The sequence below is a fragment of the Rhinolophus ferrumequinum genome, chromosome 14 (genome assembly GCF_004115265.2).
Source record: "Rhinolophus ferrumequinum isolate MPI-CBG mRhiFer1 chromosome 14, mRhiFer1_v1.p, whole genome shotgun sequence".
Lineage (NCBI taxonomy): Eukaryota > Metazoa > Chordata > Mammalia > Chiroptera > Rhinolophidae > Rhinolophus > Rhinolophus ferrumequinum.
Genome location: NC_046297.1, coordinates 24,117,703 through 24,244,804, shown reverse-complemented (window position 1 = coordinate 24,244,804; position 127,102 = coordinate 24,117,703). Strand labels below are relative to the sequence as shown.

Genomic DNA, 127,102 nt, shown 5'->3' with positions numbered 1-127,102 from the left:
ACTGCAGTTTCACGCCTGCGCCCAGGTAGGCAGGGACAGCCGAGTTTAGAACCCACGGAGCTCTGAACTGAGGTGGGTTTGGAGAATGGACTGCTGGCGGTTTTTAAAGTCAGTCGGAACCCAGGCATTTTCTCCGTGGTAGCCTGGCTAAATGGAAAAAAGACTCCCCCCATTTCCCTAAATAGCCCCTTCTATTATGGATTACATCTGTTTAAGCTTCTCTTTTTAAAAATTCAAATAGTTTGTAAGCTCCTTTAGGACTGAGACTCCGTCTTGTTTGCCTTCTGGCTCAGAATATTGGACACAGTATTTTGAATATAGTTGAATAATAGTTGACAGAAACGTTCACATTAAAGAAATTAAATAAGGCATCTCCTTCTGAAGATCAGTGAGAAAGTTGACATCCTTGAGAATTATGACTAACAACACAAAGCCAAGGTAGAAAATTGAAATAGCTGTATTATTAATACTAGAGAGGCACCTTCAATAGATCATTGCCCAAATACCCCTTTTACAACCTCCTCATGTTATTTGCAGACATATCCCCACATCAAATTTAAATATCATTAATCAAAATCCATCACCTAATTGTGGATGAAAAAGGGGCTCTATAGAAAGTAACCTCACAGGGTGATCTGATCATAAATTCCGAACTGGGCAGTTCATAGTAGGTAGTCCAACCCCAGGCCTATGACTTCTTTAGTAAAAGGTTTTAAGCAAGCCCTGACCATTATTCTTCTACATCTAGATTTAACACCTTTGAAACAAGCAAAACTTCCTCAAAGAGCCCATAACGTTGTTAACTATCCTGTAATCTTTGCTTTCTCCCACTTGTAATCTTTCTTACGTTCCCTCCTTAATGTCAAATGCGTAAAAGAAACTGCAAAACTATTATTCTGGGGAACATTTGAGATCTTGCTTCCCAGTAATTGTCAACAGTTTTGCCTCAAATAAACTCTTAATAAAATTTCTCTACGGTTTTGGACGTTTCTTACATCGACATACATTTACTTTAATAATTGTCATTTTTTCCCAAAGAATCGATGTATTATTTTTTATGTGGTAAAATATATCACATTGTCAAAAGACAAAACTAAAACAGTTTAGTAATATCCTTTATCCAAGGGGAAAAAAAATCCATGGATTGGGAATGGAGGTACAGTGCCCCACAAGCAGTGGAGCACTATTCCCAGAGATTTGGGGTAAAGGTGAGTTTTATAGAGGTAAGAAGAAAAAACCTGGAAACAGTGCATGATTGGCTAGGAGGTCAGGGATTTCCTTATAAGACTAGCAGGTTCTGTCTTCTACGGTAAAGTGAGCTAGCTAAAGCTGATTTGGAAGCTTGTACTTGTGTGTCAGGTTTCTTTGACAGGTATTTCCCACCAGTGCAGGCTAACAGGTTTAGATTTGTGACAGGGGCGGGGCCACTGGAGTTACCTACGTTTTGTGGGCTCTCACATACAAATTAACTTTTCCGATATAATTTACCATTTTAAACTGGTTTAAAATGTACAGTTAAATAGCATTTAGTATAATCACAATGTTGTGCAATCATCACCACCATCTAGTTCCTGTAAAAAATAATAAATGGAGCCACTTTAAAAAGGAGCTGGAGCTGCAATCCAGAGGAACTGCCTTGCACATCTTATGCCTCAAACCTTTGCAATGTTAAAACAGGGAAAAATAACCTTTGGACTGAGCTAGAAACTTTACGTCTCAAAGAACTGTTTGCAAAGACAATTTTAAAAGCAGTGTTAAGTGTTATGACTATTGGCCTGATGACTACCGGACTGAAAATTAAAAACATTGTTTAGAATTAGTGTTACTATATGAGTTTAAATGCATAGATAGAAATGCCTTTCTTCTACTGATATTATTGTTCCCCTTTCCTCTCTCATAAATACCCCGTGCCTTTGTCTCGTAATTCGAACTCTTTAGATTTGTGCCTGAATCAATGATTCCCAAATAGCTATTCTTTTTTATCTCAAATAAATGCTTGTTGCCTCTCACTTTGAAAGGCTTTTTATTTATAGTTAATGTTCCAAAAAGTTTTCCAAAAATGTTCATCACCTCAAAAAGAAACCTTGTACCCTTTAAGCAGTCACTCCTGATTCCCCTACCCTTGGCAACTACAAATCTGCTTTCTGTCTCTGTGGACTACAGTATTCTGATCATTTCATGTAAATGGAATCATACAGTATGTGACATTTTGTGATTGGCTTCTTTCACTGAGTATGTTTTTAAGGTTTATCTATGTTGTAGCATGTGTCAGTATTTCATTCCATTTTATGGCTGAATAATATTGTATGGATATACCACATTTTATTTCTTCATTCATCAATTGATGGAAATGTGTATTGTTTCTATTTACCTTTCACTGGTCCACATTTTCACTCTTGTGAATAATACAGCTATGAATATTTGTGTACAAAGTTTTGTGGGAACATCAATTTTCAATTTTTCAGTATATACCTCAGAGAGGGTTGCTAGGTCATATGGTAATTAATTTTGAGGAACTGCCAATCTGTTTTCCACAGCAGCTGCACCATTTTACATTCCCATCAGAAATGTACTAGGGTTTCAATTTCCCCACATCCTTGCCAACACTTGTTTTTATTCAACTTTTATTCCAACCATCCTGGTGAGTGTAAAGTGGTATCTCATTGTGGTTTTAATTTGTATTTCCCTAATGACTAATTGTGTTGAGTATATTATAATGTGCTTGTTGGCCATTTGTACATCTGGAGAAAGGTCTGTTCATGTTCTTGCCCAATTTTTAACCAGGCTGTTTTTTTGTTGTTGAGTTTTAAGAGTTCTTTATATGTTCAGGATAGTAGACTTTTATCAGATATGATTTGCAAATATTGTTTCCCATTCTGTGAGTTGCCTTTTCACCTCTTAATAGTGATCTCTGACATGCAAACCTATTTTATCAAAGTCCAATTTATCTGTTTTCTTTTGCTACTTGCACTTTTGGTGTCATATCTGAGAAAACATTGCCAAACCCAAGGTTATGAAGATTTACCATTGCCATTTTAAAAACATTATGTCTTTCAATTCATAAAAATGGAATGTCTTTCCATTTATTTAGATCTACTTTAATTTCTTTCCACAGTATTTTGTATTTTCAGTGTACAAATCTTTTACCTCCTCTGTTAAATTTATTCCTTGCTATTTTATTCTTTTGAATGCTATTGAAAATAAAATTGTTTTCTTAAATTCCTTTTCAAACTTTTCATTTCTAGTGTTTACAAATACAACTTATTTTTGTATGTTCATCTTGAATCCTGCAAATTTGTTGAGTTTACAAGCTCTAATTGTTTTTTTTTCTGTTGTTTGGTTTTTGTTTTTATTTTTTAATAATATCATTTCATCTGGAAAAGAGTTTTACTTCTTCCTTTCCAATTTGGATACATTTTTATTTCTTTTTCTTGCTTAATTGATATGGCTTAAACTTCCAATACAATGTTGAATAGAATAGTAAAAGCAGGAATCACTCTCTCATTCTTAAACTTTGAGGGAAAGCTTTCAGTCTTTCACCATTGCGTATGTTAGCTGTGGGTTTTTCACAGAGGCCCTTTGTCATACTGAAGAAGTTTCCTTCTACTCCTAGTTTGTTGAGTGTTTCCATCATGAAGTTATTGGATTTTGTCAAATGCTTTTTCTGTGTTGAGATGATCATGTAACATATTTTTTTCATTCTATTAATATGGTAGATTATATTGATTGATTTTTATGTTGAATCACTTGCATTCCTGACATAAATCCCATTTGGTTATGGTGTACAATCCTTTTAATATGCTCCTGAATTTAGTTTGCTAGTATTTTCTCAAAGGTTTTTGTGTTTATACTAATAAAAAATATTGGTCTGTAGTTTTCTTTGAATGACTTTGATATCTGGGTAATACTGGCCTCACAGAAAGCATAAAGAAATGTTCCATCCTTTTCTATCTTTAAAGAGTTGAGAAGGATTCGTGTTAATTCTTTAAATGTTTGGTAGAATTCACCAATGAAACCATCTGGTCCTGGGCTTTTTTGTTGAGAGGTTTTGGTTACACATTCAATCTCTTACAGCTCTGTCCAGATTTTCTATTTCTTTTTTAGTGAGTTTTGGTAGTTTGTATGTTTCTAGGAATTTGTTCATTTCATCTAGGTTGTATAATTTTTTTGACATGTAATTGTTCATAATATTTTGTTATAATTAATTTTATTTCTATAAAGCAGTAGTAATGCCCCCATTTTAATTTCTGATGTTAGTAATCAGTTTTTTTTCCTTAGCATAAAATTTTGTTAATTTTGTTGGTCTTCTCAAAGAAGCCACTTTTGATTTAGTCAATTCTATTGTTTTTCTCATTTTGAATTTCACATATCTAATCTTTACCACTTCTATATTTCTGACAACTTTGGATTTTGATTGCTTCTGTTTTTGCGGTTACTCAAGGTATAAAGTTACATTTTTTATGTAAGATATTTCTGTTTTCTAATGTAGGTATTTACAGCTATAAATTTGCTTCTGAGCCCTGTATTCACTGCATTCCATAAGCTTTGGAATGTTGTTTTTGTTTTCATTTGTTCCAACATATTTTCTAATTTCTCTTGTGATTCCTTTTTGACCCAATTGTTGTATGAGATTGTGTTATTTAATTGCCACACAGTTGTGAATTCTCTTTCCCCCCGTTATTTATAGCTAGCTTTATTCCATTGTGATTGGAGAGAAACTTAATATAATTTAAATCTTTTTAAATTTATTGAGATTTTGCATAACATGTGGTGAATGTTCTATCCTGGAGAATGTTCTACATGCATTTGGAAAGAAGGTGGATTCTTTTGTTGCTGGGTGTACTGATAGGTCTAGTTGGTTTATAGTGTTCAAGTCCTGTGTATTCTATTGAACTTCTGGCTAGTTGTTCTATCTATTATTGAAAGTAGTGTCTAATGAAATCTCCAATTATTATTGTAGAACTGTCCATATGTCTCTTAAATTGTGTCAGTTTTTGCTTCAAGTATATTGGGGTTTTATTGTAAGGTGCATATATGTCTATCATTGCTGTATCTTCTTGATGGATTGACCATTTTGTCAATATATAATGTCCGTTTTCTTTTTTAGCAATTTTTTACTTAAAATCTATTTTATTTTATACGGTAAAGACACTGCAGCTCTCTTTAAGTTAGTATTTGCATGGAACATCTTTTTCCATTCTTTCATTTTCAACCTGTTTATATCTTTGGGTCTAAAGTGAGTCTTTTATAGGTATATAGTTGTATCTCTTTTTTAAAATCCATTCTACTGATCTCTGCCTTTTAATTGAATAGTTTAATCCATTTAATTCAAGGATTACTGATAAGAACTTACTTCTGCCATTTTGCTACTTATTATTTTTCTATATCATGTTGTTATTCCTCCATTACTGCCTTCTTTTGTGATTGATTTTTTGTAGTACATCATTTTTACTCCATTCTCATTTTCTTTTCTGCAATTTTAAAGTTACTTTCTTAGTGGTTATCCTGGGAATTACAATTAACATTTTAAAATTCTAACAATCTAGCTTAAATAATCCCCATTTAGCTTTAGCAGTACACATATGCTCTGCTCCTGTACAATTCTGTCCTCCCCACTTTATGTAGTTGCTCTCACAAATTAAATCTTTACAAAAGGTGTGCCCAGTAACATAGATTCATAACTAATGTTTTGCGCATTTGTCTTTTAAATCATGTAAAATAAAAAGAGGAGTCACAAGTCAAAAATACAATAATACTGTCATTTATATTTACCTATGTAAGTACATTTACTGATTTTATTTCATCACATGGCTTCAAGTTACTGTCTAGTGTCCTTTCATTTCAGCCTGAAGGACTTCTTTAGCAATTCTTGTAAGGGCAAGTCCATTGGCATTGAACTCCCTTAATGTTTATTCATCTGTGAATATCTTAATGTCTTCATTTTTGAAGGATAGTTTTGCCAGATATAGAATTATTCTTTAATATTTTTTTCTTTCAGCACTTTAAATATAACATCCTACTGCTTAGTGGCCTCCACAATTTCTGTTGAGAAATTGACTGTTAATCTTATTGAGGCAATTTGGATATGATGAGTTGCTTCACTCCTGCTGCTTTCAAGACTATGTCTTTTGGGCCAGCACAGTGGCTCAGGTGGTTGGAGCACCATGCTCCTAATGCCAATGTTACAGGTTTGATTCCCACATGGACCAGTGAGCTGCACCCTCTACAGTTAAAGATTGTGAACAACAGCTTTCCCTGGACCGGGGCTGCAGTGAGCAGCCAGAGGTTGGCGTGAGCTGCTGGCACCGGTTGGTGAGTGCTGGCACAGGCTACCATAGGCTGCCATGAGCAGCCGGGGGGCCAGTGTGAGTGGCCCGCAGCCAGCAAGAGCTGCTGTGAGGGGCCGACCGACGACTGGTGACCGACTGCCTCAGCCAGGGCTCATAATACCAGCATGGGCCAGGGAGCTGTGTCCTACACAACTAGACAGAAATAACGGGTTGAACCGGAGTGGGAGGGGAGGTGGAAGAAGGAGGGAAAAAAAAGACTATGTCTTTTTATGGTTTGATTTTAACTGGCTTGGTGTGGATATCTGCATTTATTCTATTGGAGTTCATTAAACTTCTTGGATGTATAGATTCATGTCTTTCATGAAATTTGAGAGCAAAGTGCCATTATTCCCTCAAATATGTATTCTTTTTCCCCTTCTCCCTTTTCTCTTTCTAGGACTCCCATGATGTGTGTCTGGGTATACTTGATGGTTTCCTATAGTTATCTTAGTCTCTGTTAATTTTTCTCTATTCTTTTTTCGGTCAGCTCCTCAGAAGAGATAATTGTAATTGTCCTATCTTCAAGTCTGCTGATTCTTCTGACTGCTCCAATCTGCTGTAGTTTCCCTCTAGTGAATTTTCATTTCATTTGCTGTTCTTTCAGCTCCAGATATTAATTTGGTATCTTTTAATTTTTATCTCTTTATTGATATTCTCTATTGCTATCGAGATATTTTTCTCCTGTTCTAATCCTTTCCCATGGCTTACTTTAGCTCTTTGAGCATATTTAAGACAGTTGTTTTAAGGTCTTTGTCTAGTCAATCCAAAGTCTGGGCTTCCTCAGGGAGAGTTTATATTAATTTCTTCTATTTCCTTTCTTGTGAATAGGCTAGACTTTTTCTTTGCATGCTTTTTAATTTTTTGATGAAAACTGGACATTATGAATATTATAATATACTAACCCTAGAAATCAGACTTGTTCTTGTTTGCTGAGGGATATAGTTGGTGGGTTTTTGTTTCCTTTTTTCTTTTTGTTTGGTGACTTTTCTACACTCTTTTTTGCTAAAAAATTATATTCATTGTTATATGTGGTCACTAAATCTCTGTTTTGTTAGATTAATGTCCAGCTAGTGATTTGACAAATATTTCCTTAAATGACTGTAGACAACAAACAAACAAACAAACAAACAAACAAATATAAAACCTCCCAGTCTTTGCATCTGGGCTTTTTGTGTGTTGGGGCATGCTTTTAACATTGAACTGGGCGGCTCACCACTCTGCCTTCACATTCATGTCTTGTTTGCCCAGGGCTTCAAAATCAGCTAGAGGTGAGAGCTTAGAGCCTTCTCGGGTATTTCTGAGCATGCAGCCCTGCCCTGCACATTCACATGGCCGCCTAGCTTTCCAGGAATATGTGGACGCTTTTCAAAACCTTTATTCCCCAAGTGTCTCATTCCACAGCCTTTCTTCCCAGGCTTTTCAGTGTATCTATTGTTTGCCCCAACTTACGTCCTTTGCCCTAAGTAGTAGTGGCCGACTTATTCTCCTTTAAAGATTTTTTGAGAAAAATCCTCCATGTAGCTACTTCTCCAACCTGAGAGAGTTCTGAGTTAGGCAAAATAAAGGCACACCCTTTGCATTAGTCCTTCAAGGAGCCACCTCAGAGACAACCTCAATTCTTTCAAAACAAGATCTACTTTGCTTTCTCCAATATCTGGAACCCATATCAGGAATGAAAACTACCATCTTCAAGACCATCACCATGTCTGGGAAGGGGGACTTACGCAAGGGTAAGTTAAAATGGCACAAAGCTTTCCTACTGGGTTTCAGTCAACTTTTTCTTCAGTAAGCATTTGCTCGGTTGCTAAACATTTGACAGTTTTTCAGAATTCGATAAAGTTGATTTTGTCACTTTTTGTTTTGTTTTTTGCTTTTTAAAGTGTTTTTAGCATATCTTCCTGGAGAATTACTACTCTTCTCATGACGTACTGATCATTTTTATCCTTAATAATCCTAATAATAATCCCTTGGCATTAAAGTCTATTTTTAAAAAGTTTTATTTAAAATAATTATCACATATGAATCACCTAATTTGACCTGTACAATTCAGTGGTTTACAATAGTCACAGGGTTGTACAACCATCATACAATCTCACTTTAGAATATTTTTGTTTCAAGTTTCATCCATGTTGTAACATTCCTTTTTACTGCTGAATTCTATTCTATTGTATGGATATGCCATATTTTATTTATCCATTCATCATATTACAGACATTTGGTTCTGTCCACATTATGGCTATTATGAATAATGCTGCTATGAATATTCATATACAAGTTTTTATGTGGACACGTGTTCGTTGCCTTAAAGTTTATTTGACCTTATATGGGATAAGCCAGCTTACTTATGATTTTGTTTCTTGTATCTTCCCATCTCTTTACCTTAAATCTTTCTGTAATTAAACAGACTCTGTTGTAATTAAAATGTAGTATGATGTCAATCTTTTGTGCAATCTGGTAACCTCTGTCATTTTACTGGCAAATTTAGTCCATTTACAATTGTAATTACTATTTTTTTACTTGTGTCTACCATATTATGAAATTTCTTGTGTTTTCCTCTTTTCTTGCCTTTCTTTTTCTTTTTTTAAATTAAAGTTTATTGGGGTAACAATTGTTACTAAAGTTACATAGATTTCAGGTGTACAATTCTGTATTACATCATTTATAAATCCCATTGTGTGTTCACCACCCAGAATCAGTTCTCCTTCCATCACCATATATTTGATCCCCTTTACCCTCATCTCCCCCACTCCCCCCTTACCCTCTGGTAACCACTAAGCTATTGTCTGTGTCTATGAGTTTTCGTTTCTCATTTCTTTGTCTTGTTTTTTTGTTGTTTTTGGTTTATATACCACACTTCAGTGAAATCATATGGTTCTCTGCTTTTTCTGTCTGACTTATTTCGCTTAGCATATAATCTCAAGATCCATCCATGTTGTCACAACTGGTCCTATTTCATCTTTTCTTACTGCCGAATAGTATTCCATTGTGTATATATACCACAACTTCTTTATCTATTCATCTATCGAAGGATATTTTGGTTGTTTCCATGTCTTTGCCACCGTAAATAAAGCTGCAAAGAACATTGGACCACACGTGTCTTTATGGATAAATGTTTTCAGACTTTTTGGGTAGATACCCAGGCGAGGGATTGCTGGGTCATACAGTAATTTCATTCGTACTTTTTTGAGGAACTTCCACACTGCCTTCCATAGCGGCTGCATCAGTCTGCATTCCCACCAACAGTGTAAGAGGGTTCCTTTTTTTCCACAGCCTCTCCAACACTTGTTACTATTTGTCTTGTTGATGATAGCCTTTCTAACTGGGGTGAGGTGATATCTCATTGTGGTTTTTATTTCCATTTCTCTGATGATTAGTGATGTTGAGCATTTTTTCATGTCTGTTGGCCATTTGTATGTCCTCTTTGGAGAAATGTCTCTTCAGGTCCTCTGCCCATTTTTCAATTGGGTTGTTTGTTTTTTTGTTGCTGAGTTGCATGAGTTCCTTGTATATTTTGGATATTAGCCCCTTATGGGAGGCACTGTTTGTAAAAATCTTCTTCCATTCAGTTGGTTGCCTCTTTATTTTGTCAATGGTTTCTTTTGCCGTGCAGAAGCTTTTAAATTGATATAGTGCCATTCATTTTTTTAGTTTTACTTCCCTTCCTTTTGGAGTCAAATTGATAAAACGCTCTTTAAACCCAAGGTCCATAAGTTTACTACCTATGTTTTCTTCTATGCAGTTTATTGTTTCAGGTCTTATGCTTAAGTCTTTGATCCATTTTGAATTAATTTTGGTACATGGTGACAGATAGCAGTCCAGTTTCATTCTTTTGCACATGGATTTCCAATTCTCCCAGGACCATTTATTGAAGAGGCTGTATTTTCTCCGTTGTATGTTTTTTACTTCTTTGTCAAAAATTATCTCTCCATATTTATGTGGTTTTATTTCTGAGTTCTCAATTCTATTCCATTGGTGTACGTGTCTGTTTTTCTGCCAATACCATGCTGTTTTGATTATTGTTGCCCTGTAATACAAGCTAAAGTCAGGGAGTGTGATACCTCCAGTATTGTTCTTTTTTCTTAAGATTGCTTTGGCTATTCGAGGTCTTTTGTGGTTCCAAACATATCTGATAATTATTTCTTCTATTTTTTAAAAAAATGCCACTGGGATTTTGATGGGCATTGCATTAAATCTCTGTATTGCTCTGGGTAATATGGCCATTTTAACTGTGTTGATTCTTCCAATCCATGAGCACAGAATCTTTTTCCATTTCTTTGTGTCTTCTTCAATTTCTTTTAAAAATGTCTTGTAGTATTCAGCATATAGGTCTTTCACATCCTTGGTTAAGTTTATTCCTAGATATTTTATTCTTTTTGCTGCAATTGCAAAAGGAATTTTTTTTTTTTTTTTTTTACTTCTTTTGCTGAGACTTCATTGTTAGTATATAGGAATGCAATGGACTTCTGTACGTTGATTTTGTAGCCAACCACATTACTGTATTCCCTGATTGTTTTTAATAGCTTTTTGGTGGAGTCTTTAGGGTTTTGTATATACAGCATCAGGTCATCTACAAAGAGTGACAATTTAACTTCATTCCCAATTTGGATGCCTTTAATCTTTCTCTTGCCTGATTGCCCTGGCAAGGACTTCCAACACTATGTTGAAAAGCAGAGGTGATAGAGGACAGCCCTGTCATTTTCCTGAACGTAGAGCAAAGGGATTCAGTTTTTTACCATTAATTATGAGATTAGCTGAGGGTTTGTCATATATGGCCATTATTATGTTAAGGTATTTTCCTCCTATACCTATTTTATTAAGTGTTTTAATCATAAATGGATATTGTATCTTGTCAAATGCTTTTTCTGCATCAATTGATATAATCATATGGTTTTTGTCCTTTTTTGTTTATGTGATGTATCACATTGATAGATTTCCGTATGTTGAACCATTCTTGTGACCCTGGGATGAACCCCACTTGGTCGTGATAAATAATCTTTTTAATGGATTGTTGCATTCGATTTCCTAGAATTTTGTTCAGGATTTTTGCATCTGTATTCATCAGACATATTGGTCTGTAGTTCTCTTTTTTTGTGTTGTCCTACCAGGTTTTGGTGTCAGGGTATGTTGCCCTCATAAAATGAGTAGGGAGTACTGTCTCTTTTTCACTTTTTTGGAAGAGTTTGAGCAGGATTGGTATTAGATCCTCTTTGAGGGTTTGGTAGAATTCACTATTGAAGCCATCTGATCCTGGACTTTTGCTTTTTGAAGCTTTTGGATGACTGATTCAATTCCCTTACTGGTGATTGGTCTGTTTAGATTTTCCAATTCTTCATAGTTCAGCCTTGGAAGGCTATATGTTTCTAAGAACTTGTCCATTTCTTCTAGGTTATTGAATTGGGTGGCATATAGTCCTTCATAGTATTCTTCGATGATCCTTTGTATTTCCGTGCCATCCGTCGCAACTTCCATGTTTCCATTTCTGATTTTGTTTACTAGTGTCTTCTCTCTTTTTATCTTAGTAAGTCTAGCCAAGGGTTTGTCAATTTTGTAAATGTTTTCAAAGAACAAGCTCTTTGTCACACTGATTTTTTTCTATTGTCTTTTTGTTCTCTATTTCATTTAGTTCTGCTCTGATTTTTATTATTTCCTTTCTTCTGCTAACTTTGGGTTTCATTTGTTCTTCTTTTTCTAGTTCTTTATCATGTAGTGTGAGGTTATTTATTTGGGATTTTTCTTGTTTCTTGAGATAGGCCTGTAATTATATAAATTTCCCTCTTAAAACTGTTTTCGCTGCATCCCGACAATTTTGGAAGGATGTATTTTCATTCTAATTTTTTCTATGTATCTTTTGATCTCTCCTCTAATTTCTTCTTTGACCCAGTCGTTCTTTAAAAGTATGTTGTTTAATCTCTATGTATTTGTGGTTTTTCCTGCTTTCTTTTTGCAGTTGATATCCAATTTCAAAGTCTTGTGATCAGAGAATATGCTTGGTATGATTTCATACCAATCTTCTTAAATTTGCTGAGGCTAGTTTTATGTCCCAATATACAAGAGAACTGCAGACCATGTATTGGGACAGAAAACTAGCCTCAGCAAATACTTGAGAATGTTCCATGTACACTAGAAAAAAATGTATAGTCTGATGTTGTAGGATGAAGTGCTCTATATATGTCAATTATGTCCATTTCATCTAATGTGTCATTTAGGGCTGCTATTTCCTTTTTTATTTTCTGTTTGGATTTTCTATCCATAGCTCTCAATGATGTATTTAAGTCCCCTAGTATAATTGTGTTTTGGTCAGTTTCTCCCTTTAGTTCTGTTAGTAGTTGCTTGGTCTATTTCTGTGCTCCCTGACTGGTGGCATAAATATTGATTACTGTGATGTCTTCTTGTTGTATAGTCCCCTTTACCATTATGAAATGTCCGTCTTTTCCTCTTCTTACCTGTTTCACCCTGAAGTCTGTTTCTTCTGATATCAGTATAGGTACACCTGACTTTCTCTGGATACCGTTTGCTTGGAGTGTCAATTTTCACCCTTTCATTGAGTCTATGCTTGTCCTTGTAGCTGACATGCATCTCTTGGAGACAGCATATGTTTGGGTTTAGTTTTTTGATCCAATCTGCTACTCTGTGCCTTTTTATTGGTGAGTTCAGTCCATTTACATTTAGGGTGATTATTGATATGTGAGGATTTCCTATCATTCTATCTTTAGTTTTCTGGTAAGACTATGTCTCCATTGTTTCTTTGCCTTTTTGTTGTTGTCTGTTATTTCTGCGTGGTGGTATTCTATGATGTTTCCCTTCGTTTCTTCTTTTATTACAGTATGTATTTAAGTTCTGGATTTTTTTTTTTTTGAGTGGTTACCCTTAAGTTTATGTAAAAGAAAGTTTGATATTTAGAGTATTCCATTTTCTTCAGCATGCCTATTTTCTCCATTCCCATGTTCTGGTTCAGGCCTTTACTCTCCCCCCTTTTTATGTTTTGGTTGCCACAAATTGTCCCTGTTGATGGTGGTTGAATAGCCTCCTTTAGTATTTCTTGTAGTGCAGGTGGTGTATTAGAAAATCCCCTCAGCTTCTGTATGTCTGGAAAGATCTTTATTGCTGCTTCATATATAAAGGATCTCTTTGCTGGGTATATTATTCTTGGTTTATAATTTCTCTCTTTCAATAGTTTGAATATTTGGTTCCACTCCCTCCTGGATTGTAGAGTTTCTGCTGAGAAATCTGATGATAATCTAATGGGCTTTCCTTTTAGGTTACTGTCTTCTTTTCCCTGGCTGCCTTGAGGATTCTTTCTTTGTTGTTTATTTTTGACAGCTTCAATACAATGTGCCTTGGAGAAGGCCTTTTGGGGTTGAGATAATTAGGTGTTCTATTTGCTTCTTGTATTCGAGGATCCAGTTCTGTCCACAAGTTTGGGAAGTTCTCATCGACTATTTGTTTGAATATACTCTCTGTTCCCTGCTCTCTTTCTTCTCCTTCTGGTATGCCCATTATTCTTATATTGCTCTTTCAGATGAAGTCAGAAAGTTCTTGTAGAGTTCTTTCATTTCTTTTAAGTCTCAAGTCTCTCTCTTCTTCCATCTGTGTCATTTCTAGGTTTCTATCTTCGATGTCACTGATTCTTTCCTCCACCTGGCCAACTCTACTTCCTAAGCTGGCTATTTCACTTTTAATTTCTTCTATTGATTTCTTATTCTTCTGATATTCTATGTGGTTCTTTTTTATAACTTGAATCTATTTGGTAAAATATGCATGTTTTTCTCTGATTGTGTTTCTGAGTTCATTAAACTGTCTTTCTGTGTTTTCTTACCTCTCGTTGAGTTTTTCAGAACTGCAATCTTGAATTCTCTGTCAGTTAAGTCACATATTTCCATATCTTTAAGTTCATTTTCTGGAGACTTTTCACTTTCTTTCTGAGCTGTCTTGTTGCCTCGGTTATTCATAGCAATTAATGATTTATCATTTCTTTTCCTAGGCATATACAGGACTGGGTTCTGCAACAGATTGATAGGAAGAGGTCTTTCTTTTGTTTTTCAGTACTTGTTGGTAGAATGTTTTATTTTCTCCCCGACTGCAGCCTTTTTTTGTCTCTCACACTGCAGTGTTATGTTTTCTCTGCACTATTCCACCTTCTCACACAATGGGGGGACTCCCTGGAAGGCAGGCTTCTCCTCTGTTAACAGTTCACCTGAGTCATAGGGTACTGTGTCCCTGTGGGGATGTGGAGAGCTTTTGAATTTCCAAGGCTCTTCCTGCACCAGTTTCAGAGCTGTGTGTTTCAGCAGTTCTGTTTACTCCTGCAGGAATCTGTCCAGATAGGTGTGACAGGGGCGGGGTGAGTTGTGAGAATTGGCCCAGAGCAATGGCAGCAACCACCACCAGAGCGGGTGCTACTTCCATAGGTCCCTCCCCTTTGTCGGAATTAGTTGGGCTGTGAATCTGTGTCTGCGGACGACAGTTCTCAGAACTGCAAATATTTTTTTCTTTTGATCTGACACTGCTATGCTACTGTTCCGTTTCTAGCACTGGCAGGTGGGGGCGGGGTGATCGCTGGGAGGGTAAGGAGGGGCGGCTAGTCTCAGTGCCTAAGGCTTCCGTTCTCTGCGGCAGTGAGGGCTTAAACCACTGTTTTCAGCCTTCTTCCCTCAGGCTTTGCTCCAAGGTCTCTGCCGTGAACGTTGGGTTCAGCCATGTTACATGCTGTCCCCTCAGCCCTGTGGGCCATAAACGGAGCCCTAGCAGTCCAAGTTCTTCCCTCTCCCACAGCTGTGGTAGTTCCTGGATGCAGTGAACTCGGAGCACTGAGCTAGGTCCTCGACCTGTGCCCGTGCAGCTCCGTCTCCGCACTTCTCCCTTCCCGCCTCCCCTGCTCGCACAATTTGCCCACCTTTAGATGAATTCAGTAGTGAGCCTCTTCACCTTGCCTGTCTGCTGTGCAGGGAGTGCTTTGTGGAGTTATACTTTTTAAATGTGTTGTAAATTCCAGGTGAGATTTCCAGAGGCTCACCTCACGCTGCCATTTTGATGACGTCTCTTTCCTGCCTTTTTAAATGAGCTTTGTTTACTACATCTCCACCCCCACTAGGTTGGAAATTACATATATTTGTATTGTGTTTTAAGTTAGCCTTACACTGTTGAGTATTTAAAGGGAATGAATATTTTTCATTATTCTCAGAAAATAAAAGAACCATAGAATATATCAACTTCTACCACCCCTCCCATTCTGCATGTATAAAAATCTTTTTCTTTTGAAACATCCATAGATTGACAAGAAACTGTAAAGATAGCAGAGAGATCCTGTATACACTTTACCCAGTTTTCCCCAGTGGTTAGATCTTATTTAACTATAGTATAATATCAAAACCAGGAAATTGACATTTATAAAATGTGTGTATAGTTTTCATTTATCACATGTGTAAATTCATGTAACTACCACTATAATCAAGTTACAGAAGTATTCCATCCCCCCAAAGATCTTCATGATACTCCTTTATAGTCACACAAACTCCTTCATCCCCACTATTTCTAACTCCTGGCAACCACTAATCTGTTTTCCATCTCTATAATTTTGTCATTTTTAATTTGGATTTTCACCCGTTCATTGATAGTATGTAAAATACAATTGATTTTTGCATGTACTTTATTTCCATCCAGTGTTTCAGCTCCCAAATTACTGTTACCAGTTTTATGCAGTCAATGCTCATTTAGTTACCCAACTGTTTACTACTGTCTATTCCCCATACTTTGTATCTCTCCTTTCCTCTGGTTCTTTTTTCTTCTGAAAGAATATCTTTTAAAAGTTATGTCAGTATTCTTTCTTATAAACTTTATTTATTTAAAAATGGTTTTATTTTGCCCTCTCTTAAATGATTTTATCCATGTGGAATGTTCCAAACTGCCATTTTCCCAACTTTGATATTATTACATAAACTTCTGACCTCTAGTGTTGTTTTTCATAAGTGTACTGTGTGACAGTTTAAGTAGACTCTCTCTAGTTGTTTTTCCCTTCCTGGAGAGTCAGCTTTTGTTTTCTACAAAAAGTTTTAAGAGTGCAGCCCTTAAAATGTTCCTGGCTTTATAATGGTGACTTATTTCCTAAGTCCCAAAGTTAGTGTACCACGTGGGTTTTAGTTTCCCTTTTAGTTCTCTCTGGGCACTTGAGATTGCAATTTCTTTACAGTAAACTGATGTTTATCATAGTTTATTCAACATTTCTAGGTGTTTTGAAGTATATGAAATAACAGTTTTGTGTGTGTGTTTAGAAGCATTTAAACTACCTTACAGGAGCATAGAAAAAGGTAGTAGACCACAGAGTTAGGCACATCATTTTGAATCCTGTCTCTTACACATAATAGCTCTGTAATCATAGGCACACAGTACATCTCTCTATAGAAGAGTACATCCTCTTCTATAAAACAAAGATAAAGTTGATATAAGGAGTATATGAATAAAAGATATAAAATGCTTAGTACAGTGCCTGGAGTATGTTACGTACTTAATAAATTGCATTTTTACTTTTTAGTAATTTTTATTTTAAAATAAATGGTACATTGTTACCATGTTTCTCCAAAAATAAGACCTAGCCGGACAATCAGCTCTAATGCATCTTTTGAAGCAAAAATAAATATAAAACCCAGTCTTATTTTAATATGTCTTATTTTAATATAAGACTGGGTCATATATATAATACAATATAATACAATATAATATAATATAACATAATACAATATATCATACTGGGTCTTATATTAATTTTTGCTCCAAAAGACGCAGTAGAGCTGATTGTCCAGCTAGGTCCTATTTTGGGGGAAACAGGGTAGGATGGTGTAAATATGTCATGTATCTATCTACTTTTTAAAAGTAGCAATAAGGCTACCTGCAATGCAGGCAAATTTCCCAATTATTTATTTATACGTAAGACACTGTTGTTATCTATCAATAGGTATTAATACCATGCTCTGACCACATCTAACTGTGAACACAATAGTTTTAAAAGAATGATGAAATAAAAAGTTATCACATGAAATAGGGTGCTGCTGTGAAGAATAAATCTAAAAATTTTTGGATAATTAGGGTTATCCAAAAATACGAGTAGAACAAGCAGCCTGTCATGCTGGAGACCGTGCTCGCTGCACAATTTGTCCTGCGGGGCGGCCTGTGGGGTCTCTAGTCCCACTCCCCACATAGGAATGCAGGATATGGCTAGGCCAAAAAGGAATACCCACAGAGCCATAGATAGGGGAGTCATACCACTATATTCTCTCTGGCGGCTGGTCGAGACACATGCAGTAGTAGCCATACGATCTGCAGTCCACCATTCACTTCTCTGCCTGCCAACCAACCAACCAATCAACGCAGCCCCGCAGTTACATCAGTAGCCAATTGGCTAACCGGTTACAGCTAATGGCCAACCAATCACAGTCGATGGCCATTTACCACCTGAGCCAGCACCTCCCCATGCAAGGCCGAGAGCCTGGAAACTGCTGTCTGGGACTCTGTCCCCACACTCCACCGATCCAGGGTCTCGCCTCAATTTATGCAGCAAGCATAGAGAAAAGCATTGGCCACGTCCTCTACATAGTGATATGTTCCCAGGCGGACAGTCAGATGATCCATCAAATCATTAATTGAAGGTACTGCCGTGTGCAAAGGTGGCGTCACCTTATTTAACTCCCTATTGTCCACAGTCATTCGCCAGGTCCCATCTGGCTTCTTGACAGGCCACACTGGGGAGTTAAAGGGACTGTGCATTGGCCTCACAATATGTGCCTTCTCCAATTCCAATACTGCATGACCAATCTCCTCCTGCCCTCCTGGCAGGCAGTACTGTCGCACTGTAACCACGCGCCAGGGCTGTGGCAACACTTGAGGGTAGTGAGCATGCCCAGGTGTCACCGCTTTCACCACCCAGATCCGGAAACGGAACTCGCCTACCGACATCCGTAAGCTGAGGCCATGTAGCACGTCCACCCCTAGAATATACTCCGGAACGGGGGCAACATAAACCTTGTAGGTACGAGGGGGAAGCCTTCCTATACCCAGTGGTAAGGAAACGGCTTTCACAGTCACAGTCTTTCCCCCGTAGCCATCAATGCAGATTGGTGGTCCGGGGAACAGTTCTGGGTTCCCACAGACAAGACTGCAGTCTGCACCAGTGTCAACTAGGGCCAAAACCCTCTGCACATTAGAAGCGGACCAATGTATGGGGCCCGGTCCCTGCTCATCCACGTGGGGCCTCCAGTCCCTGCTCGTCCTCTCTGACCCACCCCTAATCAAGCTGAAAGGAGTCGGCCTCAAGCGGCCACCTGAAGTCCTGGAGGGACACGGGTTGCACTTTCCCAGACTTCTCCTTTAGGCTTCTCCGGAATTGCTGTTCCGGACGCAACTGTTTCCAAAGTTCCAACAACAGTGCATTGGGTTATTGGTCTATTTTCTCCCGATCGACCCCTGCTGCCTCAAGCGGCTGCCTCCAGCTGCCACAAGATCATGCCACATCTGTGCATGTGTTATTCTCTGAGGCCCGCAACCTCGCCCCTTTACTTTTGATTTGGTCTTCCAGGTCTCAACTGCGCGGACCTCCTGTCTTAACTTCCTTTGCCTCCGGCTTTCAACATTCCCTAGGGTGGCCATGGCAGTTGTAACTTCATGGATCCGTCGCCCCACATTGGGTGTGAGAATGGCAACCAAGGATCCAAAAGCACTCGCAGGTACATTATCCAAAACCAGATCTCTCATGCAAAAAGCTTGTCATCCGGCCCCTGCATATTAGAGTTGAAAATAGCATGTTTCATACCCATTTCACGGATGATTTGAGTAAGTTCCGTATATGACTGCCATTGACTCACAGTGTCTGGCAGCTCGCCAGCCTGTCCCCATACTGTGCATACTGCAGCAGTGAGCCACTCCATTAGAGAATGGTTGCCCTGGTTTTGGGCCAACCTATGGCAGTTCTATAACCTTTGTCACAGGGATGGATGGACTGTCACAAAAGCTAGCTTTTCCATCTCGCCTGGGGAGCAGAGAATGCTGTCTGCTCCCTCATCCCATAAACGTACTAGCCAAGCCGAGATTGGCTCTCCAGGGCACTGTTGGCACCGCCTCCCCAGCTCACGCAACTCAATGGGAGTGTAAGGGGTGTAGGTTGTGAACTCAGTCACAGTTGGGTTGCCTGCAGCAACGCCCCCGGGGCCCAAAGGTTGCTCACGTTTTACACTTTGCTTCCAGATTGGCCGGGCGTGGGGGTTGGGAGCTACATTGTCTCCACTCGCTTCCTCTGCCTCTGCCTCAGAGTCTTCACTGTGTGGCCCCTCTTCTAACAGGTGGACCCAGGCTTCCTGCACCTCCAACTGGGACACCTGATATGGCACCTGGGCTATTTCATTAGGCACATTTTCCGTGTTGAGACTCAAGGCCGTGAGGAACATCCGGCCCACGTGGCCGGCTGTAGCCTTTGCCTCCTCTGACAACCGCTCAGCCAGAGACTGCAGGGCCCTCTCCACGCTGGCCGGAGAGCCATCCATGTCCTCCCACCCCTTCTTGGGGAATCCAACTCCTGAGAACAGTGGCCACCGGACACCACACACTGTGTGGGGGCCACACATCCTCCTGCCCAGAGTCAGACTCCATTCCTACCTGGTTGAAATCTGGCTCGCCGTGCCAGGTGTCCTAGTGGGTGGAAGCCTCCGTGTAAGATGTCCACAACTCTAGGAGCCCACGGCAGCAGCAGACCACCAAAAGGAAGACGACACTTGCTCTGGCCAACAGGGTGGCGTACCATCCGGAGGTTTGAGTCTCCCAGGCAGACCACGCCTCCTGTTCCCGGTGTCGCTCCTCACGGGCCTCCCGAAGCTGAGCTTTCACACGCAGAAACTGCTCCACCATCCTTCGGTAGGCCTTGGCCAGCACCACACCCTGCTCGCTGCACCATTTGTCGTGCGGGAGACCCTGTTCGCTGCACCATTTGTTGTGCCAGGTGGCCTGCGGGGGCTCAGCTCCCGCTCCCCACATAGGAATGCAGGATATGGCTAGGCCAAAAAGGAACATCCACAGAGCCATAGATAGGGGAGTCATACCACTATATTCTCTCTGGCGGCTGGCATGACACATGCAGTAGTAGCCACACAACCCACAGTCCACCATTCACTCCTCTGCCTGCCAATCAACCGACCAATCAACGCAGCCCCGCAGTTACATCAGTAGCCAATTTGCTAACCGGTTACAGCTGATGGCCAACCAATCACAGTCAATGGCCATTCACCACCCGAGCCAGCACCTCCTCACGCGAGCCCGAGAGCCTGGAAACTGCTCTCTGGGACTCTGTCCCCACACAGCCTTCTAAAAAGGTGAGCTGGTCACTTTAAGTATTCAAAAGCAGAAACTAAAGGACTGCTAAAGAGAACAGAAGGGATTCCTTTACCGGGAAAAGTTAGAAGTCAATAGTGAATAAAAGGAGGGGCCAGTCCGGTGGCTCAGGCGGTTAGAGCTCCATGCTCCTAACTCTGAAGGCTGCCGGTTAGATTCCCACATGGGCCAGTGGCCTCTCAACCACAAGGTTGCCGGTTCAACTCCTCTGAGTCCCACAAGGGATGGTGAGCTGCACCCCCTGCAACTAGCAACGGCAACTGGACCTGGAGCTGAGCTGCGCCCTCCACAACTAAGATAAAAAGGACAACTTGACTTGGAAAAAAGTCCTGGAAGTACACACTGTTCCCCAATAAAATCCTGTTCTCCTTCCCCAATAAAATCTTAAAAAAAAAAAAAAAGAAAGATAAAGAAAAAAAAACTCTTTTCAATTGTTTAAAAAAAAAGTGAATAAAAGGAAAAAAAACTATTTGGATAACTGATTTATGACACTAATTTAAAAATCCCATGAGTACTACATAAAAGGAAGAGACAAAAGGAAACACCAAACAAAACTTAAATAGATTTAGGAACACTGAAAAGCAAATTTATGAATATTTTTTTTAGCTTATTAAAATTGAGTAACAAGGGAAGCTTTTCTCATGCCTGGTTCCATCCATTTGATGATGCCAACCTACCTCATCAAATTTCTCTCTCCAAAGGTATATTCTTGTGATTACATTGTCATTTTCTTCCTTTTCATTATAGACAGCCTTACCAAGACAAACCCAAATGTTAAAAATAATATTCAAAACTATTCAAAACAGTCACAGAAAACTCAGAATTAAATTTTATTTCACATTGATAGAAACCGTGAAAAAGATTTACATTTCCCCATATTACAGCGCAATATTTCAACGGAATATCTCTTGCCATAAATTAGATCTTGCTGATTTTTATAACTGAAACAACAGCTTATATTCATCAAGGTAAAGCAACATGACTTATTAAATGATTGTTTAAAAATTTTGAATCCAGACATAAACATATGGCTTCATTATTAACATTCTATATAGTCCATTACTAAATTATTTCCATTTTCAATTAGCACCCATTTATAAAGATGCATTTCTAACATTGTTTTAGTCAGTTGGAATACAGCAGAAAAATTAACAACAGTTCAGAAATATCAAGCACATATGTATTTTTGCTATATATTAAACTGGGTGGTAACTACACCATATGTACTGAGTTCTGACTACACTTTATAACCCATAAATTTGTTTTCAAATAGCTTTACCAATAATCTAAAAAACTTGACTATTTAAAATCAAATAATTGCTACTTTCACGCTTGCATAAAAACTAATTTTAAAAAAATCACCTAACTAAAGTGAATATTTCAAATAAGTCCATTGGCAGATAAAAGTAAAGCAAATTTTTTTAATTGATTGTTCATTTCCTACAGTAGCTGATTTCAAACATATGTACAAATAAGTAAACTAAGACTGTGCTACAAGGAGAATAATCTCAGAGCAAATCATCTTAGAAATTAGTTAAGATCATTCTTAAATATTCCAGAACACACTAGAATATGACCTAATTATTCTTTCAGTTAATTACAGAAAAAATACCACCACAAACTGGACTGAAGATTCTAATAACTACATAGCATAACTTTGAGCTAAGGTATAGTTTAACAAATAAGTAGTGTAGGAAGTTTGAAGTGATGCTTGGTTTTTTATTTAAGTATAAATACATTTTAAATACTATCATGTCTGTGATTCAGAATGTCAAATTACAGCGTGTATTGAAAGCAGATGTCTATGGCAAGGAGGCAATATTTGGTCTGTTATAAAGGATAAGAGGGAAGAAAGAACACTTTTCTACGGAGGAAAAAAGAATATTAAGAAATGATAACGGGAAAAAAAGCCTGGTTCCCAAATTAAAAGGGCCATTAATTGAAGAGAGCAATAATACTCTTTATTGACACTTAGAAGCATTATCCCTACTGTTAGGAATAATATAATAACACCTCATTCTTATGTACTATAATCATTAAGCATATATGAATACATATATAAAAATACAGATACTGCATGGTGACTAAGTAATTTTGGAATAAGTCCATAGACTAAGTCACAGCATTTATAAATTATTTATATTTTAACTGCTCATTTATACCTGAACAAGATTTCATTAACCATACTAATAATTTTCAAATGATGTAATAAAAAGTCTGGTTGCAGTATTTTATTATTTTGCTGTATAAATGCTGAATCACATTTGGGAAAAAGAAGCTAGCTGCTTCACCTATTTTAATACTAGTATATTCTGGATCATATTATACAAATACATATATAGAAACTTAAAAGATCATAAATTTCCCATGAGGAGATACTACGTAATCTGTGTCATTGGTGTGTATTTGCAAAACAGTTTAACACTGCAAACATTACAAGTTTCAAGATAGGGTACAGAAAAAAGTTATACTCTGTTACAATGACGCTGGTATGTACTTCTACACAAGACCTTTTAGTGATGTCAATCAACTGGAGGTAGGAGTTTATCAATGAATTGTTTGATATCCATCATTTCCTGTTTGAAATAAAGTGATTTAACTGTTACACAAATCAGAAATTAAATCCCAACTAAAATACCACTAACTAAATCAGTGGTGTGCATAGGTAAGGTGAAACCACATTTTTACAACTACAATGAAATAAGTTGTAACAGAGATATGAGGCTCCAATAGAAATTTCAGAACATTTCCTGATTATTATTCTTGTACATTCCACAATAGCTTCCATGTATTATCTACTTCCAGGAAAATGGTCTGCATTTTGCTATACTTGAACAAATAAGACATGGGAGTAAGAGAGATAAAGGAGATTTAGAAGTGACAATATCTATACCGAGAAGTTTCAGGAACTATATGATAACTGTCAACTACATATCCATGGAAAAGCCTAGCTTTTAACATTCTCTCATGAGAATGAAATGCTAAATCCATACCATAAAATAATTTGTGCATTTCATAAGGATTTACATATAAGCAACCATTTGAAAGAGAGCATGTACCTACGATAGGCCTGGAAAAATATGAAAATGAATATACCAAATATTTATTACAGAAAAAACTTTTGTATAAGACTCCTGCATCTAGCTCAGTTTTCTCACTTCCCCCAAACATATTTATTTCTTCCTGTCATCTGTAATATTTCAAGACTTAGCCTCACAGACCCACAAATTAGCAATGCAGAGAACTTTCAATCTTATAATTTAAAATCAAATTTAGTCACTCAGAAAAGAAAGCCATAGCACAAAAGTGGTCTATTTTATAACACTCTTAAGTCCTTTAAGTTTCCTATGACACCACCCCTCCTATTGTTCTACCTCTTGTCACTTTCTGCTTCTAATCCTTCAGCCTAGTGTCTTCCAGTGTGATCGCACAAAAGAAATCATCTATGGAGCTTTTATTTTAAAAACAACTCCATACAAAGATGCTTGAGTTCAACCCCAAGCCCTCAATGTACTGAATCAAAATTGCTGAGTTTGGGCATCTGTCTATTAAGCTCCTGGGTCCTAGTGAAGCAATGCCAACTTTGAAAATCACTGCTCTAGATCTTCAGTCCCTCCTGGATAAGCAGAGTACAAGCTCACCTCCCTTTCTGGATTCAGTACCTCAAGACAGTTTCAACTACATTCTCAATAACACCCCAGAATCTCAGGCCCCCTTGTCTTTCTACATAAATCATATTACTACCTGCTTTCTCAGCCCCTAAAGTAAATGATTTAGCCACATGAGCAGCTACAAAACAATGTTAACTTGGACTTCATCAATATTTAGCCATTAATTTTTATTCTAGGTCTTTTCAAGCTTCCAAATCTATCAAGACCTCCTTCATTCTTATTAAGTGACTACATCTCCTTACTTTACTTTTCATATTGAGAGGATCTAATGTGAGCTCTCAATGACTCTCTTCTCTATCGCAACAATCCTTGTTTTTATTCATCCATCCTCTTCTATCTGGATTAAAAAGTTTTTTTCTCCTCTTTAAAGGCAACCACTACCCATTTCAGGACTCAATTATATTATATGATCCCTCTAAGGCTTTCCCCTATCAATTATCTTCTGTCGCATCTTCTCCCTCCCTCCTCCCCACCCACAGGAGTTTCTTTCTCCCATCTTATTAAGAGGCTTCCTACTCTCCTCCCCCTTTACCAAAACTTTTCTTGAAAAGGTCTTTTCAGCTCTTTCATTTTGGCTGCCAACATGCCTTCCAGACTGAGGAAGAACCAGAAACTTCAGTGCCACGTGAGCCAAGGCCATGGCTGCATTGGCAAGCACTGGAAGCACCCAGGAGGCTGAGGTAATGCTAGTGGCATGCATCACCACGGGATCGACTTTGACAAACATCACCCAGGTTACTTTGGGAAAGTTGGTATGAGGCATTATCGCTTAAAGAGGAACCAGAACTTCTGCCCAACTGTCAACCCTCATAAACTGTGGATCTTGGTCAGTGAGCAGACATGGGTAAATGCGGCCAGAACAAGACTGGAGCTGCTCCTATCATTGACGTGGTGCGATCAGGCTACTTACTACAAAGTTCTGGGGAAGGGAAAGCTCCCAAAGCAGCCTGTCACCTGAAGACCAAATTCTTCAGCAGAAGAGCTGAGAAGATTAAGGGCATTGGAGGAGCCCTGTATCTTGTATCCTTTAATGAAGCCACATTCTCATTAAATCTCCAAGTGTTAAAAAAAGTCTTTTCATGTTGCCTCTGCTTCTTCATTTCCCTGTCTATTTCATACAATTTATTGCTGTACCTCCCCAAATGCCAAGATCACAGGTGGCTGACTATTGGATACTTTCTTCCTGGCCTACCTTAATCATTTTCTCAATCCTGGGATACTGTTCACTCCCACTCAGAAATTCTCTCCTCCTGAACTTTCAATCAACGCCTAACTCCTTTTAACTCCCCCAAAGTTCTATCTTGTCTTTTTTCTCTTGCTAGTCTCCCATTGTAATTCTTCACTGATCAATAATATTGGTAATTATTCTAAATCTCTATTACAGGCTTGAGCTTCAGACAAGTATTTCTAACATCCCATCCTGATATCATTGGGGCACATCAATCTCACTATGTTTACTAAACTCAGTATTTATTCCTTCCTGTTACCCTAAAAACGTTCCTTGTACCTAATTTATGAATGGCATCATGTTAGTCATCTGAGCTAGAAATCTAAAGCCTCTTTGATACTTTCTTCTTTCCTATTCCATAGAATTAGTTACTAAATCCTACTGGATTCTGCTTCATTTGTTTCCAGAATATGGATTAGATTACATCTTGCTTTGATCAAAAAATGTCAATGGCTTTCTGCTGTCTAGAGAACAAGTCCATCCTCAGCACAACATAAAAGCTCTCTAAAACCGAGTCTCTCTTCTGTCTCTGTTCTATGACACCTAGCTTTTCATAAGACTACAGCACAACTAGACAGCTTGCTTTTCCTGTCCTACAGTCCTTTCTCTGCACCCCTGGTATCCAAATTCTACCCAGTTCTCAAAATCTAGCTCTTTCATCATGATCTAAGTGCCTCCTAAGATAAAATTTATCTCAGTCTCCTCAGGTTTTCAAAGAACTTTTTTAAAACTTCTAATATAACACATATCACATTCTGCTTCCTATAGTTACTTGGATATATATATATATCCTTCTCCCCTATTAAATTTTTAATTTTAATTAATCCCTTTTGAATTTTAATAAAATTTTTATTTGTCTTTGAATTATGCACAATGCTTGCATGTAACAGGAAATCAGTGAATGTTTGAATTAAATTGAATAAATTTTGATCTAAGTCCTGCTAACCTATCATTCAGTGTAATTCATTAATTCCTTTAAATCCCTAAGCAGTGAAGTGTTATTTATCTTAAAAATATCACATGTAAAAAAGTTGCAAATTAACCACTGCTTCCAAACATTTACCTGTTGACTTGAACTGTGCATCATGCCTTCATAGGTTTTGAAGGTTACATTGGCTGGATTTACCAATGTTTTTAGCTTTTCGACAGTAAGAGAACCAAACATTAGGGGAACTAAAGGGTCACAATCTCCATGGCACTGAAGAATAGAAATATCTTTATTAACGCCACTGATAGGACCCTGCAAAAAAACATTAACAAAACTAGTATTATTCATTCAAATGTATAGAGCATTATGCCAGGCACTCAAAAATGTGGATAGATATGCACATACAACATGTTATTAATTACATTATAGATTATATTTGGCCACAGAAATAAAATTACTTCAATCCTTATGCTCTCCACATGTCTTTAAACTTTTATAGAACACATGATTACCCTATCATATACGCTTTCCCAATAAACTAGTTCCTTGAAGCAGATTGTATCTTAATTATTCTTTATATGTTCACATTGTCTTGAAAGGAGAGGTATGTCTTAGCTGAACCATGTTCTTCTCAACTCTTATATGATTTAAATAAGATGGTTAATAAACAGCACTTACTATGTGCAAGACACCAAAGAGTTACTATATAGTGACAAGAAAAAACACTAGATATAAGGAATAATTTGAAAATAAGGTCTACAACTCCCACGTATGTAGTATATATTGCTTTACACTGTTGAGTACTTAGAAATTATATTGTATAGGAGATTCTACTATCACACAGTGAGCATACTGAGTATTCAAAATTATTTCTATGTGCAAAAAATACTTGGAATTTTATAAATATCTTAAAATGTATCAAACACTTCAAATATAAGATTTATGATAATAGTTTTTTCTTTTTTTAATTAAATTGGAGTGATAGTGGTTAGTAAAATTACATGATTTCAAGTGCACAATTCTATAATACATCATCTATACATCACTGTCGGTGCTCACCACCCAGAATCAGTTCTCGATCCATCACCATATATTTGACCCCCTTTACCCTCTTCTACTATTCCCCCTCCTCCCCACTTACCCTCTGGTAACCACTAAACTGTTGGCTGTGTCTATGAGTTTTGTTTCTTTGTCTTATTCCTTTGTTGCTTTCAGTTTTATACCCCACATGAGTGAACTCATACAATTCTCGACTTCAGTCTGACTTATTTCATTTAGAATAATAATCTCAAAATCCATCCCTGTTGTAACAAATGGCACTATTTCGTCTTTTCTTATGGCAGAGTAGTATTCCATTGTGTATATATACCACATCTTCTTTACCAAATCATGTATCGAAAGACACTTCGGTTGTTTCCATGTCTTGGCCACTGTAAATAATGCTGCAATGAACATCGGAGTAGATACATATTTATGGATAAATGTTTTCAGATTTTGGGGTATATAACCAGGAGAGGGATTGCTAGGTTATATGGTAATTCTATTCTTAATTTTTTGAGGAACCTCCACACTGCCTTTCATAGCAGCTGTACCAATCTACATTCCCCCCCAGGTACAAGGGTTACGTTTTCTCCACAGCCTCTCCTACACTTGTTATTATTTGTCTTGTTCATGATAGCCATTCTAACAGGTGTGAGGTGATATCTCATTGTGGTTTTGATTTGCATTTACCTAATAGCTAGGAAAGTTCAGCATCTTTTCATATATCTGTTGGCCATTTCTATGTCTTCTTGGGAGAAGTGTCTGTTCCCTTGCCTTTGAGGTCAAATTCATAAAATCCTCTTTGAACCCAAGGTCCCTAAGTTTAGTACCTATGTTTTCTTCTACACAGTTTATTGTTTCAGGTCTTATGTTTAGGCATTTGATCCATTTTGAGTTAATTTTGGTACATGATGACAGATAGCAGTCTAGTTTCATTCTTTTGCACGTGGCTTTCCAATTCTCCCAGCACCATTTATTGAAGAGGCTGTCTTTTCTCCATTTTATGCTTTAGGCTCTTTTGTCAAAAATTATCTGATGGGATGGCCCGGAGGCTCAGGTGGATGGAGCGCCGTGCTCCTGACACCAAGGTCACTGGTTCGATTCCCACATGGGCCAGTGTGCTGCACCCTCTATAGCTAAGATTGTGAACAACAGCTCTCCATAGAGCTGGGCTGCCATGAGTAGCGGGAGCTCCACCTGAGCCGCTGTGAGCTGCAATGGGCAGCACCCCGCGGGCTGCTGCAGTCTGCCATGGGCTGCTCTGTGCTGCCATGGGCTACCTGTGCTTCCAGGAGCAGCCGGTGGCCAATGTGAGTGGCCGGCAGGCAGGGAGAGCTGCCATGAGCTGCTGTGAGCGGCCGGCCGACTGGAGACCGACTGCCTCAGCCAGGGGAGCGCAAGTTCATAATACCAGCATGGGCCAAGGAGCTATGTCCTACACAACTAGACTGAGAAACAATAGCTTGAACTGGAGTGGGGGTTGGTGGGGGGTGGAAGGCGGAAGAAGGGGTGAAGGATAAAAAAAGAAAAAGTGAGACACTGAAAAATAAAAAAAATAAAAATAAATTATCTGTCAATATTTATGTGGATTTATTCCCGGGTTTTCAATTCTATTCCATTGGTCTATGTGTCGGTTTTTCTGTCAATAACACGCATGCTGTTTTGAGTATTGTTGCCCTATAGTATAAGCTAAAGTCGGCGTGTGATACCTCCAGCATTATTCTTTTTTCTTAGGATTGCTTTGGCTATTCGGGGTCGTTTGTGGTTCCATACAAATCTGATGATTTTTTGGTTCTATTTCTTTAAAGAATGCCATTGGGATTTTGATGGGGATTGCATTAAATCTGTATATTGCTGTGGGGACAGAGCCCAGAAAGCAGTTTCCAGGCTCTCAGCCTCACATAGAAAGGTGCTGGCTCAGGTAGTAAATGGCCACGGACTGTCATCAAATGGCCATCAGCTGTGGCTAGTTGGCCGTCAGCTGTGACCAGTGAGCCACTGGCCATGAATATAACCGCCGTGGCTACGCTAGCAGAAAAATGGGGGCTAGCAAGAAGATGGTGGCTGAGCTAGCAAGAGCGGATTGCAGAGAGGCGGATGCCGCCAGCGAGAATATAGTGGTATGACTCCCCCATCTATGGCTCCATGTGTGTTCCTTTTTGGCCTCACCATATCCTGCATTCTTATGTGGGGAGCGCGACTAGAGACCTGCCTGACACCCTGCACGACACATTGCGCAGCGAGCAGGGTACCCCGCACGACAATTGCTTTGAGTAATATGGTCATTTTAACTATGTTGATTCCTCCAATCCATGAACACAGAATGTCTTTTCATTTCTTTGTGTCTTCTTCAATTTCTTTTAAAAATGTCTTAGAATTTTCAGTGTATAGGTCTTTTACATCCTTTATTAAGTTTCTCCCTAGGTATTTTATTCTTTTTGTTGTAATTGCAAAAGGAATTTTTTTTTCATTTCTTTTTCTGACATTTCATTGTTAGTATATACGAATGCAATGGATTTTTGTACGTTGATTTTGTAGCGGGCAACTTTATTGTATTTGTTTATTGTTTCTAATAGCTTTTTGGTGGAGTCTTTAGGGTTTTCTACATAAAGAATCATGTCATCTGCAAAGAGTGACAATTTAACTTCTCCATTTCCAATTCAGATGCCTTTTATATCTTTCTCTTGCCTGATTGCTGGGGCTAGGACTTTCAATACTGTGTTGAATAACAGTGGTGCTGGGGGCAACCCTATCTTGTTCCTGAACATAGAGCAAAGGGCTTCAGCTTTTCATCATTATGCTATTAGCTGAGGCTCTGTCATATGTGGCCCTTATTATCTTAAGGTATTTTCCTTTTATACCCATTTTATTAAGTGTTTTAATCATAAATGGATGTTACATCTTGTCAAATGCTTTTTCTGCATCTATTAACATGAATTTTATCTTTTATTTTGTTTATGTGGTATATCACATCGATCAATTTGCATATGTTGAACCATTCCTGTGTTCCTGGGATGAACCCCACTTGATCACGATGTATAATCTTTTTAATGCATCATTATATTCAATTTGCTAGAATTTTGTTTCGGATTTTTGCATCTGTATTTCTCAGAGATATTGGTCTGTAATTTTCTTTTTTGTGTGTTATCCTTACCAGGTTTTGGTATCAGGGTAATGTTGGCATCATAAAATGAGTTAGGAAGTTTTGCCTCTTCTTCAATTTTTTGGAAGAGTTTGAGGAAGACAGTTGTTAGATCCTCTTTGAATGTTTGGTAGAATTCACTGGTCCTGGACTTTTTCTTTTGGGAAGATTTGGAGGACTGATTCAATTTCCTTACTGTTGATTGGTGTATTTAGATTTTCCAATTCTTTGTGATTCAGTATAGGAAGGCTTATGTTTCTAAGAACTTGTCCATTTCCTCCTTGTCCAAATTCCTATGAATTTGGTAGCATATAGTCCTTCATTGTGTTAGGTAGAAATTATAAAATGTAGGAGGAGGAGGATGTGTGGGAGGAGGTCCACAGTGACAACAGAAAAAGCTCATAAATAGCTTTAACTGTCTCCAGCCACATAGCTGTTTTTACAACAAGAGATGACAAGAGGTGGTCTGAAGCAAGATAAGGATCTCAGTCAACAGACCTTCACCCATCTTAGGTCATGCCCTCAGGTGGAAGAACATGCACCATGTTTTCCCACCAAATCAATATGTAGCCCCATCACTCCACCCAGCAAACTCTAAGTCCTTGGACAAGGGGCAGGTCTCTCTGGCTCTTGCTCTCTCACCTCCCGCCTCCACCCCCTCCTTCTAGTCTTTCTATCTCTCTCTCTCCCCCCCGCCACCTATGCCTCTCTTTCCCACCTCAGCTAGGCCTCTCTCTCCCACCTCCACTAGGTCTCTCTCTGTCTGTCTCCCTCTGGCTCCCTCTCCCCCCATCTCTCACACCTCAGCTAGGCCCGTTGTCTTCCCTGAGAATGTATCACTAATAAACGCTGATTGCATACTAATCAGCTTGCTGACCTGTGATTCTTCACTGCGTCCCCAAGAACGGAGATTCCAGTAACAATATTATTCTTATATGATCTTTTGTATTTCTGTGGGAACCATGGTAACTTCTCCTGTTTCATTTCTGATTTTGTTTGTCTTTTCTCTTTATGTCGTAGTGGGTCTAGCCAAGAGTTTGTCAATTTGATTAAGCTTTTTAAAGAACCAACTCTTATTGCATTAATTTCATCTATTATCTTTTTGTCCTCTATTTCATTTAGTTCTGCTTTGATTTTTATTATTGCCTTCCTTCTGCTGACTTTGGCTTTCATTTGTTCTTTTCCTAGTTCTTTAAGGCATAATGTTACGTTGTTTATCTGGGATTTTTCTTGTTTTTTGAGATAGGTCTGTAATGATATAAATTGTCCTCTTATTACTGCTTTCGCTGCATCCCAATAATTTTGATAGGATGTGTTTTCATTCGTATTTGTTTCTATGTATCTTTTTATCTCTCCTCTTATTTCTTCTGTGACCCAGTCATTCTTTAAAAACACTTTCTTTAATCTCCACATATTTGTGGTTTATCCTGCTTTCTTTTTCAGTTGATACCCGATTTCAAAATCTTGTGATCAGAGAATATGTAGGTATGGTTTCAATCGTCTTAAATTTGCTGAGGCCAGTTTTATGTCCCAATATATGGTCTATCCTTGAAAATATTCCATGTACACTAGAAAAGAATGTATAGTCTGCTGTTCTAGGATGAAATGCTCTATCAATGTCAACTATGTCCATTTAGTCTAATGTGTCATTTAGGGCTGATATTTCCTTGTTTATTTTCTGTTTGGATGATCTATCCATAGCTTTCAATGATGTATTTAGGTCCCCTACTATATTTATTTGGGTCAATTTCGCCCTTTAGTTCTGTTAGTGCTGGCTTTGTATATTTTGGTGCTCCCTGATTGGGGGCATATAAGTATATATTGATAAACATTATGGTTTTTTGTTGCATAGTCCCCTTTATCATTATGAAATGTCCATCTTTGTTGCTTGTTACCTTTTTTATCCTGAAGTCTGTTTCATCTGATATCAGTATGGCTTTTCTTTGGATGCTATTTGCTTAGAGTACAAATCTCCACCTTTTCATTTTGAGTCTGTATTTGTCCTTGTGGCTGAGATGCGTCTCTTGGAGGTAGCATATGGTTCGGTTTTGCTTTTTGATCCAACCGGCTACTCTGTGCCTTTTTATTGATGAGTTAAGTCCATTTACACATAGGGTAATTATTGCTATATGAGGATTTCCTATATCCATTTTCTCTTTTGTTTTCTGGTATCTTGGTGTCTCCATTGTTTCTTTCCCTTTTTGTTGCTGTCTGTTTTTTTAGTGTAGTGGTAATCTATGATTTTTTTTTCCCTCCGTTCCTTCTTTTTTTATGTCATATATCTTAGTTTTGGATTTTTTTTGAGTGGTTACCATTAAGTTTATATAAAAGAAAGTCTCATATACACAGTAGTCCTTTTTCTTGAGCATGCTTCTTATCTCCATTCCCTTTTGCAGATTCAGACCTTTACTCTCTCCCCTTTTATGTTTTTGTTGTCACAAGTTATTTATACTTATGCTGTGAGTTGACTTCTGAGTGGCAGTAGCAACTTCGTTCTTCTTTCTCCTTTTTTTAAAAAATGTTTTTACATTCTTTAGCCTTTATGTTATGTTTAACATAACATATGTTATGCCCTATTTTGTGTAAGGGTTGCCATTTATTCATTCTTTCTGTCGGTTAGTAATCTTGCTCATGGTTTTGTAATCTTTTGATTTTTTGTTTCTGGTAAAATAGCTTTCTTCAGTATTTCCTGTAATGCAGGTCATGTGTTAGAAAATTCCCTCAGCTTCTGTATGTGTGGAAAGGTCTTTATTCCTCCTTCATATCTCAAGGATATCTTTTCTGGATATATTATTCTTGGCTATAATTTCTCTCTTTCAATAGTCTGAATATTTGATTTTACTCCCTCCTGGCTTGTAGAGTTTCTGCTGGAAAATCTAATGATAGTCTAATGGCCTTTCCTTTATAGGTTGCTGCTTTCTTCCCCCTGGGAGCCTTGACAATTCTCTTTGTCATTAATAATTGACAGCTTCAATACAATGCACCTTGGAGAAGACCTGTAGGGATTGAGGTAATTAAGTGTACTGTTTGTTTCTTGGATTCGAGGATTCAGTTCTTTCCACAGGTTTGGGAAGTTATCATTGACTATTTGTTTGAATATATTCTGTTCCTTTCTCCTTCTGGTATACCCATTATTATGTTGCTTTTTCTAATGCAGTCAGAAAGTTTTTGTAGAGTTCTTTCATTTCTTTTAACTCTCAAGTCTCTCTCCTTTTCCATCTGTGTCACTTCCAGATTTCTATCTTCAATATTGCTGATTTTTTCCTCCATCTGATCAGCTCTATTATCTAAGCTGGCTTTTTAATCTTCATTTCTATTACAGATTTCTTCATCTCCAGAATTTCTATTTGGTTCTTTTGTTAAACTTTCAATATCTTTGGTAAAATATTCATTTTGTTTTTTGATTCTTTCTGAGTTCATTAAACTGCCTATCTGTGTTTTCTTGCATCTCATTGAGTATTTTCAGAACTGCAATTCTCTGTCTTTTAAGTCACACATTTCCATGTCTTTCAATTCATTTTCTGGAGAGTTTTCATTTTCATTGTGAACTGCCTTGTTACCTTGATTATTCATGGCAATTAATGAATTATTATTTCTCTTCCTAGGAATCTACAGGAGTGGGTTCTGCAGCAGGCTGATATGAAGAGGTCTGTGTTTTTCTTTCTAGAAGGTGTTGCAGGAATGTTTTATTTTCTCTCCCACTGCAGCCTTTTAATTTCTCTCAAGTTATAGCGTTATATTTTTTCTTATGTTGTTCTGGCTTCTCATGCAATGAAAGGTAGGCTTCTCCTCTTTGAGCAGGTTGCCTGGTTGTCAGGGCACTGCCTTCATGGAAGGATAAAGAGGGCGATAAGAGATCTGAGCTTCTGAAATCTCAATGCTGCCCCTGCAGCCTGATGCAGACCCTGTGTGTCTCAGTGGTTCTGGTTGCCCCAGCAGGGATCCACCCAGAAAGAGAGGGGTTGGGTTGGCTGTGAGAGGTAGCTGGTGTATTTGTGGCTCTGAGCAATGGCGACTATTAGCCCACGGTTATCTCGCCCCTAGAGCTCTTTCCCTATCGCTAAAATGTGCATTTGTGGCTGTGGAAACGTAGCTCCAGTTCTCAATGTTGTAGTTATTCTGTTCTCTAATTTCACACGGCTCTCGTTTCTTCTGGAGCCTGCTTCTAACACTGGGTGTGTGGGAGGAAGTCGGTCAGGCTCTGTGTCTTTGTTCTCTGTTTTCTGCCTGGCAGTGAGGGCTTAAATCACAGTTCTCACCCTTCTGTATTCATTCTTTGCTCCGAGGTCTCTGCCCCAAACACTGGGTTCAACCGTATTATATATATACTGATACCATAGGCAGCACTTTGGACCACAGGGAGAGTACCTGCAGCCTAGGCTCTTCCTTCTCCCAAGACTGCAGCGAGCTCTGGACTGTGGCCTGCATCCTGCAGCCCGTGTCTGTGTATTTCCCCCTTCCCTCCTCCCCTGCTCACACGATTTGCTCACCTTTGGATGATTCTACGCACAGATGTCTGACACATGTTTGTGTGCTACTTAAATTATCCTTTGTAATTTTATATACATCTAAAAATGTATCAAGTACTTCAAATATAAGATTTATGATAATAGGACTTATTTCTTATTCCATTCTACGGAATTCACAATGAAGACAATGTAGTGTACCCATAAAGCCTGGTAATACATGACAAAAGTCTAACAAAAGTGTTTTTAAAAAAAGATGAGAGGAGACATCATCAAAATGGCAGCGTGAGGTGAGCCTCTGTAAATCTCCCCTTGAATTTACAACAAATTGAACAACTATAACTCCACAAAGGACTCCCTGCACGGCAGACAGGCAAGACGAAGAGGCCCACTACTGAATTCACCTAAAGGTGGGCAAATCACATGAGCAGGGGAGGAGGAAAGGGAGAAGTGAGGAGACGGAGCCACGAGGGCACAGGACACAATACTAGCTCAATACTCCGAGCTCGCAGCATCCCAGAACTACCGCAGCTGTGGGAGAGGGAAGAACTTGGAGTGCTAGGGCTCCGTTTATGGCCCCCAGGGCTGAGGGAATAGCATATAACACGGCTGAACCCAACACTCACAACAGAGACCTCGGAGAAAAGGCTGAGGGAAGAAGGCTGAAAAAGGTGGTTTAAGCCCTCACTGCTGAGCAGAGAACGGAAGCTTTAGGAACTGAGACTAGCTGCCCCCTCCTTACCTTCCCAGAGCTCACCCCACCCCCAATTGCCCGGGGCTAGAAGCGGAAGAGTAGCAGTGTCAGATCAAAAGAACAGAATATTTGCTGTTCTGAGAACTGTGGACTGCAGACACAGATTCGCAACCCAGCTAGTATCAGCAAAGGGGAGGGAGCTGTGGAAGCAGGACCAGCTGTGGTGGTGGTCGCCGCCATTGCTCTGGGCCACCTCTCACAACTCATCCTGCCCCTGGCCCCAACTATCTGGGCAGATCCATGCAGGAGTAAACAACTGCTGAAACACACGGGCTCTGAATCTGGTGCAGGAAGAGCTTTGAAACTTCCAAAACTCTCCACATACCCACACGGACACTGCACGAACTATTAACAAAGGAGAAGCTGTCTCCCAGGGAATTCCCCATTGTGTGAGAAGCTGGAATAGTGCAAAGAAAACATCGCACTACAGCGTGAGAGAGAAAAAAAGGCTGCAGTCAGAGAGAAAATAAAACATTCTACCAACAAGTACTGGAAAACAAAAGACCTCTTCCTATCAACCTGTTGAAGAACGCACTCCTGTAGATGTCTAGGAAGAGAAATACTAAATCAGTAATTGCCATGAAGAACCAAGGCAACAAGACAGCTCAGAAAGAAAGTGAAAAGCCTCCAGAAAAGGAACTTAAAGATATGGAAATATATGACTTAAATGACAGAGAATTCAAGATTGCAGTCCTGAAAAAACTCGGTCAAATGCAAGAAAACACAGAAAGGCAGTTTAATGAACTTAGAAACACAATCAAACAAAAACATGAGCATTTTACAAAAGAGACTGAAATTCTAAAAAAGAACCACATAGAATTTCTGGAGATTAAGAACTCAATAGAAGAAATTAAGAATGAAATAACCAGCTTAGGTAGTAGAGTTGACCAAGTGGAGGAAAGAATCAGTGACACTGAAGATAGAAACCTGGAAATTACACAGATGGAAGAAGAAAGAGACTTGAGACTTAAAAGACATGGAAGAACTCTAGAAGAACTTTCCGACTCCATCAGAAAGAGCAATATAATAATGGGCATCCCACAAGGAGAAGAAAGAGAGAAGGGAACAGAGAATATATTCAAACAAATTGTCAATGAGAACTTCCCAAACTTGTGGACAGAACTGGATCCTCAAATCCAAGAAGCAAATAGAACACCTAATTACCTCAACCCCAACAGGCCTTCTCCAAGGCACATTGTATTGAAACTGTCAAAAATTAACAACAAAGAAAGAATCCTCAAGGTAGCCAGGGAAAAGAAGACGGTAACCTACAAAGGAAAGCCGATTAGATTATCATCAGATTTTTCAGCAGAAACTCTACAAGCCAGGAGGGAGTGGAAACAAATATTCAAACTATTGAAAGAGAGAAATTATGAGTCAAGAATAATATATCCAGCAAAGATATTCTTTAAATGTGTAGGAGGAATAAAGACCTTTCCAGACATACAGAAGCTGAGGGGATTTTATAATACACGACCTGTACTACAAGAAATACTAAAGGAGGTCTTTCGACCACCATCAACAGGGACAATTTGTGACAACCAAAACATAAAAAAGGGGAGAGTAAAGGCCTGAACCGGACTATGGGAATGGAGAAAGTAAGCGTGCTGAAGAAAATGGAATACTCTAAATATCAAACTTTCTTTTACATAAACTTAAGGGTAACCACTCAAAAGAAAGCTAGAACTGAAACATATACTGTAATAAAAGAAGAAACAGAGAGAAACATCATACAATACCACCACACAGAAATAATAGACAACAACAAAAAGGCAAAGAAACCATGGAGACACAGCCTAAACAGGAAACTAAAGATAGAATGATAGGAAATCCTCACATATCAATAATCACCCTAAATATACATGGACTGAACTCACCAATAAAAAGGCACAGAGTAGCAGATTGGATCAAAAAACTAAACCCAACCATATGCAGTCTCCAAGAGACGCATCTCAGCAACAAGGACAAGCATAGACTCAGTGAAGGGTGGAAATTGGCACTCCAAGCAAATGGTATCCAGAGAAAATCAGGTGTAGCTAGACTGATATCAGATGAAACAGACCTCAGGGTGAAAAAGGTAACAAGACACAAAGATAGACATTTCAAAATGGTAAAGGGGACTATACAACAAGAAGACATAAGAATCATCAATATTTATGCCCCCAATCAGGGAACACCAAAATATACCAAGCACCTACTAACAGAACTAAAGGGAGAAATTGACCAAAACACAATTATACTAGGGGACTTAAATACATCATTGAGAGCTATGGATAGAACATCCAAACAGAAAATAAATAACGAAATAGCAGACCTAAATGACACATTAGATGAACTGGACGTAATTGACACATATAGAGCACTTCATCCTAAAACATCAGACTATACATTTCTTTCTAGTGTACATGGAACATTCTCAAGGACAGACCATATATAGGGACATAAAATCAGCCTAAGCAAATTTAAGAAGATTGAAATCATACCAAGCATATTCTCTGATCACAAGGCTTTGAAATTGGATATTAACTGCAAAAAGAAAGCAGGAAAAAATACAAATACATGGAGACTAAACAACATACTTTTAAAGAACGACCAGGTCAAAGAAGAAATTGGAGGAGAGAACAAAAGATACATAGAAACAAATAACAATGAAAATACATCCTATGAAAATTTTTCTGATGCAGCCAATGCAGTTTTAAGAGGGAGGCTTATATCTTTACAGGCCAATTTCAAGAAAGAAGAAAAATCTCAAATAAACAACCTCACATTACACCTTAAAGAACTAGAAAAGGAAGAACAAATGAAACTCAAGGTCAGCAGAAGAAAGGAAATAACAAAAATCAGAGCCGGACTAAATGAAATGGAGAACAAAAAGACAATAGAAAAAAATAATTTGACAAAGAGCTGGTTCTTTGAAAAGACTAACAAAATTGACAAACCCGTGGCTAGGCTCACTAAGATAAAAAGAGACAAGACACTAATTAACAAAATCAGAAATGAAAAAGGAGAAGTTATCACGGACGCCACAGAAATACAAAGGATCATCCAAGAATACTATGAAGGGCTATATGCCACCAAATTCAATAACCTAGAAGAAATGGACAAGTTCTTGGAAACATATAGCCTTTCTAGGCTGAACCATGAAGAATTGGAAAATCTAAACATACTGATCACCAGTAACGAAATTGAATCAGCCATCCAAAACCTTCCCAAAAGCAAAAGTCCGGGACCACATAGCTTCACTAGTGAATTCTACCAAACCTTCAAATAGGATCTAATACCAATCCTGCTCAAACTCTTCCAAAAATTTGAAGAAGAGACAGTACTCCCCAACTCATTTTATGAGGCCAACATTACCCTGATACCAAAACCTGGTAAGGACAACACAAACAAAGAAAACTACAGTCCAATATCTCTGATGAATACAGAGGCAAAAATCCTAAACAAAATTCTAGCAAATCGAATACAACAATGCATTAAAAAGATTATTCATCACGACCAAGTGGGGTTCATCCCCGGAGCACAAGGATGGTTCAACATCTGCAAATCCATCAATGTGATACATCACATAAACAAAATAAAGGACAAAATTCATATGATTATATCAATTGATGCAGAAAAAGCATTTGACAAGATACAACATCCATTTATGACTACAACACTTAATAAAATTGGTATAGATGGAAAATACCTTAACATAATAAAGGCCATATATGACAAATCCTCAGCTAATCTCATAACTAATGGTGGAAAACTGAAGCCCTTTGCTCTACGTTCAGGAACACGACAGGGCTGTCCCCTATCACCTCTGCTTTTCAACACAGTCCTTGCCAGAGTCCTTGCCATAGCAATCAGGCAAGAGAAAGAAATAAAAGGCATCCAAATTGGGAATGAAGAAGTTAAATTGTCACTTTTAGCAGACAACATGATGCTGTATATAGAACCATACAGACTCCACCAAAAAGCTATTAGAAACAATAAACAAATACAATAAAGTTGCCGGCTACAAAATCAACATACAAAAGTCCATTGCATTCCTATATACCAACAATGAAATCTCAGAAAAAGAAACACCAAAAACAATTCCTTTTGCAATTCCAGCAAAAAGAATAAAATATCTAGGAATAAACTTAACCAAGGATGTGAAAGACCTATATGCTGAAAACTACAAGACATTTTTAAAAGAAATTGAAGAAGACACTAAGAAATGGAAAGACATTCCGTGCTCATGGATTGGAAGAATCAACATAGTTAAAATGGCCATATTACCCAAAGCAATACAGAGATTTAATGCAATCCCCATCAAAATCCCAATGGCATTTATAAAAGAAATAGAACCAAAAATCCTCAGATTTGTTTGGAACCACAAAAGACCTCAAATAGCCAAAGCAATCTTAAGAAAAAAGAACAATACTGGAGGTATCACACTCCCTGACTTTAGCTTGTATTACAGGACAACAATAATCAAAACAGCATGGTATTGGCAGAAAAACAGACACGTAGACCAATGGAATAGAACTGAGAACTCAAAAATAAAACCACATAAATATGGACAGATAATTTTTGACAAAGAAGCAAAAAACATACAATGGAGAAAAGACAGCCTCTTCAATAAATGGTGCTGGCAGAATTAGATAGCCATGTGCAAAAGAATGAAACTGGACTGCTATCTGTCACCATGTACCAAAATTAATTCAAAATGGATCAAAGACTTAAGCATAAGACCTGAAACAATGAACTGCATAGAAGAAAACATAGGTACTAAACTTATGAACCTTGGGTTCAAAGAGCATTTTATGAATTTGACTCCAAAGGCAAGGGAAGTAAAAGCTAAAATAAATGAATGGGACTATATGAAACTTAAAAGTTTCTTCTGCACAGCAAAAGAAACCATGGACAAAATAAAGAGGCAACCAACTGAATGGGAGAAGATTTTTGCAAACAGTGCCTCCGATAAGGGGCTAATATCCAAAGTATACAAGGAACTCATGCAACTCAACAAAAAAAAACAAACAACCCAATTGAAAAATTGGGCAGGGGACCTGAAGAGATATTTCTCCAAAGAGGACATACAAATGGCAAATAGACATATGTAAAAAAGCTCAACATCACTAAATCATCAGAGAAATGCAAATAAAAACCACAATGAGATATCACCTCACCCCAGTCAGAATGGCTACCATCAATAAGACAAATAGTAACAAGTGTTGGAGAGGCTGTGGAGAAAAAGGAACCCTCATACAATGGTGGGAATGCAGACTGGTGCAGCCATTATGGAAGGCAGTGTGGAGGTTCCTGAAAAAATTATGAATGGAATTACCATATGACCCAGCAATCCCTCTCCTGGGTATCTACCCAAAAAATCTAAAAAACATTTATACGTAGACACGTGTGCTCCAATGTTCATTGCAGCTTTATTTACAGTGGCCAAGACATGGAAACAACCAAAATGTCCTTCGATAGATGAATGGATAAAGAAGTTGTGGTATATATACACAATGGAATACTATTCAGCGGTAAGAAAAGATGAAATAGGAACATTTGTGACAAATGGATGGATTTGAGAGTATAATGCTAAGCGAAATAAGTCAGACAGAAAAAGCAGAGAACCATATGGTTTCACTGAAATGTGGTATATAAACCAAAAACAACAAAAGAACAAGACAAACAAATGACAAACAAAAACTCATAGACACAGACAATAGTTTAGTGGTTACCAGAGGGTAAGGAGGGTGGGGGGTGGGAGATGAGGGTAAGAGGGATCAAATATATGGTGATGGAAGGAGAACTGACTCTGGGTTGTGAACACACAATGGGATTTATATATGATGTAATACAGAATTGTACACCTGAAATTTATATAATTTTTCTAACAATTATCACTCCAATAAACTTAAAAAAAAAAAGAAATGTAAATCAAAACTACAATGAGATACCATTTCACACCCAGTAGGATAGCTTTTATCAAAAAAAAACCAAAAAAAAAAAAAACAGAAAACAAGAAATGTCCATATGGTTGTGGAGAAATTGGAACCCTTGTACACTGCTGGTGAAAATGTAAAGTAGTGCAGCTGCTGTAGAAAACAATATGGAGATTCCTCAAAATCTGAAAAATTACCGTATGATCTAGCAATTCCACTTCCGACAGCAGGGAGTCACACAGGTATCTGCACACCCATGTTCACAGCAGCATTATTTGCAATTGCCAAAAGGTAGGAGCAACCCAAGTGTCCATTGATAAATGAATAAATGGATTAATAAAATAAAAAAAAGGATGACTGATGTAAACAATAGGCTTTGGGTGACAATGATGTGTCAGTGTAGGTTCACTGATTATAGCCAATGTGCCATTGGGTTGCAGGATGTCAACAGTGTGAAGAGGGCTGTCTATATATGGAGACAGTGGGCACATGGGAACTTTCTGTAGTTTCTGCTCAATTTTGCTGGGAACATAAAACTGTTCTAAAAATAAACTTTATTAAAAAAAATTATTCTCTCCCCAACATTATCTGCTATCTCTTATCTCAGTAATTTAATGTTGCTTAATCAATCAATCAGGCTACCTGTGAAAACGAAGCCCGCAGTGGAAGCCAGCAACTGAGTGCCGTGACACCTGCCAGTTTCTGCTGTGTGGTAAGAGCAGTGTATAAAGATAAAGCTCCTCCCTGAAAAGAGAAGCAGGGAAAGTAAATGGAACACATCTTCTGCTAACAGCAACTTAAGAGATTTCTTGTTAACAATGTCCATAAAAAGATGAAACTGGATGGCTTATGTCAAATCAAATCAGGCAAACAACATCCATCCTACAGTGTCCTAAAGCACATAGTTTCTCTAAACTGACTGACCATTGTGAGAACATAGCGACTACCCAGTCAGTCAAAACAGTTAGCAGAGTTTTAACTGCTGCACTCACAACTGCCCTAGGAATATTCTGAATTCACAGTTACTAGTTTCTCCTCTGAAAAGTGTTAGGTATACAATCAAATCTCCTCTTAAATTGGTATTATTTTCCAAAACAGGTATTCAAGATAATAAGGAATATATAGCAGACACCTTTAGAATATCTGCCTATCCAGCTCACAACACCCTGCATTTTGGGAACTGCATTCCCATCAGTCATCTAGATGCCACATCACTCTGACCTTGCCCATGGGTCACTGGGCCACATGAAGACATGAGATCCTTTCTCATTCAAGATAGTCATGTTCTTTCTTCCCAGGATTTTGAAATTGGGATTCAGTGACTGTCTCTTTGTGTAGCTGGAACATGTAAACTCAAGAACTGGAAATGCTATAGGCTGTGCAAGCTTAGATAGCCAACGGCAGCAAATGAAGCAGATGAGCAGAGAAGCAGAGATGAAGACGGAGAGAAGGTCCTGATGGCTTTCCAAGTCCTAGCTATTTCCGGAGGTCTTGCTTCATTCCCGTCCTTGGTTTCCTTAATGTGATCCCACAGGCTCATAACTTTTTCTTGCTTAAGGTATTAGGAGTTGGTTTTTATAAATTGTGATCAACAAATGTCAAGTACACAGACTCCTATGTTCACTTCCTATTTGAATCAGGCATTCATTTTTCTACCTATACTTATGTCACAATGTGTAATACAAAGTATATTATCTGAATTTCAACAAATACCAAATCAGTAACATATGTTTTTACTGTATTGTATCAACAGCCTACCTTTCTACTGAATTCTAACTTTTAAATAATTCCCTAATTGTGACATTACCCTAATGCAGGTTGTCTGACACTAAGTTAATGATTTAGAAGATTTACAGATTGGAAGCTATAGCAGTTTGGCGATGGATGACAGGGCAAACAGGTGATAAGCTGAAATAAAGACGTAAATTAACATGAGGTAATTGTGCCCATAGAAAAAGTACAGAAGGTAGAAGAAAAAGTACATAAAGAGAAGATACCAAAAATAAGCATCACATATGTATATCTAAAACCTATTTTACATGATAAAAAGAGGGAAGAGGATAGAGTGACATCACCGAGATGGCAAAATAGGTCGTTCCTGACTACGCTCTCCCTCACAAGAACAACTAACAACGATTCAAGAATAAGACACCTCTGAGAGAATCCTAGAATACAAGCGTGAGGCTGAAGCACCACAGAGACCAAGGAGACTGCATTAGAAGGGTAAGAGAAGCAGCACACGTTGACCGTATTGCCCTTCTATCAGGCTAACACAACACCACACAGACAGGTCTCCCCTGAGCCTCCAGTGGGACCAGTGCCCCCCAGCACGTGGGCTGCTTTGTGGGAGCCCCTATCTGATCTTGCCCGACATGGATTGCAGGGGAATCTGCAGGGCTCAACCAGTGGGAATCTGTTACAAAAAGAGGGAAGAAATTCTCTTGTCTTATACCTTACTGTTCCTATTAGTAGTCTCCTCCTAGACAGGGGACTTATATATTTAAGTCTTAAAACTAACTTATATTTAAGTTAGTTTTGTTTAAAGGGATACATAGTGTTAATATTACAGGTTCCAATCAATTTACTTAATAAATTGATTTTCTAGATGTAATCTAGAAGGTAAAGGCTACTACTGAAGAGAGAAAACTAGAAAAGCCAAAGAGTATAAAGTATTCTCAATAATTATTTCTAGTCCATTAATACTTAATTCAGCATTAAAAATACGTAGTATATCAGATTCTATAACATCTTCTTAAAAAAGGACTCCTCCATAGAAAAAGGATTGAAACCACAGACTTCTAGATAAATATACTGATGGTACTGACATACCACCCAAACTTTATCTTACCTGAGAAAATCCTCCCAAAATAATTCTGTTTGAAGGAATGCCATTCTTCACCTCTTGCTCTATCAAAGCTTTTACTAAAAACAACATGAAAGTTAAATCACCAATACTTTCAAAGTTAAAGCCATTGATACAATTTAAATTGAAAAATATTAATGACAGAAAAGCATAAAGTATATTAAAGGTCAAAACAAGAGAAAAACTTGAAGCACTTTATTAAAATACAAAATTAGAATTATTTTCATTGTAAAACTCAGATTTTCCAGGTGCTACTTAAACTGTTCAACTATTTCTTGTTATACACTTTATAAACAACGGTTCTTTCATCAATACATGGATATTCTTTTATCTATGGTCAATTCTGCTTATATACATTTTGTATTTCTCTCTCTTCAAATGAACCATAGGCATTTGTACCTAAAAGTTGTGATTTTAAAATAGTAAATAGTTAAGAAGGCAGTTTTTGGAGGTGTTAACCCACTGCCTTCTCAGACCACCAGTGCTCTGATAATAAATGCTTATTCTATGACCCTCCCCCCCAAAAAATGTAAGTACTTAAAGCAGATTACATGGCTTGTGATTTACAGTTATTTCAACAGTTCATTCTATTATTTTTTACAAAACACAGTATTAAATTTTCCTATAGCCAGTAAATGTAGGAACAAATCAAATGAGTTTTTCTTTTTCTGCAAAATACTTTGGCATGCATCATTAAACATATTTGATAACTCCTAGAATTTCCTTTTCTTTATAGTCACTCTGAGTTTTTGGAACTTTTACAAATTTACAGTGGTACCTCGGTTTTGGAATGTCTCCATTGACGAACATTTTGGTTTATGAACGTCATAAATTTTATGGATCTATGGTATCATTAGATAGTAAAATTCATGCTAAATTTGCAGTTTTAGGGGTTGATTTTAAAGGTCTGGAACAGATTAATCCATTTTGCATTACTTTCTATGGGGAAACCGTGCCTCAGTTTTTGAACGTTTCAGAACTCGAACGGTCTTCCAGAATGGATTACATTCGAAAACTGAGGTACCACTGTATCGTTTTTCATTTTTAACATATATGCAAGAGTTTCATTTTTTAAGATTAAAATTTCCAACTTTAATTATTAGAACATTGGGAAAAAAACAACAACCAAGTGCACAAATTAAAAATTATTTTGTTTTTTTATAAAGTTTAGTTCTAAGTTAGGATTAGTATGACAAGGTAGGGATACCCTGATTAGGGCATAGGAGAATGGGTTTAGAACAGTAAAGAGGGCTTAAGAAATAAAAGAACTGTTGAGAAGTAGAGTGATTTATTTAGGGGAAGACTGCATAGCCTCAGTTGGACAGAAGATGTAGAAGTAGCAGGAAACAGCCCAGCTCTGAGGAGGGAAGGCTGCGGTGGGGGCCTGGTAAATGTTAGCTGCTAGCAGCCACGTAACTGTTGGGACTATTTTCCCTCAGTTTCACAAAGCTTTACTCCCCATGGTTACACACCAACAGCTGAGATAAAGTTAACAAACTACAATGACAGCAGTCAGTTGTGGAGTAGTAGGATGTAATTTCAGTCACCTTCTGCATAAGGGCAAGGGCACCACTGTGCTCCCTGGACTTAACCTGAGCACTGGCTTCTTTGTTCGGTAACATAGTTTCTCAGCCCACAAACAGAGACTTTTTCTTTCACAGCTGAGTCTGAGCCTAATTCTCTCCAATAATACATCACCTCAAAGAGGAAAGAAATGGCAACTATGTCATAGGCCAACTCTATCATTAGGACAGAACTTTTCACTTTGGAACTCACCAGGCCTATCTGTCCTCTTCAAAAGCCCAGCTCCTATCTTCCACAGGGCCCAATAACTCATTCCCATACCCAATATGTATTTTTGTCACTTTTTTTTTTTTTTTGACAAAATCATAGCTCTAAGATTCTAGCTTTGATCTACTTTTTGATGACCCTAACAGTCAGTGTTCTTGGTTTGACATTCCTAAATATCTAATGTGTTTTGAATGCATCTTCTTCCCTGTTTTAAAGTTATTAAAAGTCCTAAGAAAAGATTTTTAAAAATATTTTTTAAAAGGATTCTACTTGTTTGGGGGTTTTAAGCTAAAAGAACGTGCAATAATTCCTTGGGTACACATTACCTCACTTCTACAATTATCAATTCACAGCCAGGCTAGTTTTATCAGTACCTGCTGTGTCACCACTTAGAGCATTCTGAAGTCAATCCCAGTCATCACATTGTCTATTTGTAAATATTTCAGAACATGTATGTAAAAGGATGCTTCTGTGCATTTTCTAAACCCAGATTTTTCCCAATAAGTCCGCGTTCTTTATTCTTTCACCTAAAAAATAAACGGAATTATCCTGTTCATAAGGGAGCATGGAATGAATACTAACCAGAGAACACATTTTGGAAATACTGTAAAGTATAGCTAATACTCAATTCACAGGAGTATTAAATGAGATGATTTATAAGAATTGCCTAGTTTTATAGCTAAGTGTTCAGTCAGTGGCATCTATTATTAATACCACACTAAAATTAATATAATTTGCATTATATATCATTACATCATTATATCATTATTTTCATCTGTATTTCAAGTCCCCTCAATGAAGATAACTGGCCACAATTATTGAACATTCTGCTATTTTCTCCATTTGATATGTAAATCAAAGCAAAATTATTCATCTGACAGTGTTGAAGTTTTATAAATGCTACTTTCCTCCCCCCACCCATCTTCACTGAGCGCAGTTAAGTGAGTCCATGTGGCCATCATGGCAGACAAGCTAGAGAGTGAGTGATCAGAAAGAAATGGAAACAGCACCAACTCCTGGGTTCAGATAATCTTGTGGTATTTCTTTTTTTTTTTTTTTAATTTTTATTGGGAAATATGTTTTTCCAGGACCCATCAGCTTCATGTCAAGTCGTTGTTTTCAATCTAGTTGTGGAGGGCGCAGCTCACTTGCCCATGTGGGAATCAAACTGGCGACCATGGTGTTATGAGTACTGCGCTCTAACCACTGAGTCAACTGGCTGCCTAATTGTGTAGTTATTTCATCAACAACAATAAAACTATTCAATCTACTAAAATATTTCAGAATGCTTTTGTCTTTACAAAACTTTTCTGTACTTACCATTTTCTGCTGCCTGTTTAATTCCAGGTTCATCTTCCTGTGAATCTGGTGAAAGCCCAATAATATCAAACCTAGAAAATAAGGCAAAATCTTAAAAGAATCATTCGACTCTAAGAATATCTACTGTTGGTATGTTTTACTAAACTCATAGTAGTTGGGATAAAAAGGGCTGACCAAATGTATTTTCTACAACATTAAACTCAAAATGTCTACAGAGGCCAAATAATTAACTTAAACATGAGAATGTGACATTCTATAAATGCCTTTCATCCCAACTAGACACACTCTAATGTTAAAAAGTCACAGTGCCACATAATTTTAGTGTAAAAATATCTAAAATATTATCTAGGCCAATCTTGCACCAACGCAGGAACCTCAACCCATATTCCTAAGTTTGTAATAAATTCCAGCTACTCATTTCCCCTTCTAATGCATGGCAAGTCAATACAATGAAATATAGCTACTAATCTCTATTCATATTCTGAAAAACTTTTTCATCACGTATTACAGATATCTCAAACCAGAGACCAAGGGAAGCCTTCCTTTGGCCCTTTCAACTTCTTTTACCTTTTTTTTTTTATTTAAAGTTTATTGGGGTAACAATCGTTAGTAAAGTTACATAGATTTCAGGTGTACAATTCTGTATTACATCATCTATGTATCACATTGTGCGTTCACCACCCAGTTCTTCCATCACCATATATTTGATCCCTTTTACCATCTACCATCCCTTGCCCTCTGGTAACCACTAAACTATTGTCTGTGTCTATGAGTTTTTGGTTCTTCATTTGTTAGTCTTGTTCCTTTGTTGTTTTCAGTTTTATATACCACATATCAGTGAAATCACGTGGTTCCCGACTTTCTCTGTCTGACTTATTTCACTTACCATAATAATGTCTAGATTACATCATAGATTACGCCTTTCTACTTCTTTATCAGGTTATACACTATCATTATGGTCTCTAGCAACATTAGGTAGAAATTTTGGTTTTGGACGGCAATTTTGCTAGAGAGGGAAAATATGAAAGAACTAAAGGCCAAGGTAGGCAGAAACTTGTAACAGTTGCCAAGAACTCTAAAGTAGATAAAAGAGAAAGTGCAGGGGTGGGTTAGTGATGGATGGGAAGAAGTAAAGAAGACAGACAGTAGACTGGAAGTCCTAAAGAGGTCTAAGCATAAATAGTATGGAAACGGAAGCAAACTCAAAGGATGAACAATTATGCTTAATATTAGCTTTGAATTAAGTGACTTCAGAGATGGGACAGTTCTAGATGACAAGGCCCAAGGAATGACTGCTGATGACTAAAGGTGATAAAACAAAATGTCACTGGGGAAGAGAAGAGCCAAGGAAGTAACAAGCCAGTCAAGTTTGTGAATAGGCCATTTACATAGGATTCGGTAGTCACCCAAAAGATAAAATGGTGGTAGAAAACAGAGTGGAAAGGAAAAAATCAGGTATCAAAGTTATCGTTTTTGAAAAGACCTGATTGCACGCATCTCAGACAGCTGCAGGGAAAAACTCATAGTCTGGAAGTGTCGCAGAGGAACAAAGACCTGACTCTGCTTCCTGACTATGAAGCATAGAGGGAATGTGAAAATATCTTGAAAGGGGTTCAAGAGAAAATGATTTCCTTAAAAATTCACCAGTTCTCCAGAAAGAGAAGTTGGAAGGGGAAAGACACCATGGCTTAATCAGAAAGACACATAGGGTCATTCAAATGTTTGGTTACCGAAATCAACGAAAGTTTATCAAGCAGTGGGAGATATTTTCTGCAGTATTTCTATTTACCCACTCTCTCTTGTTTCTCTACCTGTTGACTCCTTAAATTTGCCCCTGAATCTAAAATATAAAAACTTAAATAATTTAAGGTTAAATTTAAAGTGACTAACTTAACTTTGCAACTTAAAATAACTAATTAAAAACCGCTATACACAAAAGCACTTCTGCTTTAAAAAAACTAAGTATAAAGTTCTTACTGAATAAGTAAATTCTTACTTACCAAGAAGGCATAGCCATATTCATATTTAATGTTACTGGCATAACTGGTCTACATGGGAAAGAAAAAAGAAACAGCAAAATAAGAATACAACAAAGCAAAAAACTTGATAAATTTCATCAAAGATAGATAATTACTTAAGGCTTACACAAAACTGTATTCTACAATTTTAACCTATGAGTTGTTTCACTGCATCCACACCTGTACAATTCTGTTCCCCAAACTCTCCAAGTGTGTTCTGAAGACAGAGCAGCAGCTGGAAAGAACTAAGTTTGGCAAATAAAAAATATTTTCCTTTCTCAACACCCTTACTTAATACTTTCAAACCAGACATGAGAAGGAAAACCAGTAACCAAGACAGTTGGAAATGTACAAAATATGAGACTCTGGCTTAAGGGCTAAGGACATGAGCAATTTATTGCACAGATAATGTAACATCAATTCCCATAAACTCAGATTACATTTTTGCTTATTTTCTAGTTCTTAGCTATATATACCTGCTTTTTTAAGAGACCTCTAAATAAATAAGGAAAATACAAGTTTTGCCTAAGTGTCCATTACACTCAATTCAAGTCTGTGATAAAAATTTTACTGGACAACCTTAATGTAGCTAGGTACAAAAGAAAGGAAAAATAAATACACTGTAACTACATCTCACCACAATCCTCCTAACTGAGTGAAACAAGTCTATCTTATAGATTACAAAATCTCCTTAAAATTTCTTTGAGAACATAAATGCCCCTAGGTTGTGAAATAGCCTTAGACCGAATTCAATTCTGGGGCCAGTAGCAATTGAGCAGAAATCACAAAATGATAAGCCCTCTGTTTTTCCTCTTTCCATTTCCTCTTTCACATTTATCACCTCTGCTGCCACTCCCACTTCTGAGGGTGCAATTACTAACCTACTAGCATGCGCCTACCACTTGCCTTCTCCATGGCTATTGCTTCTCAGCAATCTTTTGACTTAAAACTTGCCGGACTTATTGATTTTCTGAGTTTGCTCAAAAACTACTAGTTTCTTTTTGTCATCCACAAACACTTTCAGAATTCTAAACCAAATCTATCAGACTCCAAAGTCTGTGTCTTTCCACAGTACAAAACATTGCCTCTAACTGATAAAATGAAGAAGTTTTTCAACATAGTAAATATTTCTCACAAATCTAACAGGTAAATCCCCTTCACAGATACCTCATGGATATCCTTAGAATTTAATAGATGTTTGTATAGCTAAAAGAATTGTTCTGGATGTGAGTTCACTAACCTCTAAGACAACACTATTTTAAATTTCTCAACAAAAGAAAAAAAGTCAGTGTAACCAAGATATTATTATAGTTTTAAAGAACTTACTAATCTTTATTTTTAAAAAGAATATAAGAATACAATAAAAATTAATTATATTCAAAGGCTTTTCAGGAAAGTAAATCTATCACAATTGTTCCTCTCCCAATTATGAATCACAAGCTTAAAGATTAAAAACACTTACGCATGCGGACAGATATATTTGATATGTGAACTTCTGATACCCGCAAAGGCTTCTGCCCATCCATGCCTAGTAGAGAAATTATTTGAACAATGCCATTAGGTACTGTTTCAATTCATAGTAAATTAGTAACAGAATAGTACTTTAAGAAGTTTGTGAGGATAAATGTTAACTCATCTTAAAAGTGTGAGCCATCAATGCTATTAACTAAAACACCAGCATCAACCTAGAAACAACCCAAAGACTTTTAAGCTTTACTTATGTATAAAGATGATTTCTAAAGAGAAGTGTGTTTTCTTTCCTATGTTTCCACAAGGCATTATAATTTACAAAATATAGATATCTTTTTTATATCTCTTTATAACTCACAACAATGTGCCTAACAAACTAGGGAGGACAGATAATATAATTAATATTTTGTATGAATTAATATTTTGTATAATTAACATTTTAATATAATTAATATTTTGTGTGAATTAATATTTTGTATACTCCTCACAGGAGTAGAGTAAACCAGTTGTCTGATATCTCTACATGCTTACACTATTAAAAATAATTTAAACTAGTGTTCTGTCCTTTGTTTATGTACACATATACTCAAAATAGAATATGAAAAAACGAAAAAATTTAAATCATCATAATCCTTCTAGCCAGAAATAAACAGTTAATCTTTGGATGTATTTCCTTCCATTTTTTTCCATACATATTACTTTAAGAAAAATATTTTTACTAAAATGGGATCATACTACACATACATACAGTTTCCTGCTTTACACTTGACATTATACTTGATACTTTTTACATGTTATCTCTATTAAAAGATTAAATAAAAGTAGCTTAAATTTTTTGTGTAAAATTGTCTGAAATAAATGTTAAATGGTTTTCTGGTAACTATTTTTTTATTTTAATCCAACTTCCCCGAAAGTGTTAAAGATATACAAAAAAAATTAGTAACAGTATTAATATTGACATTTATATAACAATATGAGCCAGGCTAAAATATTCTAGAACTTATATATGTGTGCACACATGTGTATTTATGTGTTTATATGTGAGTTTATCTGTATGTGTGTATGTATATATAAGACTTTACTATGAAAACTACAAAACTCGTTCAAAGAAATTAAAGGTCTATATAAATGGACATGCCATGATTATGTACTGAAAGATAATATTAAGATAGCAGTAGTCTCCAAACTGATCTATGGAGTCAATGCAATCTCTGTCAGAATCGCAGCTGGCTTTGCAGAAATTGACAAACCAATTCTAAAATACATTTGGACACTCAAGAAACCCAGAATAGCCAAAAACATCTTGAAAAAGAATAAGATTGAAGGACTCACAATTCCCAATTCCAAAAGTTACTAAAAAGAAACTAATAAAGACAATGTGGAACTGAAATAAAGAAAGACATGTAAATCAATGGAAGAAACTTGAGAATACAGAAATAAACACAAGTACATTTATGGTTAACGTATTTCTGAAAAGGATATTAAAACAAGTCAATAGGGAAAGAATAGTCTTTTCAACTAAAGTAGCTGAAATAAATAGATATCCACATGCAACAGAATGAAGTTGGACTCCTACCTCATAACAAATACAAAAATTAACTCAAAATGTACCAAAGACCTAAATGTAAAAGATAAAACTCCTAGAAAAAAATATAAAATATACAAAAATCTTTGTGACCTTGGACTAGGCAATAGTTTCTTAGATGTGACACCAAAAGCACAAGCAACAACAAAAAAATTTTCAATCATTAAAATTAAAAACTGATGTGCTTCAAAGGACAAAATGAAGAAAGTAAAAAGACAACCTCCAGAATGGGAGAAGTACTTGCAAATCATATCTAAAAAGGGTCTAGTATACACAATATGTAAAGAACTCTTACAATTCACAAACAAAAAGTAAATGGGTAAAGGACTTCAGGAGACATGTGTCCAAAGATATACAAATGGCCAACAAGGACAGAAAAAATGTTCAACAAATTAGTCGTTAGGTAAATGCAAATAAAAACCTCGAGATACCACTTCACACCCATTAGGATGGCTATAACCAAAAAGACAAATAGCAAGTTTTAATGAAAATGGAGAAAAATCAGAATTTTCATATACTGCTGGTAATATCACTCAGCGATTCTATTTAAAGGAGTATGATCAACAATAAAGAGCAATGATGGTAAAATCAAACTGGTGGTGCGAGGTGAGCCTCTGTAAATCTCCCCTGGAATTTAGAACAAATCGAACAACTATAACTCCACAAAGGACTCCCTGCACAGCAGACAGGCAAGACGAAGAGCCTCACTACCGAATTCACCTAAAGTGGACACACTGCGTGAGGGGAGGAGGAGGGAAAAGAGAAGTGCGGAGACAGAGCCGGGCGGGCACAGGACACAGACATAGCTCAATGCTCCGAGCTCACTGCATCCCAGAACTACCACAGCTGTAGGAGAGGGAAGAACTCGGACTGTTAAGGCTCTGCTTATGTATCACTGGGCTGAGGGGACAGCATATAACACGGCTGAACCCAACGTTCACAGCACAGACCTCGGAGCAAAGCCTGACGGAAGAAGGCTGAAAACGGAAGAAGGCTTCTTCTCGAAAGAAGGCCCAGAGAATGGAAGCCTCAGGCATTGAGACTAGCCGCCTCCTCCTGACCCTCCCAAGCTCGCCCCGCCGCCACCTGACCAGTGCTAGAAGCGGAACAGTAGCAGTATCAGATCAAAACAACAGAAAATTTGCAGTACTGAGAACTGTGGTCCGCAGACACAGATGCCCAGCCCAACTAATTCCGGCAAAGGGGAGGGAGCTGTGGAAGCAGGACTAGCTTTAGTGGTGGTCGCTGTCATTGCTCTGGGCAACCTCTCACACCTCACCCCGCCCCTGTCCCCACCTATCTAGGTGAATTCCTGCAGGAGTGAACAGAACTCCTGAAACACACGGGCTCTGAATCTGGTGCAGGAAGAGCTCTGAAACGTCAAAAGTTCTCCGCATGTCCACACAGATGTTGCGCCCTATGACCCAGGTGAACTGTTAACAGAGGAGAAGCCCGCCTCCCAGGAAATCACTCCATTGTATGCGAAGCTGGAACAGTGCAGAGAAAACAAAACACTACAGTGTGAGAGAGAAAAAAAGGCTGCAGTCGTAGAGAAAATAAACATTCTACCAACAAGTACCAGAAAACAAAAGAAAGACCTCTTCCTATCAACCTGTTGAAGAACCCACTCCTGTAGATGTCCAGGAAGAGAAATAATCATCAATTGCCATGAATAAAAAAGGCAACAAGACAGCTCAGAAAGAAAACGAAAAGCCTCCAGAAAATGAACTTAAAGATATGGAATATGTGACTTAAATGACAGAGAATTCAAGATTGCAGTCCTGAAAAAACTCGGTCAAATGCAAGAAAACACAGAAAGACAGTTTAATGAACACAGAAACACAATCAGAGAACAACATGAACATTTTACCAAAGAGATTCAAATTTTAAAAAAGAACCAGATAGAATTTCTGGAGATTAAGAACTCAATAGAAGAAACTAAGAATGAAATAGCCAGCTTAGGTAGTAGAGTTGACCAGGTGGAGGAAAGAATCAGTGACATCGAAGATAGAAACCTGGAAATGACAAAGATGTAAGAAGAGAGAGATTTGAGACTTAAAAGAAATGAAAGAACTCTACAAGAACTTTCTGACTTCATCTGAAAGAGCAATATAAGATTAATGGGCATACCAGAAGGAGAAGAAAGAGAGAAGGGAACAGAGAGTATATTCAAACAAATAGTTGATGAGAACTTCCCAAACTTGTGGAAAGAACTGGATCCTCGAATCCAAGAAGCAAATAGAACACCTAATTACCTCAACCCCAACAGGCATCCTCCAAGGCACATTGTATTGAAGCTGTCAAAAATAAACGACAAAGAAAGAATCCTCAAGGCAGCCAGGGAAAAGAAGACGGTAACCTATAAAGGAAAGCCGATTAGATTATCATCAGATTTCTCAGCAGAAACTCTACAAGCCAGGAGGGAGTGGAACCAAATATTCAAACTATTGAAAGAGAGAAATTATGAGTCAAGAATAATATACCCAGCAAAGAGATCCTTTAGATTCGAAGGAGGAATAAAGACCTTTCCAGACATACAGAAGCTGAGGGAATTTTCTAATACACGATCTGCACTACAAGAAATACTAAAGGAGGCTGTTCGTCCACCATCAACAGGGACAATTTGGGGCAACCAAAACATAAAAAGGGGGAGAGTAAAGGCCTGAACCAGAACATGGGAATAGAGAAAGTAGGTATGCTGAAGAAAATGGAATACTCTATATATCAAACTTTCTTTTACATAAACTTAAGGGTAACCACTCAAAAAAAAAAAATCCAGAACTGAAATATATACTGTAATAAAAGAAGAAACAGATGGAAAAATCATAGAATACCACCACACAGAAATACCAGACAACAACAAAAAGGCAAAGAAGTAATGGAGATACAGTCTTACCAGAAAACTAAAGATAAAATTATAGGAAATCCTCACATATCAATAATCACCTTAAATGTAAATGGACTGAACTCACCAATAAAAAGGCACAGAGTAGCAGATTGGATCAAAAAACTAAACCCAACCATTTGCTGTCTCCAAGAGACGCATCTCAGCTACAAGGATAAGCATAGACTCAACGTGAAAGGGTGGAAATTGACACTCCAACCAAATGGTATCCAGAGGAAATCAGGTGTAGCTATACTGATATCAGATGAAACAGATTTCAGGTTGAAAAAGGTAACAAGAGACAAAGATGGACATTTCATAATGCTAAAGGGACTATACAACAAGACATAACAGTCATCAATATTTATGCTCCCAATTAGGAAGCACAGAAATATACCAAGCAACTACTAACAGAACTAAAGGGAGAAATGGACCAAAACACCATTATTCGAGGGGACCTAAATACATCATTGACAGCTATGGATAGATCATCCAAATAGAAAATAACGAAATAGCAGCCCTAAATGACACATTAGATGAAATGGACATAATTGACGTTTATAGAGCACTTCATCCTAAAACATCAGACTATACATCTTTTTCTAGTGTATATGGAACAGTCTCAAGGATAGACCATATATTGGGACATAAAACTAGCCTCAGCAAATTTAAGAAGTTTGAAATCATACCAAGCATATTCTCTGATCACAAGGCCTTCAAATTGGATATCAACTATAAAAAGAAAACAGGAAAAACCACAAATACATGCAGATTAAACAACACACTTTTAAAGAACGACCTAGTCAAAGAAGAAATTAGAGGAGAGATCAAAAGATACATAGAAACAAATGAAAATGAGAATACATCATACCAAAATTATTGGGATGCAGTGAAAGCAGTATTAAGAGGAAAATTTATATCATTACAGGCCTATCTCAAGAAACAAGAAAAATCCCAAATAAATAACCTCATGTTACACCTTAAAGAACTTGAAAAAGAAGAACAAATGAAACTCAAGGTCAGCAGAAGAAAGGAAATAATAAAATTCAGAGCAGAACTTAATGAAATAGAGAACAAAAAGACAAGAGAAAAAATTAATGTGACAAAGAGCTGGTTCTTTGAAAAGATTAACAAAATTTACAAACCCTTGGCTAGGCTCACTAAGATAAAAAGAGAGAAGACACTAATTAACAAAATTAGAAATGAAAAGGGAAGTTATAACAAATGCCACAGAAATAAAAAGGATCATCCAGGAATGTTATGAAGGACTATATGCCACCCAATTAAATAACCTAGAAGAAATGGACAAGTTCTTAGAAACATATAGCCTTCCTAGGCTGAACCATGAAGAATTGGAAAATCTAAACATACTGATCACCAGTAACGAAATTGAATCAGTCATCCAAAACTCTCCCAAAAGAAAAAGTCCGAGACCAGATGGCTTCACTAGTGAATTCTACCAAACCTTCAAAGAGGATCTAATACCAATCCTGCTCAAACTCTTCCAAAAAATTGAAGAGACAGTACTCCCTCATTTTATGAGGCCAACATTACCCTAATACCAAAACCTGGTAAGGACAACACAAAAAAGAAAACTACAGTCAATATCTCTGATGAATACAGATGCAAAAATCCTAAACAAAATTCTAGCAAATCGAATGCAACAATGCATTAAAAAGATTTATGACAACCAAGTGGGGTTCATCCCAGGGGCACAAGGATGGTTCAACATCTGCAAATCCATCAATGTGATACATCACATAAACAAAATAAAGGACAAAAATCGTATGATTATATCAATTGATGCAGAAAAAGCATTTGACAAGATACAACATCCATTTATGATTAAAACACTTAATAAAATAGGTATAGGAGAAAACTACCTTAACATAATAAAGTCCATATATGACAAACCCTCAGCTAATCTCATAATTAACGGTGAAAAACTGAAGCCCTTTGCTCTATGTTCAGGAACACAACAGGGCTGTCCCCTATCACCTCTGCTTTTCAACACAGTGTTGGAAGTCCTCACCAGAGCAATCAGGCAATCAGAAAGAAATAAAAGGCATCCAAATTGGGAATGAAGAAGTTAAATTGTTACTCTTTGCAGATGACATGATGCTATACATAGAAAACCCTAGGACTCCACCAAAAAGCTATTAGAAACAATCAACGAATACAGTAAGGTTGCTGGGCTGCAAAATCAACGTACAAAAGTCCACTGCATTCCTATATACTAACAATGAAATCTCAGAAAAAAAAAATTTAAAAAACAATTCCTTTTGCAATTGCAGCAAAAGAATAAAATACCTAGGAATAAACTTAACCAAGGATGTGAAAGACCTATATGCTGAAAACTACAAGACATTTTTAAAAGAAACTGAAGAAGACACAAAGAAATGTAAAGACATTCCATGCTCATGGATTGGAAGAATCAACATAGTTAAAATGGCTATGTTACCCAAAGCAATATACAGATTTAATACAATCCTCATCAAAATCCCCAATGGCATTTTTTAAAGAAATAGAACCAAAAATCCTCAGATTTGTTTGGAACCACAAAAGACCTCGAATAGCCAAAGCAATCTTAAGAAAAAAGAACAACACTGGAGGTATCACACTCCCTGACGTTAGCTTGTACTCTAGGGCAACAATAATCAAAACAGCATGGTAACTGGCAGAAAAACAGTCACGTAGACCAATGGAATAGAACTGAGAACTCAGAAATAAAACCACATAAATATGGACAGATAATTTTTGACAAAGATGCTAAAAACATACAATGGAGGAAAGACAGCCTCTTCAATAAATGGTGCTGGCAGAATTGGATAGCCACGTGCAAAAAAATGAAACCGGACTGCTATCCGTCACCATGTACCAAAATTAATTCAAAATGGATCAAAGACTTAAGCATAAGACCTGACACAATAAACTGCATAGAAGAAAACACAGGTACTAAACTTATGGACCTTGGGTTCAAAGAGCATTTTATGAATTTGACTCCAAAGGCAAGGGAAGTAAAAGCTAAAATAAATGAATGGGACCATATGAAACTTAAAAGATTCTGGACAGCAAAGGAAACCATCGGCAAAATACAGAGGCAACCAACTGAATGGGAGAAGATTTTTGCAAACAGTGCCTCCGATAAGGGGCTAATATCCAAAATATACAAGGAACTCATGCAACTCAACAGCAAAAAAACAAACAACCCAATTGAAAAATGGGCAGAGGACCTGAAGAGACATTTCTCCAAAGAGCACATACAAATGGCAAATAAACATATGAAAAAAAGCTTAACATCACTAATCATCAGAAAAATGCAAATAAAAACCACAATGAGATATCACCTCACCCCAGTCAGAATGGCTATCATCAAGAAGACAAATAGTAGCAAGTGTTGGAGAGGCTGTGGAGAAAAAGGAACCCTCATACACTGTTGGTGGGAATGCAGACTGGTGCAGCTGCTGTGGAAGGCAGTGTGGAGGTTCCTCAAAAAATTACGAATACAATTACCGTATGACCCAGCAATCCCTCTCCTGGGTATCCACCCAAAAAATCTGAAAACATTTCTCCATAAAGACGTGTGCTCCAATGTTCATTGCAGCTTTATTTACGGTGGCCAAGACATGGAAACCAAAATGTCCTTCGATAGATGAATGGATAAAGAAATTGTGGTATGTATACACAATGGAATACTATTCAGCAGTAAGAAAAGATGAAATAGGACCATTTGTGACAACATGGATGGATCTTGAGATTATAATGCTAAGCGAAATAAGTCAGAGAGAAAAAGCAGAGAACCATATTTCACTGATATGTGGTATATAAACCAAAAACAACAAAAGAACAAGACAAACAAATGAGAAAGAAATACTCATAGACACAGACAATAGCTTAGTGGTTACCAGAGGGTCAGGGGGAGGGGGGTGGTAGATGACGGTAAGGGAGATTAAATATATGGTGATGGAAAGAGAACTGACTCTCCTGGGTGAACACACAATGGGATTTATAGATGATGTAATACAGAATTGTACACCTGAAATCTATGTAAGTTTACTAACAATTGTCACCCCAATAAACTTTAAAAAAAACAACAGAAAAAAACAATGAAGAGCAATGAAATATTCATATATGCTATAAAATGGATGAACCTTAAAAACATGTTAAATACAAGAAGCCAGTTACAGACGACCACTTATTGTATGATTCCATTTATATGAAATATCACAGGATAGTTAAATCTAGAGCTAGAAAGTAGATTAGTGGTTATCTAGGACTGGTTCATGGGGATGATAAAGAGTACAGAGATTTTATTTTTTTTGGAGTGATAAAAATGGTTGCACAGCTTTGTGAATATACTAAATGATCACTGAATTGCATAATTCAAAGGGGTGAATTGTGTGGTATATAAATTATATCTTAATCAAACTGTTACCAAAAAGAAAAAAGGAATATATGACATGAGCCCAACCATGAGGGAACATCAGACCCAAGTTCAGTGTCATTCTACAGAATGTACTGAAAGTAAGGTTGTACTCTTCGAAAAATGAAAGATACACTGATACACTTTCACACGGAAGACTGACAGCTTAAAAGCAACACATTTCTGGAAAAGATCTTGGACCAGGAAGGAAACAGACATAGTTGGGAGAGTAGGCAAAACTTGAATGGATTCTGTGTTCTAGTTGGTAGTGTTAGATCAATGCTGATTTCCTAGTTTGAGTGTTTTATGATATAGAAGTTATGTAAGTGTCCCTATGAATGGGAAATACACAGTGGAGTATTTAGTGATGGAAGATCATGCTTGAGGTTGATTTCAAAGAGTTAAAAAGATTAACAATTGAGGAAGCTTAATGACAGCAATCTGTGATTTCTTTGCACCAAAAGCACACACACATATTTGAGTTATACAAATGTGTAATAAAAAAAAAATTATGTTCAAGTGGATAAACCTTACAAACATAATGAAAAGAAGGTGGACACAGAAGACACATGTGATTTCATTTGTATGATAGATGTGCACAGACCAAACTACCCGATAGTAACAGAAGTCAGAATTATGGTTACCTCTGTAGATGGGAGAGTACTGACTAGAAAGGGGAGGAATACTTCTGAGGTGCTAGGAGTGTTCTATATCTTCATCAGCTCAATGGTGACATGGGACTGTAAAAATTTATGCAGCTGAACACTTAAGATTTGAATACTGTATTATACCCCAATACAATTTTCAAAATAATTGTTAAAATTCCACCTCAACAAGGTTCCTAGACTAAGAGAATATGAGTTAAGAACTGTATTAACAATTGCAAACCAACTGAAGAAATCTCTGCTTGCCACACTCAACCACTACTGAAGTATTCCACTAGAAGTCACTAGAGTTGGCTGAGTGTGGCTTTCTCTGAGCCTGTTTCCCACTTAAGATGAAGGGATTCCTGAAATTAAATGTAGGCCACTGAGTATGGCCCCTGGGCTACATGCTACTCATTGCTGACGCAGAGTCTACTGATTTAGGGTAAAGGGTACAAGATGGATACATTTAAGTGAAATGAGTTAGCTGCCCTGAGATAAGTCTGAAAGGATTTGGGAAATAATTTTAAGGCAGGGTTATAGATTTTGCCGATGTAATCACCTGCCATCTGCTAAGTATAAAGGCATGTGCTGTATTAACTCAGGAATGTATTATAGACCTATCTATGTCAAACATCAAGTTTGATCAGTTTTTCATTGTCTTTTCTATTTTAACTTCCATTTATTATGGGCTATTGACTTCACTGTGATATTGTTCAATATATTTATTTTTTGGTGTTAATGACCTCTAGGTTTTCTATCTACTATTTTTAGTAGAATTAGGAATAATATTCCAAACTATGTGAATTGTTAGCTTTCAAATAGTATAGTTGCATTTTTTTTAATCTTTTTTTTTTAAAGATTTTATTGGGGAAGCGGAACAGGACTTTATTGGGGAACAGTGTGTACTTCCAGGACTTTTTCCAAGTTAAGTTGTTGTCCTTTCAATCTTAGTTGTGGAGGTCGCAGCTCAGCTCCAAGTCCAGTTGCCGTTGTTAGTGGTAGAGGGCCACCATCCCTTGAGGGAGTCAAACCCTCAACCTTGTGGTTAAAAGGACATGCTCCAAATCAACTGAGCCATCGGGGAGCTCAGTGGCAGCTCAGCTCTAAGTGCCATGTTCAATCTTCGTTGCAGGGGGCAGAGTCCACCATCCCTTGTGGGAGTCCAGGAGTCAAACCGGCAACCAACTGAGCCACCTGGCTGGCCCCCTATAATAGCATTTTAATGTCTTTAATTAGCAATATTATGCAGCAATGATAAATATCTGGCATGTGGGCTGCCACTCCCAGATCCTGGGCCAAGACCAGAACATTTACCACACTCTATGCCACTCTTAGAGACCTTTTCAACAAGGTACGCGAAGCAGCATTTACAACATAAAACCTATCTGCTACCTCTGCAAAATATAACAGTATAGCCACGTTATAAAATGTTCTTTCCATGGTCACTGCCAATACTAATTTTATGTATACTTTCAGTTTCTCTTTTTTTCAATTTCTTAATTGCATCATCACTGTGTTTCCTATTTCAGGATTTGTACTAACAACCTCTGGGGTAATTAAATAAGTCCTAAACACCATGGTATTATTTCAGCTAATCATAGCTTTGGGAATATGTAATTACTAAAAATAACAATTATAAAACACAATTTTCCACCTATTAAGAGTCCAAATTGCAATAGGTTCAATTATGTTCCTAAAAGCATTACTACATATAATAAAAGCTTGACTTTACATAACGTGTTTCCCCGAAAATAAGACTGGGTCTTATATTAATTTTTGCTCCAAAAGACGCATTAGGGCTTATTTTCAGGGGATGTCATCCTGAAAAATCATCCTAGGGCTTATTTTCCAGTTAGGTCTTATTTTCAGGGAAACACGGTAGTTGGCTAATAATGTATGTCAGCCTTACTCCCTTATATTTTATAAAGTAAAGCTACTTTATAAAATTTGTAAATAGTAAAGATAAGTTAATGGTGACCACAGAAACAGAATAAAATATTTTGTATGTTAATTTTAGAATTGCTCTTAATATAGTAAAACCTTGGCTATTTTCTCGACACCAAAGGGTCTTATATAGCTTTTTGAATACATATAGCCTTTTGTAGTTCTCATATATACACACACATACATTTGGCTAAGAATAAAAAAGCTAGAATCCACTCTGGTAAGGTACTAGAACTTTAGAATAGACTCTGCAGTTCAAATGCCTTTTGGTTTACTGACTAGTTCTTGGCCCTGTTTGAGTAAGTGAGGCTTTTGAAGAGTTCCTTCTCAACTCTGCAACCCAAACATATACACAGTGAAGCAATGCCACATTAAACCTTAACTATTCATGACACTACCCACTATTTGAGCCCAAAATCATAATCTCACAATTATTAATATGAATTACTCATCTTTATTTTGTGTTTTCCTAAGATATGCTACTTTTAGCTACGTTTGTTTATATTTTAACCACATAAACCTCTCTTTTTCCCCAATATACACATGGTCTTTGGACAACAGCCCTAGCCCAATGTAACAGCCCAAGAAAATGTCTTTCTTATGTGTTAAAGAAGAAAAACAAAAGTAGGAGTGGAATTTTTAAAAAATATCATAACTATCCTAAATGCATGAAAGATACAAAGATTAAGATATGGACTATGTCCTCAGTGAACCTACAATCTAGTAGGTAAAACATGATATACCATACAAATAAAAATTTAAGCACTACAAAAATATTATGAAAACTGTCAGAATATGGAAGAGGAGGACAAGGTTACTTTGCACTATGGGGATCTAGAAAAGATCCACACAGAAGAGCTGTAAGATATAGGCCATGTTTTCCTCGTATCTCTGTCTCTGTCTCTGTCTCTCACACGCATGAACACACACGCACACTGTAGTGGGTTTTATTCCTTATTACAATTAGGGCAAAAAGCAAAACAAAAAGAAAAGCACGTGTAATGGCACAATCCAGGAAAAAAAACATTTCAGTGAATACACTTCTATTTTTATGAAAATATGCTGTATTGTTTCAGAAGATACCTTTCTGCACATAAATGGCTGGAATTCTAACTTACCAAATATTCTTTTTTTGCTGGACATTTTAGTTGACAAAATGGATAAAAATACAAGATTCAACTATATGCTGTGAACAAGACACACATTTGAGATCGAAAGACACAAACAAGTTGAAAGTGAATGGATGGAAAAACATATTCCATGCAAATAAAAACCAAGAGAGTAAGGGTGATTATGCTAACATCAGACAAAATAGACTTTAAATAAAAAAAGGTTAAGAGATAAAGGAGGACATTATATATCAATAACAGTTCAATACAGCAAGAAGACATATTAATTATAAACATTTATGCACATAATGACAGACCATCAAAATATATGAAGCAAAACCTAAAACAATTGAAGGGAGAAGTAGACAGCTCTACAATAATCACTAGCGACTTCAGTACCCTGCTCTCAATTAATGGATAGAACCACCAGAGACAAGATAAGGAAATAGAGAACTTAAAGAATACATTAAACTAACTAGATATAACAAACACATACAGAGCACTCTACCCAATAACAGCATACACATTCTTCTCAAGTCCACATGGGACATTTTCCAGGACAGACCATAAGTTAGGCCATAAATTAAGTCTCAACAGATTTTAAAAGATAGGTATCATACAAAGAATCTTCTCGGACCACACAGGATAGTTAGAAACCAATACAAAAGTAAAACTGAAAATTCACAATATTGTTGGACCTAAAATTAAACACTTCTTTTATTTCAACCCATTAATTTCTTTTTACTCAAAATTGCCAAGATAAAGCAACATAAAATAGGCAAAGGGAAGCTGGTCTTCAAGAATTCATGTTTTCAACTTTTCACTGGTTTAACAATCCTTTCAAGCCTAGACCTACTGAAAAATGAATCATGAAAATAAGAAAAACTTTATTTCAAGTAGGTTCAGTGTGTGCTATGGCAAAGGCTGGTGAAAAATGAATCATGAAAGAGCTACTGAAAAATGAACCATGAAAATAAGAAAAACTTTATTTTAAGTAGGTTCAGCGTGTGCTATGGCAAAGGCTGGTTGTAGCAAATAGTTTCATTTCAAACCTGCATTGATATATAAATTAGACATTATTTGGGAATGGTTAATTTCTGGTAAAATGTAGATTCAATCCAACATTATGCCAATTTTTCAATTTATTGTAGACTCCATTTTAGTACTAGAGGTTAAATTTTCATCATCAAAAAATGAGAATAATAGCTACTATTAATACTAAAGTAACGAGTAGTGAAATTTATTCTCTAGTATTGCTTTGAAAATATACCCCTAGGTTTTTAAGAGAAAAATCTGACTTTATCCAAATGCATTATTTAAGTGGAATTTTTCAGTCATCATTTACTGTTGGCTTGATCGTCACACCTCTTCTTATTTGACCCCAACCAATTAAATTCCAGTGTTTCTCAACTCTTTAGCTAAGGGCTAATCCTGCACAGGATTAATCAAAATGATTTTGCCCAAATCAGCCTTGACTGCACTAATTCTTCTTCCTGTTGAAAGGGATCCTATGTATGTTCACCATGAGCACTTCATTCTTAGACAACTTTTGCACCTTTGCTGCTTTGTCTCCTTCAGTGCATACACCTAGTAGCTGTCTAAGCAGGAAATAGGCGATTTCCAATTCTGTGAAGATCTCGGGTAAAGCTCCAACTGCACCAAGTACATGCCCCACCATTCTGTCAGCCCAGCACAAAGTGGGGTCAATTTTTGTTCCAACTCCAATAAGACCTCCTGGAGCAGCATACTGAAGATTATTATGTTCTACAAACAGTGATACAATTTTGGAAAAGATTGGTTTACACATGAGTTTTCCTTCACTATCTTTGGAAATAATACCAGGTCTGACTTCTATCTCCTCACCCACCTTTAAGACTCCTTTTAGAATACTACCAGCTACACTCCCCCTTAAGGTCATCAACTTCACAGCCAGGTTTGTTGACGTCAAATGACCTAATAACAATAAGTTGGGGTTCTGAAGTAGTCTCTTGGGGGTACTGGAATTTTCTTTACTAAGTACTCACAGACAACATCAATATTGTATTTCAGCTGAGCAGAAATTGGAATAACAGGAGTTCCTTCTGCTACTGTACCTTGTACAAATGCAAAGATCTGTTCATACTGTTCTTTAGCCTGGCTTTCTTTTACCAAATCAATTTTATTTTGTAGAATCAAAATATGCTTCAGTTTCATGATTTCTATAGCAGCCAGATGTTCAGAAGTCTGAAGCTGAGGAAAAGACTCATTACTAGTTATCAACAGAAGAGCTGTATCCATAACTGCTGCACTGTTCAGCATAGGTAGTAGCCATCAAAATATCACGGCCAAGACAGTCAGCAAAGGAAATATGTCTGACTAATCTTAAGTTCCCTTTAGTTTCCGGAGTGTCTGTAGGAAACGCATCAGGTGTACTACTTCCAAAGGATCTATAACATTCTGGCCAAGGACAACCTGGGTCATCAAGTTTATCTTAGCATTAGCATTATCCAAGCTTGACTGTAATGTTTCTACTTCATTTTTTAACCTGACAGTGTGAACTCCAGAAAACAGCTTTTACAACTGTGGATTTCCCATGAGCTACATGACCAATTATACCTACATTAATTGTGGCTTGTCTGCTGGTAACTTCGTGTCAAAGTAGCATCACTTTGGTAACATCCAAGGTGGCGAGACCCTGGCAAGAAAGATGCGGTTGTCCAAGAGTCACACCAGCCTTGCACTACCCACCACCCCCGCCATCTTGCTTGGAAAGAAAGACGCCCCAGCAGCTGCCTCTAAACACTTTTATTTTTTATTTGTTTTGTTTTCTATATAAGTTTCATTGAGATATAACTAACGTATAATCCAGTTCACTTATTTAAAGTGTACAATTTTTACTTTTTTAGTATATCACAGTTGTGAAACCATCACCACAATTTGAGCATTTTCATCACCTTCAAAATATACCTTGTGCCCCTTATAGCAGTCACTACCCATTGCCCCCATAACTCCCAGACCTGTAGCCTCTGTCTCTACACATTTCCCTACTCTGGTCATTTCATATAAATGGAATCACACATTGTTACTGGCTTTGTTCCCTTAGCATGATGTTTTCAAGGTTCACCCACATTGTATGAGTACTTCATTATTTTTTACAGCCTAATAACATTGTATTGTACGGATATACCACCATTTGCTTAACCATTAATCAGTTGAGGGATATTTGGGTTACTTATATTTTTTTGCTATTATGAATATTGCTGAGGTGGACATTTGTGTACGTTTTTGTGTAGACATGATTTCAATTTCAGTATATGAGTAGACTTTCTAGGTCATATGGTAACTTTATGTTTCACAGTTTGAGGACCTACCAGAATGTTTTCCAAATCATTTTATATTCCCACAATCAGTGTATGAAGGTTCAAATTTCTCCATATTCTTGTCAACACCTGTTATCTGTCTTTTTGATTACAGACATCCTACTAGATGTGAAGTGGTATCTCATTGTGTTTTTCTATTCTTTTTTTCTTGAAATATAAGTGACACATAACATTGCATTAGTTTTTAGGTGTACAACATAATGCTTTGATGTATGTATATATTACAAAATCAGTAAGTTTAACATCCATCACCATAGTTACAAAATTCTTTTCCTTATGATGAGAACTTCCATGCGTTACTCTCTTAACAACTTTCAAATGTATACTACAGCATTGTTAACTGAGTCAACATGCTGTACATTACATCTCTAGGACTTATTTATCTTATAATTGGAAGTTTGTACATTTTGACCACCTTCTCCCATTTCACCCACTCTCCCACCCTCCTGCCTCTGGCAACCACCAATCTGTTTTCCATAACTATAAGTTTGGCTTTTTTTTTTTCTTAGATTCCACGTATAAGTGAAATCATGTAATACCTGTCTTTCCTTGTCTGACATATTTCACTTAGCATGATGCCCTCAAGATACATCCATGTTGTTACAAATGGCAGGACATCCTTTTTATGGCTGAATATTCTGTTGTGTGTTTGTGTGTGTGTGTATGTGTGTGTGTGTGTGTGTGTGTGTATGTATGTATCACATTTTCTTTATTGATTCATCCATTGATGGACAATTAGGTGGTTTCCATGTCTTGGTTATTATAAATAATGCTGCAATGAACCTGGGGATGCAGATATCTCTTTGAAATAGTAATTTTATTTCCTTCAAATATGTACCCAGAAATAGAACTGCTAGATCATATGGTAGTTCTATTTTCAACTTTTTGAGGAACCTATATACTGTTTTCCATAATGGCTGCACTAATTTACATTCCCACCAATAGCATACAAGGGTTCCCTTTTTCCCACATCCTCACCAACACTTGTTATTTCTTGTCTTTTTGATAATAGCCATTCAGGTAGGTTTGAGGTGACATATCTCATTGTGGTTCTGATTTGCATTTCCCTAATGATTAGTTAAATTGAGGACGTTCTCATGCACCTGTTGTCCATTTGTATGTCTTCAAGAAAAATGTCTATTCAGTTTCTCTGCTCATTTTTTTAATTGGATTATTTGTTTTTTGCTATTGAGTTGTATGGATTCTTTGTATATTTTGAATATTAACCCCTAAACAACACACTTTTAAACAATCAACGGATCAAAGAATAAATCTCAAGGGAAATTAGAAAACATTTAGAGATGGATGAAAATGAAAACATAACCGAAACATACCGAAACATATGGGATTCAGTAAAAGTAATCTAAGGGGGAAATTTATAGCTATAAATGCTTAAGTTAAAAAACAAGAAAGATATCAAATCAACAACTTAAAATTACAACTTAAGGAAGTAGAAAAAGAAGAAGAAACTAAAGCCAAAGCTAGTAGAAGGAAGGAAATAATAAAGATTAGGACAGAGCTATATTAAACGGAGAATAGAGAAACAATTGAGAAAAAACAAAGAAACCGAAAGTTTGTTCTTCAAAAAGAGCAACAAAATTGACAAACTTAACTACATGGAGTAAGAAAAAAGAGAAAAGACTCAAATTACTAAAATCATTAATAAAAGTGGGAACATTTTTACTGGTTCTACAGAAAGAAAAGAATTATAAAACAGTGCTATGAACAATTGTACACAACAAACTGGATAACCTAGATGAAATGGACAAATTCCCATAAACACAAACTCCTATAGCCTACTAAGTCACCAAGAAAGAGAAAATCTGAATAGACCTATACCTAGTAAAGTAAGGAAGTTGAATCAGTAATCAAAATTTCCCAAAATAGAAAAGAGACGTGATGGTTTCATTAGTGAATTCTACCAAACATCTAAAGAACGAAAATCAATTCTTCTTTAACTTTTCCCAAACTACTGAGAAGAAGGAACACTTTCTAAATCATTCTTTGAGGCCAGGATTACCCTGATACCAGAGCCAAAGACACTGTAAGAAAACTACAGACCTTAAAAATGTGTCAGTAGAGAAAATTGTGCAAATAATAGCAGAAAGAAGCAAAAGTAAGAAATCACGAGGCCACAAAAGGCAGTGAGAATAATCTTGGTGTAGTTAGTTGAATAGTAACCCCCAAAATTCATGTCCACCTGGAACCTCAGCATGTGACCTTATTTGGAAACAGTCTCTTTGCAAATGTAATTTGTTAAGGATTAAGATGAGATTATACTGGATTAGGATGGATTCCAAATCTAGTAACCAGTGTCCTCATAGAGAAGAATGAACACTGACAAACAGCAGCAAAGTATAAAGAGAGAGGCAGAAATTGGAAATATGCTGCCACGAGCCAAGGAACAACAGGAGCCATCACAAGCTGTAAGAGGCAAAGGATTCTCCCTTACAGCCTTTGGAGGGAGTATATGTAGCCCTTTTGATGCCTTGATTTCGGACTTCTACCCTCTTGATCTATGAGAATAAATTTATGTGGTTTTAAGACATTTAGTTTGTAGTTATTTGCACGGCAGCCCTAGGAAATTAATACAGTTGGTGACTGGTGCTCATTATATGTCTTGCCTTTTAATTCCTCATTCATTTATTCATCAAATACTTAGTGCTACTACATATCCAGTACTGCTCTCAGGTGAATCTTATGGTATGTGAATTATGTATGTCAATGAAATTTTTAAAAAAATCTTTGCCCTCATGGAGTTTATATACTAGTAAGCTATCCTCGTTTATGAGGTGTGATCACAAAATATAGTGAACGTTTAAATTTAAAAAATTTATTCCAGTAAACGACACATTGCCATAATCCCCTTCAAAATACTCCCCCTCTCTTCAAACACACTTATTCCATCGTTCTCACCACTTTCTGAAGCAGTTCTGGAAGTCTTCTTTCGTGCATGTCTTTAGTTGTTCTGTTGTGACTGCCTCAATGTCCTGAATCGATTCAAAACATTTACCTTTCATGGTCATTTTGACTTTGGGGAACAGCCAAAAGTAGCATGGTGCCAGATCCGGTGAATAAGGCGGATGATGACACACCGTAATGTTTTTATTTGACAGAAGTTGCCGTACCAGAAGCAATGTATAACATGGAGCCTTTCTGTTGTGATCACAAAATATGATGAATGCTGCTGCTGAGTGCAATCCAGCAGAAAGGCAGGGATCTTCAATATGGGAAGTGGCGTGTCAAATTTTAGTAACAGTGTGTGACAAGTTTCAGCATGTTCAGTCAGACAGCTGCAGTCAGACAGGTGTGAGCTACAGTTGAGAGAAGGTGTGTTTTAAAGTGTGCCATAAGTTATCCTCCATCATGACAGCGCTCCATGTCACACATTGCTTCTGGTACATGGCAATTTCTGCCAAATAAAAACATTACAGTGTGTCCTCACCCACCTTATTCACCAGATCTGGTACCATGTGACTTCTGGCTCTTCCCCAAAGTGAAAATGATTCAGGACATCGAGGCAGCCACAACAGAGCAACTAAAGACACTCACAAAAAGAAGACTTCCAGAACTGCTTCAGAAAGTGGCAAGAATGATGAGATAAGTATGTTCAAAGCAAGAGGGAGTATTTAGAGGGGGATTAATGGTAATGTGTCTTTTACTGCAATAATTTTTTTACTTAAACATTCACTGTACTTTTTTTTAATTGGGGAATATTGGGGAACAATGTGTTTTTCCAGGACCCATCAGCTCCAAGTCAAGTTGTTGTTTTCAATCTAGTTGTGGAGGGCACAGCTCACTGGCCCATGTGGGAATCGAACTGGCGACCTTGGTGTTATGAGCACTGCGCTCTAACCAACTGAGCCAACTGGCCTCCCTCAGCGTATTGTTTGATTATACCTTGTACCCTCCATAAATTCCACTTTTTGCTTAAACTGATTGAATGGCTTTCTATTCCTTGTAACTAAATGATCCCTAAATCATACTCCATAATTCTTTTAGTTGTTGTATTACAGAAAGACTTGCAAATATAGAGCTGCAAATAAAGACCTGCAGAATATATCCATGATGCCAATTCAATATTCTTTTCAATCCTTTGTTTGACCTCTTAGTAAGATCTGATCCACTTATCTACTGTCTTTGAAACGTTCTTTTCTAAGCTTTTACAATTTCCTCATCCTAGAAAAGTCTCATAGACTGGTAATACAGAACAGTAATTCCTGGAATATATGGAGGGGAGGGGTTTAAATTAACAGAGCCAAGTTTTCTGCATGGCCTTTTTTCTTTCCCATTTTTCCTTATTTGGAACTGAGCTTTCAGGTGTCACAGTCATCTGTGGGGGATTGGAGAACATGTGTTTCCATGTATGAAGTAGAGCTGTGGGTTGGGGCACCTGGAGAGGAACGTGTCCCAAGTTGCTCTACTGGCCAGAACTGCCCGAATAGAAGCTAAGTTTCTCATAAAATTACAAATGTGGAAAGTGGGAAGGATAGGATAAACACCGTAGTGTTGGGTTGGAATTGGTAGAATCAGTGTAAACTCAAAAGTTTTAATATATATAAATATCAAAACTGATACAGATGTGTGTACTCGTACACATACGTATGTATATAGACAGATGTATTTCTAGCTCTATGCACTGGAATGGGTCCAGAAGTAGCGACTCTAGCAAAAAGCACGCATAGCACTCAGGTCTTGGTTCCTAAATAACATTTCCACTAAAAAGAACCAGGGCTCTTGAAAAAAATGTCTGAGTCTAGGGCTGATGCAGGAAGAATGTAAGATGATCCTGAAAGAGATCCTGTTTCAACACAAAGCAAGGAAGCACTCAAGGACTGATGGGGCATCTCCCAAAGACACAACAGCCTGCTTGAAGGTGCTCCCACTGGCCAAATACAAAACAATTTAAGTAATCAAAATAAATAACAATAGATTTAACAGAAGTAAAACAGAATTCAAAGGTCTTTACTGATTTAAAATTTCTAAATATATAAAAGAATACATGCATACATAATAAATAAGGGAGAAAGCTCTACCCCACAATATACTGACAACAAATAAATTTAGAATGAAAAAAAAATTTTAAAGATCATTATCTGGCAATTATCACAATAACGATTCAGACAAGAATCATAAATGGATGCTAAATCCATTGGTGAGAAACACATATTTTCATAAATATCAAAGTATCTGCAACAAAATAGTTTTAAGTACCATATACTGATCAATTTTACTGTGGAAAAACCTGGCAGACACTAACTTAACCAGCTGATAAAATGTAACATCACAAGTAAAGGTACGAAAATCACCACAATGTGTGTCTGATATGATGCAATGAGACGAGTACAGCAACACCTCTGTGCTGTTCCTGCCAAAAAGGCTTAAGTCAGAGGAGACAACACATAAACCCAAAATGAGGGATACCGTGTTTCCCCAAAAATAAGACCTAGATGGACAATCAACTGTAATGCGTCTTTTGGAGCAAAAATTAATATAAGACCCGGTCTTATTTTACTATAACATAAGACCCGTTTTCATATAATAAATATAATGTAATATAATATAACATAATATAATTCATATAATACCGGGTTTTATATTACTTTTTGCTCCAAAAGATGCATTAGAGCTGATTGTCCAGCTAGGTCTTATTTTCGGGGAAACATGGTAGTCTACAAAGTGATTGGCCAGTATTCTGGGAAAATGTCAAGGTCATGAAAGACAAGGAAAGGCTGTTCCAGACTGTAGGAGACACAATAACTAAATGCAACATGTGATCCTGGATGGTGTTGTTGGCCCATAAAGGGCATTACTGGGTCAAACCAAGGAAATGTGAAAGGGGTTGGTGACTTTGATGGTAGTATTAGATCAATGTTAACTTCTTGATTGATGGTTATACTGTGGTTATGTCGGAGTGTCCTTACAAAATACATTGAAGTATTATGGAATAATCAGGCAATATCTGTAACTTATTCTCAAATGTTTCAGAATATGTTAATAATTGGGTAATCTGAGAGAAGGGTATAAGGAGCTGTAAATACCATTTCTGTAATTTTCATATAAATTTGGAGTTATTTTAAAAGAAAAAAGTTTAAAAATGTAAAATATAATAACAATGATGAAATATAACCCATCAAATAAATCTATGAATCCACACTAAATAAATGAGGAGGGTCAAGCAAATAAACAAAAGGAGTCACAAAATTAGAAAAATCACATCGAACTAACCATTGATTCAAGGTAAGAATCATCAATGGATGCTATAAAAATATCAGGTGAAAGTCTGATACACAATTTGCCTAGTCTAAAAGTATCTCCCTACAATTTGCTTTTTAAATTTGGAGGGGAAATAACTACAGTAGAGAAACCTGAAAGATACCAGCTTAATCAAACAATCCACGTTAACATCATAATGGGAGAAACAACATCACTTGTCTCTTGATCTGATGCAAGAAATAGGACATATCACCTCTAAGGAAGTGATACCAAAAATGTGCAAACTAAATCTAATCGTGAGGAAATGTCAAACAAACCTAAACTGAGGGACTAGCCTGATCTCTGTAAAATGTTAAGTGTCATGAAAACCAAAGAGCTGAGGAACAGTTCCAGATTAACAGACTAAAGAGTTAAAAGTAAGTAATTGAATTGGATTGCGGGGGGGGAGGGGGGAGGGGAGGGGATGGAGGAAGAGGTGAGTACTATACAGGACATTACTGGGACAACTGACACAGTTTGAATATGTAGAATATTAGATACTACCATTAGAGGAGACGTCATCAAAATGGCAGCGTGAGGTGAACCTCTGGAAATCTCCCTTAGAATTTACAACAAATCGAACAACTATAACTCCACAAAGGACTCCCTGCACAGCAGACAGGCAAGACTAAGAGTCTGACTGCTGAATTCACCTAAAGGTGGGCAAATCGCACGAGCAGGGGAGGAGGGAAGGGAAAAGTGCGGAGACAGAGCCGTGTGGTTGCAGGATGCAGGCCTAGCTCAGTGCTCCGAGGTGGCTGAATCCCAGAACTACTGCAGCTGCGGGAGAGGGAAGAACTCGAACTGCTAGGGCTCAGTTTATGGCCCTCAGGGCTGAGGGGACAGCATAAAACACGGCTGAGCCCAGTGCTCATGGCAGAGGCCTAGGAGAAAAGACTGAGGGAAGAGGGCTGAGGATGGTGGTTTAAATAAGTCCTCACTGCTGCAGAGAACTGATGCCTAGGGCACTGAGACTAGCCGCCTCCTCCCTACCCTCCCAGAGCGCGCCCCACCCCCACCTTCCCAGTACTAGAAGCAGAACAGTAGCAGTGTCAGATCAAAAGAACAGAATATTTGCAGTTCTGAGACCTCTGGTCCACAGATACTGATTTGCAGCCCAGAAAGTTCCGGCAAAGGGGAGGGAGCTGTGGAAGCAGAATTGGCTGTGGTGGTGTTCGCCGCCATTGCTCGGGGCCACCTCTCACAACCCACCCCGCCCCTGTTCCCACCTATCTGGGTGGATCTCTGCAGGAGTAAACAGAATGGCTAAAACACACGGGCTCTGAATCTGGTGCAGGAAGAGCTTTGGAATTTCAAAAATTCTCCGCATCCACAGAGCAACGTGGTGTCCTATGACCCACATAAACTGTTAACAGAGGAAAAGCCTGCCTTCCAAGGAATTCCCCCATTGTGTGAGAAGCTGGAATAGTGGACAGAAAACATAACACTACAGTGTGAGAGAGAAAAAAGGGCTGCAGTCAGAGAGAAAATAGAACATTCTACCAACAAGTACTGGAAAACAAAGAAAGACCTCATCCTATCAACCTGTTGCAGAACCCACTCCTGTAGATGTCCAGGAAGAGAAATAATAAATCAGTAATTGCCATGAATAACCAAGGCAACGTGACAGCTCAGAAAGAAAGTGAAAAGTCTCCAGAAAATGAAGTTAAAGATATGGGAATATGTGACTTAAATGACAGAGAATTCAAGATTGCAGTTCTGATAAATCTCAACGAGATTCAAGAAAACACGGACAGGCAGTTTAATGAGCTCAGAAACACAATCAAAGAACAACATGAGCATTTTACCAAAGATATTGAAGTTTTAAAAAAGAACCAAATAGAATTTCTGGAGATTAAGAACTCAATAGAAGAAATTAAGAATGAAATAGCCAGTTTAGGAAGTAGAGTTGACCAGATGGAGGAAAGAATCAGTGACATCGAAGGTAGAAACCTGGAAATGACATGGATGGAAGAAAAAAGAGACTTGACATTTAAAAGAAATGCAAGAACTCTACAAGAACTTTCAGACTCCATCAGAAAGAGCAATATAAGAATAATGGGTATACCAGAAGAAGAAGAAAGAGAGAAGGGACCAGAGAGGATATTCAGACAAATAGTCGACGAGAACTTCCCAAACCTGTGGAAAGAACTGGATCCTTTAATCCAAGAAGCAAATAGAACACCTAATTACCTCAACCCCAACAGGCATCCTCCAAGGCACATTGTATTGAAGCTGTCAAAAATTAATGACGAAGAAAGAACCTTCAAGGCAGCCAGGGAAAAGATGGTAACCTACAAAGGAAAGCCCATAAGATTATCATCAGATTTTTCAGCAGAAACTACAAGTCAGAAGGGAGTGGAACCAAATATTCAAACTATTGAAAGAGAGAAATTATGAGCCAAGAATAATATACCCAGCAAAGAGATCCTTTAGATATGAAGGACGAATAAAGACGTTTCCAGACATACAGAAGCTGAGGGAATTTTCTAATACACGATCTGCACTACAAGAAATACTAAAGGAGGCTATTCAACCACCATCAACAGGGACAATTTCTGGCAACCAAAACTTAAAAAGGGGGAGAGTAAAGGCCTGAACTGGAATATGGGAATGGAGAAAGAAAGCGTGTTGAAGAAAATGGAATACTCTAAATATCAAACTTTCTTTTACATAAACTTAAGGGTAACCGCTCAAAAAAAAATCCAGAACTGAAATATATACTGTAATAAAAGAAGAAACAGAGGGAAACATCATAGAATACCACCACACAGAAATAACAGACAACAACAAAAAGGCAAAGAAACCATGGAGACACAATCTTACCAGAAAACTAAAGATAGATAGGAAATCCTCAAATATCAATAATCACCCTAAATGTAAATGGATTGAACTCACCAATAAAAAGGCACAGAGTAGCAGATTGGATCAAAAAAATAAACCCAACCATATGCTGTCTCCAAGAGACACATCTCAGCTACAAGGACAAGCATAGAGTCAAAGTGAAAGGGTGGAAATTGACACTCCAAGCAAATGGTATCCAGAGAAAATCATGTGTAGCCATAATGATATCAGATGAAACAGATTTCAGGGAAAAAAGACAACAAGAGACAAAGATGGACATTTCATAATGGTAAAGGGGACTATACAACAAGAAGACATAACAGTCATCAATATTTATGCCCCCAATCCGGGAGCACCAAAATATACCAAGCAACTACTAACAGAACTAAAGGGAGAAATTGACCAAAACACAATCATACTAGGGGACTTAAATACATCATTGACAGCTATGGATAGATCATCCAAACAGAAATAGCAGCCCTAAATGACACATTAGATGAAATGGACATCATTGACATATATAGAGCACTGCATCTGAAAACATCAAACTATACATTCTTTTCTAGTGTACATGGAACATTTTCAAGGATAGACCATATATTGGAACATAAAATCAGCCTCAGCAAATTTAAGAAGACTGAAATCATACCAAGCATGTTCTCTGATCACAAGGCTTTCAAATTGGATATCAACTGCAAAAAGAAAGCAGGAAAAAACACAAATACATGGAGATTAAACAACATACTTTTAAAGAATGACCGGGTCAAGGAAGAAATTAGAGGAGAGCTCAAAAGATACATAGAAACAAATGACAATGAAAATACATCCTATCAAAATTTTTCGGATGCAGCGAAAGCCGTTATTAAGAGGGAAATTTATATCATAACAGGCCTATCTCAAGAAACAAGAAAAATCCCAAATAAATAACCTCACATTACACCTTAAAGAACTAGAAAAAGAAGAACAAATGAAACCCAAGGTCAGCAGAGTAAAGGAAATAATAAAAATCAGAGCAGAACTAAATGAAACAGACAACAAAAAGGCAATAGAAAAAATTAATGTGACAAAGAGCTGGTTTTTTGAAAAGATTAACAAAATTGACAAACCCTTGGCTAGGCTCACTAAGATAAAGAGAGAAAAGACACTACTAAACAAAATCAGAAATGAAAATAGGGAAGTTATCACGGATGCCACAGAAATGCAAATGATCATCCAAGAATACTATGAAGGACTATATGCCACCAAATTCAATAACCTAGAAGAAATGGACAAGTTCTTAGAAACATATAGCCTTCCTAGGCTGAACCACGAAGAATTGGAAAATCTAAACAGACTGATCACCAGTAATGAAATTGAATGAGTCATCCAAAACCTTCCCAAAAACAAAAGTCCGGGACCAGACGGCTTCACTAGTGAATTCTACCAAACCTTTAAAGAGGATCTAAGTGTTGGAGAGGCTGTGGAGAAAAAGGAACCCTCATACACTGTTGGTGGGAATGCAGACTGGTACAGCCGCTATGGAAGGCAGTGTGGAGGTTCCTCAAAAAATTAAAAATAGAATTACCGTATGACCCAGCAATCCTACTCTTAGGTATCTACTCAAAAATTTGACAATATTTATCCATAAAACGTGTGCTCCAATGTTCATTGCAGCTTTATTTACGGTGGCCAAGACATGGAAACAACCAAAATGTACTTCGATAGATGAATGGATAAAGGAATTGTGGTATATATACACAGTGGAATACTATTCGGCGGTAAGAAAAGATGAAAGAGGACCATTTGTGACAACATGGATGGATCTTGAGAGTATAATGCTAAGCAAAATAAGTCATACAGAAAAAGCAGAGAACCGTATGATTTCACTGATATGAACCAAAAACAAAAGAACAAGACAAACAAATGAGAAACAAAAACTCATAGACACAGACAATAGTTTAGTGGTTACCAGAGGGTAAGGTGGGAGTGGGGTGGTAGATGAGGGTAAAGGGGATCAAATATATGGTGATGGAAGAACTGACTCTGGGTGGTGAACACACAATGGGATTTATAGATGATGTAATATAGAATTGTATACCTGAAATCTATGTAACTTTACTAACAATTGTCACCTGAATAAACTTTAATTAAAAAAAAAGATACTAACATTAAGTAAGTGCTAAATTTCCTGAATTTGATTAACTGTTCTGTGGTTATATAAGAGGCTCTCCTTGTTCTTAGGAGATACATGCTAAGGTGTTTGGAATCAAAGAATCACATCTGCAATTTATTCTCAAAGGGTTCAGCAAACATAATATTTCATAGAGAGTAGTAAATCTAGGTAAAAGGTACTGAGATATTTGTATTATTCTTGTAACTATTCTATAAATTTGAAAACATTTAAAAAATAAAACATTTTTTAAATGCTATCAACAATAAATACGTATGTCTGGGTTGTAGGATTTCAACTGATTTTCATTCTCTTCTCAAGTATATTTGCATTTTGAATTTTTTTAAAAATACAAATGTAACAATTTCATAATCATAACAAAAGCTATTTTTATTTTTCAAGGAAAACTGTGATCACATGAAATACAGTATGGTCTAAAATGTATTTCTTTGAATACTAGTTTCACAGTTTATAGGCATACTTGGTGGTCAGATATGTTTCTTTACTGCAGAACTTCTTAGAGCTTTAAAGGTGCTAGTGCATTGGCTGTATATCTTCAAGAGGAGAATATGCCTTATCCTACTTCCTAGACACTAAAAGATTATCAAGAGGCACCACTGAAAAAAAAATTTTTATGAAAAAAAAAATCACCATCACAATAAACACATGTAGAAAGATGAATACCAATCTCAAAAACAGAAACATAAAAATGTGGGGAAAATGACATTAGAATTGAAAAAAACATACAGTTATAAAGGGTCTCCCAATCTTTTCGGCCACCAAATACGTTTTTCATGAGGAATCTAAAAGACACAGACTGCAACACCTAAGTTTCTAGACAGCACACCTTGGCGAGTTCTGTAAAAAAGAACCTTAACAAAAAATGGCAAAAGCTGCCCATTTTTATAGCAACAAACTTGTATAGATGTAGATGTAAGCAATACCAACTCCATCTCTGTGTCCCAGATTTGTTTCATGCTGTAACCTTTGACCAACTTCACTGTCCTTAGGAAGCATAGCAAAGCTTTCTAGTTCATGATTATCGGTGTTCCTTAAAAGGTAGCCATAAATACTTTTGTTAATAAGTCATAAAGACATGACAGCTGAGAGAAATACCAAAATGGTGATAGTATTGATTATAAACAATATCAAAATGGTGATAGTATTGATTATAAACAATCTTCTATCACAAGACCACCAGGAGATGCGGTATGGTGCCTGGGGCTACTGTATTCTTTGTCCCTTTGTCCTGTCAGTCATTAGTACCCAAATTATACTATACTACAGTGACAGGGGTCTATTAGCAGAGAATAATCTGTGCTGCTGAGTTGTCTTTTCCGTTCAGACTCAGACTTAATCTTCCCAGTTTATTACCCTATAATAAATTTTGTTATAATCTATGGAGTTGCCTGCTTCATTTGTCAGTCTTAAAATGCCTTCCAATTATGGTGGCCATTACACCTTTGTCCCACTGTTGGTCAAAACTGCTTAATCCCAACATCCTCCAAGTTAACCTGACAAATGTACTTTCTTAGTTCTCTAAAATTATCACAAACATTAAATTGCCACTTGTCATATGGTTTGTTTTGAATTTCACCACGTATTCGTGGAACCAAACTAGGGTCAGCTTTTCTTCAGTGTTATCTCACAAAGTACTTTCAGAATTGGAGACCTTTATTTTTTAATATAAACTTAATTCTTAATCAAGATGTCATAGATGCTCTTGGTTATTTTTAGTCTCACTGTTATTTTCTTCATCATTTTCACTCTTAACTTCAGTCTATGGAATCTGGCTAAACTGGGGTCCACAGAGAATCTTCTTACACTTTTTTTTCTCTTGGACTCATTCTTCAGGCTCTCTTTAATGGGAAAGTTACAGGGTAGGAAGTTTCTCCCTGTTTCTCAGCATCAAGAAGGATTTGGTTATAAAACAGAGCCTCTCTACACCTCTGTTTAGTAAAAGAAATAGTAAAACCTATCATTTTCATAGGACTACCTGATTGCCAGAAAAAAGTCCTACAACGTTTTCTGTAACTCCATACAAAGTATGTCATGGACCTCTATTTATTAGGCACAAAAGACTATTAGGAATCACCTCTAAAAATTAATCTAAAAGAATACAGAAAAGAAAAAATTATTATAACCCAATACCTCCTTGTAAATTAGATTTAACAGTTTTTTTGACTATCAAAATTTATTAATCTTCAGTTTTCCTCCAATTCTGTAATTTTGTAACAACTATTTTGTAACAACAATTTCATCTAAGTTTCAAACAGATAATCACTGATTTAAATTAGAAACAAAAACCTCTCAATGTAGAAGCCTGAAAGATAAATCATATATCTAAAGTTAGCATAATAAATTTTGTTTGAGAAACCTCCAAATAAATCTTTGACTTGCCTCCCTTGCCCTTCAACTGATTTTTTTCTTTTAAGGGAACATCCAAGCTCTCACTTAGAATTGGTATTGTTTCTCTTATCAAAATCAACCAGTTCTTCTAAACCTGCCCTGAAATTTTAACTCCTTTGGAAAGCTCTCAATTGCACAGTCTCTCCAAACATTCCACCCATCTCTGCTATCCAATACCCCCAACAACTCAAGAAGTTTGCAATTTTAATATGTTCCAGAAACAGGAGTTGAAAAAATGACAAATTCACGATAATGAGGGGAAAATTCTGGGGGTTTTCAAAAAAAAAAAAAGATTGTCTTATTACTGGGCTGTAAGAAATACTACTAGCAATCTTTTTAAATACATAGTTATTAAATATTAAACCTTTGATTGTATAAGTGGAGTTGCATGACCTCATTTCATTACTGTTACTAATAATGGTACCTACCCTGTATCTCCCAAACCATGAAGGAAAATCACCTAGAGGAGAAGAGGAAAAATTAATAAGCAATGCCTAAATAAACGCACACAGAATTGTTACACACTGTAGTTTTGGTGAAGGTGGATGCCAGAATTACAGAACACTACCTTGAGCAAGTTAACTAATCTCTCTGGACTTCTTGTAAATGGCAAAAATACTTCTCTCTTGGTAGGTCCTAAGCTTATTAAGGTGGAGTTTCAACACTTAAAAAGATCCCACTTAACCATTCTTAAGTGCTAATGATCACATTCTAAGAAAAAAGTTGTCTTTCAAGTCAAACCATAAAAGTCTCACATGTACTGTAAAAAAAAAATCACTTCTAATTTTATAAGACACTAAATCTCCAAATTTCTTTAATTTCGGACAAGAGTGCAAGGTAAGAAAATAGTCATTTTCTTGCGGTCGTAAGACTTCCCGCATCCACAAACAAGACAGAAACATGCTATAAAGCCACCTCGAGTTAGTGTCTCTACTCCAACGCCGGTCCCTCCAAGCTGAGGCTGGGCAGCCGGGGGTCCCGGGACTCCGCGGGCTGCATTCGCTCCGCAATGCAGAAGACTTGGACTCCGGGCTGGGGTGGGGGTGTTGGGGACTGGTCTTCAGGCCCCGGCCGCAACTCCTGCACTCTCCCCATACAGCTGGGGCCCGACCGGCGTGGGCCACCCCAACCCCAATCCGAGTCAAGCAGGTCTGAGCGTCCCCATACACCAGTCGCCAACCTGCCTGCGATGCCCACCCCGCGCGAGGGGCAGTGGCCGGCAGCGGGCCTAGCAGACCCCTCCGACCCCTCCGAGCCTCCGCCACTCACCGCAGCGGTGGCCTTCCGAGCGGCGGGCACGATGGCGGGAAGCGGGGCAGACATGTTATTGCCGCACATACACCGGCTTGACCTACTGAGCACGACAGAAGCGAAAGGAAGAACAGGCACCCGGCCGCGGCCCAAGGGCTTGCGAGCGGCGGCGATTCCCGGACCGCCCCACCGGGCGCGCGCCCAGGCGCGTGCGCGCCAACGCCGCGCCAACCTCCGCGGGCTCCGCGCGCCCGCGTCCGTGGGGCCTCTAGTCTCTCCCCTCCCGCGCCGCTCTCCTCTCTCAGCGCGTCACAATGTGCGCCTTCTCTGTCCGCCGGATTGGCTGTGATGGAACCGCGGCCGGAGCTGACCTTCTCTTCCCCGTGGCCGGTGCGGGTAGCCTGGCTGCGCTTCTTCCCCCGGGCGTCCAGGCCATCCTGGGGAAGGTGCTCTCAGGCCCAGGCTAGTAGCGTGGTCCCTGAAACCTGGCTTTGTCTTCCAGTGTTGGGGCACTGTAGTGAAAAGAATGAACCCCAAAGCCAGTCATACCCACCTGCAGATACACCTTTGATTCCTAAAACCGGGGTGTACTCATTTGTGAAAGGAAGGACTGGACTGGGAGAGGCCAGTATAACTTTTGCTATTGTTTCCGTTTGGAGCTACACCAGTGTGTAGTTTTGGCATCGATTGATCTCTCTTAAACTTCAGCTGGAAAGGAAAACATTCAGTTGTCACCAAAAATCCACAATTTATTCATTGGTGGGTATTGACATAGTGATGATTAAGCCTGAAACTAGAGGTCCGTTTTCTGCCGGGGAGGCTCAATGCGTATCAAATACATGGTAAGAGAGGGAGTGGTGTGTGGGAGGAGAACGAGATGGAAACACTTAACACCAAATCTCGTTCACAACTCACTGGAGAAACTTAAAGGATATATATACAATCGTTATAGAGAGTGCAGTGTAAGATAGGGAAGGAAGCTGGTGAACATGACTTAAAAAAAAAAAAAACTAAAACTAATTCACATGATAACCAGAATGCCAAAACACTGGGGGGTCTTATTTCATATTGGTTTTTTATTTGTTTTTTTATCATTCTTGCCTTGACTTTAAGTGCTAAGAATTTTGTGGGCTCTCAAAAATGTTAAATTGATGCTGCTTTATTGAAAATGATAATGTGACTCACATTTCACATACAAATATATATCTCAGGCGTTTAAGTATGAGAAGTAATGTTCCTATTGAGAAGTGGCTAATTAGGCTCAAATTTATAAACAGAGCCTAGCAGCCATTGCTAAACATCAACCTCTCATTCAAGCCAGGCTTCAGGGAGAAGCCCTTGCTAAACTGCCTGCCTCCCACACTGAACTGCCTGCCTGCACTGTGTTCCTACTGGTTGAGCCAACCCTTAACAAAAGAGTTCCTGGAATTGTATTTCAGCCAATAGACTTTCCCATCTAATCAGAGCTGAGCAGCAATATCCTCAATTGCATCTTCACTGACTAGTCAGCAGTTCCATTCTAACCTATCAGGACAGTGCTTTTTGGCCCAATTGTACTGTGAGGATTTGGAGTCTACATTGCATAAGAACGGACCAATCAGGGGCCTGGAGTAGGAACTCTTCCCTATAAAAGCCAGCTTTTCCTTTATCTTGGTGGTGTGTATTTTCAGTTTCTGTCTAAGACTTACTGTGGCTGGAGCTGCAATATCAGCTAAGCTGCAACACCAAGTGGAGCTGTCTCACCAGAACTGTAACACCAGAAATATAACACCAAAGCCAAATCACCGGGGGCCCCCTCTTAGCCATGCTGTATCATAGCTGTATAACAATTGAGCTCACAGCTGTGCTGTTCCACACCAACCTATATCACAATTGAGCTGTTCTGAAGTCAAGCTGTTCCACAGCTGTGCTGTTTCACAATTGAGCTGTTTGCACTAAATAACGTTTCTGTCTCCTCACAGCACCCCAAACTGGGGACGCCAGTTGATGTTGAATTGGCGATGACACCTTTCAGTTGACAGTTAATGATGTTAATAGAGAAAACAGTATTATCTTTAGCTCTTACTATGAACACAACTTGTTACAAATTGCTAGTATGTGAATTTTTCTGTGATGTAACATGTAGAGTTCCAGATTCCACCAATCACTTCTATAAATTAACTCCCATTAGTAGAGAGTAGAACAGCTCAATATTTCAGTCATACAGCCCTCTTTCCCAATCCAAATGCTACTATTCCTGAAAGGTTCACCCAAGTCCTATATCTTCATTTTTTTAAGTAAAGTTTATTGGGGTGACAATTGTTAGTAAAGTTACATAGATTTCAGGTGTACAATTCTGTATTACATCATCCATAAATCCCATTGTGTGTTCACCACCCAGAGTCAGTTCTCCTTCCATCACCATATATTTGATCCCCTTACCCTCATGTACCACCCCCCTCCCCCCTTACCCTCTGGTAACCTCTAAACTAGTGTCTGTGTGTCATGTGGGGTGTCAGGCGGGGTCTCTGGTCCCGCTCCCCACACAAGAACGCAGGATATGGCTAGGCCAAAAAGGAACACCCACGGAGCCATAGGTAGGGAAGTCATACCACTATGGTCTCACTGGAGGCTGGGTTTACACGACGTGCGACCTGCTGTCCGCTTTGCTGCCAACCGACTGACTCTCCTCCACTCTCCTCCACTCTCCTTCAGTCTCCTCCTCTCTCCTCTCTCCTCTCTCCTCTCTCCTTAACTTCCCTCCGTAGCCGCAGCAGTTATATTAGTGGCCAATGGCTCAATGGTTACAGCTGACGGCCAACCAGCCACAGCTGATGGCTATCTACTACCTGAGCCAGCACCTTTCCACATGAGGCCGAGAGCCTCGAAACTGCTTTCTGGGGTCTGTCCCCACACTGTGTCTATGAGTTTTTGTTTCTCATTTGTTTGTCTTGTTCTTTTGTTGTTTTTGGTTTATATACCACATATCAGTGAAATATGGTGTGGGGACAGAGCCCCAAAAAGCAGTTTCCAGGCTCTCAGCCTCCCATAGAAAGGTGCTGGCTCAGGTAGTAAATGGCCATTGACTGTGATCAAATGGCCAGCAGCTGTGGCTAGTTGGCCGTCAGCTGTAACCAGTGAGCCATTGGCCACTAATATAACTGGTGTGGCTACGCTAGCAGGAGAATGGGGGCTAGCAAGAAGATGGTGGCTTAGCCTGCAAGCGGCGCAGTGAGGGTTGAGAATTGTGTGGCTCCTATATCCTGTGTCTCCAACCCAGCCGCCAGCGAGAGTATAGTGGTGTGACTCCCCTACCTATGGCTCCGTAGGTGTTCCTTTTTGGCCTCACCATGTCATGTGTTCTTATGTGGGGAGTGGGACCAGAGACCCTGCCTGACGCCCCGCACGACATATGGTTCTCTGCTTTTTCTGTCTGACATTGCACTTAGCATTATAATCTCAAGATCCATCCATGTTGTCACAAATGGTCCTATTTCATCTTTTCTTACCGCCGAACAGTATTCCATTGTGTATATATACCACAACTTCTTTATCCATTCATCTATCGAAGGACATTTTGGTTGTTTCCACGTCTTGGCCACCATAAATAAAGCTGCAATGAACATTGGAGCACAAATGTCTTTATGGATAAATGTTTTCAGATTTTTTTGGTAGATACCCAGGAGAGGGATTGCTGGGGCATATGGTAATTCTATTCGTAATTTTTTGAGGAACCTCCACACTGCCTTGCATAGCGGCTGCACCAGTCTGCATTCCCACCAACAGTGTACGAGGGTTCCTTGTTCTCCACAGCCTCTCCAACATTTGTTACTATTTGTCTTCTTGATGATAGCCATTCTGACTGGGGTGAGGTGATATCTCATTGTGGTTTTTATTTGCATTTCTCTGATGATTAGTGATATCGAGCATTTTTTCATATGTCTATTTGCCATTTGTATGTCCTCTTTGGAGAAATGTCTCTTCAGGTCCTCTGCCCATTTTTCAATTGGGTTGTTTGTTTTTTTGTTGTTGAGTTTCATGAGTTCCTTGTATACTTTGGATATTAGCCCCTTATCGGAGGCACTGTTTGCAAAAATCTCCCATTCAGTTGGTTGCCTCTTTATTTTGTCGATGGTGTCTTTTGCTGTGCAGAAGCTTTTAAGTTTCATATAGTCCCATTCATTTATTTTAGCTTTTACTTCCCTTGCCTTTGGAGTCAAATTCATAAAATGCTCTTTGAACCCAAGATCCATAAGTTTAGTACTTATGTTTTCTTCTATGCAGTTTATTGTTTCAGGTCTTATGCTTAAATCTTTGATCCATTTTGAGTTAATTTTGGTACATGGTGACAGATAGCAGCCCAGTTTCATTCTTTTGCACGTGGTTTTCCAATTCTCCCAACACCATTTATTGAAGAGGTTGTCTTTTCTCCATTGTATGTTTTCTGCTTCTTTGTCAAAAATTATCTGTCCATATGTATGGGGGTTTATTTCTGTGTTCTCAATTCTATTCCATTGGTCTACGTGTCTGTTTTTCCGCCAATACCATGCTGTTTTGATTATTGTTGCCCTGTAGTAGAAGCTAAAGTCAGGGAGTGTGCTACCTCCATCATTGTTCTTTTTTCTTAAGATTGTTTTGGCTATTGGGGGTCTTTAGTGGTTCCAAACAAATCTGATGATTTTTTTGTTCTATTTCTTTAAAAAATGCCATTGGGATTTTGATGGGGATTGCATTAAATCTGTACATTGCTTTGGGTAATATGGCCATTTTAACTATGTTGATTCTTCCAATCCATGAGCACGGATTCTTTTTTCATTTCTTTGTGTCTTCTTCAATTTCTTTTAAAAATGTCTTACAGTTTTCAGCATATAGGTCTTTTGCATCGTTAGTTAAGTTTCTTCCTAGATATTTTATTCTTTTTGATGCAGTTGCAAAAAAAATTATTTTTTTAATTTCTTTTTCTGATATTTCATTGTTAGTATATATGAATGCAATGGACTTTTGTACGTTCATTTTTTAGCCAGCAACTTTATTGTATTTGTTGATTGTTTCTAATAGATTTTTGGTGGAGTCTTTAGGGTTTTCTATGCATAGCATCATCTCATCTGTAAAGAGTGACAATTTAACTTCTTCATTCCCAATTTGGATGCCTTTTATTTCTTATTCTTGCATGATTATTCTGGCAAGGACTTCCAACACTATGTTGAAAAGCAGAGGTGATAGGGGACAGCCCAGTCATGCTCCTGAACATAGAGCAAAGGCTTCCACTTTTTCACTATTAATTATGAGATTAGCTGAGGGTTTGTCATATGGCCTTTATTATGTTAAGGTATTTTCCTCCTCTACCTATTTTATTAAATGTTTTAGTCATAAATGGATGTTGTATCTTGTCAATGCTTTTTCTGCATCAATTGATATAATCATATGATTTTTGTCCTTTATTTTGTTTATGTGATGTATCACATTGATGATTTCCGTATGTTGAACCATCCTTGTGCCCGTGGGATGAACCCCACTTGGGCATGATGAATAACCTTTTTAATGCATTGTTGCATTCGATTTACAAGAATTTTGTTTCAGATATTTGCATCTGTATTAATCAGAGATATTGGTCTGTAGTTCTTTTTTTGTGTTGTCCTTACCAGGTTTTGGTATCAGGGTAATGTTGGACTCATAAAATGAGTAAGGGAGTACTGTCTCTTCTTCAATTTTTGGAAGAGTTTGAGCAGGATTGGTATTAGATACTCTTTGAAGGTTTGGTAGAATTCACTAGTGAAGACATCTGGTCCCGGACGTTTGCTTTTGGGAAAGTTTTGGATGACTGATTCAATTTCCTTACTGGTGATCTCTCTGTTTAGATTTTCCAGTTCTTCATAGTTCAGCCTAGGAAGGCTATATGTTTCTAAGAACTTGCCCATTTCTTCTAGGTTATTGAATTTGGTGGCATATCGTCCTTCATAGTATTCTTGGATGATTCTTTGCATTTCTGTGGAATCCATGATAACTTCCCCTTTTTCATTTCTGATTTTATTAGTGTCTTTTCTCTTTTTATCTTAGTGAGCCTAGCCAAGGGTTTGTCAATTTTGTTAATATTTTCAAAGAACCAGCTCTTTGTCACATTAATTTTTTCTCTTGTCTTTTTGTTGCCTATTTCATTTAGTTCTGCTCTAATTTTTTTTATTTCCTTTCTTCTGCTGACTTGGGTTTCATTTGTTCTTCTTTTTCTAGTTCTTTAAGGTGTAACATGAACTTACTTATTTGGGATTTTTCTTGTTTCTTGAGACAGGCCTGTAATGATATAAAAGTCTTAAAACTGCTTTCGCTGGATTCCAAAAATTTTGGTAGGATGTATTTTCATTGTCATTTGTTTCTATGTATCTTTTGATCTCCCCTCTAATTTCTTCTTTGACCCAGTCGTTCTTTCAAAGTATGTTGTTTAATCTCGACATATTTGTGTTTTTTCCTGCTTTCTTTTTGCAGTTAATATCCAATTTCAAAGCCTTGTGATCAGAGAATATGCTTGGTATGATTTCAATCTTCTAAAATTTGCTGAGGTTAGTTTTGTGTCCCAATATATGGTCCATCCTTGAGAATAGAATGTTCCATGTACACTAGAAAAAAATGTATAGTCTGATGTTTTAGGATGAAGTGCTCTATATATTTCAATTATGTCCATTTCCTCTAATGTGTAAATTAGGACTGCTTTTTTGTTATTTATTTTCTATTTGGATGATTTATCCATAGCTGTCAATGATGTATTTAAGTCCCCTCGAATAACGGGGTTTTCGTCAGTTTCTCCATTTAGTTCTGTTAGTAGTTGCTTGGTATATTTCAGTGCTCCCTGATTGGGGGCATAAATATCGATGACTGTTATGTCTTCTTGTTGTATAGTCCCCTTTACCATTATGAAATGTCCATCTTTGTCTCTTGTTACCTTTTTCACCCTGAAGTCTGTTTCATCTGATATCATTATGGCTACACCTGATTTTCTCTGGATACCATTTGCATGGAGTATCAGTTTCCACCCTTTCACTTTGACTCAATGCTTGTCCTTGTAGTCGAGATGCGTCTCTTGGAGACAGCAAATGGTTGGGTTTAGTTTTTTGATCCAATCTGCTACTCTGTGCCCCTTTATTGGTGAGTTCAGTCCATTCACATTTAGGGTGATTATTGATATGTGAGGATTTCCTATCATTTTATCTTTAGTTTTCTGGTAAGACTGTGTCTCCATTGTTTCCTTGCCTTTTTGTTGTTGTCTGGTATTTCTGCGTGGTGGTATTCTATCATTTTATTCATGTGTTTCTTCTTTTATTACAGTATATATTTCAGTTCTGGATTTTTTTTTTGAGTGGTTACCCTTAAGTTTATGGAAAAGAAAGTTTGATATTTAGAGTATTCCATTTTCTTCAGCATGCCTGCTTTCTCCATTCCCATGTTCCAGTTCAGGCCTTTACTCTTCCCCTTTTTATGTTTTGGTTGCCCCAAATTGTCCTTGTTGATGGTGGTCGAATAGCCTCCTTTAGTATTTCTTGTAGTGCAGGTCGTATATTAGAAAATTCCCTCGGCTTCTGTATGTCTGGAAAGGTCTTTATTTCTCCTTCATATCTAAAGGATCTCTTTGCTGGGTATATTATTCTTGACTCATAATTTCTCTCTTTCAATAGTTTGGATATTTAGTTCCACTCCCTCCTGGCTTGTAGAGTTTCTGCTGAAAAATCTGATGGTAATCTTATGGGCTTTCCTTTGTAGGTTACCGTCTTCTTTTCCTGGCTACCTTGAGGATTCTTTCTTTGTTGTTGATTTTTGACAGCTTCAATACAATGTGCCTTGGAGAAGGCCTGTTGGGGTTGAGGTAATTAGGTATTCTATTTGCTTCTCAGATTAGAGGATCCAGTTCTTTCCACAAGTTTGGGAAGTTCTCATCAACTATTTGTTTGAATATACTCTCTGGTCCCTTGTCTCTTTCTTCTCCTTCTGTTATGCCCATTATTCTTATATAGCTCTTTCTGATGGAGTCAGAAAGTTCTTGTAGAGTTCTTTCATTTCTTTTAAGTCTCAAGTCTCTTTCTTCTTCCATCCATGTCATTTCCAGGTTTCTATCTTCGATGTCACTGATTCTTTCCTCCATCTGGTCAAGTCTACTACCTAAGCTGGCTATTTCATTCTTCATTTCTTCTATTGCATTCTTAATCTCCAGAAATTCTATTTGGTTCTTTTTTAAAATTTGAATCTCTTTGGTAGAATGTTCATGTTGTTATCTGATTGTGTATCTGAGTTCATTAAACTGTCTTTCTGTGTTTTCTTGCATCTGATTGAGTTTTTTCAGAACTGCAATCTTGAATTCTCTGTCATTTAAGTCATATATTTCCATATGTTTAAGTTCCTTTTCTGGAGACTTTTCACTTTCTTTCTGAGCTGTCTTGTTGCCTTGGTTATTCATGGCAATTAATGATTTATTATGTCTCTTCCTAGGCATCTACAGGACGGGTTTTGCAACAAGTTGATAGGAATAGGTTTCTTTTGTTTTATATTATGTGTTTGTAGAATGTTTCATTTTCTTTCCGACTGTAGCCATTTTTTCTCTCTCACACTGTAATGTGATGTTTTCTCTGCACTATTCTAGCTTCTCACACAATGTGGGGATTCCCTAGAAGGTGGGCTTGTCCTCTCTTAACAGTTTGCCTGGGTCATAGGGCACCGCGTCCCTGTGGGGATGCGGAGCGCTTTTGAAGTTCGAAAGCTCTTCCTGCACCAGATTCAGATCCCGTGTGTTTCAGCAGTTCTGTTTACTCCTGCAGGGATCTTCCCAGATAGGTGGGGACAGGGGCGGGGTGAGTTGTGAGAATTGGCCCAGAGCAATGGTGGAGACAACCACCACAGTCGGTCCTGCTTCCACAGGTCCCTCCCCTTTGCCGGAACTAGTTGGGCTGGGAATCTGTGTCTGTGGACCACAGTTCTCAGAACTGCAAATATCCTGTTCTTTTGATCTGACACTGCTACTGTTCCGCTTCTAGCACTGGGCAGGTGGGGGCGGGGCAAGCTCTGGGAGGGAGGGAGGGGGCGGCTAGTCTCAGTGCCTAAGTCTTCCATTCTCCAGGGTTTTGAGGGCTTAAACCACCGTTTTCAGCCTTTTCCCCTCAGTCTTTGCTCTGAGGTCTCTGCCGTGAGCACTGCATTCAGCCGTGTTATATGTATCTCCTCAGCCCTGTGTGCCATAAGCGGAGCCCTAACAGTCCGAGTTCGTCCCTCTCCCGCAGCTGCAGTAGTTCCGGGATGCAGCAAGCTCAGAGCACTGAGCTACGTCTGTGTCCTGTGCCTGCGGGGTCCCATCTCCACACTTCTCCCTTCCCTCTTCCCCTGGTCACTAAATTTGCCCACCTTTAGGTGAATTCAGTAGTGAGCCTCTTCGTCTTGCCTGTCTGCTGTGAAAGGAGTCCTTTGTGGAGTTACTGTTTTTCCATTTGTTGTAAATTCCAGGGGAGATTTCCAGAGGCTCACCTCACGCCACCATTTTGATGACGTCTCCCAAGTCCTATATCTTCTAAGAAACCTCGGTGGTCTAATTACATTTGACTCTTGAAAAACACGGATTTGAACTGGGATGGTCCATTTATACACAGATTTTTTTTTTCAATGAATATAGCATCAGATCTCTATAATTCCAGGATTAGCACGTGGAGGTTTAAAGCAGCCAGGATTTCTAGGAATCTTCAGTTGTAGATGGCTGACTGCATTGTTCTATGCCATTTTATATATGGAAATAGAGCATCCCAGGATTTTGGTGTCCACAAGAGACTGTCATTAAGTTTTGGGGGAGTCAAAAGTTATATGTGGAATTTCAACTGTGGGGGTGGGGGAGGCTTAACCTTTGTGTTGTTCAAAGGTCAACTGTAATTGATCTCTCTCTACCCTTTGTAAGGGAATGAAATAAATATAATAACTGAAACAATACAAAATTATCATTATTATCTGATGATGAATATACAAAGGGTAAATTTTTAAAAAGCTATTTAAAAGTCACTAATGAGAAAATTCAGAAATATATATGCAGTTACTAAATCAATGTACAAAAATGGATGGTTGTTCTAGCTACAAACTATTGCTGGTTAGAACATGTAATGGAAGAAAACAATATTCACAGCAGAAGTTTTCAAATATATATTTTGGCAAAACTTGACAAGAATACACAAGATCTATATCAAGAAAAGTATGAAGCTACCAAGGTACAGGTGTCATGCCGGGTGTCAGGTGGGGTCTCAGCTCCCACTCCCCACATAAGAACGCAGCACATGGTGAGGCCAAAAAGGAACACCCATGGAGCCATAGATAGGGGAGTCATACCACTATAGTCTTGCTGGCAGCTAGGTTGGAGACACAGGAAGCAGGAGCCACAAGATCCACAATCCCCCGTGGTAACTGCAATGTGCCTCTCTGCAATCCGCAGTCCACACTCTGCCCTCCACCATGCTAACTGCAATCCGCACTTGCTAGCTAGGCCACCATCTTCTTGCTAGCCCCCATTTTCTGCTATGGTAGCCACAGCAGTTATATTAGTGGCCAATGGCTCACTGGTTACAGCTGACGGCCAACTAGCCACAGCTGAAGACCATCCAATCACAGTTGACGGCCACTTATTACCTGAGCCAGCACCTTTCCACGTGAGGCCGAGAGCCTAGAAACTGCACTCCTGGGTCTGTCCCCACACTCCACCCCTAAGTGTCTCACCTCACAATCTGCGCGACAAGCATCATCTGTGAGAGGCCCTGTAAGCGGAGCCTGGAGGTGAATGCAATATCCTGGACACAGCCAGGCTCTCTGGGCACAGCCAGGGTTTCTCGGGGCACCACCAGTTCTTTTGGGCACAGCCAGACTTCCTGGGCTCAGCCAGGGTTCTCAGGGCACTGCCATTCTCTCTGGGCCTCTCAGGGTACTGTGCTGGAACAACAGCGACTCACAGTCAAGGTGCTTACATATTCTCAATGGCAGCTGGTCAAGACACAAAAGCGAACATCCACCAGTTCCACTACATGGTGGTATGTTCCCAAGCAAACAGTCAAGAGGTCCATTAAATTAGGGATGGAAGGCAATTCCCCATAGTCCATAGTCATTCTCCAAGACTGTCCTGGGGTGAGGGACGACCTTGACTGTGGGGACAGAGACCCAGAGAGCAGTTTCCAGGCTCTCGGCCTCACGTGGAGGGGTGCTGGCTCGGGTAGTAGATGGCCGTCAGCTGTGGCTAGTTGGCCGTCAGCTGTAACCCTTGAGCCCTTGGCCACTAATATAACTGCCACGGCTGCATTGGGGAGTGGAGTCGAGGAGAGAGTTGGTCGGTTGGCAGAAAAGCGGACAGCAGGTCACACGTCGTGTGAACCCAGCCTCCAGTGAGACCATAGTGGTATGACTCCCCTACCTTTGGCTCCGTGGGTGTTCCTTTTAGGCCTCACCACATTCTGTGTTCTTATGTGGGGAGCGGGAGCAGAGACCCTGCAGGCTGCCCAGCATGACATTGACCTCACCCTCATCTCCCATGGAGGACTCAGAAAGCGTTTCCTCCTGGGACTACAAGTCCTGCATCTGGGGTGCCTCAGCAAGAACTTCCCAGCCCACAGGGCCGCAACAACCTTCACTGTCTCCTGTCCTTGCTGGTTGGGGAACCGTCCACATCTTCCCACCCCCTCCACGGGGTCCTTGCAAATTAAATTGACAAACAACAGATTAACAGTAGAAAAGGCTTATTTCATATGCATAAAGGCAGGCATCACAGAAATGATGTGAAAACCCTGAAGAGTCAGTCAGACATGGAGGCTTATATACCATTTTAACAAAGGCAAATACATTTGTGAAGAAATGCCAAGACAAAAGAAAAGGGTTTTGAGCTTCTAATTCTTCCATGTTTATGAATTTTCTAATAGATTTATACATTTAAAAAATTTTATTGGGATATTCAAAATAGTTTTTATTAAAGTATAAGTCATTGGAATTTTAATTGAGAGTACATTGCACTGATCAATTAATTCTGAGGAAATTGATAACCTCATAATATTTTATCTTTCTATCCAATTATTTGTCTTTTCTGTTGTGGGGACAGAGCCAGGAGTGCAGTTTCCAGGCTCACAGCCTCACATGGAAAGGTGCTGGCTCAGGTTGTAAATGGCCATCAACTGTGATTGGATGGCCATCAGCTGTGGCTAGTTGGCCGTCAGCGGTAACCAGTGAGCCATTGGCCACTAATATAACTTCCGTGGCTATGCTAGAGCTAGCAGAAAAATGGAGGCTAGCAAGGAGATGGTGGCTGAGCTAGCAAGCGGTGGATCGAGGGTTGCAGATCGTGTGGCTCTTGTTTCCTGTTTCTCCAACCCAGCCGCCAGTGAGACTATAGTGGTATAACTCCCCTATCTATGGCTCTGTGGGTGTTCCTTTTTGGCCTCACCATATCCTGCGTTCTTATGTGTGGAGCGGGACTAGAGACCCCGCCTGACATCCAGCGTGACAGACCCAGTTACCGAACCTAAGACAGTAGAGGGAAAAGGTTTTTCCACTCTCATTGACATCATCTAGAATTATAGAAGTTAAAAGAGGAAATTACCAACACAGAAAAGGACAAGCAGATCAGATAATTTGCTGAATAACCATAGTTACCTGGATTTATTTCTAGAGCAGAACTAAAACTCCAAAAAAAAAAAAAAGCACACGGCAGAAATAGGTACATGTTAAGGATCACACTTCAAATCAGTGGAAAAATGATAATTTTTCAGCAAATGATATTAGATAGAATAGCTGGCTACATCTGGGAGAAAATTCAGATGGTTCCTCCATTATTTCTCTCACCAAATTTTAGGCAATATCCAGAAGGGGCAATCCAAATGATTAACACTTTCAAGGAAGTGCCCAAATTTCTAATAATGAAAGAAATGCAAAATAAAACAATTTACTACTTTAAACCCATGATATTGGAAAGAACTAAACAAGGTTAAATTACATACACTGCTAATGGGAGTATACGATTGAATGAGCCTGAAAGAACAATTTGGGGAGATCTAGTAAAGTTGCAGATGTGCATAGCTAGTGTGACCCAAGAACTCTATCCTGGGGGTGTACTTTGGAAATCCTCACAGATAATGTGCAGAGAGATATGTAGGAATATTAACAGCAGCACTCTTTGTAAAGTAAGAAACCTAAACACTTACCAACACAAAAATGGATAAATTCACTGTGAAAATGTATGAATATGTAAGTACATCAACATGAGAAGTTTTCAAAAACAATGTTGAATTAAAAAAAATCTTGGCAGCAACATGAGCGCACCGAGGCTGGAGCCCACGAAGCCCAGGTCCGGACGCAGCGCCGAGACCGAGGCGCCGGCGCCCTGCGCTGGGCTGCTGGTCCGCGTGCTCACTTTAGACGGGAACTCGGCCATCGCAGCTCCGCTCGCCTCCCGGGGTCGCACCGGCCGCCGTCGTCGCCCCTCCCGCGTCGGGCACCGGCTCTTACGCCGCTCCTCCTGGGGGGCTCCGGCTCCCGCCGCCGCTCGGCTCCGGGCGTTAAGCGCGGTGTCATGGGAAGGAGCCTGGAGGCGCCAGGTGCAGCAGAAATTCCGGCCCCGCCCTCGTCACGGGACCCGCCCCTTTAACCCTTCGCTCACCGCCGCGGGTCCAGCCTCAAGACACTTGTAGTCGCGTCCACTTTACAGACGGGGAAACTGAGGCCACGGTCAGTGAGATGGCTCCGTCAGAACGAGTCTAGATAGCTGCGCGTTTCTGTCCTGAGGAAAGCCTTCTTTCTACTAGGAATTGACAGCGCTGCTCGGCGCCCTCCTAACAGATAGCTTCTACCTGCTTTCTCCAGGTGTCTCTAGGGCGCTGGGTGCCCTATGGCGGCGAGCCCCTGCTGCGTCTCTTTGCGCTCTCCTTAAAGCAGAATGAGCATCCCTGTTTAGCTACTCCTAAGGAGTCCTGGGAAACCGAGCATCCAGGAGGGGAGGGCCTGGATAAACTGTGGGTGCACATGACCCAATTGATGTGACTTGTACTTCTGAACATACTAAGCAGTAACAGAAGATCGCTGAGCCTCCGTTTCCTTTTCTGTCATTAAAGGGTATGAAATGACCTCGCCTCACAGAGCTGTTGTGCAAAATAAATGGGGGGGGGGGTCAGTCAGAAGGTGGGAGATGATGTTGGAGTTAGTTTCCTTGCTCCACCTGCACCCTGAAGTACACACACACACACCCTCAGGCCATAAAGCCTTGCACAGATTATTCCTTTTATTTATTAACCAATGTTTGCTGAGTGTCTGGTCCTATCGGGGCCCGGGAGATACAGCAGGGAACAAGCCAAACAAGGCCTTCTTGGATTCTACTTTCTCGTGTGGTGACAAGTAGTAAACCGGGGAGAAAAAAAAAAAAAAACTAACTTCAGATAGTGACAAATGCTGTGACTATAATAAAACAAAGGTCATGAGGCTGGATGAAGCTGGACAGTTTGAAGCACAGAAAGAAGATCCTGGTGGCTTGGACAAAGTGCGTGAGGGTGAGATGTGCTGCGTTGGCGAGGACAGGTCACAAAGGGCTATTTAGTTGATTGCATTAGTTTCCTGTGACTGCTGGAACAAATTACTGTGAACTCGATGGCTTAAAAGAACAAAAACTTATTCTCTTACAGTTCTAGAGGCGGGAAGCCTGAAATCAGTTTCACTGAGCCAAAATCAAGGTGTGAGCAGACCTCTCTCTGGAGGTTCTAGGAGAGAATCTGTTCCTGGCTCTTCCAGCTTCTGATGGTGGCTGCTGACATTCCCTGACTTCATTCACATCAATCACTGCACTCTCTGCCTCTGTGGTCACATTGCCTCCTCTTCTGCATGTATCAAATCTCTCTCTGCCTCTCTCTTGCAAAGACACTTGTGATTGGATTAAGGACACCCAGGTAATCCAGGATAATCTCCCCATATCACAAACATTAATTTAATCTGCAAGGCCCTTCTTGTTTATAAAGTAAAATTTACAGGTTCCTGGGAAAAAAAAATCTTTACAAAAAGTTTAAAAACATTAAAATACCATATTTTGTCTCTCTCAGGCAGTTTTATTGTGTGATGTAAAATGAACTGCACATATTTAAAGTGTACAATTTGATGAATTTGTTTTATTATATACTCCTAAAACTATCACTACAATCAAAATAATGAACATATCCATCACACACAACAATTTCCATGGGCTCCTTTGCAATCTATCCCTGTCTCTTTCCTCTGTGGGAAAGACACATCCCCAGGAAACCACTGATTATTTTGTCACAATAGATTAATTTGTGTTTTCTAGCACTTCTTTTGTTCAGCATCATTGTTTGGAGATTTATCCATATTCTCCCGCCAGCGAAAATATAATGGTATGACTCCCCTATCTATGGCTCCATTGGTGTTCCTTTTTGACCTCACCATATCCTGAATTCTTATGTGAGGAGCGGGACCAGAGACCCTGCATGAATCCCTGCATGACACCCTCCCAACTTCCTCCCTTCCTGTATAAAATTTCCTCTTTTTTGTTCTTTGGACTTCCCCATAGTTCACCATAGTTTGTATGTCCCAAATTGCAATTCCTGTGGTATTCCCAAACAAACTCAAATTTCCTGCCTAAACCAGTTACCTTTTTGTTTTAAAGGCTGACAGCTCTTATATTTAGGGTATTTATTATGATTTATTTTAAACTAATATTTACATATGGTATGAGATAAAAATTGACATGGATATCCATTTTTTTGCATATGGCTATCCAATTTTTCCATCACCAGTTATTGAAAAGACGATCATTTCTTCTTGAAGTCCCTCAGCATCTTTGTCAAAAATCAGTTGTTCCCTGGATATCTATACACAAAAGGCTGAAGTTGGACAGCTATCTCACACCGCATACAAAAATTTGCTCACATGAATCAAAGACCTAAATGTAAGAGCTGAAATTATAAACTCTTTAAAGAATACACAGGTTTAAAGCTTTGTGACCTTGGATTAGGCAATGGTTTTTTAGATTTGAATAGACATTTTTCCAAAGAAGACATACAAATGGCCAATAAACACATAAAAAAATGCTCAACATATAAAACTAGGGAAATGCAAATTAAACCCAAATGAGATACCACTTCCCATCTACTAGGATGGCTATAATAAAAAAGACAGATAAAAGTGTTGGCCAGGATGTAGAAAAATACACTGCTGGTGGGAATGTAAAATGGTGCAGCTGCTTTGGAAAACTGTCTCGCAGTTCCTCAAAAGCTTACACATAAAGTTCCCATTTGACTCAGCAATTCCACTCCCAGTTATATATCCAAGATAACTGAAAACAAATGTGCTCACAAAAACCTGTACACAAATGCTCATAGTAGAATAATTTATAAAAGCCCCAAAGCAGAAACAAATGTTCATCAACTAATGAATGAATTACCAAATGTGATATATCAATACAATGGAATATAACTGAGCAATGAAAATAAATAATTGGTGCTACAACATTGAAAACATTATACTAAGTGAAGAAGCCAGTCACAAAAGACCACATATTGCCCGACACCATTTGTATGAAACGTCCAGAATAGGCAAGTCCATAGAGACAAAAAGTAGCTCGGTGGTTGCCTAGGGCCATGGGGTGAGGGGATTTAGGACAAACTGGGGAGTGACTGATAATGGATACAGGGTTTATTTTGTGGGTGACCTAAATTTTCTAAAATTGGATAGTGATAAAGGTTGCATCTCTCTCTGAATATACTAAAAACATTTAATTGTATATTTTAAATGCATTAATCATACAGCATATGAATCATATCTTAATAAAGCTGTTATTTTAAAAATGAATTGTCCATAAATTTGAGTCCACTTCTGAACTCTCTATTATGTTCCATTGATCTATGCCTATTCTAATACCACAATGTCTGGGTTACTGTAGCTTTACAATAAACTTGAAATCAAGTAGTAATAATCCTCCTACCTTGCTCTTTGATGTCAAAATTGTTTTGGCTATTCTATATGATTTATATTTCCATATTCATTTTAGAATTGACTTGTCTGTTCTTCAAAAAATGCCTGTTGAGATTTTCATTGAGATTCTCTTTAATCTAGACCAGTTTGAGGAAAATTGACCATTGAGTCTTCTGATCTATGAACCAATATATCTCTCTAATCTTGGACTTTGGTCAGCAATGTTTTATACTTTTCAGTGTACTGGCCTGCATATCTTTTGTCAAATTCATATCTAGAAAATCCATATTTTTTATGTAACTGTTAATGGTATTTTGAATTTCAGTTTTACTATTTATTGCTAAAAATATAAATATGTATAACTGATTTTTGCATATTGACCTTGTATCTGTAATCTTGCTACACTGACTAAAAAGTTCTAATAGCTCGGGTGGCCAGTTATCTCAGTTGGTTAGAGCATGGTGCTAATAACACCAAGGTTGCCAGTGTGATCCCCACATGGGCCACTGTGAGCTGCGCACTCAGAAAAAAAAAAAAAAAAAAAAAAAAAATTCTAGTAACTGCTTTTGTAGATTCCTTAGTTTTTTCTTAGACAATTGCAAGTATGGATAGAAAATAAAGACAGTTTTGTTTATTTTCCAATCTGTATGTTTATTTTATTTATTTATTTGTTTTGCCTTATTGTACTGTCTAGGACCTCCAATAGAAGTGGTAAGTAAACATTGTTACTTCATTCCCGATCTGAGGGTAAAAGCATCCAGTCTTTTATCCCGAAGTATAAGATTGGCTGTGGGGTTTTTATAGATACTCTTTATCAGGTTGAAAGAGTTCCCTTTTATTCCATATTTGCCGAGAGTTGTACTGAATGTATCACATCAAAAGTTTTTTTATATCTATTAGAATGATTTTTTTCTAGTCTGGTAATATTGTGAATTATATTGATTGATTTTAATATTAATTCAAATTTCAATTGCTGGGATAAACCCCACTTACTCATGATACATTTTCTTTTAGATAATTTAGTTGGATTCAATTGTTAAGTTATTAATAATTTTTTTATTTATTTTCATAAGGGATATTGGCTTATAGTTTTTTTTTTTCCGTTTGTTTGTCTTTTTCCTTGTAATGTCTTCATCTAGTTTTGGTATCAGGATAATGCTGGCTTTGAGAATGATTTGGAAATTGTTTCCTCCTCTTCAAAAATCTGAAAAAGTTTGCGTATATCTGGTACTATTTCCTCCTTAGATGATTGGGAAAACATAGGGGAAATGGGAAGTTTTTGGCCAAAGGGTACAAACTTTCAGTTATAAGATGAATAAGCTCTGGGGAACCTAATGTACAGCATGTTGGCTATAATTAACAATTCTGTATTGTATACACTAGATTTTAAGTGTTCTTACCACACACACACACACACACACAAAAGGTAACTGTGAGGTGATGGATGTGTTAACCTGATTGTGATAATCATTTCATAATGTATCCATATATCAAATCATCATGTTGAACACCTTAACTATACACAATTTTTGTCAATTATACTTCCATAAAGTTGGAAAAAAATTTGTTGAGTAGAATTCACCAGTAAAGCCATGTATGTCTGAAGTGGAAATCAATTTCTTTAACAGGCATAATGCTAGTTATGTTATTTACATTTCCTTTTTAAAGATCTTAAAAACAAACCAACAGCTTCATTGAGATTTAATCTGTATACCATACATTTGGCCCATTTAGATTGTGAAGTCTAGATGTTATTCACCACTATCCAATTTTATAATATTTTGATCACCCCCCACATACACACACACACACACACACACACACACACACACACACACACACACAAACCTGTATCCATTACCAGTCACTCCCCATTTTCCCCAACTCTAGTCCTAGGAAACAACAAATCTATTTTCTATTTCTATGTATCTGTCAGATCTAGATATTTATTATAAATGGAATCATACAGTATGCGGTCTTCTTTCACTTAGCACATTGTTCTCAAGGTTCATGCATGTAGTAGCATGTAGCAATACTTCATTCCTTTTTATTGTCAAATAATATTCCACTTTATGGACATACCCTTTTGTTATCCATTTATGAATTAATGGATATTTGGATTGTTTCTACTTTTTCTTGATCATTGTAGCTAAAGGTTTGTCAATATTTTGATCTTTTCAAATAGTAACTTTTGGATTCTTTGATTTTTCTCTATTTTTCTATCTCTATTTCATTTCTTTCCACTCTTGTTGTCACTCAGCAGCCTAACCATCTGTCCCCTTGTTACCTACCCCTAAAGAAAGAAGAGTCTGTGAGACTGATCCTTTCAGGGACTTTGCTTCACCTTTGTGCTTACACCTTATGTCTCCCTGTTTGGCCCCAAAGGATGGCTGGTTAGTCAATGATGGGTAAGATTCCTCAAAGAAGGAACAACCTAAGACAGGCACAGTCACATAGGGGCCATCAGGAGAACTCATGGGGTTGATAGAGGTGGGCATTGACCCCCACACTCCCCCGTCTAAGGAGAGCTTCTGCCTCTGTGGCTATATTCCTTCCCACAACCTGCTTGGGAAGTGATTCAATGATGTGATAATATCAGTTCTCCATCTATTCTTATCAGTAAGTTTCAGCATAAAGGTTTTGTCCTTTAGGGAGGTACATACTACAATTACTAATACATCATGGAACTTTCGATTCCGGCCGCTTGCAGACAAGGGTGATTGGTTTGAATCAGTTTTCTGGTATGATGTATGAGACTCACAGACTGTAGAAAAAAAACAATGCTACTTCCTTGTGTGTACATCAGTAAAAGCCACACGGTGGCCCAATTCGGGGCTCTCAGTCCTTTGATCCTGTGAGACCCTTGGTTCCTATTGCATAAATCTCTTTACTTCAGTTTCTTTCTTAACCCTTCACCACTTCTCGTTCTCTCATTGCCTGTGTCATGCTGGACGCGACACACTATAATTAATATTTTCTTCTCTCTTTGAATTTATTAGTTTGCTCTTCCTTAGTTTCCTAAGGTAGAAAGTTATGTTATTGATTCAACACCATTCTTCTTTTTAACATAGGCAGTTATATCTATAAATATAGGCAGTTACAGCCATAAGTTTCCCTCTTATCACTACTTTATCTGCAATGCTTGCTTCAGGTCAGCTGGCTTTACCAATAAAGTTTTAGTATATTGCGCTTTCAATTTCATTCATCTCAAAATATTTTCTAACTTTCTTTGTGTTTTCTTCTTTGATCCAATCGTTATTAAAATTGTATTAATTAATATCCAGGTATTTGTGAATTTTCCAAATTTCTTTAATAAATTCTATTGTGTCCCAAAAACATTCTTTGTATGTTAATAATTTTAAACCTATTAAAGCTTGTTTTATGTCCTAGCATAGGACTCATTTTGAAGAATGTCCCATGTGCATTTGAGAAGAATATATATATTTTGTTGTTGTTGTTGTTGAGTAGAGTTTGATAGATTTCTCTTAGGTCCAGATAGTTTATCAAAACATTTGCTAATGTTGCAAATCTTCTATCACCTTGTCAATCTTCTCTTTATTCTATCAATCATTGAATGTATGTGGAGAATTGAAGTCCCTGACTATTATTGTTGAATTTTCTATTTTTTCTTTCAATTGTCAGGTTTGCTTCATGTATTTTGGTACCATGTTGCTAGGTGCATATATAATTATAATTGTTGTATTTTTCTGATAGATTGACCTTTTTGTTTTCATTATAGAATGTTCCTCTGTATACTTAGTAACAATTTTTCTCTTAAAATCTATTTTATCTGATATTAGTACAGTTGCTTTAGCACTCTTATTGCTGCTGTTTGTATGCTTTTTCCATCCTTTTTTACTTTGAAACTTTTTCTTTCTTTTAATAGCTCTATTGAGATATAATTTACATATCATAAAACTCACACATTAAAAGTATACAATTCAATGGATTTTGGTATATTACATTATTGATTTTTAAAACTGTGGTAAAATATATTTAACATAAAAGTTGTCATTTTAACTATTTTTAAGTGTACAATTCAGTAGTTATTACTTGCATTCAAAATTTACAAACTTCATCACTATTTCTAAAACTTTTGTATCACCCCAAACAGAAACTCTAACTATTAAGCAATAGCTCTCCATTCTACCCTCTTCCTAACCCCTGGAATGTCTAATCTACTTTCTGTCTCTATGTATTTGCCTATCTTAGGTACTTCATGTAAGTGGATTCATATAATATTTGATCTTTTGTATTTGGCTTATTTCACTTAGCATGTTTTCAAAGTTCATCCATATTGTAGCATATATCAGATTTTCATTCCTTTTTATGATTGAATAATACATCTTTATATTTATATACTACATTTAGTTTATAAATTCATCTGTTGATGGAAACTTGGGTTGTTTCCACCATTTGGTTTTGTGTATAATGCTGCAATGACCTTTAGCATATAAATATCTGTTTCAAGTCCCTGCTTTCAATTCTTTTGGATATATACAATTAAGGTTGGACAATTAAGTTCACAAAATCATCCTAGAAAAAGTGCTACATACCTCACTGCTGAATATCACTATGGTCACCTTCGAAGTACTCCCCTTGGGCAGCTATGCACTGATGACAGTGCCTAGTCCACCCTTGAAAGCAGTTTTGGAACTCTTAATTTGTCATCACCATCATAGCTGTCATCGTATTACCTTTGATGTCCTGACTGTCATTGAAATGTCTTCCTTTCAATATTTCCTTTATCTTTGGGTAAAGAAAGAAGTCATTGGGGGCCAGATTAGGTGAGTAAGGAGGGTATTCCAATACAGTTATTTGTTTACTGGCTAAAAACTCCCTCACAGACAGTGCTATGTGAGCTGGTGCATTGTCATGATGCAAAAGCTATGCATTGTTGGTGAAAAGTTCAGATCATCTACGTTTTTCATGCAGCCTTTCAGCACTTCCAAATAGTAAACTTGGTTAACTGTCCAGTTAGTACAAATTCATAATGAATAATCTCTGTGATATAAAAAATGGTTAGCAACATCATTGCAACAAGTTCTTGGACTTAATTGTCAGACCTCGTGCCTTCAGCTTTCAATATTTGGCTATGATGTGTCTGGCTATAGACCTCCTTTCATTTATCCTACTCAGAGTCTGTTAAGCTTCTTGAATATGTAATGGTTTCAACGTATTTTGGAAGTTTTCAGCCACTATATAGTCAATATTTTCCTGCTCTTTCCCCTCTATCTCCTCTCCTTCTGTTACTTCAATTACACATATGAGGTGTGATCAAATAATATGGTGAATGTTTCAATAAAAAAATTTATTACAGTAAACGTCACATTGCTATTAAACCCTCTTAGAATACTCCCGCTCACTCCGAACACTTATCCTATTGTTCTTGCCACTTTCTGAAGCAATTCTGGAAGTCCTCTTTCCTATCTTTAGTTGTGCTGTCATGGCTGCCTCAACGTCCTGAATCATTTTGACTTTGGGGAAGAGTCAGAAGTCGAACTGTGCCAGATCCAGTGAATAAGGTGGATGAGGACACACTGTAAAGTTTGTATTTGACAGAAATTGCCATATACCAGAAGTGATGTGTGACATGGAACATTGTCATGATGGAGGATGATTTGCAGCACACTTTATTTTTTTTAATTTTTTTATAGCACACTTTAAAACACACCTTCTCTCAACTGTAGCTCACAACCAACTTGCTGCATTGAACAAGTTGAAACTTGTCACACACTATTACTAAGGTTCGACACACTGCTTCCTGTATTGAAGATCCCTGCCTTTCTGTGGGATGGCACTTGGCAGCAGCATTCACCGTGTTTTGTGATCACAACAGAAAGGCTCCGTGTCACAAATCACTTCTGGTACGGCAATTTCTGTCAAATAAAAATATCACAGTGTGTCCTCATCTGCCTTTCACTGGATCTGGCACCATGTGACTTCTGACTGTTCCCCAAAGTCAAATGACCATGAAAGGTAAGTGTTTTGAATTGATTCAGGACATCGAGGCAGCCACAACAGTGCAACTAGACATTTACAAAAGAGGACTTCCAGAACTGCTTTAGAAAGTGGCAAGAACAATGGGATAAGTGTGTTCAAAGCGAGGGGGATTAATGGCAATGTGTGTTTTGCTATAATTTTTTTATTGAAACATTCACTGTATTTCTTTTATCACATCTCATATGTTGGTGTGCCTAATGGTGTCCCACAACTCTCTAAGGCTCTGTTCATATTTATTCATTCTTTTTCTCTCTGTCCCTCACATTTCATAAATCTCTATCAATCTATATTTATGTTTTCTGAATCTTCCATCTTTCAGTTTAAACTTACTGTTGTTGGGCCCCTCTAACGGATGTCCAGCTACATCCTTGATGCTCTTCCCAGAACACACTTTCTCAGTTTTTTTTGTTTTTGTTTTTTTTAACAATGTGGATATGCTGAAAATTTTCCAAATCTTCAATTTTGGTTACTTTTTCTATTATGAACCTCAAAACTCTTTCCAGCGATAACTCATTACCCATTTCTAAAGCCACTTTTGCCATTTTAGGAATTTGTTACAGCAATACCCTACTTCCTGGTACCAAAATCTGTATTTGCTAGGGCTGCCATAACAAAGTATCACAGGTTGGGTGACTTAAAAACAGAAACTAATTTTTTCGTAATTCTGAAGGTGACAAGTCTGAGATCAGGTGTTGGCAGGGTTGGTTTCTTCTGAGGTCTCTGTCATGCAGGGACTCATGCAGGGTCTCAGCTCCTGCTCCCCACATAAGAATGCAGGACATGGTGAGGCCAAACAGGAACACCCACTGAGCCATATATAGGGGAGTCATACAACTATACTCCGTGCCTCTCTGCAATCCGCATTTGCTAGCTCAGCCACCATCTTCTTGCTAGACCCCATTTTCTGCTAGCGTAGCCACAGTAGTTATATTAGTGGCCAATGGCTCACTGGTTACAGCTGACGGCCAACTAGCCACAGTTGATGGCCATTTACTACCTGAGCCAGCACCTTTCCACACGAGGCTGAGAGCCTGGAAACTGCACTCCTGGCTCTGTCCCCACACTCCACCCCTAAGGGTCTCGCCTCACAATCTACGCGACAAGCGTCTTCCGTGAGGGGCCCTGTAAGAGGAGCCTGGAGATCAATGCAATATCCTGGTGTCATGCGGGGTGTCAGGCGGGGTCTCTGGTCGCACTCCCCACACAAGAACGCAGGACATGGTGAGGCCAAAAAGGAACACCCACGGAGCCATAGATAGGTAGGGGAGTCATACCACTATACTCTCACTGGCGGCTGGGTTGGAGACACAGGAACCAGGAGCAACACAATTTTCAAACCTCCCTGTGCCGCTTGCAGACTCAGCCACCATCTTCTTGCTAGCTCCCCCTTTTTTGCTAGCCTAGCCACGGCAGTTATATTATTGCCCAATGGCTCACTGGTTACAGCTGACGGCCAACTAGCCACAGCTGATGGCCATTTGATCGCAGTCGATGGCCATTTACTACCTGAGCCAGCACCTTTCTATGTGAGGCCAAGAGCCTGGAAACTGCTTTTTGGGGCTCTGTCCCCACACTCCACCCCTACAGGCTCTCGCCTCACAATCTACGCGACAAGCGTCTTCCGCGAGGGGCCCTGTGCGAGGAGCCTGGAGGTGAATGCTATTTCCTGGACACAGCCAAGCTCTCTGGTCACAGCCAGGGTTTCTCAGGGCACCACCAGTACTTCTGGGAACAGCCAGACTTCCTGGGCTTCTTAGGGTACCACCAGTACTTCTGGGCACAGCCAGACTTCCTGGGCTTCTTAGGGCACCACCAGTACTTCTGGGAACAGCCAGACTTCCTGAGCTTCTCAGGGCACCACCAGTACTTCTGGGCACAGCCAGACTTCCTGGGCTCAGCCAGGGCTCTCAGGGCACTGCCATTCTCTCTGGGCACAGCCAGACTTCCTGGGCTCAGCCAGGGCTCTCAGGGCACTGCCACTCTCTCTGGGCACAGCCAGACTTCCTGGGCTCAGCCAGGGCTCTCAGGGCACTGCCACTCTCTCTGGGCACAGCCAGACTTCCTGGGCTCAGCCAGGGCTCTCAGGGCACTGCCACTCTCTCTGGGCACAGCCAGACTTCCTGGACACAGCCAGGTTTCTCAGGGCACTGCCACTCTCTCTGGGCCTCTCAGGGAACCGTGCTGGAACAACAGCGGCTCACAGTCTAGGTGCTTACATATTCTTGATGGCGGCCGGTCAAGACACAAAATCAAACATCTGCCAGTTCCACTACATGGTGGTATGTTCCCAAACAGTCAAGTGGTCCATTAAATTAGGGATGGAAGGCAATTCCCCATAGTCCATAGTCATTCTCCAGGGCTGTCCTGAGGGTGAGGGATGACCTTGACCTCACCCTCAGCTCCCACGGAGGACTCAGCAAGCCTTTCCTCCTGGGACTACAAGTCCTGCATCCGGGCTGTCTCAGCAAGCACTTCCCAGCCCACGGGGCCGCAACAACCTTCGCTTTCTCCGGCCTCTGCTGGTTGGGGAACCATCCACGTCTTCCCACCTCTCCACGGGGGTCCAGCTCTCAGGCAGCTGCTCCTCCTGGTCTTCCTGCAACTGAGTGTTCGTACGCACAAACTGCTCCACCACCCTTCGGAGGGCTTTGGCTGGCACCATACCCTGCTTGCTACGCCATGTGTAGTGCAGGGGATCCCGCCGACTACGCCATGTGTCGTGCGGGGTGTCAGGCGGGGTCTCTGGTCCCACTCCCCACACAAGAACGCAGGACATGGTGAGGCCAAAAAGGAACACCCACGGAGCCATAGGTAGGGGAGTCATAACACTATACTCTCACTGGCGGCTGGGTTGGAGACACAGGAACCAGGAGCAACACAATTCTCAAACCTCACTGTGCCGCTTGCAGACTCATCCACCATCTTCTTGCTAGCTCCCCCTTTTTTGCTAGCCTAGCCACGGCAGTTATATTATTGCCCAATGGCTCACTGGTTACAGCTGACGGCCAACTAGCCACAGCTGATGGCCATTTGATCGTAGTTGATGGCCATTTACTACCTGAGCCAGCACCTTTCTATGTGAGGCCGAGAGCCTGGAAACTGCTTTTTGGGGCTCTGTCCCCACACCTGGGCACAGCCAGGGTTTTTCAGGGAACCACCAGTCCTTCTGGGCACAGCCAGACTTCCTGGGCTTCTTAGGGTACCACCAGTCTCCCCGGACACAGCCAGGGTTTCTCAGGGCACCACCAGTCCTTCTGGGCACAGCCAGATTTCCTGGGCTTCTTAAGGTACCACCAATCTCCCCGGGCACAGCCAAGGCCTCTCAGGGCACTGTCACTCTCTCTGGGCACAGCCAGACTTCCTGGACTCAGCCAGGGCTCTCAGGGTACTGCCGCTCTCACTGGGCACAGCCAGACTTCCTGAGCTCAGCCAGGGTTCTCAGGGCACTGCCACTCTCGCTGGACCTCTCAGGGTACCATGCTGGAACAACAGTGACTCACAGTCAAGATGCTTACACATTCTCGATGGCGGCCGGTCAAGACACAAAAACAAACATCTGCCAGTTCCACTACATGGTGGTATGTTCCCAAACAGTCAAGCGGTCCATTAAATTAGGGATGGAAGGCAATTCCCCATAGTTCATAGTCATTCGCCAGGGCTGTCCTGGGGGTGAGGGACGACCTTGACCTCACCCTCAGCTCCCAAGGAGGACTCAGCAAGTGTTTCCTCCTGGGACTACAAGTCTTGCATCCAGGCTACCTCAGCAAGCACTTCCCAGCCCACAGGGCCACAACAACCTTCGCTTTCTCAAGCCTATGTGGGTTGGAGAACCGTCCATGTCTCCACAGGGATCCAGCTCTTCGGGAGCTGCTCCTCCTTGTCTTCCTACGACCGAGTGTCCATATGCACAAATTGTCCCACCGCCCTACAGAGAGCTTTGGTGGGCACCGTACCCTGCTCGCTGTGCCATGTGTCATGCTGGGACTCATGCGGGGTCTCAGTTCCCGCTCCCCACATAAGAACGCAGGACATGGCGAGGCCAAATAGGAACACCCACGGAGCCATAGATAGGGGAGTCATACCACTATACTCCGTGCCTCTCTGCAATCCATGCTTGCTAGCTCAGCCACCATCTTCTTGCTAGCCTCCACTTTCTCTGCCAGCATAGCCATGGCAGTTATATTAGTGGCCAATGGCTCACTGGTTACAGCTGACAGCCAACTAGCCACAGCTGATGGCCATCCAATCACAGTTGATGGCCGTTTACTAACTGAGCCAGCACCTTTCCACATGAGGCCGAGAGCCTGGAAACTGCACTCCTGACTCTGTCCCCACAGCCTCTCCTTGGTTGTGGATTACTGCCTTCTCCCTGTGTCTTCACAATGTTTTCCCTCAATACAGGTTTTTGTCAAAATTTCCTTTTCTTTTAAGGACACCAGTCATTGTGAATTATGGCCCACCCTAATGTCTTAATTTTAACCTCATTACCTTATTAAAGACATTTTCTCCAAATACAATCACATTATGAGTTACTGGGAGTTAAGATTTCAACATGTGAATTTTACAGGGACACATTTCAGCTCATATCATCCTTCTTGGTATGGAACCTGCATACTATGAGCAAGCTGGAGCTGGGCTCTCTGGACCAGTATTTTCAACTTGCCACCAACTGGGGTAGAGCTTCCACCCTACAAGTAAGGACTAGTTGGGGTAAAAGGGCCCCAGTCCTTTGGACTGCACTTGCCTGGAATAGGGCTTCTGCAACTGAAGCTGAGGGTATTAGAGATGCCAGCAGACTACTCTCCCAGGGAGAAACTGTCACCCTGAGACTGGGAGCTAAGAGGGGAGAGAGAGAGAGAGAACCCCATTTTCTTGTACATAGCTGCATAGAGTTGATATTTCTCCAAGTTGGGGACGGGGTTGGTGGTGAAAGGAGTGGCACATAGCTCAAATGGCACAGATTCTTGCTGTTCTTACCAAAATTTATTAGATTTTCTTGAATAAATGTACCTTCATTTGCTCTATGCCATTAGAGCAATTTCCATAGAACTTAAATTAAAAAACAATAATAATTTTCACCACTTAAGTGATTTTTTCACTTGGGAGATGTTCTGCTAAGCTCCTTATACCACCATTCCAGAAGTCCTGTCTCTATTGTTTCTTGAATCAGCTTGGGTAGTTTGTGGATTGCAAAGAATTTGTCCACTTAATCTATCGAAGTTGCTGAGCTTATTGGCATAAATGTGTCCACTATATTCCTATATCTCTTTTAATGTTTGAAGGATTTGTAGTCACGCTTCCTCTCTCTTTCCTGCTATTAATAGTTTGTGTCATTTCTCTTTTTATCCTGTTGTTGGTCTTGCTTGAGGTTTATCAGTTTTATTGAACTCAAACAAACCATTTTCAGTTTAATTGGTTTTCTCTTTTTCTTCATTTTCTCTTTTTTATTTTCATTGATTCCTTTTATTTCCTTTTCTGTTTACTTGGATTTATTTTGCTCTGCTTTATTTAGCTTCTTAAGCTTTAACCATTGACTTGAGACTTTTATTTCCACTATAAATGCTTATTGCTATAAATTTTTCTCTAAGAACTTGCTTAGCTACACCCCGCATATATGTATATATGTATATATGTATATATATCACCTACTCTTTATCCATTCATTCACTGATGGACACCCAGGATGCCTCCACATCTTGGCCATTGTAAACAGTGGGGCAATGAACATATGGATGCATTCGTCCCCTCAAAGTAGCATTTTGCGTTTCCGTTGATAAATACCCAGAATTGGATTACTGGGTCCTTCGTTTCTTGTTATAACCTTTGTTTTAAAGTCTATTTTGTCTGATATAAGTATTGCTACCGCAGCTTTTTGTTTGTTTGTTTGTTTGTTTCCATTTTCATGAAATATCTTTTTCCCATCCCGTTATTTTCAGTCTGTGTGTGTCTTTTGATGTGAAGTGAGTCTCTTGTAGGCAGCATATGTAAGGCATATGCTTATCCATTCAGCATATGCCTTGGATAAGCATATCTTATCCATTCAGCCACTCTACCTTTTGATTCAAGCATTTGCTCCATGTATATTGAAAGTGATTGGTTATAGATATGTAGTTATTGCCATTTTATAATTCATACTTTTTTATCTTTTTTTTCATCTTAAAGAAGTCTAAGATTCTTTGTATATTCATTTAGTAATGATGAACTCCTTTAGCTTTTTCTTGTCTGGAAAGCTCTTTATCTGTCCTTTGATATTAAATGATAGCTTTGCTGGGTAATCTTAGTTGTAGGTCCTTGCTTTTCATCACTTTGAATATATCCTGCCAATCCCTTCTGGCCTGCAAACTTTCTGTTGAGAAATCAGCTGACAGTTTCATGGGAGCTCCCTTGTAGGTAACTGCTTTTCTCTTGCTGCTTTTTTTTTAAATTAAAGTTTATTGGGGTGACAACTGTTAGTAAAACTACATAGATTTCAGGTGTACAATTCTGTATTACATCATCTATAAATTCCATTGTATGTTCACCACCCAGAGTCAGTTCTCCTTCCATCACCATATATTTGATCCACTTTACCCTCATCTACGACCCCCTCCCTCCTGAATTTTTTTTTTACATCTTTCCTATCTCCTTAAAATATTCATCCTTTTTTTTGTTGAACATATGACCTGTATTTATACTATTTAAACATTCCTGCCCACTATTTGTATTGTCTATGTAGTTTCTGAGCCTTTGGTCTTGATTAAATTTTTTTATATCTTATTTTCCTGCTTCTTTGCATTTAAAAAAAAAAACAAATACCAAATATTGTGAATTTTATTATGTTAGTTGCTGAAGTTGTTTTTTTTTTTTTTCAAAAATATTTTGGCGCCTCTTTTGAGATGCAGATAAGTCACTTGTAGTCAACTTGGTTCTTTTGAGACTTGCTTTTTTGCTTTAAGTGGGTCCACTACAGCCTTTAGTACAGGAATAACTTGGTCCCAACACTGATGCAATACTCTTTTGAGAATATCCTTGTTTTTTTTTCAATTTTTTTTTAATTTAGCAGGTAGTATCATAAAGTATTCCCAGCCCTGTATGAGCTCTGGGCCTACTATATATTTTTTATTTTGTAAACTGGGTGTTGAGCACAGAGGTATTCAGCTTATTAATTATAGTTAATATAAGGCCTGGAATGTTTCACAATAAAGATCTCAAACAGAACAAAGAATTTTAAAAAAAGAAATCATGAAACACTAGAAGAAAAAACATGTATGCCTTAGTACATCATTATAACCTTGACTGAATCTTTTTACTCCTTCCTGCAAATGTGTCATATATAATAATAATCTTGAAATGAAAATCATCAACCTTTCAGAAAAATCACTGAGTCAGTCTTATGCCCATTTCTTTGATTTTTGCTGAGTTGATAGGGAGAATGTATATATTTCCAGATTGTTTTTGACTTTTAGAAAAGCTAAGGCAGTTGACTGAAGCTGAGCAAACTGGAATCTTGAGTAAAGAGAATGAGGTAACATTCTAGGGGCTCATTCTTTCAGCTCTGTAAAATAGTACAAAACCATTTCCTCATTCTTAAAGGGATGGGATAGTAGCAAGTCTTGGCTAGATTCACCATGCCATCTTCTGTTTCTATTATATGGTTACCAGTGGGATCAGACCTGGCAATACGGATGGCTTTGTTAAAACTCTTTCCATTAATAAGCATGTATCTGTGCCTTTCCCTCACTTTTATTTTCCCTTGTGAATATGAAGGACTATGGCTGTCCTTAACACTTTCCAAATATTTCTGATTCTTTACCTTCTGGGACATGGTAGGATCACACTTCCTAGATTTTTGGTTTGCGTGGGATCATGTACTTCTGGTCAATGAATTGTAGGTGGAAAAGTGTCACTTCCACATGAGCACTTTTCATTGCTTGTGTGAGACCCTCCCGAATCCTCTTTCCTTTTGTCACCGCAAACTGCAAGTTTCAAGATGGTGGTTGCTCTCTTAGCCTATACCCTAGAGTTAGACAGATAAGGAGCAGAGTTCCTCAGTTGGATTATGATGTAATAAGAAATCAACCTTTGCTTAGAAAATGCTAAAAATCCTTTTGCAGCATTCAGTTCAAATGTCACTTTAGAGAGGCAATCCTTGACTAGTCAGTCTAAAAACCACCACAGATATCAGTTACTCTCCAACATACTCTTGTTTGTCTTCATGATACTCATTACTCTAAGAAATGATTTTTATTTTTAAATTTGTACTTGTTTATTGTATAGCACCCCCCCCCCCACACACACACAAATTCAGAAAACTACATTAGAACAGAAGATCTGCTTATCATTCACTGCAGTATCCCCCGCACTTTGAAGATAGACAGGCAGGAAGCAGATCAGCCTATTTCTTTTAGGCCATGGTAAGTTTGCATTTTATTCTAAGTGCAATGTGAAATCACTGAAAGGTAATGAGACTCTGACTACTTTTGAAGAAGGGACTGAAAGAGGGCAACAGTGGAAGTGAAAATAAAGAGATGAGTCAGTAGATTGTAGCATTTTTCTATGCAAGATGATGATGAGTTGAACCAGCATGGCGTTTGTGGATCAAAGAGATAGCTTTTGTTGATGTGGGAAAACGGGAACGAGAGGCATCAAAAATGACTCTCAGATTTCTGGCTTTAATAACTAGGTAAATGGAGGAGTCATTTGTTTAGATGGGGAATATAAAGGAAGAGCAATTTTAGGGGACTGTGTCAGAGAGTTGGAAACCTAGAATTCCCTTTGACTTGTTAAGATATCCCAGTCAAGATATCAATCAAGCAGCTGGATGTATAAAAGTTGAACTCAGATTTGGGATGCAGATATAATTCTGAAAATTTACAAACCATTTAAGATCACTCAGGGGGAACATCTACATAGAAAAAAATAAATTTCAACATTTAGAGGTCAGATAGTACAGGAGGAGCCAGCAAAAATTAACAGAGAGATCAATCAGGGATGGAAGAAATCCAGAAATGTAGGCTATCCATAAACCAAACAAAGGAAGTGTTTCAAGAAGGAAGTAGTCAACCTCCTTGAATGTTGCTAAGAAGTAACTTAAGAGAACAGAGAATTTCTATTTTATCCAGCTTTATTGAGGTATAATATACAAGAATTGGTATATATTTAATATATACTCATACATTTTGATGAGTTTGGCCATATGCATACATACATGATACCATCACCACAATCCAGGTAATAGACATATCCATCATCTCTAAAAAATTACTTCAGTCCCCTTGCTTTTTTTGTAGTAAGAACACTAAAGTTGAAATTTACCCTCTTAAATTTTTAAGTGCACAACACCATATTGTTAACTATAGGCAGAATGTTGTAATATTGTAGGTCTCTAGAACTTATTCATCTTGTGTAACTGAAACTATTCATCTATTCAACAACTCTCCATGTCCCCCATCCCCATCCTCTCTCTGGCAACCACCAATCTATTTTCTGTTTATGTAAGTTTGACTATTTTAGATACCTCATACAGGAGGAATCACGCAATATTTGTTCTTCTGCGACTGACTTATTTCACTTAGCATAATGTCTTTTAGGTCCATCAATATTGTCACAAATGGTAGGATTATCTTAATTTTTAAGTGTGAATAATATTTAATTGTATGTATACCCATTTTATTTATCCATTTGTCTGTCAATGGACATTCAGGTTGTTTTCTTATCTTGGCTATTGTGAATAATGCTGTAATAAACATAGGGGTGCAGATATCTCTACAAGATCCTTATTTTAATTCTTTGGAATATATACCCAGGAGTGGGATTGCTGGTAGTTATTTTTAAAATTTTTTGAGGAATCTTCATACTGTTTTCCATAATGGCTGCACCATTTTACACTCCCAAGAACAGTGTACAAGGGTTCCAACTTTTACACACCCTCACCAATACTTTTTATCCCTTTTTAAAATGTCATCCTAACATGTATGAGGTGATATCTCATTGTGGTTTTGATATGTATTTATCACATTTGGCAATATGGAGGTTATTCACAGGAAAATGCATGAATCAAAGAGCAGGAAATAGAGATAGTCCATGTAGAACTCTTTTGAGGTGTTTTTCTGTGAAAGCAAACAGAGAAATAGGCACAGCTGACAGATATGGAGGGATGATGGGGTAAATAAAAGTGTTTAGTTTTTTAAGACGAGTGCTATTAGAGCATTTTTATATGCTGCTGAGACTATCCAGCATGAGATGTTGATGATGCAGGAGAGAGGGGGTAATCAAAACAACGAAATCCTTAAGCATATAGGAAGGACGGGAGTCCACATCAGAGGTGGCAAGACTGACCATTAAAAAGAAAAAAGCCACTTCCTTCACTTTAATAGAATGCAGAGGATGAATGAATTCTATAGGAAGGATTGTACATTTAGTAGTGAGATGTGGAGGAAGTTCCCTATCGCGTAACTTCTTTTTCTAAAGTATAAGGGAAAATTGGCAGGGAGCGAGGGAAAGGGAAGGAGGGGTAGAGGGAGGAAAATAGAGGGGGGTGGGGTGGAGATACAAAATAGTTACTGTGGAGAGTGAAAAAGTAAGTTTTCTAGAACACTGGAATAGGATGACCAAATTGAGGTTTGTGACCATGAAATTTAAATAAAGCCTGTTAGTCTGAAAGGCAATTCTTTGTGGCCAGGAAAGAGGGAAATACTGAAAATTGCTTAGAGAGAGCAAATATACAGTAATTGTTGTCGTTTTTTTTATTTACACTAAATAAGTGTATAGGCATATTATAAGATATGGCTAACAGAAGCTGGAAAATAAAAGGGGATGGGAAATGTGAGAGATTGGGGATCTCGATATCTTCATCTTACACACAGTGAGGAGCAAATGTATATTTTTGAAAGTTGAAAATCCTAGAAATAGATGTTTAAAGTACATTACATTATTTAAATTACATCGTTTATCATGAGAAAAGCAAAATACTAGGAGGAAATAGTTCAGATTATCTAAATCTTCATTGATCATAAAACAAGTGAATAAACATCAAATATTTTTAAAACAATTAGTGATAGACATTTTAATTTATAAATATGGAGGCAATCACCAGAAGAAATAAAAACAAAGTTAAAAGTGACTGCCTATGGCGAACTACTGCTTCTCATTACAGGCCCTTCTGTATGATTTGCTTTTTTTCATAGCAAATATACACATTACTATACTTTAATAAAATTTAAAAATCTATTTAGGTGTGAATGAAGACCTTTAAGTCAAGACCAACCTTTGATAAAACTAGGTAGGTTTTATCAAGGTGACATTTATTTCCAGTCCCATTCCATGTCCTCCTCACAGCTCTCTGTATTTTTCTTCTCCCAATATCGAAGGATTCACTGTTCTTGGCTCCCTCCCACTTTCACTAAGGAAAATCACTTCTTCAGAGCTGTCTCTAACTCCTCAATTTTGATCACCACAAAATTAGCTTATTAGCCTATTATTGGCATTATTCTTTTTCTTTTTTTCTTTTTTTTAAGATTTTATTGGGGAAGGGGAACAGGACTTTATTGGGGAACAGTGTGTACTTCCAGAACTTTTTCCAAGTCAAGTTGTTTTCCTTTCAATCTTAGTTATGGAGGGCGCAGCTCAGCTCCAGGTCCAGTTGCTGTTGTTAGTTGCAGGAGGTGCCGCCCACCATCCCTTGCGGGTGTCAAACTGGCAACCTTATGGTTGATAGGATGCGCTCCAACCAACTGAGCCAACCGGGAGCTCAGCTCAAGGTGCCGTGTTCAATCTTAGTTGCAGGGGGTGCAGCCCACCATCCCTTGCAGGAGTCGAGGAATCAAATCGACAACCTTGTGGTTGAGAGCCCATGCTCCAACCAACTGAGCCATCTGGCCACCCGGGAACTGAGTGGCAGCTCATTGGCCCATGTGGGAACCGAACCGGCAGCCCCGTTGCCCAGAGCTCGCGCTCTAACCAACTGAGCCACCCGTCCACCCCGACACTATTCTTAATATGTCTTGCTCTTTCTTACTCCATAGAAAAATTCAGTAATAATCTAATAATTGAAATTTCTTTCTTCCTCCTGTTGCCATTCCTGCCAAATGTGTGATCTCATTTAGGGAGATGGGAGAGTTTTATGTGCCTGTTTTTGTTTTGTCTTTTTAATCTCAGACACAGGGCTTAAGATGATCAGACACTTCATTTCATAGTGTATTATCATTATGATTTAGATAAGCCATAATGTGTGTGATGAATTTATCCCCTTTGATTTTCACCCCCCACTCTCATTCTTTATCCACCTTGAGAATTTTCTTTTTTAAATAAAGAGTTCAAAGGAATTAATCTCTGTCGACAGACTGTCAGGCACTGGGATAGGTGGGAAAAGATTATTTGGGAATATGGGAGAAAAAGGTCTTCCCAAGGGACTCAAATTATACCATCTTTACAAGGTTCATTTCATTCTTTTTATATAATGATTCAATAGTCACTATTAACAGGCTGGAATCAAGATGGACCTTAATTAGTTGTTGAGATGTTTTCTTATTACAAGGTCTCCTTAATTTGATTTAAACAGGGTTTAGCACAACACCCCAAGCATGTGTGTACTTAATAAATATTAATGTGTAATGATAATGATGATGTAAAACTTCAATAGGCTTAAGGAAGGAGTAATGACTTATTCACCACATACCTTACTTTACATTCTTAAAACGCACATGAAATTCGTAAAATTATTTTGAGTTTTATGCTTAATCAACACGTTGGATATAGGATAAACAAACATGGAACCTACAATTTAACTACAAACCACTATTATTTCCGCTATTAACTGATTTCTACTATTAACTGATGTCCACCAATAACATTATAAAACTTGCACAACAAAGAACATGTATTTCTAAGAAGAGTAGCAGACTGTTTTATATTTCCTGTATCTCATTTATTTGATAGTTTTTTTCCCTGATTGAAAAAAAACATTATTGGCATTAACTCACCCAGAAATTAATAGTTATGCAAACATGATTTTTCTAGGTATGTAGAGGAAAAAAACTGTGTATCTTTCTGTAGATTTGGTAACATTTTGCAATATATTTTTTTAGTTTTCTTCCCAGAAGTATGACATTTCTAACAAGAAGATGATGAAAAATATTGAATTGAAAACCCTTAAAGGCAGGAACTAGTTTTCACTTTCACCCCTATATTTTCTTTTGTACTTCTAAATAGAGTCCAGATCTTATCTTCATAGTTTTATAGAATTCTTATATTTGTATTTTTCTTGTATTTGTGCTATTAGGTCAACAAGATGTTTACATTTTTTTTTAACTTTTAAAAAATATTCAATTTTGGGAAGTCTCCCCTAGTAGAGTTCTAACAACCTGGAGGCAAGATCCTGTTTGATTTCATCCATGTATATTTTTCAGTAGCAAGTTCAGTGTCTTGCTCATAAATATTGCTTAAAGGAATGAATGCAACCTCCTTCTGTAGTAATTTTATATATAAATTCAAAAAGGTTTAGTTACATAGAAGTAGCTGCCTTCCAAAAATTCGTTTTCACTTTCACTATTTGTGATGTTAACAGGAATCAGCATGAACAACTCCCTAGGAAGACAATGAAATATAAAAAGAACAATAAAAATAAAAAGATGGTCTTCTATCTTACACTCACTTAAGACAAAAACACAGAAGCTAATATTTTTACAGTAAAAAGACTAGGCATTTTGTGCTGCTGATATTCAATTTTTATATTATAAAAAATATTTTTATAATAGGGGGCAATGTAAGTTTGAATTCTACCTCTGCCGTTTGTTGTGAGACCTTAGTCAAGATACCCCACCCACTTTGCCAATTCTTACTGTCTCGGTCAGTAAAATGTAATAACATCTATCTCTATGAATGGTTTATTGAGATAAAGCGAGTTAAAACTAACTTAAAGCGTCTGGCATTCACCAAGCGCTCAGTATGGCTCCTATCATTATAAAAAGTGAAGTTAGTATCTCAGTGACTCAAAGCATAGGTGAACACGGATGAGAAGGCATAGTTTAAATCTTATTCACAGGTTGGTACCAGGCATTTTAATAGCTGGACCCTGAATATTATTTTTAAAATGTTGTTAGAAATATTTATTAATACAATTGTCCGTATCTAGTCGAACATACTGAGTATTTTCGTATCTTACCGTGTGTAATTAGCCAAGCTTAAAGCTAATAATGTAGCGCTCACGTCATTTTACTCCCGGTTCCACGTTGAGCTCAGATAAGACACCGCCTCATGAGGACTACCCGGCCAAACACCGTCTCAGATTCTCTAACGTACAGCGTTTCCAGTGCGTGGCAAAAGAGAACATTGTATGTTAAGAACCCGACATTAAGGCACAAACTCTCAAAATATGATCACACGCCCAAAGAACTAAAGAAAAAAAAAAAAGAGAGAAGGCAGAGGAAGCAACACCCACAGAACAAGCTTGCAAAACCTTCCAAATCCACTGCCTAACGCCAGGATCACGCCACACCCCGGGGCAGAGGGCCTAGCGGCCGCTGCAGTACGACAGGGGCGGGGCCGCGGCCGTAAAGCAGTGTCCAGAGACCACGTGTGCTCCCAGGTAGCTAAGGGCGGCCGGCCGTGGATGTTCTCGGCTTTGCGGGTCATGGCCGGTCCCTTGAAAGGTCGTGGGGCCAGGCCTCTGGACCTGCTCCGGGGCCTGCCCCGTGTGAGTCTGGCTAACTTAAAGCCGAATCCAGGTTCCAGGAAACCGGTAAATGGTTGGTGGCGGAGCAAGGAAGCGCTGCGGGGCGGGGGTAATGGGAGCGGCCCTTTACTGCGGGTCGTGTTCTGGGACTCCTTTCCCGAAGGGTGTTGGGATGAACGTAGTGTTGCCAAGTCCTTGTTCTTCTGAATTGCACAGAAGAAAATCTTCCCACCTGGTCCTGATTCTTAAGGTTTACATTTAAAAGCATAATTATGTTAATTAGGGAGGGGGAGCGAAGTCGCAGAAACTGCAAAATGATTTTCATTCAATTTTGGATTTAAAATGAAGTGCTTTTCTGATATGTCTTTGTCTTCATGGGAAAATTTTGAATTGATTTATTACGTTTGATATCTCTTCTGAAAATCACTGAATACAGCTAAGAAACGTGTTGACATCTGTCATTTAAAATCAATTTGTTGCTTTCCTGAAGTGACAGGAAGTAAATTAAGAAAAACATAGGTAACAATTTAAAAAATTTTAAAAATAGACAGGTAACAATTACATATTTACAATTGATTACACAATAAGTTTTCTTGAATATCCTTTGTCATTGTTTGTCGTGTTTGTTTTATTCTAGGATTTTTTTTCAGTGCCAGCTTGTCCTAGAATCCTTATCCCCATCTCATCCTTGGATTTTTGCCTTTGAAACACAACTTGGACTTTAATTAGAAGAATAAGCTACATTACATCTTTAGAGGCAAAGATACTAATTTAGAGTGTGTGGACATTACAGCAGTTAGAACCATGTTTGCCACTTAGTAGTGTTAGTATTGGTTGGTTGGATGACTGAGTGACATAAAAGAAATATACGGTGAAAAGGCAAAATACTGTTTTTAAAAATGCATCTGTAGATCTAAAACTCTTCTTTGTAGGAAAGACGACCAAGAGGTCAGAGAAGAGGTAGAAAATGTGGCAGAGGCCATAAAGGAGAACGGCAGAGAGGAACCCGGCCCAGACTGGGCTTTGAGGGAGGCCAGACTCCATTTTACATCCGAATCCCCAAATATGGGTTTAATGAACGACATAGGTAAGATGCTTTGCTTTTTAAAGTAAAAATCCCCAATTTTCCTGAGAATCACCTAAAAAAAAAATAGCTTGGGAGAAATTTAAGTTCACTTTGAAGCCAATTTATGCTGTTCCATGAACCATTTTTGGTAATGAAACTTAGCCTGGATTAGTAGGAAAAAAAGCCCAGACATTGCACTAAGACCCGCAAAATGGAGATAATAATGCCTGCTCTCCTGGTTGTTTAGAGGCTTAGCAATAATATCTGTAAAAATCTGTTCCATTGTAGTCACCCAGTAATTAATGTAAATTTTCCACAAATTTGTTTATTATTTGTGTAAAAGAGTAAAATAAATTTTTAGAAAGGCAAATTATCTTTAGTAAAACAAAGGAAGTACTGATTTTATTTCATTACCAAAAATCAAGCTGTGGGGACAGAATCCCAGAGAGCAGTTTCCAGGCTCTCGGCCTCACGTGGAAAGGTGCTGGCTTGGGTAGTAGATGGCCATCAGCTGTGGCTAATTGGCCATCAGCTGTAACCAGTTAACCAATTAGTCACTGATATAACTGCCCGGACTGTACTGGGTGGTTGATTGGCAGAAAAGTAGATGGCAGATTGCAGATCATGTGGATCCTACTTCCTGTGTGTGTCTCTCCTGGCCACCAGCGAGACTGGGGTGCAGGAAGACCTCTTGTTGGGGCACTGGCAGATACTTGCTTCCTGTGTCTCCAACGTAGCTACCAGCGAGAATACAGTGGTATGACTCCCCTATCGATGGTTCCATTGGTGTTCCTTTATGGCCTCACCGTATCCTGCGTTCTTATGTGGGGAGCCGGAGCTGAGACCCTGCATGACACCCTGCATGACACAAGCAATATTACATGTTTGTTATACTTAGGAAGGTTTTATTTTGTTAAACCATCTAAATTGATGGAGGAAAACATATGTAATGCAGGGCCTCAGCTCCTGCTTCCCTCAGGTGAACTCAGGATATGGTGAGGCCAAAAAGGAACACCAGTGGAGCCACAGGTACGGGGTTCATACCACTATATTCTCGATGGTGGCCGGTCAAGACAAAAGAAGCAAATATCCGCCAATACCTCAACAACGGGTCTTCCTGCATCACTGTCTCGCTGGTGGCCTGGCAAGACACAGGAAGTAGGATCCGCGCCATCTGCAATCTATGCTTGCTGACCGCTAGCATAGCATCAGCAATTATATACAAAGCAATAGTGGCTAATGGCCAACTGGTAACAGCTGATGACCAACTGGTTACAGCTAATGGCCATCTAATAACCGAGCCAGCACCTTTCCACTTGAGGCCGAGAGCCTGGAAACTGCTTTCTGGGACTCTGTCCCTACAATATAGGACAAAGCTTTGAGTTGATTTGGAGAAGTTATAGGAAGATAAGTTTGACTGAGTTTTTCAACTGTTACATTCTTGTTTTGTAGCTTCAGACGCCAGTATCAACCTTTAAGTCTCAACAGACTGCAGTATCTTATTGATTTGGGTCGAGTTGATCCTACTCAACCTATCGACTTAACCCAGCTTGTTAATGGGAGAGGTGTGACCATCCAGCCACTTAAAAGAGATTATGGTGTTCAGCTGGTAGAGGAGGTAAGTCTGGATTAGATTTATTGGAGTTACATAGATGACTATTTAATTTCTATATAATCAACACTTGCCTTCTTTATTTTATATATCCCTTTTCAGTTGTCAAAACCATTATATAGTAGTGATTGTGTTACACTCAATTGTGATTTTAGAAAGATGGCATTCTCATTGAGGGCCTCTGTTCTCTGGTCCTGAATTGCTCTTCTCTCTGTATCCATTCAGCTTGCTCCCTCGCTTCCTTTGGTTCTCTGTTCAAATGTTACCATACCAGGAAGATCTTTTTCTGACATTTTTTTATAAATGAGTACTCACACATCCACCCCACCCTATCCCACCCCCTGCCTTACCCTGCTCAAAGTATTTTTCTTTGAATATATGAACACCTGACATTTATTACCAAGTAATGCATTTATTTTTCATTGTCTTCCTTACTATTATGTAAGTTTTTTGAGAGCAGGGGCTTTGATTTATTGCTATGTTTTCAGTATTGGCTCATGATAGTCACTCAGTTAATATGGAGGAAAGAAAGAAATCAAATCCAATTCTAATTGTAGTAAAGAAGTTTTCTGTTTATAGAAATTGGCCAGGCATTTCAAAAACAGATAAAATCGTACATTGTTAAATCAACTACTCCTGTTACTTGTATATGAATAATACAGCTGTGTAACTAACTTAGTATCCACTAGAGGGAAGCATGTGTTTATAGAAAAACCTTTTAGATATCTTTGAAAAAGTAAACCTTATGGGTAAAAGCTTTCCAAATAAAATGATTTGAAAAGAGAATACCAAATACACGAGTAAGCCTCAGTATTCTACTTTGGGTGTATGAGGGAATACACATGTAAATTAACATGGAAAAAATCCATGACCTCATTAGCTAGTAAACTGCACATCCCAACAGCTTTTAAGCATGTCTATTAAACTAGCAGAAATAATACTGAAAATTACACCAGGGCAGTGGTTGAGTAAGTACAATTATACACCATTTACAGCTTTGTAAACTGGTTAACCTTTTGTGGATTTCAGATTTGTAATAAATAGTGGCTATTAAAACTGTTTTGAGCTTTCAACATAAAATTACCAATTTGGTAATATATGTTCTAAAGGAAAAACAAAAGAAACCTAACTGATATAAAGATATTCCTAAAATGCTTTATATAAAACTGAAAATACTGAAACCAAACCCAATGCCCAAGGATAGGGAAATGGTTAAGCAATTATGGAATAGTAATTAAAAATCACAAGTAAAATGACAAGAGGTTATCTTATTGAGTTAAAGGTTTCCATTGATTATACAGATGCAGACCAGAATCAGAGACAAAAAAATGTGTGTTGGAATAATGGAATATTTTTTGAAATACGTTAAAGTTTATAATTAAGAAAAGGAATCTGATTGGGAGCCGGCTTGTTTCAACCACACCAAAAGAGCAAAATGTTTCTGGCACCACAGAAAGGAGGATGAGGCCACCATCTTTTTATTTTTGTCAGAATATGTTTTGAAATTAGAGTAAAATATATAACATCCTAACTATAGGGATCAAAACCAGATCTTTAAAGTTCAGTGCTGTATTTTTTTAGTGTTGACCATCTAGGGAAAGGTAGACTTTTTTTTTGGATCAGTTTAGGGACTATAAGAAAATCAGCAGTGAATGCAAAGTGAATTTCTGTTGTTGTCTTCTGCCTTTTTCCCTAGAGAGGGCTAACCTCTCCAAAGTTCAGATATTATTGTCAGGTCTCTTGTTCTTTTGCCAGTTCCAGCCCATTCATATTCTTTAACCATCTCTTGGCCTCTTGTTTACTTACCTTTTTCCCTCGAAAATAAGACCTAGCCAGACCATCAGCTCTAATGCGTCTTTTGGAGCAAAAATTAATATAAGGCCCAGTCTTACTTTAATATAAGACCCAGTATAATATAATATAATATAATACAGTATAATACTGTGTATAATATAATATAATACCAGATCTTACGTAATATAACATAATATGTAATATAATACCCGGTCTTATATAATACATGACCGGGTCTTATATAATTAATATAATATAATATAAGACCCGATCTTATATCTTATTATATAAGATCGGGTCTTATATTAATATTTGCTCTAAAGGACGCATTAGAGCTGATGGTCCGGCTAGGTCTTATTTTCGGGGAAATATGGTATTGATAAGTTCTTATCTATATCACATGGCATCATGTGGTTAAGAACACAGACACTTGTGACTAGACTCCCTGTGTTAGAATCCTAGCTTTGTGATCTTGGGCAAATTACTTAACTTCTCTGTGCTTCAGTGTCCCCAGCTATGACAATAGTTTAGCAATAATTCTGTCATACCGTTGTTATTATGATTATGCAGTCTACAATTAATGAAGTGCTGGGAATGGGGGGTTATATTGGTGTCTACAAAATGCATTAAATGAAAATATAGTCATCCCTGCTTATAGGGAATGAAGATTGGTAAAACAAGGTGGTCTAAAAAATGTAAAATAATTTGATGTTGTTTAATAGGACCACTAAGCAGAGGTATTTAGAGGAGGAATGACTTGGATCATAGAAGGTTGACTTACATTGTAGACATTTTGGAGGAGAAAACACTGTAAAAAGGAAGCTTGCCATAATTACTTTACTTTTAGTCAAGCTATCTACTAACAGACTTTGTTTTGACATATTACAGGGTGCTGACACCTTTAAGGCGAAAGTTAATATTGAAGTACAGTTGGCTTCAGAACTAGCCATTGCTGCAATTGAAAAAAATGGTGGTGTTGTTACTACAACCTTCTATGATCCAAGAAGTCTGGGTAAGCTTGTTCTGTAGTCATTTTCTTCTCTTCCTCTTTGTCTTAACCTGGCTGCCATATGAGGATTTTAAAAGTCCTCATGGTTCTTTGATTTGCAGTTTGGACATCTTGGTTTCCTGTTTCAGGATTTCCTTTTATTGGTCTGGCTATTGGGGCTCCATCTTCTTTTAATATACTTTTGCCAGTATGTCATAAAGAGGTTTTGTTTTCTGTTTTTAAACATAGTACTTAAATACAATGTTACCTATGTTTAAGAAATTCATTATTTTTTGGTAACTCAGGAGTAATTTTGTCAAGAAGCAAGCTTTTGAAAATGAAGTGTTTCCACTTGCTTACTTAAGACAAGACTACTTAATAAAAAAGGTTTTTGGAATTAAGTTCTGATCTTGATAATATTTAAAAATTACTGATGAAAAAATCATTATTAAAAGATGATCATTATTTACATAGCCAATATTTGCATCTTTCCTTTTTTATTTAAAAATGCGTTTTAGAAATTCTATGCAAACCTGTTCCATTCTTTCTACGGGGACAACCCATTCCAAAACGAATGCTTCCACCTGAAGCCCTGGTCCCATATTACACTGATGCAAAGAACCGTGGTTACCTGGCGGATCCTGCCAAATTTCCTGAAGCAAGACTTGAGCTCGCCAAGAAGTATGGTTATATTTTACCTGATATCACTAAAGATGAACTCTTCAAAATGCTTAGTACTCGAAAGGATCCAAGGCAGATTTTCTTTGGTCTTGCTCCTGGATGGGTGGTGAATATGGCAGATAAGAAAATCCTAAAACCTACAGATGAGAATCTCCTCAAGTATTATAGCTCATGAATTCCCTTCCAAGAAAGCAAAGTTGTAAACAAGTATTGGAAAAGGGAATGAAACATATGTATCTCATTGCATTTTCTTAATTTGTAATTCTCTAGATTTTTTTTTTTTGGATGTTTTCTATGTAATCATCTCCTTTGTAAAAATTTAAAAATAAAAATCTGTAGGAACTGAATTTATAGATTCTGTCTGAAAGATACAAACTCCCTGGTGGTCTGCCAAAGGAAGATTATAACTTTAAAAATATTTCTAGTCAATTTTTTCATGATCTTTTCATCCAGGTCTTATTGTTGCAAATCAGAGTGAATATGCAAGTGGAATGGGGTTGATTTGTATGCCTGTTCAGTCAAGGTTAGAGCAGTTGCTAGGGAGCTGGTGCCCCCTTCTTCAGTAGCCACAAGGAAGCTCTGCTACCCAGTGTTAAGATGGTAAGACTTCAACTTGAGATGATAAAGATGTGGGGTGTGAGTTTAAGGTTTAAGACTGGTTTCTAAGTAGTACGATATTTTCTAAAATTGAAACAAAAATTCCAGGTGAGTTCATTTTCTCAACTCTGATGTATAAACAATTATTATTAAGCTATTAACATTTTTTCCCCTGAAGAAAGTGTTCTAATTCTAATTAATATACATTTACATATTTCATATATTGGAGACATTTGTCTTTCAGTCATTTTAAGTGATGTTGAAAAAATTGTTTAGTGAGTACATAAGCCATAAAAACAATTGTGAAAATTAATGTAAAAAATTCAGCAGTTAGTAAGCTTACTTAGCTTTGCAAAGATCTGTTGTATCTAAACTGTAAGGAGGCTCAATTTATCTTGATGTAATTAAATCTTGAATAATTCATGATAATTTTTCCACAGTAGAAATAAAGTGATTCCAGCTATGTATTTTTTAAAAATAAAAAAATTTAAAAGCCTAAATGGTGCGATATTTTGTTTTGTTAACTTATTTACCTCATATATATGACCTGAGATTCAATGTATACTTTATGTACCAAGAGTATATTTCAATTTTTGTTTAGGATTATA

General features: G+C 38.3%; 2 protein-coding genes and 1 pseudogene across 3 annotated transcripts; 2 read left to right on the top strand and 1 right to left on the bottom strand.

Moving 5' to 3' along the window:
- Nucleotides 1–21,509: 21,509 nt before the first annotated feature.
- On the bottom strand, nucleotides 21,510–82,453 carry LYPLA1 (lysophospholipase 1). Its single transcript, XM_033126136.1, has 9 exons — nucleotides 82,187–82,453; nucleotides 81,346–81,377; nucleotides 51,302–51,367; nucleotides 49,822–49,869; nucleotides 47,822–47,892; nucleotides 44,696–44,769; nucleotides 42,490–42,591; nucleotides 26,659–26,835; nucleotides 21,510–23,272 (listed from the first exon to the last, which is right to left on the bottom strand). The coding sequence occupies exons 1-9, from the start codon at nucleotides 82,253–82,255 to the stop codon at nucleotides 23,219–23,221; spliced, it is 693 nt and encodes a 230-aa protein (XP_032982027.1). The 5' UTR covers nucleotides 82,256–82,453; the 3' UTR covers nucleotides 21,510–23,218.
- On the top strand, nucleotides 24,882–26,279 carry LOC117033811 (60S ribosomal protein L27a-like; annotated as a pseudogene).
- Nucleotides 82,454–119,637: 37,184 nt separating the features above from the next.
- Nucleotides 119,638–126,994, top strand: MRPL15 (mitochondrial ribosomal protein L15). 2 transcript variants are annotated; one of them, XM_033126912.1, is made up of 5 exons: nucleotides 119,638–119,822; nucleotides 120,689–120,843; nucleotides 122,275–122,440; nucleotides 125,117–125,240; nucleotides 125,735–126,994. In XM_033126912.1, the coding sequence occupies exons 1-5, from the start codon at nucleotides 119,694–119,696 to the stop codon at nucleotides 126,070–126,072; spliced, it is 912 nt and encodes a 303-aa protein (XP_032982803.1). In that variant the 5' UTR covers nucleotides 119,638–119,693; the 3' UTR covers nucleotides 126,073–126,994. The 2 variants fall into 2 exon arrangements, with proteins under 2 accessions (XP_032982803.1, XP_032982804.1); XM_033126913.1 differs by having other exon boundaries at nucleotides 119,638–119,829.
- Nucleotides 126,995–127,102: the final 108 nt, after the last annotated feature.

Bases quoted from the DNA above. Each gene is read 5' to 3' on its own strand.
- MRPL15 (XM_033126912.1), top strand. From the start codon at position 119,694: ATGTTCTCGGCTTTGCGGGTCATGGCCGGTCCCTTGAAAGGTCGTGGG. The intron at 122,441-125,116 runs GTAAGTCTGGAT...GACATATTACAG, and splicing joins GTGTTCAGCTGGTAGAGGAG to GGTGCTGACACCTTTAAGGC. The intron at 125,241-125,734 runs GTAAGCTTGTTC...AATGCGTTTTAG, and splicing joins CTATGATCCAAGAAGTCTGG to AAATTCTATGCAAACCTGTT.
- LYPLA1 (XM_033126136.1), bottom strand. From the start codon at position 82,255: ATGTGCGGCAATAACATGTCTGCCCCGCTTCCCGCCATCGTGCCCGCC. The intron at 51,368-81,345 runs GTAGGTACCATT...TTTCTCTACTAG, and splicing joins CATGGTTTGGGAGATACAGG to GCATGGATGGGCAGAAGCCT. The intron at 23,273-26,658 runs GTAAATGTTTGG...TATTTCAAACAG, and splicing joins TGCACAGTTCAAGTCAACAG to GAAATGATGGATATCAAACA.